Source organism: Notamacropus eugenii, chromosome 2 (assembly GCF_028372415.1).
Source record: "Notamacropus eugenii isolate mMacEug1 chromosome 2, mMacEug1.pri_v2, whole genome shotgun sequence".
Classification (NCBI taxonomy): Eukaryota; Metazoa; Chordata; class Mammalia; order Diprotodontia; family Macropodidae; genus Notamacropus; species Notamacropus eugenii.
Genome location: NC_092873.1, coordinates 305,880,978 through 306,025,156, shown reverse-complemented (window position 1 = coordinate 306,025,156; position 144,179 = coordinate 305,880,978). Strand labels below are relative to the sequence as shown.

Genomic DNA, 144,179 nt, shown 5'->3' with positions numbered 1-144,179 from the left:
GCTGATGTGTAGGTTTCCTAGCAGTTTTTGTCAAATATTGAGTCATTACCCAGAAGCTGGGATAATTGGACTTATAGAATATTAGCCTACCAAGCTTGCTTGCTTCAGTTTGCTGTGAGCATAATCTGTTCTGCTGATTGAAATCTTTAGATCTGCTATTATTTGCTTCCCTTCTTACCTACTTTTTTCATTAATTCCCTTGAGATCCTTGACCTTTTAGCTTCCTTAAAAATTATGGAGGAGCCAAGATGGCAGAATAGAAAGGTACACATATGCTAGCTCCAAACCCACAGCCCATAAAATACCTGTAAAGAAGAACTCCCAACAAATTCTGGAGCAGCAGAAGCCACAGAACAACGAGTGGAGGAGATTTCTGTTCCAGAGGGACCTGAAAAACCAACACCAAAGGTCTGTTGTGCACCGGACCCAGAGCAGAGCCCAGCCCTGCCTTGGCCTCGTGGCACCCAGAGGAGCAGATCCGAGCAGGCTTCAGGGATGGAATCTCCAGCAGCTACACAGGTCCCTCCACCCACGGGTGCTAAAGGTCAGTGAGAGAGTCTTTTTGGCTCCCCGAAAGGGGAGCAGGGTGTCTCCAAAACTCAGGCCCCCTTGGGAGGCAGCAGCAGAGGACAAGGGCTCCCAAAGCAGGCAGGAGCTCGGATCCATTGTTGAAGTTCTCCACATAAACCCCCTGAGGGAACTGAGTTCCCTGTGGCTGCCCTGCCCCCACCTGAGCACCTGAACTCAATCTCACACTGAATAGCAGCCCTGCCCCTGCCAAAAGCCCTGAGGCTGGGAAGCAGCATTTGAATCTCAGACCCCAAGTGCTGGCTGGGCAGATCTGGAAGCCTGATGGGTGTGGAAAGGACACTCAGAAGTCAAGTCACTGGCTGGGAAAATGCCCAGAAAAGGGGAAAAAGATAAGACCATAGAAGGTTACTTTATTGGTGAACAGATATCTCCTCCCATCCTTTTAGATGAGGAAGAACAAGGCTTACCATCAGGGAAAGACACAGAAGTCAAGGCTTCTATATCCCAAACATCCAGAATAAATATTCAATGGGCGCAGGCCATGGAGGAGCTCAAAAAGGATTTTGAAAATCAAGTTAGAGAGGTGGAGGAAAAACTGGGAAGAGAAATGAGAGAGATGCAAGAAAAGCATCAAAAGCGGGTCAACACCTTGCTAAAGGAGACCCCAAAAAATGCTGAAGAAAATAACACCTTGAAAAATAGGCTAACTCAATTGGCAAAAGAGGGTCAAAAAGCCAATGAGGAGAAGAATGCTTTAAAAAGCAGAATTAGCCAAATGGAAAAGGAGATTCAAAAGCTCACTGAAGAAAACAGTTCTTTCAAAATTGGAATGGAACAAATGGAGGCTAATGACTTTATGAAAAACCAAGAAATCACAAAACAAAACCAAAAGAATGAAAAAATGGAAGATAATGTGAAATATCTCATTGGAAAAACAACTGACCTGAAAAATAGATCCAGGAGAGACAATTTAAAAATTATGGGACTACCTGAAAGCCATGATCTAAAAAAGAGCCTAGACATCATCTTTCATGAAATTATCAAGGAAAACTGCCCTGAGATTCTAGAACCAGAGGGTAAAATAAATATTGAAAGAATCCACTGATCACCACCTGAAAGAGATCCAAAAAGAGAAACTCCTAGGAACATTGTGGCCAAATTCCAGAGTTCCCTGGTCAAGGAGAAAATATTGCAAACAGCTAGAAAGAAACAATTCAAGTATTGTGGAAATACAATCAGGATAACACAATATCTAGCAGCTTCTACATTAAGGGATCGAAGGGCGTGGAATAGGATGTTCCAGAAGTCAAAGGAACTAGGACTGAAATCAAGAATCACCTACCCAGCAAAACTGAGTATAATACTTCAGGGGAAAAAAATGGTCTTTCAATGAAATAGAGGACTTTCAAGCATTCTTGATGAAAAGACCAGAGCTGAAAAGAAAATGTGACTTTCAAACACAAGAATGAAGAGAAGCATGAAAAGGTAAACAGCAAAGAGAAGTCATAAGGGACTTACTAAAGTTGAACTGTTTACATTCCTACATGGAAAGACAATATTTGTAACTCTTGAAACTTTTCAGTATCTGGGTAGTTGGTGGGATTACACACACACACACACACACACACACACACACACATACACACACACACACACACACAGACAAAGAGCACAAAGTGAATTGAATAAGATGGGATCATATCTCAAAAAAATGAAATTAAGCGGTTAGAGAGAAATATATTGGGAGGAGAAAGGGAGAAATGGAATGCAGCAAATTATCTCTCATAAAAGAGGCAAGCAAAAGACTTTTTAGTGGAGGCAAAAAGAGGGGAGGTGAGAGAAAAACATGAAATTTACTCTCATCACATTCCACTAAAGGAAGGAATAAAATGCACACTCATTTTGGTATGAAAAAAAAGAATTGTATTATATTTTCTAATGCTACAAAATAATTCTTTGGTATTTTGATTGGTTTGACACTGAAAGTAAATTAATTTATGTAGTATTGTCATTTTTATTATATTGGATCATCCTACCTGTGAACAATTAATATTTGCCCAATTATTAAAATGTCTCTTTCTTTGTGTAAACAGTGTTTCATTATCATATTCACATAATTTTTCAGGTGTATCATATTAGGTAGACTCCCAGGTAATTTGTACGTTTTGTAGGGTTCTCTTTCATATCTTTCTGTTGAGTTTTATTGGTAATATAAAGAAATGCTTGTGATTTATTTCAGTTGAATTATATTTCCTGTAAATTTACTAGTTATTGTTTCAATTAATTTTTACTTGACTACCTAGAGTTTTCTTTGTTTCATCTTTGTTCATATTTATTCCTTCCATTTATTTTTTATTGTTATAGCTATCATGTCTAGTTATCATATATATATACATATAACACATATACAGTTATTAAATAGTAATAATGAAAATAGAAATCTGTTTTACCCTCAATCTTATTGGAAAGGACTCTAATTTATTCCCATTATGCATGTTAGCCTTTCCCAGCGCTTGTTCATTTTAATGTTTTCCCTTTGAGATTATCTCCAATTCATCCAACCCATATCTGATTGGTAAATGGTTGTTTGCATGTTTCCTATTCCATTAGACTGTGAGTTCCTTGAGAGCAGTGACTGGTTTGTTTTATTTTAACTTTCTTTGTATCCCCAGCACCTAGCACAATGCCTGGCACCAACTAGACACTTAATAATTGTTAATTGACTTAACTTGGCTGTTGTTCTTATGCAAATGATATTTACCCTGTTAAGAAATGTCTCTTTACTCCTATTTCTGGAAATAGGAATCTCTTTGACAGTATATTACTCATTTCAAGAAATGAGAATATACTGTCAAAGAGATTTTTCTGCATCTATTGATATAGACATATGATTGTTATTGCTATTAATGAGTTTTCCTAATATTAGGAAAATCGGGAGAAGGAAAAGGCAAATCACTTCAGTATCTTTGCTAAGAAAACCCCAAAATGTGATCAGGAAGGGCTGGACACAACTGAAAACAACTAAACAACAGCAAAAATATAAAAGCCAACTCTAAATTTCTGTTATAAATCCAATCTGTTATAATTCCATAAATACAATAACTTGATGTCATTGCCTCTTTACTAAGAGGCATCAATGTCCATTAAAGATATTGGTCTATAGTTTTATTTCCCTACTTTGATTTTCCTTGGTTTAGTTATTGAGAATATGTTTATATCATGAACAAACTTAGCAGGACCCTGCCTTTTGCTGTTTCCTTGTTGAGTTGAATATATTTCTACACCAAATTGTGTAAATTTATTGTATCCTCCTTTGACAACTTCAGATAAAAATGAGGTTGAAATGATGCCTACTCTCTGAACCTCTTCGTCATTTCTACTTCCTCATGGATTTCTACTCATATACCCCAATTTTGCGAGATAAATTCCCTACTTCCTTACCCTTTTCCTCTTAGGGTATCCTTTCCCCCAGTCCCTTCGTTTCTTTCTTCTTTTAAGATCATAAAAATACAAGAAGAACACTGACTCTCAGGCCTCCTATCTTAATTAACTCTTCAATGACATTAAAGTTCTGAAGGAACACTTCAATCATTTCCCTTCCCATTAGACGGTTGAAAGTTCATGCTTATCAAATCTCTTCTGACTACTAGCTCACATTTACCTTTTAATAGTTCTCATCTTCTGTGTATTTCTGTTCAATTTTGTTTTTTCCTTTTTTTCTTAATCAGGAAGGCATGAAGTTCCTTTCTTCACTGAAGTTCCATTTTTTTCCTGTTGGATGATTATTCTCAGTTTTGCTGAACAAATTATTCTTGGTTGTTGTTATTATTCAGTTGTTTCAGTCATGTCCAACTCTTCGTGAGCCCATTTGGGGTTTTCTGGCAGAGATACTCTGGAGTAGTTTGCCATTTCCTTCTCTAGTTCATTTGACAGATGAGGAAATTGAGGCAAACAGGATTAAGTGACTTACCTAGGGTCACACAACTAGTAAGTGTCTGAGGTCACATTGGAGCTCAGGAAGATGAGTCTTTCTGACTCCAGATCCAGAGCTCTATCCACTGTACCACCTAGCTGCACTGACTCTTGGTGGTAGAACTGTATATTTTGCCTTTTAGAACATCATTCTTTGCTATCTACTTTTTTTATAGAGTTAGCTGCCAAATCTTGTCCAATTTTGAATGTGGTCCCTCAGTACTTGAAATCATTCTTCTTGACTTCTTATAGTATTTTTTTTTTACCTGGAAGCTCTGGATTTTGGCTATAATGTTCCTAGGAGTTTTCATTTGGAGGTTGTTTTCAGGAGGTGGTCAGAGGATTCTTTACATTTTTCACTGTGCCCTTGGATTCTAAGAGATCTGGTAGTTGTCCTTCATGGCTTCTTGAAATATGACGTCCAGCTGATCTCTTTCTCTCTGTCTCTGTCTCTCTCTATCTGTCTCTATCTCTCTCTCTTTCTCTCTGTCTCTAACTCTGTCTCTCTCATCATGGCTTTCAGGTAGTTCAGTGATTCTTAAATTCTCTCCTTGATGTTGGTCTCTTCATAACATTTCTACTGATTCAGTCTTTTCTGCCTTAATAAAATGGGTCCATTTCAATAGCATTTGATGAATTACTACTGTTGCTACTCTTACCTCATCACTGTACCAGGTATCTTTGGAGATAACAAAAATACAACATCCTCCAATTCAATTAAACATTTTCTAAAATTATTTATTTATTTTTAGTTTTCAATATTCATTTCCACAAGATTTTGCATTCCAAATTTTCTCCTCATCTCTCCCCCCACCCCACCCACACTGTGCATTCTGACTATCCCTTCCCCCAATTTACCCTCCCTTCTATCACACCCCTCCCTTCCCTTATCCTTATCTCTTCTATTTTCTTGTAGGTCGAGATAGATTTCTATACCTCATTACCTGTATTTCCTATTTCCCAGTTGCATGTAAAAACAATTTTTAACATTTGTTTTTAAAACTTTTGAGTTCCAACTTCTCTTCCTTCCTCCCTCCCCACCTATCCCCATTGAGAAGGCAAGTAATTCAATATAAGTTCTACATGTGTAGTTATGCAAAAGACTTCCATAAAAGTCATATTGTAAAAAACTAACTATATTTCCCTCCATCCTATCCTGCCTCCCATTTATTCTATTTTCTCTTTTGACCTTGTCCCTCCAAAAAAGTGTTTACTTCTAATTACTCCTTCCTCCCATTTGCCCTCCCTTCTATCATGCCCCCCACACCTCACTTATCCCCTTCTCCCCTAATTTTCTATAGTGTAACATAGAGTTTCATGCCAAATTGAATGTGCATTTTATTCCCTCTTTAAGCCAACTGTGTTGAGGGTAAGCTTCACTTTTATCTCCCCCCTTTTCCCTCCATTGAAAAAACTTTTTATTGCCTCTTTTATGAGAGATGATTTGCCCCATTCTGTTTCTCCCCTTCTCCTCCCAATATATTCCTCCCTCAGTCCTTAATTTTATTTTTTCAGATAGCATCCCTTCCTATTCAACTAACCCTATGCTCTCCAAATACTGAGAAAAGTCTCAAGAGTTATAGATATTATCTTTCCATGTAGAAATGTAAACAGTTCAACTTTAGTGAGTCCCTTATGATTTCTCTTTCCTGTTTACCTTTTCATGCTTCTGTTGATTCTTGTGCTTGAAATTCAAATTTTCTGTTCAGCTCTGGTCTTTTCATCTTGAAAGTTCTCTATTTCATTGAATGACCATTTTTTCCTCTGTAGTATTATACTGTTTTTCTGGGTAGGTTTTAATCCTAACTCTTTTGACTTCTGGAATATCATATTCCAACCCCTTTGATCCCTTAATGTAGAAGCTGCTAGATCTTGGGTTATCCTGATTATATTTCCACAATACTTGAATTTTTTTTTTGACTGCCTTCAATATTTTCTCCTTGATCTGAGAACTCTGGAATTTGGCTACAATATTCCTAGGAGTTTTTCTTTTTGGATCTCTTTCAATATTTATTTTACCTTCTGGTTCTAGAATATCAGGGCAGTTTTCCTTGATAATTTCATGAAAGATGATGTCTTTACTCTTTTTTTGATTATGACTTTCAGGTAGTCCCATGATTTTTAAATTGTCTCTCCTGGATCTATTTTCCAGGTCAGTTGAATTAGACAAATTTATTAAACACCTACTGTGTATAACATACTGTGCTCAGTAGTGGAAGTGCAAAGACAAAAACAGAACATTGTCTGCCCTCAAGGAGCTTATATTCTAATGGGAAGATCCAAGATGTACAAAGAAAAGTAAATACGTATACAAAGTTATATAATGTAACTTCTAGGGGAATAGCTCTAAGAAATGGATAGGATTAGAAAGGCTTTATGTAGGAAGCTGCATCAGAGATATACTTTGAGGGAAAACAGGAACTTTGTGAGGCAGATATGAGGAGGGATTGCATTTCAAGTATGGTGGACCACCTAAGGGAAAGTCTAGAAGCAAGAGCTAGAATGTCACATTCAGGGGACACTTAGCAAGCCAGTTTGACTGGAATATAAGGTATGTCAGGATGAGCAATATGCAATAATCCTTAAAGGTCAGCTGGAGACATCTTGTGTCATCGACTTAGAGGTAGCAGCTATATTAGAAGCTATCTAATGCAAAACCTTGTTTTACTAGTGATAGAACTGAGACCCAAGGAGATGAAACAATGTGTCCAAAATAACACAAGTAGCAAAGTGGCAGAGCTAGATTTGAGCCCACTCCCTCCAACTCCAGATTCAATGCTCTTACATGATCAACAAAATCAATTCTATTTTATCCTGAAGACAATAAAAACCCACTAGATATTCTTAAACAGGGGAGTCATGTGGTCAGACTTGAGTCTGTGGACTATTAATTTCCTAGCTCTGTGTTGATTAGATTGGAAAGGAGAAGAGTGGGACGCAGGCAAAACAATTAGAAAGCTATTGCAATAGTCTAGGCAAGAGGAGATGAGAGCCTGGACTAGGGTATCATATAAGACCTGGTCTCAGCATTTGAGGCTCTTACAACTGTCTAGGAAGTGATACAAGTATGACATGCATGAAATATTTTTCCTGTCTGTAAAATGAAAATAGTATCCCTGCTAGTTTCAATGTTGAGTTGAAATCTTCAGCAAGCAAAGTTCAGAAAGGAACCCTAGGGGATACATTAAGGAAATCAGTATGCTTCCATTATTCTGTGACATTGCCAATGATTTTACTATTTTTATATAAGAATAAGAGATAAACTTATTTAAAGTTCCTCTGACCATAAATATCAGCTGAGGCTCAGAACAAGGGTACATATGCTTTACCAAAGGTGTTTGTCATTGTTATGGAGGAGACCTGTCAAAACAATAAGCATTTATAAAATGGTTACCATGGGCCAGGCATTGTCCTAAGCATTTTGGATAAAAATATAAGCAAAAAGAAAGGTGATCTCTGACTTTAAGAAGCAAATATTCTAATGGGGGAAGCCAGCATACTGAAGAATAGTAGGAAAAATCAAAGAGCCAAGGCTGACAGGTCTGGGCTCTCTCTCAAAATGGAGATTTGGCCCAGTATTGACCTTAAAAAGCCATCCCACATGATCAAGTCCTACAGATGCTTCTGTTTGCACCTGGTATCATGATGATTGTATCAAGCCTTCCAGAAGAGAACCATAACCACTCAAAAGTGTTTGGCCCAATCATATATCCAGGAAATCATCTTTGGGAAATTACAAAGCTCCATTAGGTGGTATAGTAGATGGAGTGGTAGGCCTGGAGTCAGGAAGATCTGAATTCAAATACAGGTTCAGATATTTACTAGGTGTGTGACCCTGGGTAAATCCTTTTGCCTCAGTTTTCTTATCTGTAAAATTGGGATAATAATAAAACCTACCTCCCAGGGTTGCTTTGAAGATCAAATGAGATAATATTTATAAAGCACCTAATACAATGCCTAGCACACAATAAATGCTATATAAATGTTAGTTATCATTATTAAATGACCCCAAACCTCTCAGAAATAAAAGGCTCATATTTTTATTGGGACAGAGGAGGCAATCAGAGTTAAGTTACTTGCCCAAAGTCCCACTGCTAGTAAGTGTCTAAGGCCAGATTTGAACTCAGGTCTTCCTGACTCCAAGGTTGGTACTCCATCCACTGAACCATCTAGTTCTGTCCCATATTTTTAAAATAAATATTCTACTGATGTGGTGGAAAGCTGCTAGTCACAGAACACTACAGTTTCTTAATTCTTTAAAATGAGCATTACACAGAGGGAAATGGAGAGATTCAAGGTGTATGAAAGAAGACTGACACATAGAGGAAATAAAGAACCTCCCAAAACTGGAGTAAAGGTTGCCATCAAGAAAAATATATATAAAACCCATATATATATGGGTTAGTCACATGGCAAAAGAGGAAAACAACAGGTGGACAACCTGAGTACTTGACTAGTATCTTCCATATGTCAGGAAAAATCAAGGATGGCCCTCAGTACATTGGGTGAACTACTTGAACTCATGAGGAGGCAGAGACAAGATCAGCAAAGGAAGGGCATGGGTGGGTTGTCCTCTACATGTCTGGAGGGAGCATGGCCATCAATGAGATCACAGATCCCATTTGAATATTTGAGTGAAGTTAGTTGAATGTTCTGGTTTTTCCATTTTCTGACCAAAGAGCATGACCGAGCTGAGTCAGATCATCAAGACACCTGAGTTCACAGCATGCCCCAATGCTTTGTACATAGTTACACCCCTTCCTAGTTGTAATGATATTTGGGGGAGTCATAAATTTGTGTAATTATTGACTTGAGCATATTTTAAAGAGCCTCATTCATCTGGAAAAAATGCTGCATCTTTAAACAGTGCCGAACCCCATAATGACAAGAACACCTGGGATTTACATAACACTTCTATTTAGATGAGCTCAAACCACATCATAGGATCCTATTTCTTTCAACTCCACAACATCCTTATGAGGAAATTAAGATGGGGATCTGTGACCACCCCTATTTTGCACTGAATGTACAGAGCCAATGAGAGATTATGAAATTTGCCCATGGGCATATGGCAAAGCAGATGCAAATGTAAATTAGGAATCTTCTCTTACTCCTACAGATGCAGAGCAGGAGGCCACTGTGTCTACCCCTTGCCTCAGTAAGGGGGCATAAAGAAATACCAGAAGGTTCGGTATCATAAGCCATCACTCAAACCCTCTTTTTATGGCAGTTAGTACAAAAGTAATTCAGCAAAAAAAGCATCTCAATTCAATCCAAACATTTATTAAATGCCTTCTGCACATAAGACACATCATTGGATGGACCCAGAGAGGTAAGGGGTAGCAGACACTTAAATCAGAAGACTCACACCAAGTCAAACCCTACTTAGGACAGTCTGGCATCAGTATGTTGGATCCAATGATGGTGGAAGTGGCTCCACCACATTTAATCCTGATTATTTATACAAAGGCAAACCATATTTATTAAATACCTACTGGGTAGAGAACACTGTGCTGGGTGATGGGTAAGATATAAAAATTTAGAGAAGATAGAGACCCTGCCCACCAAGACACTAATGAAGAGTTTACAGTCTAGTAGCCAAATATAACACAGATAGTTACAATATGCAATTTGGCATGGTACATGAATTTGAGAGGTACAAAGCAAAGTGTTATGTGAGGTCTGAGGAAGAAGGCCATGACTGATTGAGACAATCTGGAAGGCTTCCTGAAGAAGTTGGCATTTGCTTCAGGCTTTAAGGGATGCTTTTCCCCACTCACAACCCTTTGCCTCTGATTTCTGTGCTGCTTCGTTGCACAGTTTGGAATTCAGCTCATCCTTGTCTCCGACACTTGGCAGCCCTCAATCTTCCAAAGCTCATTTTAAGCATCAGCTTCTCGATGAGTCCTTCTCTCACCCACTCCCATCCTCAGAGGCTAGATTCTGCCTTCACAAAAAAGTTACGTTATGTGAAGATGTATATGTCTCTCTATATAGAAAGACAGATACATTCATATATGTTCAGATATATTTTTGCCAAGACAATAATGCTTTATTTTTTAATATTAATATTTTATTTTTCCCAATTACATGTAAAAACAATTTTAACATTCTTTTTTTTAAATTTTGAGTTCCAATATCTCTCCTTCCCTCACTTCTGCCCCCATTAAGAAGGAAAGCAATTTGTCATGGGTTATACATGTGTTGTCATGCGAAACACATTTCCATGTAAGTCATTCTGTGAAAGAAAAGAGACAAAAAAAACCCAAGAAAAATAAGGAAAGTAAAGAAAAAGTATCTTTGATATATATGCATATATATATATATATATACACATATGTATGTGTGTATATGTGTGTACCTATAAGTACGTGTGTGTATCTATGTGTATACTGACATATGGACATATTTTCTCCCCCAGTTGAATATAAGCTTTCTTCTTTGCCTCTTTGCCCCTCCCCACAGCCTTGCTTGGGCAGCTTGAAGGCTCACACAGTTTAGATAAGAGCCATTCATTAACCACTGAGAGGGAGGACTTCCCTGAGTCCTTCCTCTGGTCCTTCCAGACCCCCCTCCCCCCACCCAGGACTGTCTTCTGACATACTGAAGAAACCTAAGGACCCTCAGGCCTTTCTGGCAGCTCCTGCCCCACCCTCCTGCACCTCCAGGATTTCCAAGCCTTTCTATCTGCCCTACAGTGTAACTCCCTTTTATGTGTTGTCTTTCATTATTAGAGTGGGAGTTCCTGGAGGGCAGAGCAGTCTCACACTTTCTGTTCCGATTCTCAGTGTTCAGCAGAGTTCGCAGCACATAATAAACACGAATACATGCTTTTTATTCATTCATTTAGACATTTGGCTTTCATCTTTGTATCTCCAGTGTGTATCACATAGTAGGAGTTGAATGAATGTTTCTTGATTAATATATGGGTAGCAAATCCCCAGGGAAAGGGAAGGAGGGACAGCTGAAGTTGGGGAAAAAAGGAGCATACTAGAAGAGCTGTTTACACTAGGGGCCTTTCTGAGAACTTTCTGCAATAAAGATAAATTTGGAAAACTAGAGAGATGCTTCTTGGAAGAACTCTAGACCAAGCAATAAAGATGTGTTTTCCTATTGTTTTTCCAGAAGGAGAGTTAGAGAGACACAGTCACAGAGATAGAGACAGAAAGAAGAGAGACCGTAAATGAGACAAAGAGATCAAGACAGAGAGTAGGGCAGAGAGAGAAGACCAAACAGAATATAGTTTAAAATATATGTGAAAACTGAAAGAAAAAGAAAAAAGAAAAGAAAGAAAAATAACCACCAATATTAATGTAACAGTTGATTCTTACCCCACTCTCTTAGGGCCAGTTCATTCCATTTCAGCCCCTTTAGGACTTTCTGGAACCCTTGTTTTCTGGTAGCTACATGGCACCATAGTGCATAGAACACTGCACCTGGAGTTACGAAGACTTGAGTTCAAATCTAGCTTCAGACTCCTACAAGCTGTGTGACCCTGGGCAAATCACTTATTCATGGTTTTCCTCAGTTTCCCCATCTATAAAATGGGGGTAATAATAGCACCTACCTCTTAAGGTTATTGTAAGGATCCAATGAGATAATAACTGGAAAGGCTTAGCACAGTGCCTGCCACATTATAAACACTGTATAAATGATAGCTATCATTATTTAAAGTACCTAGAATTTAGTAGGCACTATATAAATATTAGCTCTTACTATTATTATTAGCTGTGTGAACCTGGGCAAGTCACTTGACCTCTGCTGACCTCAGTTTCCTGAAATGTCAAATGGGGATGATAATAATGGTATGTACCTCCCGGGGTTGTTGTGAGGATCAAATGAGACAATATCTCTAAAGCACTTAGCATGGTCTCTGGAACGTAGTAGGTGCTTTATAAATACTGACTTCCTTCCCTGAATGGAGTTGAGGAGTTTCTTGTCTCAGACTGGCTCAAGTCCCCACTGACTGTGTTTCCACCATTTTGAGGGGTCCAGTGACTAGTGCCCCAATTCCATTAAACCATTTAAAGCATTAGATTAGCTTTTACAAAGGGATATTTATTTTAAAGATTTAGGGAGAAGGAATATACAAACATTTTCCTCCAATACCACCTCAGGGGCATAACCCCACCACCACCACCTTGGCCTTGGAGCGGTGTTGGAATTAGACTCACAACTTAGCTCAGCTCCTGTATAACATCAGTCCCACCAAGTTCAAAGCCAGAGGTGCTGCCTTTTTCTGGCCTGGATTCCCTGGACCCTTCTTCTTTAGGGTTTCACTACTAGGCTGGCTTGACTTGAGTTCCTAGACCATGATGAAGATCCCACTCCCTGAGCCGGAAACAGAAATTAATTAAAAGGTTAAAATGCCAGAACCATCTCTCCAGGCAACATGGCTTAAGGGAGGAGGAAGAAATGAGATCCTAAGGCCCTCTCCCACCACACCCCACGGTATGAATGAAGGAGTCCTTTACCTTCACATGCTAATAAATCAAAAACTATAGCATGTGTGGATTCACACCATTTTAAAGATGCTGATAGTTCTATCCATGGAGCAAATTTTAAAAGGCTACTCCAAGCCTCGTGGTAGGTCAATGTAGAATATTCACATATACACCAGTCTTTCAGCCTCTTAGAAGCAGGTGCTCAGCATCTTCCATGTGGATGGTGGCATCTTAACAAATTAAAGCTGTCTGCACATGCACCAGACCCACATCACATTTATAAAGTACTTTTTATAGGAAGGAAAGGAGGGAAGAAGGAAAGAAGGAAGGAAGGAAGGAAGGAAGGAAGGAAGGAAGGAAGGAAGGAAGGAAGGAAGGAAGGAAGGAAGGAAGGAAGAAAAATCCAAAGATAAAAAAGAGCAAAAGAACAAAAAGATGAGAATAGCATGAAACAGAAAAGGAAAAATATGAAGGAAGAAAGGAAGGTGGGTTGAAACAATCAGTTTCAATCAACAAAATTTTCCTAAGCATCTACCATGTACAAGGCATTGTATTAAATTCTGGAAATACAAAGACAAAAACAAAAACAAAAACAGAACTATCTACGCTCTTAAGGAACATATATTCATTCAGTTGGGTATATATAATTTTTTCACAGGTAAAGAAATGCAAAGTTAAAAAGTAAATACAAAAAGAAAGACAGATAACAGGGAGAAAAAGAGAGAGAGAGAGAGAGAACAAATATGGAAAGAAAGAGGCAGGAACAGAAGGAACGAGGAAATAAGAAAAAAGACCAGAAGCTTCAGAGAATAAACCCAGCCTTCACCAGGCTGCATGACCAGGAAAAAGAACCCCAAGGCCCCCCGCTAACATTCAGAAGTTCTGAATGCCATGGAGTCATTTACAAAGAGGGTGGAGGTGTAATTTACACAAGGACTATTCTTCTTAAAAGACAGATTTTTAAACCAAGAATGATAATTATTCCGGTAACTCTAATTAATTACACTAACAAAGGCACTTGAGCTCTAAGCACTTAATGACCTCTGTGAGGAGGATCGCTCGATCCCTGCCCATTACACACACAGGATAACTGGATTGTCCAGTGGCACACAAATCACACATCAAAGCACAGCAGTCAGATGTCCCTTCCCCTCCTTCGTTAACTCAACAATGCTTTAGCCCTTCTCAGAGGACCCACCTCAGTGTGAGCACGGAAGGTTTTCCGCTGAAAATCAAAATAGGCTAAAGATTATTTGTCAAATTCCTGAAATTTCCTTCTTAACTCCCCAACACAAATTTACCCATAATGATCTAAATATATAACTTTTATCCTTAAAAGGAAAATATATTTATATATGTATGTATTTATATATATTATACACATGTATATAATATACACATATAAATATGTGTGTGTCTGTATACAGTATATCTTGGAAAGATACATGTGAAAATGGATTAAACCTTTGAATAAATGGAAGCTTATATTATTTTTGTTAATCATTTTCTCTGATTATATTCTCCTGGTTTGTATTCTCTGACCCTACTTTCATGGTAGATGGCAAGATGGGAATGAAATATATAACACAGAACCAACTAGATCAGGATCATAGACATGTAAGATACCTCAGAGGCTATCTAGACTAGCCCTATTGTTTTACAGATAAAGAAACTGAGTCCCATGGAGACTGTGGCTTCCCCAAGGCCACATTGGTGAAAAGCATCAGAAAGCAGGATTTGAATCCAGAGCCAGCAATCTTTCCAGTGTGGGTTGGGTGAGTTTTCCTTCAGTCAAGATAACTCAACTCAAGATTGAGAGCCAAAACTGAGTGGATAATTCCACTAGGGTAAAGTGTGTCTTAGTGTCAGTTTGGGTTTAGGTCCTAGGTCCAAAAGGTCCCTGCTTGGTGTCTAGCTCCTAGTCTCCTTCCTCTTTTTCCCACCTCAGTGCCTAGGACAAGAACCAATAGTTGTCCTTCCTCTTTGTTTCCCTCTTCCCCCAGCAAAAAGCCTAAGTATTATTCCTCTCCGCATTCTCAGTTCCCAATATAAGATTTAAGGGTCCTTCCTTAATATTATAATACCATAAATGGCATTGACTTAACACTTTAAGGTTTTCAAAGTGTGTTGTGTACATCTTCTCATTTGATTCTCTTAAGAATCCTGTGAGGTAGGTACTTCCCCATTTTACCAAAAAGGAAACTGATGTCACATGCTAGTAATCATGAGAGGCATGATTTGAATCTACATCTTCTCTGACTACAAGAGGCATGTTCTTTCCATTATACAATATACTGCCCCCAAGGTTTTATGATCCATAATTGTCTTCTGTTGCTGTTGTTACTGTTTGTCCTTCATTTTTGAAGAGGACCATGGCATCAGGAAGGTGATGTCATGACTTGTGAATGAACAAGATTTAAGTGAGGGAGGACTGTGCAAGTCACCAGTCTCACTTTCTGCTCTGGAAACATCTGTGTCCAGTGGCAAAGTATAGATCAGGACAACTGGAGATGGCTCCAGATGTGTCTCCTATACCCATTATATTTGTGAAGGCTAATCCATCACACTTAGTTCAATGGTCATTATTGTGATGTTTTGTATTGAATTTGGATGGTTTCTTAGGGGCCTCTTTAAGGAATTCCTTTAGTAAGGATAAATGTGTTGTTATTCTATTGCTATATAGGAAAGATCCTGTGGGATCTGCTGTCAGGTCTACTATGTAAGAAACTTAGAGAGGAGCAGGTTAACACAAATAAAGACAATAATATATAATAATTTTCAAACTCTTACCTGGTGGACAAGTGGAGGTTGAGATTGAAAAAGCTATAGGAAGAATTCAGCTGTTAGAACAAGAGGGGAGCTGGACTAGCAAAGTGGGAAAACAACCCGGAAATCTGGAAAATTGACTACAATGCTATCCATGGTAGGCAGTATAAGCTAGGACACCACTATTTCAGCAGTCCTACAATTCACCAGGGCCTCTTTGCTGCTATAATCACCAGAAGAGATTTCTTCACTGAGCTTCCTTCATGCTTTGGCATTGTGAGCAGCACCCCCAAAGGTGGCTCCCCTAGATAGGAAGAGTACAGCATGCAAAGCCAGTCATGTCTGACTCTACATGACCCCATGGACTTTTCTCCATGGGATTTTCTTGGCAAATATACTGGACTGATTTGTTATTTCCTTCTCCAGTGTGTCCCCTTTTTCTTGAGAAATTGAGGCAAATAAGGGTTAAGTGACTTAAGTCAAACAGCTAGTAAGCATCTGAGGTCGGATTTGAACTCAGGTCTTCCTGACTCCAAGCCCAGTACTCTATTCACTGCACCACCTAGATGCTCATTTGTACCAAGACAAGTGTATGTTACTATAAGCCAGTCCAGTCTAACAAGCATCTATTAAGAGAGTGTGAATACGGTCAAAAGAAACAAAAATTTCCTTCCCAAGGAGCTTATATACTACAAGAGGAATGGGACATGTAAGAAGATTATTGGAGGTGGGAGACAATATCATCAACTAAAGAGATAAGAAAAAATGTGTGAAAGGAGTAGGTTTTTGAGATGAAGTTTGAAGGAAACATGGGATTCTAAGAGAAAGAGGTAAGCAAGGTGGACATTCCTGAAATTGTCAAGAGTCTATGCAAAGGCAGAGATGGAAAAGCAAGCTCAGGGAATAACTAGTAAGCCTGCTTGACTATAACACAGACAGAATGAAGGGAGAAATATGGCAGGCAGGAGGGAGTAGGGAGTTAGGAAGGTGGATGAACATCAGACTATGGAAAGTTTTAGATGTGAGACTGAGTAGTCTGTATTTTATCCCAGAAGTAGTGGAGACCCACTGACATTTCTTGAGCACAGGAGTGACTCAAACAGACCTGTGGTCAAGGCATATCAATTTGTCAGCTGTGTGAATGATGGGTTGGAGAAGGGAAAGAATGGAAGCCGAGGCTAACTTGGAGGTTTTTGTAATAATTTAGCCAGGCGATGATGGGAGCCTGAACTATGGTGTGGCTGCTTGAATGGAGAGAAAGGGACAAATGTGAAAGATGTCATGGAAGTAGAAGTAACAGGGACCTGGCAGCTGATTGGACAGAGAGCATAAAGAAGAGGGAAGAGCCAGGGCTAATATTGAATCACTTCACCACAGGTCTCTGTTGCATTTGAATACTTCAATTGCATATAAGTCAAATCAAGGTATGTCCATTGCAATACGTGAGAAAAACTCCTTTTATGGCTGGTATCCTTGGGAGCTCCTGTCAAAATACTATTAGCCTTTAGAATCAGAAAGGCTTAATTCAAGTTATGATTGCCAGCTATATAACCTTGGTCTAGTCAAATCATCAAGTCTTTATTAAGCCCTCACTATACGTCAGGCACTGTGCTAAGTACTGTGTGTGTGTTCGTCCTTCGTTGCCAAAGACCATGCCATCAGAGAAATAATGACATGACTTGCACTCGACTAGTCAAGCATCTGATTTGAACTCAGGTCCTCCTGACTCCTGCACTGGTGCTCTATCCACTGCACCATCTAGCTGCCCCACTAAGTACTAGGGATACAAAGAAAAACAAAAACACAGTTCTTGTCATCCAGAAGCTTCTATTCTAATGGGAGAGATAACATGTAAATAACTAGATGCATAAAGGTCACTGCACTGGTCCTCTGTTTCCTTATTTATAAGATAAAGGGGCTAACCAGATGACCACTAGGGTCTCTTTTAGCACTAACATTGTGATTCCTTTTTGGCATTTTACAGGATCTCTTTCCACATTTTAACACACCGCCAGCACACACTACCTCTTTGACTTTGGACAAATTCTTTAACCTCTCTGGACCTCAGTTTCCTCATCTGTAATATGGGGAAGGGGACCACACAACTTTTATGGTCCCTTTCAGTTCTAAATGTATAATCTTAATATCATCCATTCAATGAATTGGAGATAGTGCTGATGTTAAGGTAGTGAGACCACAGCTGCAAATCTGATGCAGACTGGGCAAGCTGGTCAAGGAAATGCTGAGTTAAACAACCCGTTGGGGAAGAAACAGGTGGAATGGGGTTTGGTTGGTAATGAATCAGTCCATTTTACATAAAGGGCGTTGTCTACAAAAGATGTATGGTTAAAGGGTGCAATTAAAACCCCTATATAAGAGGGAGAAGTCACACCCTCAGTATTCCAGGTGCTCTACAGCCATAATCTGCCATTGCTCTTGGTGACCAAGGTAAGTCTCAATGGAAGAAATGTTTTTATTAATTCATTCAATGGTTGTCTTTCGGATAGTTCTTTTTGTGGGCACTAGAGATGTGGTGAATGTTTCTCATTGAGTCTCCTGTTTTTGGAACCCTGCAAAACTTGACCTGTAATAAGAAGAGCAGAATTTCTATTAGCATCAACAAAAAGTTGTATTTCCAAAATATTGTTACCTAGATGCTTTTTGTTTGTTTGTTTATCTTCTGAGTTGGGAGCAGCTGCCCGGTGACCTTTACTTGGAAAATATGCTGTCTTCTTTCTTTTCCTTCCAGATGCTCCTAAAAGCTCACTGTTCTCCATGATCCTTCAGGTCCTTTCCTTTTCCTTGCTGTCACCAGACACTTAGAGAAGACAGAGTGATTTCTAGTGGATGAATCAATCCCAGCTTACACCAACAGGTTCCAAGTACAGTTAGATTGAGTCACTGTTTTGGTTGCTGTGATCACAAGGGTTACTTAACTGAACTACTCCCATTATTTCACACATATTCTTTGCCTCCAACTATGTAACCACTAATCATGACAGAAAATTTTTTGTGTCAAATTTGTAGATGACTTTGCATCCTAGGGACTTTCTACTGAAAATTAGCTGTTTGACCTTAAACAAATTCCTCCAACCTCCCATTTTCTTCCTTCTTAAAATGAAGAGATTAAAACCAGAGAGAACTGAGATTCCTTTCAACCCTAAGATTCTATGGTTCTGCTATGGTCCAAATCTGGTGTCACCCAGGTTAGATGAGAGGTAACAGACCTGGGTCCAGATCTCAGCTCTGTCACTGACTTGTAGTGGGACCTTGAATGTCATAGCATGATGGTTCATAGACTTAGACAGGAAAAAGCCTTTAGAGGTCAATTTGTCCAGCCCCCTTATTTTAATGGCTCAGGAAGCTGAGGCCAAGAGAAATTAAGTGATTTGTCCAAGGTCAGTAGAATCAGGACTCAAACCCAGAGACTCTAAGGTCTAATCCATTACTCTTGCACTATTCCACCCTGTCTCCCTCTCTGGGCTCCACTTTCTGAATCTATAAAATAAGGTTCTTTACTACATATTATCAAAAGCCCCTTTCAGCCCCAATAGTTCATGAATTTATGCATCTATAAGTATGCCAACCTCTTCTCCTGACAATGAATCTAGAGGGAATGGGAGAAAGTACAGCCTCAGTTGTCTATTGGAAAAGATTTCAAGAAATTTGCTATTTTCAGAAGAAAACCAGGGTTTAGTTAACTTGAGAAAGAAGGAAGAGAGTTGGAGGACTGATGGTGATTATGGATTTAAATAACACTTTAAAATTTGCAAAGCAATGTACCAAATATTGAACCTCAGTTCCTGATCTCTAAAATGGGAAAAGTGGAGTAGATAACCTGCAAAGTCCCTTCCAACTCTAGATCCTATAAGAATAGTAGAAAGGGGCTAGAGTCCAGGGGTGGGGAATCTGCAGCCTTGAAGACACGTGTCCTTCCAGATCCTTAGGTGCAGCCTTCTGACTGAGTCCAAGTTTTGCAGAACAAATCCTTTCATTAAAGGGATTTGTTCAATGAAGTTTGGATTCAGTCAAAGAGTCACACTTGAGAACCTAGAGGGCAACATGTGACTTCAAGGCTGCAGGTTCCCCACCCCTGCTAAACTGTAGCTACAGCATTATAGATCATGAAGCTAGAGCTAGAAGAGAGCTTGCAGATCATCTAGCTTAATCACTCCATTTTACGGGTGAGAAAAAATGAGGCCCAAGGAAATTGATTTGCCAAAAAATTCATAGGTAATGAATGTCAGAAAAGAGAGTCAAAGCCAGGTCCTCTCATTGCAAAGCAAGAGGAGTTTTTTAGAATATAAAATTCTATGAGAACACCTTTCATCATCCTTTTTCTTAATATAATCTTTAGAAAAATAAATGAATCATTCCCAGCAGGTGATGTTTTAGATATGGCAATACCAAAAGTACTTGGTATATTTCTATGAGTATTATGTGCCAGGCCTAGAGGCCTGAGGGCTACCCAAGTCTTACCTTACCTATCGCAGGTCTTCGGCTGGCCAAACCGGATAAACGTATGAGAGAAGAGACTTTCCGGAGTCGAACAAGGGTTAGGCTTTATTCAGGGTCTTGGTTACATGTGCAGGGGGAACTCTTCCTTAGGAGAGAGAGAGAAATCTCCCAAGGAGGCAAAGATCTTACAGTAAGAGAATGAAAGCAGAAGTGGAAGTGGGGAGAGAGGGGGGAGGGAAGAGCGAAGAGAGGGAAAGGGGCCTTCTGTCCTGAAAGGGCCCCTCAGCGCTAAGAGCGCCTTCAGGCTTTCCTGACCCTACTTAAGCTCTCCTGCCACATAGTTTGCACCTGAATACCGTGCCTGTTAGATAACAATAGGTGTGCTCAGACCCAGGCCAATCTCAAGGGCAGGGATGCTCTCTCCCATCACTTTTCTCACGGGAAGAGGCGGAAATGCACGAGATAGCTCGGTCTCACACCTCAATTCCCTGCTGTTCCCTGGGGGGCCTCATGAGAACTCTAAGGTTTAGAAGTTCTCACCTTTACCCGCCCGAGACTGTCCACATGGAACTGACATTACACCCCCAACAATTATGAATGGAGGAATGTTTGCAATTCTTACATACAAGACAAAAGACTTTTCTGAGTTTGTCACATGTTTTTGGAAGTTATTCATGATGGCAGAACCAATAGAGTCTTCCTTGGGGTTTGTCTTTTTTCCACTGTAAGGTTAAGCTAACCTCAAAAGGTTTTCCCTTCATTTTAAATGTCAACTGGATTCCTGTCCTACAAAAGAGAACATTTCTATCAGAGTCCATCAACCTTTGCGAGATGGAGAGGGAGGAGTAAAAAAAAAAAAGATAAGCTAAAAGTAAATTTTTTTCTATAATTTCTCACATCAGGAACAATCCCACTGGGAAGACAAAAATATGCCTCAACTCCTTAAAGGCATCATTAATGTTATTGATGTTTTCTACAAAAATGCACGGACAGATGGAGGATGCCAGAGACTGAGTAAACAAGAATTGAAACAGCTACTGCAAGAGGAATTTGGAGAAGCCCTTCAGGTAAAAAGGCCCAGAGTTCCTGGTACTGGGAATTCTCTAGTTGACTTCTGGTTCATTTTTGACATGTTATTTGCTTTTACTTGTTGGGGGTCAGTGTAAAAAAATGTCCAACGTTGTTTTGCTCCTTTGTAACATGCATTTCATTGACCAGGGATGTAGAAGGAAAACAGACTCAGCATGTTCATTGACTAGCATTTGTTACATGACTGCTATGTGCCAGGCACTGTGATAAATGCTGGGGGTACAAAGAAAGGGGGAAAGCTTCTGTTCTCATGGAGTTCACAATCTACTGGCAGAGACAACTTGCAAACAACTGTGTCCAAACAAACTGTATGCAGTGTAAATTGGGGGAGGTCTTGGAAGGAAGGCACTAATGTTAAGGAAGACTAGGAAAGGCTTCTTGCAGAAGATAGGACTTTAACTGGGACTTGAAGGAAGCCAGGAAGTAGAGATGGAGAGGGAGAAATGAGGAGCAAAATCATTGCAAGCATAGGCATAGCCAGAGCAGTCACACTGAAGTGGAGAAATGGAGTGTCTTATTCAAGAAACAGCAAGGAAGTCAGTGTCACTAAATTATAGAGTAAATGGAAGTGAGTAAAGTATAAGAAGACTGAAAAGGTAGGAAAGACCAAGGTTGTGCACTAAAAGATGGGGCCAATAGAGCACTCCATATAGAAGGTTTCAAGCAATGTGACATAATAGATAGAGGGCCAGCCTTTAAGTGGAAAGAGGTTGTCTGAAGTCATTCCTCTGGTATAGACTAGTAGGGGACAAGTTCCTTAACTTCTTAGTCCCTTCAAGGAACACTCTAAGATCAGGGGTTGATTATGTGAATTGGTGAGGGGAGATTTCACACCAGGAGTTCCATATACTTGTGTAATCATTATTCCTATTCACCAAAAATAAACAAACAAACGAATGAATGAATAAACAAATAAATGAATAAATAAATAAAGGGTAGACTAGATTGCATACCAACAGGAGAAATGGTTCATAGTTAACAATGTTTTTCCTACTTTCTTACAGAAACCTGGTCATTCAGAGACAGCTGACAAAATCCTCCAACTGCTGGATAAAGATGGTGATGGCACAGTTGACTTCAGTGAATTTGTTTTACTGGTCTTCAGTGTAGTGAAAGCCTGTTATAAATGCATTCAACCTCTGCTCTGCCCAGGACTACACGAAGGGGGAAGAAGATCTGAGTCACAGGAGCCACAAGAAGGAAGGACAGAAGGGACACCACCTAGAAGCAATGAACTCATGGCAACAACCAACAATGGGAGGGAGCATGGGAACAACCAATCCCCAACTCCACAGTATGCTGGGCATCAGAGACTGCCAGCTGATCAAAAAGAATCCAAGGTAGAAACAAGGATCCATGGAAGAGATGAGTCCACAGCAACAAGGCGCAATGGAAGTTGCCACATTAGAGGTGATACATCAACACTTAGAAATACTGAGAGAGAGGGCCCAGCTAATGAAGATGATGGGAAATACTATGTCAGAGATAGGAGTCAATATTCAAGACACGATGAAGCATATGAAGAGCAGACACCAGTACCAGGAGAAAACTGGAGACACCAGGTCACAGAGCAGGCACCAGAACAAAGGGACAGTGGGAAAAGGCATTTTATAGAAACTACTCTAACAACAAGAGACAATAGGAACCATCAAGTCACAGAAGAGGTCCCAACACAAAGGAATGGTGGTATATACCATGTTAGAGAGCAGACCTCAGGACTAAGATATGATGAGAGACATCAAGTGAGAGATCAGATTCCAGGTCCAAAGGATGATGTGACATGCAAAGTGAGAGAACAGTCCCCAGAAGTAAGGTATGATAGGAGATATCAGGTGAGTGGCCAAAACCCAGGAGGCATGGAGGAAAGAAGACATCAGGTGAATGGGCAATCTCAATCACCAAGAGATGATGGAAAATACCAACTGAGGAATCAGATATCATACCCAAGAGATGTTCCAGAATTTGATGATAGTGATGAAGATGTAGAAGAAAGATATGATGAAAGATGCCAAGAAACAGGTCAGAGCCAGTTACCCAGTCCTGGGAAGAAATATTATGTGAACAAGCCAACATTAAGGGGTAGTGATAGACAATATGTAAGAGATCAATCTGAATCAGAAAAGGAAGAAGCAAGAGCCCAAGTAAGAGATCAGTTACCAACTTCAAGAGATAATGGGAATCAAAAAGTTAGATATCAGATCCCAGCAAGAAGGGGTGATGAGAGACAACAATTTAGAGAGCAAACCCCAGGACCCCAAAATGATGAGCAGAACCAAATGAGAGATCAGACCACAATACTAAGAGATAATGATAGACTCCAAGTTAGACAACACATAACAGACTCTTGGAGTGATGAGAGGCAACAGGGGAGACAGCAGATCCCAGTGCCAAGGGATAAGAGAAACCAAAATAGTCAGCAGATTCAAGCAGCTCAAAATGAAAGAAGACACCGAGATAGACAAGTCACATCAGATCACTGGAATGATGACAGACTACAAGAGACAGAGGAGACCTCAAAACCAAGAGATGATAGAAGGAGCGATAAGCAGGAGACCCCAGATATCCAGGATGATGAAGAACATGAAAATAGACCACAGTCTCCAGAAATACAAAGGTATGAAAGATGCCAAGGGAGACAGCAGACAAAATATGAGAGTAGACAAAAAGTTAGACCACAGTCCCCAGAAATGCAAGATAATAGAAGACACCAGCTTAGACAACCAGAACCAGAACTACAGGATGATAAAAGACACCAAGTTAGATCTGAGTCACCAGAAATCCAGAATGACAGACTACAACAGACCCCAGTACCAAGAGCTGATGAGGGATACCAAGTTAGAAGGGAGACTTCAGTTCTAAGACGTGAAGAAAAATGTCAGCATAGGCAGCAGACACCAGAAATCTCACATAATTCAAGGAGATGTCAACTTAGGCCACACTCCCCAGAAATCCAGAATGATAGAGGACAACAGATCCCTGTACCAAGAGATGGTGGGAGATACCAAGTTCAACCTGACACTTCAGTTCCAAGGGATGAAGGAAGAAGCCAACATGGGCAGCAGTGCCCAGAAATCTCACATGATGGGAGACACCAAGTTAGACCTCAGTCCCCAGAAATCCAGAATGATAGAAGACGACAAACCCCCATTCCAAGAGATGATGGGAGATACCAAGTTCAACCTAACACTTCAGTTCCAAGGGATGAAGGAAGAAGCCAACGTGGGCAGCAGACCCCAGAAATCACACATGATGGGAGATGCCAAGTTAGGCCTCAGTCCCCAGAAATCCAGAATGATAGAAGACGACAAACCCCCATTCCAAGAGATGATGGGAGATACCAAGTTAGACAGCAGCCTTCACTTCCACAAGATTCAGGAAGAAGCCAACATCAAAGGCAGACCCCAGAATTCCCAGATGGTGGGAGATGTCAAGTTAGCTCTCATTCCCCAGAAATCCAGAATGATAGAAGACAACAGTCCCCAATGCTGAGGGATGATGGGAGATACCAAGTGCAACCAGAGACTTCAGTTCCAAGAAATGAAGGAAGAAGCCAACGTGGGCAGCAGACCCCAGAAATCCCAGATGATGGGAGACACCAAGTTAGACCTCAATCACCAGAAATCCAGAATGACAGAAGACAACAGACCCCAGTACCAGGAGATGAATGGAGATACCAAGTTAGACAGCAGCCTTCACTTCCACAAGATTCAGGAAGAAGCCAACATCAAAGGCAGACCCCAGAAATCCCAGATGGTGGGAGATGCCAAGTTAGCTCTCATTCCCCAGAAATCCAGAATGACAGAAGACGACAGACCCTCATTCCAAGAGATGATAGGAGATACCAAGTTAGACAGCAGCCTTCACTTCCACAAGATTCAGGAAGAAGCCAACATCAATGGCAGACCCCAGAAATCCCAGATGATGGGAGATGCCAAGTTAGGTCTCATTCCCCGGAAATCCAGAATGACAGAAGACTACAGTCCCCAGTACTAAGGGATGATGGAAGATACCAAGTGCAACCAGAGACTTCAGTTCCAAGAAATGAAGGAAGAAGCCAACGTGGGCAGCAGACCCCAGAAATCCCAGATGATGGGAGACACCAAGTTAGACCTCAATCACCAGAAATCCAGAATGACAGAAGACAACAGACCCCAGTACCAGGAGATGAATGGAGATACCAAGTTAGACAGCAGCCTTCACTTCCACAAGATTCAGGAAGAAGCCAACATCAAAGGCAGACCCCAGAAATCCCAGATGGTGGGAGATGCCAAGTTAGCTCTCATTCCCCAGAAATCCAGAATGACAGAAGACAACAGTCCCCAATGCTGAGGGATGATGGGAGATACCAAGTGCAACCAGAGACTTCAGTTCCAAGAAATGAAGGAAGAAGCCAACATGGGCAGCAGGCCCCAGAAATCTCACATGATAGGAGACACCAAGTTAGACCTCAATCACCAGAAATCCAGAATGATAGAAGACGACAAACCCCCATTCCAAGAGATGAATGGAGATACCAAGTTAGACAGCAGCCTTCACTTCCACAAGATTCAGGAAGAAGCCAACATCAATGGCAGACCCCAGAAATCCCAGATGATGGGGGATACCAAATTCAACGGGAGATTTCAGTTTCAAGGGATGAAGGAAAAAGTCAATGCAGACAGCAGTCCCCAGAAGTCTCACGTGATGAGAGGTGCCAAGTTAGGTCTCAGTCCCCAGAAATCCAGAATGATAGAAGGAACCAGACCCCAGTACCAAGAGATAATGGGAGATACCAAGTTGAACCTGACACTTCAGTTCCAAGGGATGAAGGAAGAAGTCAACATGGGCAGCAGACCTCAGAAATTCCAGCTGATGAGCAACACCAAGTTAAACCTCAATCCCCAGAAATCCAGAATGGCAGAAGACGACAGATCCCAATACCAAGAGATGATGGGAGATACCAAGTTCAACCAGACACTTCAGTTCCAAGAAATGAAGGAAGAAGCCAATGTGGGCAGCAGACCTCAGAAAACTCAAATGTTGGGAGACACCAAATTAGCCCTCAGTCCCCAGAAATCCAGAATGATCTAAGACAACAGATCCCTGTACCAAGAGATGATGGGAGATACCAATTTAGACAGCAGCCCTCACTTCCACAAGATAAAGAAATAAGTCAACATCAGTGGCAGAACCCAGAAATCCCAGATGATGGGAGACATCAAGTTAGCCCTCAGTCCCCAGAAATCCAGAATGATAGAAGGAACCAGACTCCAGTACCACGAGATGATGGGAGATACCAAGTTCAACCCAACTCTTCAGTTCCAAGGGATGAGGGAAGAAACCAACGTGGGCAGCAGTCCCCAGAAATCTCATGTGATGGAAGACACCAGGTTAGACCTCAATCACCAGAAATCCAGAATGATAGAAGACAACAAACCCGCATTCCAAGAGATGATGGGAGATATCAAGTTAGACAGAAGCCTTTACTTCCACAAGATTCAGGAAGAAGCCAATATCAATGGCAGACCCCAGAAATCCCAGATGATGGGGCATATCAAATTCAACGGGAGATTTCAGTTTCAAGAGATGAAGGAAGAAGTCAATGCAGACAGCAGTCCCCAGAAATCTCACTTGATGAGAGACACCAAGTTATACCTCAATCACCAGAAATCCAGAATGACAGAAGGAGCCAGATCGCAGTACCAAGAGATGATGGGAGATATCAAGTTCAATCAGACACTTCAGTTCCAAGGGATGGGGGAAGAAACAAACGTGGGGAGCAGACCCCAGAAATCTCAGGTGATGGGAGACTCCAAGTTAGACCTCAGTCCCCAGAAATCCAGAATGACAGAAGACAACAGACCCCAGTACCAGGAGATGAAGAGAGATACCAAGTTAGACAGCAGCCTTCACTTCCACAAGATTCAGGAAGAAGCCAACATCAATGGCAGACCCCAGAAATCCCAGATGATGGGAGATGCCAAGTTAGGTCTCATTCCCCAGAAATCCAGAATGATAGAAGGAACCAGACCTCTGTACCACGGAATGATGAGAGACACCAAGTTCAACAGCAGCCTTCACTTCCAAGGGCTGAAGGAAGGAGCCATCATAGACAGCAGACTCCAGAAATTCGGAGTGATTCGAGGCACCAAGTTAGACATCAGTCCCAAGTACCAAAGGATGATGGAAGGAGCCAAGTTGGACAGCAGACTCCAGAACCCCAGGATGGTGAGAGATATAAAAATGGACAGCAGACAACAGGACGTCCTTTTACACAACAGATCCCAGATCATCAAAGTGATGCAAGATGTCAAGTTAGACAGCAAACCCCAAAACCCCAAGAGGATGAAAAGCATCAGCAAACCTCAGAACTCTGGGGCAATGGAAGACACCAAGTGAGAGGCCAAAATCCTGGATCAGAAATTGATGGCAGTTTCCAAGGGAGACTGAAGATCCTAATACCCAAGTATGAGTATAATGAGAAATCCTGTATCAATGAAGAGATCCCCATGCCAAGGGATGGGATCAGAAACCATCTGAGAGATCCAACCCTAACTTCCAGAAAAGAAGAGAGGCTTCAGAGCTCCACAAATGGAGATGATAAGACACACTTTTTAAGTAACAATGAAAAAAATTCTAGCGAGAGCATTAGAGTCGTAGCAATGACGAAGGTGAGAGGGATTTATATCAGAGATTTCATGATGATGATCAGGAACAGCCAGATGAAGGTTCTAATCATTGGAATTCCCCAAAGCAGGATGCAACATCACAGAAAGCTGAGCATAGACACCCCAACACCCAAGATTCACTGGTGGAGATAAAGGATAGTCCAATACACTGTGATGTGTATTTTTTGACCAAGCAAAAAGGCAACTGGTTATGCTATTGTATGCATGACCCATCAGAACAAAAAGATGAAGAAAGCAAACAAAATCATGCTGATCACTCTGCCTTTGTAGATGATCAACAAGGCAGATACATAGGAATATGGGAATCTGTCATGGAAGATCATTATCAGTCTCTTGACCGGCAATCAGATGATGATCGTTCTGTTGAGAGGCAGCATTGGAGGTGGGAACCAGTTGAAAGGAGTCAAGGTGCCTATCCAACTCAACAGTGGGAAGGAGTGGACAGCCCAAATCAATACATGGAAGAAAACTGTAAAGAAAATCCTAATGATGAGGCCTACTATCCCCATCTTATCTGGAAATCATGTGACCAACAACACTCTCCAAGGCTGGACCAGGAAAGTTCATGAGTTCCAGGAAAATCTTGGAAACCCCCAGGATTCCCCATTCTTTGAGGATGACTTCTAAAGTCCTGTCTAGATTCACACATGTACTTCAGATACTGGATTTGCTTCACTATTACCCACACTCAAGGTGTTATGTGTTCTGATTTTTCTTTTTCTTCAAGAAAATATAGCAAATACTAGCATTTGATCAGTCTTTTGGTTTCAGGGCTCAAAGAGCATAGGGATGCTTTAAGGTGAAGGAGGAAAACAAATATATCTGTAAGGTGCCTGAAGGCCCTGTGAGTAGGTGTTGCATCAGCAAATCGCAGCTCAAGGCTTTCCTGGAGAACCTTTCTGGGTCAAATTCTAAGCTTGTATGAAAATCAATAATAAATGAATAGCATTCAGCTCCTGTTTTCTGAAGTGTGTTTTTCCTCCTATTCCATATTCAAATTCCTGGTCTCTCAAACTGGAGGTTGAGATAAAGTAAACCATTTGTCACATTCCAGAACATAATCCACTTTTTAAACAGGTCTAAAGGTCTTAGTTTTCCTGCTTACTTCTGGTGTGGACTTAGAAAAGTCATTTTACTTCATCGGGCCTCTATTTCCTCATGTGTGAATGGGAAGGGAGGCACACAGCAGAGGGGAAAAAAGACAGGTCCTCAAATCAGAGGTTCTGGGTTCAAATCTGTGGTACTTATGGCCTGTGTAAGGCAATGGTGTTGAAAATTCCATTTAACTACTGTTGGACTAGGTAACCTCCAAGTTTTCTTCAAGCTCTAGACCTAAAATCCTAGGAGAAGACTTTCTCAGGTCTCTTCTGGCTCTAATTCTATGATCCTTACAAACATCTCAGAGAAGGTAGTCAGTCAGCAAACATTTATTAAGCATAATGGTTATTATGCTAATGTAGTTATAATGGCTATTTTGGGGGCCCTCTGGGTTAGAGTGAATGTCAAGAGTAACTATTTCTCTTTTGGCCAACAACCCTGAGGGATTTCCCCTCCCATTTTGATTTTGTATTATCTAAAGGGGTCATCCCTTGACTCTCTTCTTAAAGAGACCTATTCGCTGAATGGGTGTAGCCTCACTCAAAGTGGGAACCTGAAAAGACCTTAGCTTAAAAGGACCAGGGTCTCCCACTGCATCCTGGGCCATCTCCAGTTTTCCTGATTGATCTCTTGCCACTGGACCTAGATTGCTCTGGAGGAGAAAGTCAGGCTGGTGACTACACAGACCGCCCTCACTCAAATCAAAATCATTTGCAAGTCACATCATCATCTCCCTGATGTCATGGTCCTCTTTGAAAGCAAAAAACAAGCCCCACAACTACAACCACATTGGGCTTCTGCTATGTGCCTGGAACTAATCTAAGCACTGTCACTCAGAGATTTAGGAAAATGACTAACGTAATATTTTCACTTCCTAACCTACCCACTCCAACACACACACACACACACACACACACACACACACACACACCCGCACACATATATAGACAGACACACACATATACACAAGACACACAGATACACGCATAATATCCTGAGGCCAAGTCTAGGCTCAGACTTCTCAGGAATAGATTGACGGCACAGTGAACAATTGCTTCATAAAAGTGAATCGAACGTGCATCCCTCTGTAATATAAAGATTTCCACTGTTGTTGTCCAGTAGTGTTTGACCCTTCATGACCCCATGAGGGGTTTTCTTGGCAAATGTAGTGGACTGGTTTGCCATTTCCTTCTCCATTTGATAGATAAGGAAATTTGAGGCAAACAGGGTCACACAGCTAGTATCTGAGGCTAGATTTGAACTCAGCAAGCAACTGTGCCACCTAGCTGCTCCGCAAATACAAAGATTACCTCTAAATTTATCAATTAGGTCTACACTAATTATAATCAGTTCCCAGTTCTTTTCTCTACTCCTGCTCCTGAAACCAAAAGTCAGGGCATTTGCTAGCACTCTGGAGGGAGCCATCAACAATGCACGCACTCGGTGAAGGTAATCAGCAGCCACACTCTCCCTAGAGAGCTCACATCAGCCAACCTCACTTATCCCCAGGCATGGAGCTTCAGAGGATGCAGGATGGTGCTCGTTCGCCCCCTTGTGGTGACGACTTTCAATGATCCGGAGGAGGATGCTTTACTTACCAGGAAATAGATAATCCTGTTTAAATACAGGTCTGTGGGAAATGACACTCCTTTGCTAACTGGAGATTTTCACTTCACTGCCTTGGCCATAGCCCATAAAGGAGGCGTGTTACATCCTGTATAATCATTTTTCCTTGTGATTTTAAGACTTGACTGACAACGACAATGATGAGCAACTTCTTTTCTCTTTAAGGTTTGCAAACCACTTTACATTTATTAGCTTATTTAATCCCCATAACAGCCCTATGAGGGAGGTGCTATTATTACTCCATCTTTATAGATGAGTAAACTGAGGCTGAGAGAGGTTACATGACTTGCCCAGGATCACACCACTAGTAAGCGTCAGAGGCGCATTTGAACTCAAGTTTTCCTGACCCCATCACCAGCAACCTCTTCACTGTACCATCTAGCTCGTAATATTAGAAATTTGAATTAGGTGACCTCCCAGGTCCCTCATCTAACTCAAAACTGATGATCTAAGTTACTGTGGCTATCAACTATATTTCATTATTTTTCAGACTTTTAAAAAATGTATACATTTAACTTTTTGCTGTTCAGTTGTATCTGACTCTTCATGACACCATTTGGGGTCTTCTAGGGCAAAGAAACTGTTGTAGTTTGCCATTTCCTACTCCAGCTCATTTTACAGATGAGGAAACTGAGGCAAATAGGGTTAAGTGACTTGCCCAGGGTCACATGACTGAATCTGAAGCCTGATTTGAACTCAGAAAGATGAGTCTTCCTGATTCCAAGCCCAGAGCTCTATCCACTGTACCACCTAGCTGCCCCTAAACTTAACTACTTTTTTCATAATTATACTATCTCATCAGGGTGGGGTATTGCTCTGGGGAGTGACCCCCCAAAAAATGCAATAAACCAACAACCTAATATGTTAAATAAACAAATATTTTAAAATCTATGACCCCTTACCAATCATTATTTCCTAAGATCTATTGTAATGTCAGATGCTGAAGGAGGGAGGGGTGAAATTTTTCTATACCTCACCCACATACATACTCAAATAGTGAGAAAATGGCATTTGTTCATTGATAGAGAGCTACTTTTAAAGCTAGAAGTCTTGGGTTCAAGTCCCACTTCTGACACATACTGACCTTGTAAGCTAGGTCAGGTCACTTAAGCCCTCTGTTCTCTAGACAACTATGTACATTACAGAGAAGGGGACAACCTGCATTAGTAAAAGGAGTTTCCTCACCTGAGAGTTCCCTATATCAGTGAAATCACAAGTCCCATCCTTGTCGCTGTCCGTATGATACACAGCATCATGACCACTACCAAGCTCCCTTTTTTATAATACTCTTTTATTTGACATCTTTTGCTTTTGATCACGTACGTTCCCCAATATATTCCTTGCCCTCTGCCTTGCCCCTCCCTTTCCCAGAGAACTGTGCCTTAAAACAAAAAATAAAAAAGAGAGGGGGAAAGTTTGGCAGAATCAACCAACATATCAGAAAAGTGCGACATTTGCAGAGTTCCACATCCATGTCCTTCATTTTGCAGAGAAGTGAGGGAGATAGCTTCTGTCAGTTCTTTGGGACCAAGCTTGGCCATTTTAATTTCATGGAAAAGCTCTTAAGATACCAGAGAGAATTCTTTGTTTTTAGGTTGTACTAACTTCAGACAACCTCTGAGGTCCCTTCCATTTCTTGAGATGCTGTGATTTAGAGAAATGGCCAATAAAATCATGAATAAAACCAGAAAGTCATAATTATATATATTATATGTATATATATATAATGTGTGTATGTATATACATGTCAAAAGAGAGAGGAAAGAAATGTAATTACATTTAAGCATGAGTAAAATAATAACAGCCATTACTTTGTTCTATGTCCTCTTCAGTCTCTCATACTTACACATTGGTATTCTTCCTGCCTGACATTTGCAAGATGCCATAGTATTTCATTCAGATGAAATTCATTCTTCCACTCATTCATTCATTCATTCATTCAGCAAAAATTTATTAAGTATCTACTATGGTCTAGACCAAGGGTGGGGTATCTTCTAGGTTCTTAGGTGCGGCCTTTTGACTGAGTCTAAGTTTTACAGAACAAATCCTTTCATTAAGGGGATTTACTCTGTGAAGTTTGGATTCAGTCAAGGGGCTGAAGGGATAGGGTCTAGGGACCTAGAGGGCCATATGTGGCCCTAAAGCCACAGTTCCCCACCACTGGGCTAGACTCTAGTTGCTAGATGTTGGGGAAGCAAAAGCAATAACAAAAACAGGGCCACTCCTCCAGGAGCCAACCTTCCACTGAGGGGAAACAACATGTGCCCAGAGAAGTGAATATGAAATGCACACAAAGAAAAGAAAGTGACATCAGGATGGAGTTGGGGCAGAGTAACATGTATATACTGTGGTCATGCCTCCATCCTTGAACATGTAGGTTGTTTGTAGTTTCTTGTGTTTACAATAAAGCAACTACAAATGTTTTATTTTTGCAAACTGAAGAGAATTCAAGACTGAAAGGAAACTGTTACAGAGTGAAGGAAGTAATTGGTTCCTAAATAATAATAATGGCTAGCATTTATATAACACCTACTATGTGTGCCAGGCGCTTTATAAATATTATCTCATTCAGTCTTTCCAACAACCCAGTAAAGTAGATGGTGTTATTATCCCCATTTTACAGTTGAGGAAACTGAGGCGAAGTGATTTGCCCAGGTAGTAAACGTCTGAGGTCCAGTTCAAAATCAGGTTTTCCTGATTCTGGCTGGCTCTAGGATAGAGTCCTCAAGGCTCTATCCATGGCACTAACTCACTTCCTCTAGGTAGCAAGAACCTGGAAGAGACTTCAGAAGGCATCTAATATAGTTCTGCTTCCTACCTTTAAAAAAAAAAAAACCATGTAAGAAAACTGAGAGCCAGAGAAGTTATATGACCTTCCCAATACTGGGCACAGAGCTATAGAACAGGGATAGGAACCAGGTCCTCAGGCTCCAAAGCCTGCCTTCTTTCCCCTTAACCTCTGCTGACTCTACCCTCTAATCAAACAGGACACTATCCACCCTGCTTTCCAAAAAGGCACTGCTCTACTTGTCCTGCACCAGTCCTGACTCAGGCCATGCCTGCACAAAACAAGACATACTCAGCAGTGAACAAAATAAGATTCACTTAGCCAGAGCAGGAGAAATAAATTCAGGGAGGATAGGCAAATTCTGAGAATACACTGAGATGATTCAACTGAGCAAAGCTTTCTTGTCCAAGTTGTCCATTGAGGTCCATAGTCAAGCACCAGAGGCTTGCTGGAGTCATCTGCTTTGTATTCAGGTGACAAGGAAATTATATCAACCGCCCAAACTAATGTAAAGAGTTGGTACTTCCCTCGGGACCTAGCCCAGTGGATTGAATTGTATTATAATCTCCAATGGTGGGGCAGCTAGGTGGTGCAGTAGATAGAGCACCAGTGCAGGGGTCAGGAGGACCTGAGTTCAAATCTCACTTCACACACTTGACACTCACTAGCTGTGTGACGTTGGGCAAGTCACTTAACTCCAATTGCCTCATCCTGGGTCATCTCCAGTCATCCTGATGAATATCTGGTCACTGAATTCAGATGACTCTGCAGGAGAAGTGAGGCTGGTGACCTGCACCGCCCTCCGTCACTCAAAAAACAAAGTCCAGTGCAAGTCATGTCATCATTTCTCTGATGGCATGGTCTTCTTTGGCAATGAAGGATGAACACACATACAGAATCTCCATGGTAATATTTGGCAGCTGACTCTTAGATGGAATGTCCTGGCCATGTTTCCTTCTTATATATATAGATTCCCTGAACTTAAAACATAACCACAGAATCAAGAAAAGAAAAACTGAAATCAATTATGCTTTTCACCATGACCTTTATTTCTTACAATTTTAGGAGTTAACTCTGGGTTGTTTGTTTGTTTTAACAATATGGTTGATAAAGGTATTATTTCCCATAATAGGTGTTTAAACGATTATACCATTGATCCATAATCACCCTAAAGAATTTAGTCTAACTATCCACATGGGGCAACCAGTGTGAAGCAGCTTGGCCTGAAGTCAGGAAGATCTGAGTTTAAATATGACCTTAGACACTGACGAGCTGAGTGATCCTGGGGCAAGTCAACTCACCTCAATTTCTTCACCTGTAAAATGGGGAGAACTACATAAATACTAGTAATTATTATCTAGGAATCATTTAGGCTCTTCTTCACCCTATGCAGTTACTTTCAACCTTGAATTTTCTGCAGTTTGCAAAAAAGAATATTAATAGTTGCTTTATTGTAATCACAAGAAATTGCAAATGACCTACAACTGTAGGTTACCACAACCCATCTACTGAACTACCTCCCTTCCTCTCGGTGGCAAGACCTGACTCAGCCCCTCAAATGGGCATAACAAGATCGCTTACCTTGAAGGGTGCTGCAATAATCAAGTGAGGTAATATTTGTAAAGCATGTAACACAGTTTGGGGCACATAGTAGGCATTATATAAATGCTTATTTCCCTTCTTCCACTAGGTTCCCAATCTAATGGAGATAATATGCTAATAACTACGTACAAACAAGCTATTTACAGGATTGAATAATCAACAGAGGCACTGGAATTAAGAGGGATTGAAAAAGCCTTCCTGTAAAGGTGAGATTTTGGGGGTGGGGGGGAAACACGTGATGAACCAATCAAAAGTTGAGAAAATGAGTCACATCCCTCCCTCTCCACAGAAACTAATCATGAGGCTTGTCTCCAACACAACCTCACTAACACTTTACCCATTATAGTCCATACCTCCCCTCTCCCACCTTCACCTGTCATTGTGCTAGCTCTCAGGCTTCCCTTCTGCCTCCAGCATCAGTGATCGCAGCAGTTAACCCTGCCCCACACACCCATAGCAGCAGCTGTGCAGTGGCCATTGGGAGTCTACTCTCAACTTAGCATAACTATCCCTCCCTTCCAGACCATCTGATGGGCTATGGCTGTTGTTGTTGGTCTTTTGTTCTCCAAGAGGACCAATGATATCACAGGTGATGGCTTGACTCGTGCCTGAACTGGACTTAAGTGAAGCAGAGTTGTGCATAGTCATGAGCCTCGAGCTCTCCTTCAGAGTCATTGACATCCAGTGGCAGGACAAAAGTCAAGATAACTGGCGATGACCCTCAATGCAGTGGATGACCTTGCCCTCTCTAAATTAACTTGACAATTTAAGCATCACCTTTATCTCTCTCCAAACATATGCAAACCCAGCACCAAGTGCCTTTCTTTCCTACAGCACCATCAATCTTGAGGATGTTCAATAAACACCTATTGACGATGACAGCAAATACCTTCAAAGTCTATAAATGGGACCTTCTCAGAAAAAATGGGAAGGAATGGGTAGAAATATAAACATGTCTTGTGTTTCCTGTGGCAGGTACCCCACAAAGGATGTGTTTAATGCTCTCAGGAAGTGACTGGTAAGTAAATGCAGCTACGTGACGCAGTGGTTAGAGCACTGGACCTGGAGTCAGCAAATCCTGAGTTCACTTAGTATCTATGTGACCATGAACAAATGTTTTAATCTCAAACCTCAGTTTCCTCACCTATAACAGGGGATAATAATAGTGTCTACCTCTGAAGGTTGTAGTGAGAATAAAATGATAAAATATTTGAAAAACACTATATAAATGCTAGCTATTATTAAAATCCCTGGCCCCCTGAATACACATGAATGGGTTATGATTGGCATCATGGAGCTCATTACATTATCTTTCCCCAAAAACTCACCTATTTCTGTGAAGGATGCCACCATCCTTCCAATTGCTCCAGATCAGAACTTGGTGCCACCTTTCCCTCCTCACTTTCACTAACTTCACCTATCCAAGCAATTTCTAAGTCTTGTCATTTCTATATCCACAATATCTTTTGCATCTGGTCCCTCTGCTTTCTTCATACAGCCACCATCCTAGTTCAGGCCCTCATTACCTCTCACCTGGACTATTTTAATAGACTCCTAACTGATCTCTCTGCTTCAAATCTTTCCCCATTCCAGGTCATCCCCCATTCCCAGCCCCCACCCCCAACAAGTACCAAAATGGTTTTCCTAAAATTCATAGGATTCTACATATGGAACTGAAAAGGACCTTAGAGGTCATCTCACGTAAGCCCCTCATTTTGTAAATGTGAAAACTCAAGCCCAGAGAAGTTGCCCATGGTCACAGAGCTAATAAATGTTAAGATGTGATTCGAACCCATGTCCTATGCTTCAAGCCCAGCATTCTTTCCACTTTTTCACTGTTACTGGACAGAGAAATCCTACTCAGATGTGAAGGTGATGGTCTCTGAAGGTCCTTCACCTTGGGGATTCCAATTCTAAGCAGTGGGGACAGCAAGAAAGCAGTAGAGGGAACCAGTGAGCCAAGCAAACCCTGGAGTTTCCTGGTGGGAAAAAGGGTGCGTCTTGTGACCAGAAATTATGGCATAAAACAAAGAGTTCCAAGTCAGGAATTGTATTTCTTCAGCAGAGCTCAAATTGACCCACAGCCACGACCTTCCTTGGAACTGATTGCATTCTCTCACCCTCGATTGCCAAAGCTGCCTCTTCTCTCAACCCTACCCCTTCTCTGGACACACCCCAGTGCACTCTACCCACAGGCTTTCCTTAGCGATGGGGAAGATGGGGAACCACTGTGTTGTGATCTAACTGTGAGTCATTTCCTGTGTGGCTGGCAAGACTTCTGAGTTTAGCCTTGAGCAAACAGTATCTCATACTTTTCAGGTTCCAGATCACTAATGTTTCCTGTCCTGCAAAGAATGAGTTAATGGACTAATGGATTCCCAAGTGAATGGGTTAACAAACGTTTCTGAAACAAAGCCCTCTTCTGATCTCCACATCCGCACAAGTTCCTACTTTCCCCAAAGGCAAGTTTTCAAAGCCTGCCTTTTATATTCAAATCTGCACTATTCCAAAATTATGAGTATTTAAAATACAGTAATTGGTTCCAGCCTAAAGAAAATATGCAGGACTAATGCAAAGCAACTACTTGGGAAGTTTTCTTCTGCCCACCAGTTGGGACCTAGCCATATTTTTTATTTTACCTTCACATTTCCACGTCTTGTTGTTTCTCCAATGTGAGTAACCCCTTCATAGATCACAACTCCTCTAGGACTTCTTTTAAAATGCAACTTTTATGATAGCTTTTGTTTTTACATCATCTTCATTTGCAAATGGATCTGTCTTCCCTCCTCTTTCCAAGAAGACATCACTTGTAACAAAAAAGTTTTTTGTTAAAGTAGTTTAGGAAAACTAAGGAATATTTCAAAGAAATCTGACAATGTTCCACATCAGTGGTTCCCAAGCTATTCAAATAAAGAAGGGTTATTACCTCAGCTGTTCTTGATCATTATAAGTACATCGAATTCAGCTTTGTTTTGTTTCATTTATATAACATGGTCCTGGCTTATATTGTTTTTCTGATTGTTCTCCCTTCAAGTCTACATCAGTTCATCTAAGTACAGTTATCCCTTCCACATCACTGGGATTAGAAGCATGGCATGCATCTCCCTCCTCCACCATTCCCAATCCTGAAAATTCCCATAACATTTTTAGCTGTCCCTTCATAGGTAAAAAAAAGTCTGAATTATTTTTTCCTTTTTCTTTTATAGGGTGTTTAAAGTACCTTATTGTAAAATTTGGGTTAAGTATTTAGTCATAGGCTATATTATACAATACCATATATTGTAAACTGAGGCAAATACTCCCTTGAGGGAATTTAAATCTCTCTTTCCCCCAAAGTGCAATACACCTGGAAAATGCAAAGGCCAGTTCTTGAGATTTAAATCCCCCTTTTCCCTAAAGGGAAGAAAACCAGAGGAAGACAATGCCTGTGAAATTAAAGCAAGATTTTTATTAAGCAAGGATGAAAAGAATAATATACACATAGACTGTGTATCCAGACTGTGCTGAACAGGATACCAAGTAATGGATGGAAAGTTTACATATTTTTTAAACAAAGGAAGATAAGGAATTTGGGTGAAAGGTGGCTTAGAAAAGAATGTCAGTGAGCTCCATTCCCAAGGGAAGGGGGGAGTGAGGAATTCCAGGTTTCAGAGCTGTGACCTTTTGATACACAAATCAGAAGGCATCCTTGGGGATAAGCAGTCCACAGTTCAAAGCTTGATAAGGAGATGTCTCCAAAAACAGGATATTCTGAAAGCCCCATAACCAAAGTTAGAGGAGTCTCTTAAGATCAGGTTGTCTCTGAAAAGCATAAAACAGGTTATATCCACAGTCTCATAACCTACAGTCCGGGAAGTCTTTGAAGACAGGGATGTCTCTTGAAGATCCATAAACCACCAAATAGCTCAGGGTCTGCTTCAAAGCTTATATCAGCTTAATTGGCTGCAAAGTTGCTGATTTTCTCCACTTCCAGCTAGGTTTACTCTTGGTCACCATAAAGGATCATTGGTATGTCAAACCAATATGGCCAATCCTCATAGTTTTTCTGATTATCTAGATAATTAGGGGTGTGGAGAACCAAGCATATAAAAGTATCCAATTTTCACAACATGCTTTACGTATTTCTGAGTTTCTAGGCTTTTTCCGTGTTGTCTGTTGACCTTCTCCTGTTGTCTGTGTCTTCCAAAAATTCAAATTTAGTTCATTTGCCAACCCACGGCCTATCAAACTGCAATAGGGAAAATCATGATGTGGAAGGGATAACTATACACTCGTACTTTTCTGAATTCTTCATATCCATTTTTTCTTGTTGTGCAATAAAATTCCATTGCCTTCACATAGTATAACTTTAATTTACCCATTCCTCGAGTAATGGGCATCTATTTGGTTTCTAGTTCTATGTTATTATAAAAAAAAAAAAAGGTACTTTAATGATTTTGCTGTGATCAATAGTTTGGTGCTTATGGGACTTTTCTTTCTTTGACCTCCTATGGGCATATGCCTATCAGAGGTCTGCTAAGACTTAGTAGGAGATACTTAAGTGTTCCTGTGCCTAAATATGGCCTATCTGCTGATAAGCTTCTTCAAACTTAGCTAAGTGGGTCTCCAAACAGACACACTGCCCTCAGTCAGACGTGTACTTGAAGGCTTTCCAGTTTGAAAAAGTCTACATAAGCTTACATGCCATGAGCATAGCCTCTGTGAACCCAGAATCATCTTTATGGCATGATAAAGCTTCTAATATTTTAATGAAATATCATTAAACTTACACTGTAAAGAGTGAATGAGTGGTATGAAGTTCATATGTGACAAGGTCTGTTGTGTGTGGCTTGAAGGGAGGCAGAATAGACAGCTCTACTCTCTTCTTCCCCTCACTCCCCCCCACCCCCACTCCAAGGGAGACATTCATTCCTGTCAAGAGAAGTAGGAAGTTAGGGCTGGAGGCCACTATGCTCTCCATAGAGAGAGAAGGTGCTAGGCTAGAAGTAGATTTATCTGTTTCCTTAAATACTATTAGTCTGGGGGATATGATTGGGCTCCAGTTGAACTTTTGATCATTTTGTCATTTGGGCAAAAAGGGGAACCCTAAGCTCTAAATCCAAGATGACTCCATTCTGACTCAATATTGTCTTCCTCAATTAACTCACAGAGAGAATAGCAAAGAAACCCATTTATCCAAATCATGGCAAAAACAGAAATCAGAGAAAGTCTTCATAGGATATATTCCAGGCAAAACAAAGTGAAGTTCTCCCATTAGGAGTGAGATAACTCAGCTCAGTGTACTAGATCCCATCCAAGAGAAAACTCCCCAAAGTCTCTACAATAACAGGCTGAGAATGGGAACATGAAGGAGACTTCCAGATCCTCTTGTGTCTTCACATATCTTTTCCTCCAGTGATCTGAAGTGGGATTGGCCTCTTGAATCTTCTCTCTCAAAGCTGTAAGCCTTCTTGATGTTCCATTTGATGAAGACTCCCACTTGGAAAGTCCCTAACAGTTCCCTCACCTCTTAACAACCACATGCCCTCACAGAGGAGAAGACAGGACATTCATCTCTACCAATAAGGACAAAATCCCACACCAAAATGCTTCAGAACAGGGTTAACAAAGAATATTTGACTGTGGCTTAAAATTCAAACTCCTTTGTCCAACTACAGTGGATTGTCTTTTTATCTATATCTATGGTAGTATATTGGACTTAAAAGCCAGGAAAGGCCTGGGTTCAAATCCCAACTCCAACTCTTACTAACAATACTGATAAGGCATTGAGCCCCTCCAAGCCTCAGTTTCCCCTTGTAACATGTTCTGGATTTGGAGTCAAAGTGTAGTTCCATCTCAGTTTGTGCCACTTACCTATATGACTTTGGCCAAGTCCCCAGTCAGCAGTGAGATACAATGGAAATAGTGCTGGACCTGGAGTCAGAGGACCCAAGCTCAAACTCCAGTCCTGCTGCTTCCTACCTGTGTAAGCCAATCACTGACCTACTTTCTTCTGTACAATGAGCTAGTTGGACTAAATGGCTTCTGAGTTCCCTTCTACTGCCCTTTACAACATTCTCTGGACCCCAGGTTGTGTAAAACAAGGAAACTAGCCCAGTAATTTTCCAAATAACTTCCAGTTTTAAGCCTAAGATTCATCTGATTCATTCAGGCAGGTGACACACTAGACAGAGTGCCCAACCTGGAGTCAGGAGAATCTGAGCTCAAATCCAGCCTTAGATATTCACTAGCTGTGTGACCCTGGGCAAGTCACTTAACCCTGTTTGCCTCAGTTTCCTCATTTCTCAAATGAGCTGGAGAATGGCAAACCACTCCAGCATCTCTTCCAAGAAAACCCCAAATGAGGATCATGAAAAGTCAGACACAACTGAACAACAAAAATACTTACTTCACCTGATTGGTATAAGGCTCACATGGGATGGTGACTATAATAAATCGCTTTGCAAACTTGAAAGCATTATGAAGGTAGGAGTCATTCTTATCTAGGTGACTTCGACACCAAGAGATAGTAGTTTCAGTTAACCTGGTTACTTTTAAAAATCATTCATCTTTCCAAAACAATTGTCTAACTGAAATAACAGTAATTCCTGTTTGAGAGGCTGAAATGTTTACTTTGACTGAAGTTCAAGGAATGAGTAAGCAATGAAAAAGACTCTTCCAGCTTTGCAGAACAGAAAGTCAAGCAGAGGAATCTTTGCACTCTGCGGGGATTGGGGGAGGGGTGGCCATTTCAAACTAAAGAGGAAAAATCAAGACAAGAATAATAAAGGAGAAAAAATGCACCTGTGGCAGGCATAAGGCTACACAATTAATATGATGGCATCTATGAAGAAACAGAAAAACAATTATTTAGAGGAGGCAGAGTATTGGATTTGGGGATACGAGGCCTGGGTTCACACCCTGGTTCTGGCACCTACCACCAGTGTGATCTTGAGTTAGTCATTTAACAACTGCTCCGGGCCTCGTTCCTCATCTGTAAAATGAGAAGGTTGGACCAGAAAATCTCTAAGTCTCTTTCTAGCTCTAAATTTGCGATTCTTTCCAGCTAGAACTGAACTGCAAAAACATAGCACTGATTAAATGAAAACAAACCAATAAGAAACTTGCCCCAGGAAGCTGCCCTGAGATTAGGGTCTAGGTTTTCAGAAAAGTGCTCATATGATAGGGAGGGGACTTCCAAGGAGTATAGATGTGGGAACCTACCTATTCCACCTGGAGACAGCTAGGTGGATCAGTGGGTGGAGCACTAGACCTGAAGTCAGGAAGACCTGAGTTCAAATGTAGCCTCAGCCACTTACTAAGCTGTGTGGCCCTGGACAAGTCATTTTACTTGTGTTTGCCTTAATCCACTGGAGAAGGAAATGGCAAACCACTCTACTATCTTTGCCAAGGAAAACCCCATGGCCAATATTGGCATGCTATGGTCTACTGGGTCACAAAGGGTCCAACATCACTCATATAGGCTCCTCAGACCTGATGAAATCTTCACCTGAGGGCACAAGTCCATCTTTGCAAAGTAAAAAGAAGACCACTGGAAGTTGTGATCACTATGTATCCTTGTGTTGCTACTTGAGGGATTAATATATCCTTTGTGTCTATGTAAAGCAATGATTTGTTTGCAAATCTAGGCTCTGAGTGCTTCATTGCCCTAGATCCAACCTTTGCTTGAAATAAATGCTCAGTCTTTTTAATGTCGTGGGCCCTCCCCCTTGATAGTAACTGTATCATTAGTATCCACTGAGAAAAACAAAACAAAACATATTCAGCAATCCCTCTAGGATACTTTCTTATAAAAATGACTACTACTCCCAGGTTGTAGGGTACTTCTGTATATTAGCACTTGTAAAATCATAGCTCATGAGCCCCCACCACCTAATCTCCCCTTAAAAGTCAGCCAGTAGTCATAAATAAAACAAAAGCATTTAGTAAGATAGAATAGTAAAAACAATAGCTATGCAAGACCTGGTGGACATTCTCCCACAAATGCACACAGCATCCATGGGAAGAATGGACACGAACAGAATACAAGTAAACTGAAGCAAGGAAACCAAGGAACTTCATAACTTCAATATCTGATGTCCTTTCTTTCCTCACAGAGTTCCCATAAAACTCACTTCTCAGTTTCCAGGACTAGTACTTCTTTAAATTGGCTCCTTTTTGTTGTTGTCAGGGCTCATGCTCTATGAATCTGCTTCCTCCCTCATATCACTGCATTTCTGTGTCTGGATCTGACTGGAGAATGTTTCTTTTCCCTGTTGGATCCACCTCAAATGTAGCTCAACTTCTTTCAAAAAGAACTCATGAACTTCTGGTTGGATGTCTCCTACAGGATGAGAAGCTCCAGAGCTAAATGAGATGGCCAAAGGAGGAGGAGTGAAGAAAGAGAAACCTCACTTGCTACAAAGATGTTTCCTGTTTCATCACCACCACCACCACCACCACCTTGGTTTGACTGAACCAACTGTCAAACTATTTGGATTGTCTTTTAGGGCCACCAAGGGGCATATGTCAACCTTTTGCCTGCTGCCATGTTCCCTTTCTAAATCAATCAAGGAGGAAATTGTCTATATTCTATAAAGGGCTCACTGGACAAGCTCTTCTCCTTCATTTTTATGATTACATTCTGGATTTTCTGCATTTTGAGATGGTCAAAGAACAATTTCCCTAATCATAGGATCAGAAATTTAGACCTGAAAAGGTATCTTAGAGATCATTTAGTCCAAATCCCTCACTTTACAGATGAGAAAACTGGGCACTGGAGAGGGAGGAAATTGTGTTTCTGGTTTCTATGTTAGTTCACAATTCACTTTCATACAGTCAAAGTTGGGTTCAAAGGAGGTAACTCTATATGGGAGACTAGAAAATCAAATACCAAACAAGAAAATACCAAAAACAGAAACAGGGCTTAAAACAAAAATTAGACTATAGAATAGCCCCAGGAAGGGAACAAAAATGTATTTCAAAAGAAAACAGTTGTACATCTAAATTATGACATTCAAAAAGGAACAATTCTTCCCAATAGTAGCAAAAATATTGAGCTGAATTCACCTCTAAACTCAAAGCATCAAAGGAAAACAAACTGCCATCAAATGTGATTTTTAAAAAATATATCAAAATTAAATTTTTGTAGGCAGGTTTATCATCAATTTTTATAGTAACAATGCTTTAAAATTTATTGTTGTGTTCATCCTTTGTTTTTGAAAAAGAACCATGACATCAGAGAAATGATGACATGACTTGCACTTGACTTCGTTTTGAGGGAGGGAGGGCAGTGCAAGGTCACCAGCCTCACTTTCTCCTCCTGAGCCACCTGGATCCAGTGACCAGATATTCATCAGGATGACTGGAGACAGCCCAGGATGCAATTGCTTTAAAATAAGCAGGAAGAAAGAAACAAATTATATTTAAACACCCAATACAGAAGAAAAAAATTTTTTAAAATCCCCAAATGAGTTCACAGATCTTAAAGTAGTGTGTGACAGCTGGAGAGCTAATTACTCCCTCTGAGCTGGCCTCCACCCTCATGTAGGCAGCACACTTCATCTTCGAGTCTTCCCATCAGGCATGGCTTCCCTCTAGTCTCCAACCTCAGTGCCTCTTTGGGAAAGGCATTTCATTAAATATTCATAAGCAGAACAAAATGTGCCTATGTCAACAAGCCTCAGAAGGTAGTGATCTATGTTCTTTCTTCCTTTCCATCCCATATAGTGCTTAAGGCTCAGTCTATGCTTGGGTTTCTAAGTCTAGATTCATGTGATCTTCTTTGGGGGTAGCTAGGGAGAAAGAGTTGCAAAAGCCAAATCAAATCAACAAGCCTTTAAGTACTGTTGTTGTTCAGTAGTTTCAGTCATGTCCAACTCTTCATGACCCCATTTGGGGTTGTCTTGACAAAGAGTGGTTTCCCATTTCCTTCTCCAGCTCATTTTACAGATGAGGAAACTGAGGCAAATGGGGTTAAGTGACTTGCCCAGAGTCACACAGCTAGTAAGTGTCTGAGGCCACATTTGAACTCAGGTCTTGCTACCTAGGAAGGTAGCTATGCCACCCAGCTGCTCTTTTAAGTACTTACTATGTGCCAAGACTCTGTGTATACAAAAAAAAAGGACGCAAAATTAGTCCCTGCCCTCAAGGAGATTAAAATCTAATGGAGGAGGAGACAATAAATACACAACTACGTACAAACAAGATACATACAGGGTAAATTGGAAGTCATTTCGGAGGGAAAGCCCTAGCATTGAAGAGGAAAAACCAGGACAGGATTTTTGTAGAAGGTGGGGTTTCTCCCAAGACTTAAAAGAAGCTAGGGAGGTCAGGGGGTGAAAGTGAGAAGAGAAAACATCCCAGGCAAGGGAGACAGAGTTGGGAGATGGAGTGTCATATGCAAGGAACAGCAAGAATGCCGATATTCCTAGATCACAGACTATGAGAAAAGGTAGAAAAGAAAAAGACCAGACAATGAAGGATTTTAAAAGCCAAAAGGAGTATTTTCTATTTGGCTCTGGAACCACTAGAGTCTTTTGAGTCGGGAAATGACATGGTCAGACCTGCCCTTTAGGAAGAGCATTTTGGCAGCTGAATGGAGAATGGGCTGGAGTGGGGAGAGACACTTGAATCAGGGAGACCAACCAGAAGGCTATTGCAGTAGTCCAGATGTGAAGTGATAAGGACCTACCGCAGAGTGGTGACAGTGTCAGGGGAGAGAAGACAGCATATATGAGAGATGTGGTGAAAGTAGAATCAACAGGACTTGGCAACAGATTGCATATGGCGGTGAAAGAGAGTAAAGAGTCAAGTACAGACACCTAAGGACTGAGAAGGAAGATGGTACTTTTCTTAGTACTAGGAAGGACAAGAAGAGGGAAAGATTTGAGGGAATCTATATAATGAGTTCAGTTTGGACTGTGTTAAGTTGAATGTATTTATGGGAAATCCATTTTGAGATATACAATAGGCATTTGGTAGTATGAAACTAGAGGTTAGGAAAGAGGTTTGGAATGGATAAATACACCTGAAAGTCTTCTGCGTAGAGGTGATCATTGAATCCATAAATGTTGACAAGATCATCAAGTAAAATGGTGTAGAGGAAGAATAGGACTCAGGACGGAGCCTTGGGGGGCATTCAAAGTTAGTGGGGTTGACCGGGAGAATGATTCCTCAAAGGAGACTGGGCAGTAACAGTCAGAGAGGCAGCTGACAAACCAGGAGAGAGTAGTGTCACAAAAACCTTACAGAGAGGAGAGAAAACTGAGAAGATGGTGATAAACAATGTCAAAGGCTGCAGAAGCCAAGGATAAAGAGTGATAATAGACCTTTCGATTTGGACATTAAGAAAGCGATCAGTCATAATTTTGGAAGGAGAAGTTTCAGTTAAATAAAGAGGTCAGAAACCAGACAGTTGGGAGTTTAATAGAGAGTGAGAGGACAGGGAGTGATTGAGTATTAGGGAAGGATTTCTCAAGGATACTGGTTGTGATAGAGAGAAGAGAGAGAGGACAATAGATAATGGGTATAGATGAAGCAACTAAAGTCTTTTTTTGTTGGTGGTTTTGGTCTTTTTGTTTTAAAGGATGAAGGAGACATGCACATGTTTCTAAGCAGCTGTATCTCTAGCTCATTTTGCACCCTCAGCTGGTAATTCCAGCAATTATATGAAAAAAAAAACCTCTTGTCTCACTGGTAAATATATATTGATATATAAAATCTCATACTCTCCACTATGCTTTACAATCCATGCCTCTTCTCTCAGGTGCATTTAAGCCCACACAAAAACAACATTACTGAAATGAATGACCATGGGATCTTGGGGAAATGAGTTTCTTTAAATAAATGGCAAAAAAAGCTGAAAGAAGTAAAAAAAAAAAATACTCTCGGAATACAATAGGGTGAAAGTGAGGAAAATCACAAGAGAGTCAGGAAAAGTCTGGTTGTCACCAATTTTGTTCTCAGCAATCAGGACAGCTACACCCACTTTGCAATTGTTCCGTTGACCACAGCTCCTAGGCCCCAAGTAGCAGGCCTCTCATTTCTTTGATCCTCCCCATCCACCCACTCCCACAAAGCTTAAAAAAAACACCACCTTTTGTGTTATTCTTAGCTTTCCTCAAAACCCTCAACTTATTCTGAGCTTTGGGAAGAAGAGGTTGATTTCTCTACAGCTGTTTCAGGTGTCACAGAGCTCAAACTGCTAAACTAAGGGTTGAAGGAAGAGCCCAAAACTTTATCTAACCATCAATGGCTGTTGTTGTTGAATTCCCTTTGTGTATTAGGCATAATGTTGCAGATCTTAAGGACCTTACATTCTAGAGCTGTGGACCAATACATAATAAAGAATCTTACATACATCTTAAAAAAGTAAATAAATCTTGTGACTCATGTCTAGTTCCCAAACAATAATAATCACAAGTTAGTGGGAAATTGGCACCAGAAGAGTCCCTGGGTTTGAATTCCAGCTCAGCTGTTTACTCTCTATGGGATCTTGGGCAACTTTCCTCTCTAAGGTTCCATTTGCTCATTAGTAAAATGTGAAAGCTAGTCTATATGATCATCAGGGTTCTCATCAGCTCCAAATTTAATGATAGGAGGAACGCTGGGCTTAGAGTCATGAGACCCTGTTGACTATCATAACTTCTACTCTTTCTAGCTGTCTGACCATAGAGAAGCCACTTATGGTGAAACAGAGAAAGACAGAGAAACAGAGACAAGGGAGACAGAGAAACAGACAGTGAAAAAGACAGTGAGAGGGAGATAGAGAGAGAGAAAATTTATTAATCACTTGTAATGTGCTAACCTCTGTGCTAAGCACGGGGGACACAAATATATGGCAGAAAAACAATGTCTGCCCTCAAGAAACTTCTGTTTTAATGGGGGGAGGCAACACATACAGGGGAGTTGCAAAGGTGGCAGGGGACAGCAGTACAGCATGAAGATGGCCAGGCAGGGAGGCCAGTGGAGGCCTAGTTCTGAGTGAAGAAAAGTTCATCTGTGAGAGCTTGAGGATCCAAAGGAGAAATCCAAGGTCCTGGGGGAACCAAAATTACAAATCCAAGGAGTAGATGGGAATAAAGGTTGGAATTAATCAATCATCAAGCATTTACTAAGTGGCTACCACGTAAAAGTCACTATGACCAGTAAAAATAGAACAGTAATTGCTCTTCAGAAGCTTATATTCTCATGAGAGAGACATCATGTGCCCATGTATGCACCCTGGACCAGGTATAGTATTGCGTTGATATGGGTGACTCCCAGGAAGAGAGCTTCTACCAAAGAAAATTGAAAATTAGCAACTGCTCTTGGAATCTTGGGAAGTTACCTGGGCCACTGAGAAACTAATTCAGATTTACCCAGACTCACACAGAAAATCAGATCTCTCCTACTGGATGGATATTACCCACTATCTCACACTATTACCACTAACAATAGTAACCACTTACATTACAATGTTATCTCACTTGATCCTCAACAACCCTGTCAGGTAGGTGTCATTATTATCCCTATTTTACAGATGAGGAAACTGAGGCTGAAAGTTTCTAGTTAAGTGTCTCATCCAGGGTCACATAGCTAGGAAGAATCCGAGAGAAGATTCAGACCCAGGTCTTCCTCACAAGAAGCATCTGGTGGCACAACAGATAGAGCATTAGACCAGGAAGTCATGTGTTCAAATCCAGGCTCAGACACTTATTCACTATGATCCTGGGCAAGTCATTAACCTTCTCTCAACTTCAAGTTTCCTCTATTTATCCCTTCCATATCATGACTTTGTTTCAATATATCATGGATTGTCATAAGGAATAAATGGTAATTTGAGGGTATTTTTGCAGAAGTCACAGACAACTTGGGAAATCCAGCAGACAATACAGATAAAGTTAAGGAACTCAGAACTGCATAAAATATATGTGTAGCATTGTATAATATCAACATATTTTATCTTTTAATACCATAATAATTCAGTTTTCTTCCATGGCACAAAGAAAGGGCCAAAAAGTTGCATGGGAATTTTCCAGATCACAGGTGTGGTGCTCTTAACTCCCGCTTTATGGGAAGGATAACTGTACTAAAAAATTAGGATAGTAATAACAACCTTCGAAGGTTGTCCTTGTTATGCTCAAATGACATAATATTCGTAAGCACTCAACACAGTACCTGACACATAGGAAGCAATATACAACTATTTATTCACAATTGTGATGACATACAAAATAAATACGTGGTCATTTGAAGGCAGGGTAGAGAACTCTAGCAACTGGGAGAATGGGGAAAGGCTTCCATCACTTAGTTACTCTGACTCAGTTTCCTCATTCATAAAATGAAGATGGTAATAATAATACCTGCAATACTTCCTTTAAAAGATTGTTGTGGGGAAAGTAAGTCCTAAAATGTTATTATAACAGTTATTACTATCACATCTAAATAGGAGAGACCTTTGAGGCTGACGTCAGAGGAACAACTCCCAAAGACTGGCTATATGCTCCTTTCAGACATGATTTCACTTTCAAGAAAAAAAGAAAACAAAATCAGAAGAGTTCCAGGCATCTTTTTCTTAAGAGGAGAGCAACCCCTCCGAAAGAAGCTAAGTCAAATAGTCAAAATAATAAAAGTCTTTGTGTGTGTTTTGGGTGGGGCTGCATGCTTAGCAAAGAGTACCGACACGTTCAGATCTGCAGGAAATCGTCTGGACCAACCAGAGGGAAGGGGCTGTCTGACTAACCCCTGAGCCATGTAACCCAAGCGAAAGGGGCGTTGGTCATCCCGAGATAAGTTCGGAGCCCCACGAATCCGTTGCTTGTAGCATTTGCTTGCTCTCCGACGTTATTCTCTAGAGAGACTCCGATTCTAGATCTTCTTCTTCCATCCACAATGGTAAAGTAAATTTTTTTTCTTATTTGTTTTCCTCTTGACCCAAAAGTAACAGTGTAGTTTCCCACAGGTTTCTGGAATGTCACTTTTCATTTATCTGCTCTCGTGGCTGGAAAGGGCAAAAAGAAAGCTGCTTGAGGGGTGTGGATCATGGCCATCACCAGAGCCTGAGTGTGGGATTCCAAACTTGTCATTAAAAATGAGGACAAGGGGGGAAGGGAAAGCTTTCTCTACTCAGAATTGTACCGGGCACTTTGTACAAGATAAAAAACCTCCCTGGCAAGGGATCAAAGGTGCCGTTGGCTACCTCCTCATCCCTCTTGGGTCCTGGGCATTCATTAATATTAAGCTTGGAATGAAAGTAATTACTGTGATTTCCTTTCTATATCTGAGGGGCCCCAAGGCAGGTCTCTACATACACCAGGGAGACTGGGAGGAGCCAAGCTAAGCCCAAAGAAAGAAAGGGACTAGGGAAGCCCAGAGACCTGACTGTGTACCCCCCAAAAGGGAAAATTTAGGACATTTTCTGAATCCTGAGGGGAAAATGGAGTTTCAGTTAAGCCCTGGAAAGCTGCCAAAGGAGAAAAACACTGAAACCAAATACTGTTGCTAAGCCTAACCACAGCCAAATATGTGGGAGGAGCCCCAATCCCAGACTCTCATTTATCTCTCTTTTAACCCTTTTCCTCCTTTCATTCTTTCTTGTCTTGGGGTCCAGGTCAAAGGTTTTCATCCCTTTTTTGGTCCTCCTGAAATTTGACTTTTGATAAGCCTTCCCATACTCCCTATTCAATATGAAAGAAAATTCTAGAGAAAATTCTATGCGTAAGAACATAAAAAATAAAACAGATTAATTAATTTCAATATGATAAGTTATTTACCAGATATTCCCTGTGCCTCCTTGACATGCCTCTCACATCCTCAGGGGTTACATACATCCTATATTGGGAAACCTTGATTTAAACATATTCCTTCCCTAACCCAGACTTCTCTCACCTCTGATGGTTGCACCATTCCCTAGATTTTTATTTTCCTTTCTTACTCTTCTATCTTGCCTTTTCAACCACCTCCAAAATATCTAAGAGTAGTTTGGTTTTCTTGGAGTGGTTTTCTCAGCAGGCATCCTTCCTATGTGCCACACCCTCCCTCTTTTAATAGAATTTCTCTTTCTCCTTAATCACATTCACCTCATCTTTTCAGAGTTTAGACCAGGGAATTGGTAATGTAGATAGCCACACAAGGTGAAACTGGAATAAAGACTCTGCTGGGGACCCTGTTTGGGGCAGGGAACACTTTTTAACACGACTTTCCTTTTTTTTCTTTTTGGCAAAATATATTGCTATCTTTAATCATCTCCATTTCCCAGTATGTCCCTCCCTTAAAATTACCTTTCACAAATGTATCATTGGTGCCAGAAAATGGTGCCACTCCCCATAGCTCATGGATATTATCTAGTGCTATGTTGTCACATGTGTGAGAGGCTTGAAGCCTGTGAACCAATCTGTAATTATATAAACTTTGCTTAGAGAGAATAAATGGTCCATCTCTCCTCCATCTCCCTGTCGTGGGCACACCAATGATTCTGTCTGCATTAAGATCATAGATTTAGAGCTGGGAAGGTCTAGACATCCCCAAGTCTAACCCCTCCTAGAGAAGTGAGATGATAGATGAGGTCCATAAAGAATGGAATCTGCCCATGGCCAGGCAGATAGAAGAATCAGGATTTGAACTCAAGTCTCCTGGCTCCAAATCCAGTGCTCTTGCTGGCATTGTCAGCCTTATTTAATTTTAAAGCAATCTCTCCTTTCTCCCACCTCCTCCTTCCTTCTTTCTCAATCTTTTCTTTTGGAAACTCTTAAGGGGAAAGAAAACCACAAAAGCTATAACTGTCCCCACATGACCCATTACAGCTTTCAGGGAAAAATCCTTTAAATTACAACATTCCCATACAAAACTCATGGGGATGGGGGGGTGGGGGGAAGGGTGTGTTAGGGGGAATCTGGAAGTAAAGTGGGAAAAACACTTTGGAATCTGGTGGGACAGCTGAGAAAAGAGATAGAAGCAGCTGTGGGAACCCAAAAGGAGTCCTGAGGCCTCCCAGCTTAAAGTCAGCCTAACTATGGGTGACTCATCGAGCCCAGAGCCCCTCCCTGGGCCACATGTGTCCTTCACTCGGTTAGTCTAGATGAAAAGACTATGGCTCTGGCAGAGCGAGGATTAGGAAAGAGATCTCTCTAACTTTATCTGCTTCTGTGTTTAGGAATTATTTTATTTTCTGTTAATTTTTTCTTTGTTTTGTTTTGGTTCTTCTTAATGAAAGGACCTTTAGAAAGAATTCCAACTTTGTCTTGTGTCAGCTAGATGGGGTGGGGAATTTATCCTACACTTACGTGAGGAGATTTAAGGGAGATCTAAGGTGTGGTCACCCCAGCTCAAGATCTTGGGAAGAACTAATATAACTTGAGTCGTACAGAGGGGAAAGAGAGAGAGAGCAAGAGAGAGCACTCATCTTGACTCTTGGTCCTTGGGATAATGGAAAGTGGGCACAATTTAAAGTTCCAGGACCTATCTTCCAATACTTGCTTTGCTGTTTACTCTTATGTGACCTAAGCAAGTCATTAGGCCTTGGTTTAAAATAAAGGGATTGGAATAGATGACATCTAAGTCTCTTCCAACTCTAAACCCATGAGCCTAGAGTCCTATGCCATGCAGGACTCCTCATTTTAGGCCCAGAGAAGAAAAAGGACTTGCAGAGGCGGGGAAACCTATGGCCTCAAGGCCACATGTGGTTTTCTAGATGCTCGGGTATGGCCTTTTGACTGAGTCCAAGTTTTACAGAACAAATCCTTTTATTTAGGGGATTTGTCCTGTGAAATTTTGATTCAGTCAAAGGGCTGCACTTGAGGACCTAGAGGAACATATGTGGCCTTCAGTTGCAGGTTCCCCACTCCTGGCTGACCAAGATGACACAGGGAGTAAGTAGCTAAGCCAGGATTCATACCTGTCTCTGGATCTAAATCAGAGATTCTTCCTACTAGAAAACAGAAGCAGGACAACTAACACCACTGACTCACTTCTTTCCCAAAGTATTGTGGGAGCCTGTTCTCCCTTCAATTCAATTGAACAAACCCTGAACTACATGCTCACTGTGGACAAGGCATCACCTTGTTAGGCACTCAAAGACATTACATTCTGTTAGGGCTAAGGAGGAAGGAAGGGATGTTGCAACGTGTACACAGATAAGTCAATACAAAGCAATTTGATGCAAAAAGGGGAGAGAGCACAAGCCCCTGGGAGATCGAGAAAAGCTTCCCTGACCCTGAAACTAAGTTATGAAAGTATTCTGGTTCTAGGCTCTGAGCAGCCCCTAGGCCATAAAAGTAACCGTCACAATTATCAGCATTATAAATAATAAATTGTTAATGGTCAGAGGTTTTCTCTAGTTGAGTCCCTGTAATTGTTTTTCAGTCGTGTCTGACTTTTTGTGACCCCTTTTGAGGTTTTCTTGGCAATTTGCCATTTCCTTCTCCAGCTCATTTGGAAGATGAGGAAACTGAGGCAAACAGGGTGAACTGACTTGCCCAGGGTCACACAACTAGACAGTAGCTGAGGCCAGATCTGAACTCAGGAAGATGAGCCTTCCTGACGAGGCCAGGCACTCTATGCACACTGGCACCACCTTGCGGCCTCTGAAGTTCATTAAAAGGCTGCATTTCTTCTCTTTGTCCACCAGAGGGGGAAGCCAGTGAGGTCCTCATTCCTATAGATTTCTGCGCCCTGCCTTTCCCCATACCAGAAATCTCTGAAGAATTCTGTAGTGAGAAAAGTATCTGTGCTACAAGTGGTGGCAACAGTGGTTGCAATTCGTAGTGGCAATTCCATAACGGTTATTGAATCTTTAAATAGCCTATGATTCTTTCAGATTTATGAGCTCTTATAATCTTGGGATCATGGATATAAGAAACCTCAGAGGCTAATAGAGTCCACATTTTACAGATGAGGAAACTGAGAGCCCATTTCTTGCCCAAGGTCCCACAGGTAGTAAGTGACAGATGTGAGTTTTGAACTCTGATCATCTGACTCCAAAGGCACCATCCTGCCTCTACAACCACCCTGTGAGGTAGATAGTACAAGTGTTATTATCCTCATTTACAAAGTGGGAAACTGAGGTACAGAAGACTTACATGGAGTTGCATAGGTAATAAGTGACAGACCTTTGGACCTTAGTTAGAAGGTCCTCTGAAGCCAAATAAAACACTTTTCTTATTATATGACGGTGCCTTAGATACAGCCCAAAACTCTTCAAATAATAAAGATATAGCTCTCACTTTCCATCTCTCTTACTGTGCATAGTAAGTTATGTGTGAAAATACAGATTTAAGGCACTGGGGAGAGGGAGAGGAGGAGAAACTCCACTACCTTTCTGTAAACTTTCTACATTGGATAGCTCCAATCATTAGGAAATTTTTCCATGTGTGCACAAATTAGTTTCTTTGGAATTTCTACAGGTTTGTAATTAATTTTGTCCTCTAGGATCAAGTGGAACAAGTTTAAATCTTCTTCTGTGGAACAATCTTCCAAGTACTTGGCTCAAATAGTTATTAGCTATGTGATTCTGAACAAGTCAGAATCTCTCTGACCCTCAGTTTCTTCATCTATAAAATGGGAATAATATTTCTAGTACCTACCTCATGGTACCTACTTGAAAGCACTCTTTAAATGTGAACTATATGTGGGGGTCAGGGAAATGGGACAGAGAACATACATTATATGATTTGATTTGACCTAGACCTGAAGAAGACCCTGTCCATGGGAAAACAAACGTATCCTTTTGTACCAAAATATACTCCTCACTCCAGTTGAAAAGATGAAATTGTCCCTTATACGTTCCTGATCCCAGACTTCAGCCTAGCTGATTGTAATCTGTACCTGTTGTTTCCTTTCCAAAGGCCAAAAAAATCACCCCCACTGAAACAGAGAGATGCATTGAGTCCCTGATAGCTGTTTTCCAGAAGTATGCTGGCCAGGAAATAACTAACTCCAGAAACACCCTCTCTAAGACTGAGTTCCTGAGATTCATGAATACAGAGCTGGCTTCCTTCACACAGGTAACCAAGAATAGCCTGTAACCTTCCACCTACAGCTTTGATCACAGAATGAACACAACAGACTGGAATGATAGCCTTCCTCCAGTGGCTAAGCTAACCAAGGTTTGGAGAGACAATACCTTGACTGCCAGGATCAGGGTCCAAAAAAGATCCCACCAAGCCCAAATGCTAGCCTTAAGCTAACAGAGGAAATTTAATGGTGGGAAATAAATCCCTGCACTTGGGTTCAAAAGAAAACCAACTGCACCAGTATGAGACAGGAGGAGAGAAATATAGCCAGAAAGTAGTTCACGTGAAAAAGCCTCAAGAAGTTTAGTGGACTGACCCCCATAGGAGTCTACAGGGTGGGGTGTGGCTGAAATGGTTAATGGGTTCTCAGGATTCATGAATAGAAAAGTTCAGAACCAGAACAAAGAATAGTGACAGTCTAAAATACTTGGTCTTCATCGGACTGCACCCATCAGAAGAGACACTGTCATTACAAAGCTCATCAAGAACTGAGAGCCCAAGATAGTAGGGAAGTCAAAACCATCTCATTGGAGGAATAGTTGAAGAAGCTGGATATTTTTAGCCTGGAGAAGGGAAAACTAAGAAGGGATATCATCATTCTCAAATATATTAAGGACTGCCATATGTCAGATTCTAGCTCCTATACTTGATTCTTGAGGGTAGACTCAAAACCAATAAAATGAAAGCCATAGGGAGTCAAGAAGATAGGTTTCAGCCCATCCTAAGGAAAAATTTTGTAGCAATTAGAACCATCTAGAAATGGAATGCTCTGCATCAAAGTGTAACGAGCTCCCTGTTAGTGAAGGTCTTCAGGCCAAAGCTAGATGACCATTTGTTGGGGGATAGTGTAGGTGGGTACAGAGATAGCCATGGAGTCAAGAAGAATTGGGTCCAAGTCTCATCTCTGAAACACACTGGCTGTGTGACTCTAGCCAAGATATTTAACCTCTCAATGCTCTGTGCGACTCCCTAGAATTATAAATTGCAGAGAAGGTGACAGCTAGCATTGATAGAGAGAATTTCCTCACCCATGAGTATTCTGTACCAATGGAATCACAGCTCTAGTCCCTATCCCTGTTGTAGTTGGGGTTTATCATTTCCATAAGATGTGAGTAGAAAATCTCTGAGATCCCTTCCAACTCTGAAAGTCTATGATTCTTCCATATTTTGTGGAGGAATGACAGAAACACAGAATTTTACAGTTAGAACATGGAATTGTCATCCAGTTCAACCCCTACCAGAAGGAATACTCACTTTACTGCATCTGACAAGTGCTTATCCAGTGGCTGCTGAGAGATTTCCAATGAAAGGTGACCCACTCCCTCCTCCTAAAGCATTAAATTCCACTTTTTGATTACTCTAATTGTTAAGAAGTCTTCATCAAGCCAAAATTCACCTCTTTGTTAGAAGAGACATTGTCATTCCAAAGTTCATCAAGAACAGGGAGCCCAACATGGTGGGGACGTCAAAACCATGTCATTGGAGGAATAGTTGAAGAAGCTGGGGATTACTCCTAGGAGCCCAAACTGTACAAGACTAATCCCTCTTCCATATTACAGTCCTTCAAATCCTTAAACCCAGCTATCATGCCCATGCCCACTCTCAAGTCTTCTTTCCTTCAAGCTAAGTATCTCTTGTTCCTTCAGCTAATCCTCATATGACACAGACTTGAGGCCTTTTGCCATTCTGTTTGCCCTCCAAATATTCTCTAATTTATTGTTGTTGTCCAGTTGTGTCTGACTCTTCGTGAACCCATTTGGGGTTTTCTTGGCAAAGATACTGGACTGGTTTGCCATTTCCTTCTGCAGTTCATTTGACAGATGAGGAAACTGAGACAAACATGGTTAAGTGACTTGCCCAGGGTCATCCAACTAGTACATGTCTGAGGCCAGATTTGAACTCAGAAAAATGAGTCTTCTTGACTCCAGGCCTGGCTCTCGATGCACTAAGGCACCTCTCCAACTTACCAGTGTTCGTTAAATGCATTGCTTAGAAGACCAAGGGAGAGTGCAACAGAACTACTACCTCCTTATTTCTGGAAATAATGCTGCTCCTAATGTAGCCCAAAATTATGTTAGCTTTCTCTTTTTTTGGTGTCACCTCGCACTACTGACTCAAGTTGATTTTTTAGTCCATTAAAATTCCTAGAACTTCAGTGGAACTGCTCTCTCACCATGTCTCCCCCACCCTATTACTTAGGAAATTGATCCTTTGAACCCAAATGTAAAACTTTACAATTGAATTTCATATATGGGATATAGGAAGGGTAGAGTTAAAATACTATTCACATAGAAGACATAGAGAAATAAAGGAAATATATTCCAGTGTGGCAAGAGCTACATTTCATTCACTTTTCTCAGACTCTGTTCTGTATTTACCAGCCCTGATAATCTGTTTCTCTGAGTAAGGATCCAGCTTCCCTCTGTCAAATATCCCTTTCTTCATTTCTTCTTGAAGTATGATTTCTTTTAAAGACGCAAATCTGTGGAATGTCCAGCATATGTATATATAATGATCTCCAGTCTAGTTGGGAAGAGATTGGCATGAAATGCTAAATGCGGCACAAAGTCTGAACTTTCTCTTATCATTTCTGCAGAACCAGGACCCTGGAGTTCTGGACCGAATGATGAAGAAACTGGACCTCAACTGTGATGGGCAGTTAGACTTTCAAGAATTCCTTAATCTCATTGGAGGCCTGGCACAGGCTTGCCATGCCTCCTTCATGGCATCTGCCCAGACCGTCAAGAAAATGTGAAATGGGCCTCCTGGGCAATTTTCCAGACACATCCTTCCTCCAAACCAGCAAATGTGCACCCATTCCTCATAGTCACACACTGAACCCTAAGAAGTCAAGGCTACAATACAGAGCCATTCCTTTGTAGCGATAAAACATGATTTTTTACAAAAATAAACACACAATTGAGAAATTGTCTATATGACTACAGGGAGAAGGGGATGAAAGAAGATTTGGGTGAATCATAACTGATAGAGGTGTAACTCATGAGTAAATTTGGGCTTGGACCCTCCATATGGTAGACTGAGTTTATCTGGGGCTTCTCTCAATAAAATCTTTATGGATCATTTTGTCCTACCCAGATTCCCCCTTAGGAACTTCATTATCTGGTTAATCTCTCTCTAAGGGTCCTTGGCACCTTAACAAGTTCTTAAGCTAACAGGGCATCAGATATAGTACAGGTTTTATTACTCCAATGATCCCTTCTATTGGTCCCCAACTTCCCTCTGGACCTACACAATCCACACAAATTACAGTATTAACAAAAGGTTAAGTCCATATTGTTCTGCATTATAGATTGTTCATGATGAAATACTGATCTTTCTTCCCCTTTGGATCTACACAAATAGTCTCTGGGCCTTTTGTTAGTTCCAAGCATGGCTATCTTCTGTCTCCTTTTCCACTTTCTCTCCCTGATATTCTAAATCCCTTTCCTCTCTCTGTCTCTGTCTCCTCCCTTCCCCCATCTCCTCTCTCTCTCTCTCTCTCTCTCTCTCCCCCCCTCCCTTCTCCCATCTCTTTTCTCTCTTTCTCTCTCTCTCCTCCTCTCCCTTTCCCTCGCTCTGACATCATTTCTATTAGGCAAATGGGGACAGCCCTCTTCAGCACATCTCTCTCCAGATCATCTGTGTCTCTGTCCCTCTCTGAGTCCCTTTTTTAACACCAAGCCCAGCAGCCAGGTCAAGTGTTAACTTCATCATTCCTAAAGTATCAGATGTGTATCTGATTCAGTGAGAAAACAAAATCCATATCTGTACGTCAGGGAAGACCCAGGACAAAAAGGATTCATCCCTTGATCAGAAAGCAGTAGAGAGGGGAAGGGTTTACCTGATTCTTCTTTGCTTATGCAGCCAAACTCCATAGAGAAGACCCTATCCAATTAGTAGCACAGTACTAACCTTCCTTCTCATCTTCTTCATTGCATCTAAGGACTGCAAGTGAAGACTTGGGTCACCCCTAAGGAAAATCTCACTTCCTCTAGAAGGTTTTATATGTAATTAGTCTCTAAAATAGAGCAGCTAGATGGCACAGTGCAGAGTACCCAGACTGAAGTCAGGAAGACTCATAAGTTCAAACCCTGCCTCACATACTTACTAGCTATGTGACCCTGGGAGAGTCACTTAACCCTGTTTGCCTCCAGTTCCTCATTAGTCAAATGAGCTGGAGAAGGAAATAGTAAACCATTCCAGCATCTTTACCAACAAAACTCCAAATGGCATCACAGAGTCAAATATGTCTGAAAAAAAAACTGGGAAAATAGACATTTTCTCCAGATGTGTTTTCTCAGGGAACATACGCTTGTAAAAGATGCTTCCCACTTATATACTACCCCGGAGTACAGAGTCAACTTTCAATTATCCAAACTAATGAAGAGAGGGGAGCAAAGGCATCCATTTACCTTCTTAATTACGTTTCACATCAGTTAATGTTAAAATTGACCCTCAGGTCACATTGACTAGGCAAACAAGAAGAGACAGCCCAGGAGCTGGATAGGTAGGATTAAAAATAATATCGTGGCTAATACCTATGTGAATAATTAATCATTTTAGTGACATTTATATTAGCATATAGGTGTCATATTCAATCCCAAATTATAGCATTTTCTCCATAATTCTTCCAAAAAGGATTAAAGCAAAAAGTAAATATGAGGCTTATAAAGAGGCAAAGCTGTGGCTTAATGTCAGAAAAAAATGTCCTACCAATTCGAGCTATACAAAAGTAAAATGGGCTTCAATGGGAAGAGCTGGGTTCCCCAACCCTGAATGTCTACAAACAAAGGCTAAATGGCCACTTGTGGGGTGTACCCAGGAAAGCCTCTTCACCCTCTCAAATTCCACGATTCAGTAAAGGGCGCAAAGCAAGCCCAAGGAAGAGATCACATTTCAGGGTGGGGCTCTGAGAGCGTGTATCATTGGGAGTTTTTAATTTCTTCATTGCAAATTAGTGCCCTGGAGTATGAAGGCCCAGTTTTCTCGGAATGATAGCTGTCTCTTTATCACACATACACACCAAATATTCTCTTTTATGCTTTAATAACTTAGAAAAAGATACTATTCGGTGAGTCACCTCCTGAGTTGCTTAGAAGTTGGCCATGTGTGAAAATAAGGCACCATTATTCCAAAACACATGAAGGTAGTAAAATGATGGTGCTTGGGCATCTCAAAGGCAACTCAGCATTTCTCCAGTCCCCCTAGAAAATGCTAGGTCTCATTTTAAGGCACCATCCCCAAGGTACTACCTATTTTGAAAATCAGTCAAGCATTTTGGAGAGCAATCTGGAATTGTGCCCAAAGAGTTTTTAAATTGTCTCTACCCTTTGACCTAGCAATACCACTACTAAGTTTATTTCCAAAGATGATTAGAGAAAAAGAAAAAGAACCTATGTGTTCTAAAATGTTTATAGCAGCTCTCTTTGTGGTGGCAAAGAACTGGAAATTATGGGGATGCCCATCAGCTGGGGAATGACTGAACAAATTGTGGTATATGAGCCTGATGGAATACTACTGTCCTATAAGAAATGATTAGCTCATTGATTTTAGAAAAACATGGATAGACTGGCATGAAATAATGACGACCAAAATGAGCAGAACCAAGAGAATACTGTAAACAGTAACAGCACTTTTGTTTCAAGAACAACTTATAGTGAATAAGTCATTTTGACTATTGTCAATACTGAAATTAACTACAAAAGTCATATGAAAGAAAATTCTGTCTGCATCCAAAGAAAGAACTGATAAATAGAAGTATGTATAAAATAATTTTATGTATTATTCACACACACACACACACACACACACACACACACACTCGTGTCTAAAGGCAGCCATTTCAAGAGTGGGGGAAGGGAGAGGAAAAAAATAAATTTATATGATAACTTCATATATTTCAAAAGAATAGCAAGTAGTACATAGAAGACTCACAATTTCAAGTGCAATGATCCTTTTTCTATTCTACTATGTTATGGAAATGCTGGTTTTATTTCATAAATTAAAAACAAAATAAATCAAATTTTAAAAAAATTCCAAAGAAAGGCATACTATTTAGAACTATGATTATAGCCATGTGCTCTCATCACACTATATCTGGAGCATCCAGTTTAAGAGATCATGTTTTAGAAAAGACATTGGTAGCTGAAGATTACCCAAAGAAGTCAAACCAAAATAGAGAGAGGACCCTCAAGCTAGGACTGTATGAGGATCAGTTGACAAAAATAGAGATGTATCCTGGAGGCAAGAAGATTAGGGGTAAGGAGTGTGAGAGGCAGGAGAGCTGAAAGAAAGAATAAGAAAAACTGTCACATGGAAGAGCAAATGGCCATGTTCTGCTTAGCCCCAGGGGCCACAGCCAAGAACAGTGGAGGACTCTAGCAAGAATTTTGCCAGCAATGACTGAGAGAGATCCCCCTGTGATTGTCACAGGACAATCTATTCCCTTTACCCTTATAGAGATGGACAATGGAGGCATCCTTGAACTCCTGGGGGATAATCTCCTCTTGCCATATAACCTGGAAAATTTCAGTCAGCTTTTGTATGAGCAATGGTCCCCCTACCTTGTAAATCTCAGCTGGAATAGAAGCAGCACCAGGTGCTTTGCCACATGAAAGGAGCCTAATGACCCTCAAAACCTCTTCTTCAGTTGGAAGTTCAGCTACGGAGGGATTGACTTCAACCTGAGGTAAACGGTCAATGGCTTCAGCATTGATTAATGATGGTCTCTTGAGAACACTATGGAAGTGTTTGGCCCATCTCTCTAGGATCATGTCCTTATCGCTAATCAATGCAGCTCCATCAGCACTGAATAGTTGTGATGCACCATAAGTTTTTGGTCCATAAATAGCTTTCAGGGAATCATAAAAGTGCTTTGGATTGTTACTGTCAGCATAAAACTGAATTTCATCTGCCTTCTTACTGAGCCAGGAATCTTGCATCTCTCTAAGCTTTGTTTGTATTTTGCTTTTGATGGAATTAAATGTTGCCTTCTTAGAGGTGGATGAACTATCCTGCTGGTAAATCCTGTGGAGTTCACGTTTTTCATAGCAGCTGCTGAATTTCCCCATCATTTTTGTCAAACCAGTCTTGGTGTTTGCGAGTGTTCTGACCCAAATGAGCAAATGCAGTACACCAAATCTCTGAGAGCTGTCCACTCCTTTTCTAACAGCAATGGATAGCTGAAAGCTGAAAAGGAGCCTTTCAATTTGAGAACGATTTGAGGAAAAACTTCCTAATAATTGAAGTGATCCAGAGACTACATGCTCATTTGTGTAGAGGGGATGATTGGTTGTTTATGTATAGATTAGACTAGATGGCTTCAGAGGTCCCTTACAACTAACAGCCTATGATTTTGTGGGTTGTTGCAGGACACTGAGTGATGTTCTCCTGTTAATGATTTAATAATGCTTGAAAGGAATTAATTCTTAATTTGCTTTCCCATTTAACTATTCTCAATGTCTTTGAAGGCTATATTAATCCATTATTAAGATACTTTCTTTCAGCCTTAGGGATTTATTAAGACTAGAAAAATGGTGTATGGGTGTATACTTTCATTCAAACTTTATTGCATTAATATATTTAATTTCAACTTTTTTGTTCTTTATTGGGGAAGGTGATTGCATCTGTCAGAATTTAGATTTCAGAAAAACTATAAGGTAAATATACCACATAAAAATTTTCATCTTCTGTGGTAGAACCAAGTTGTTGTGATTTATTACAAATAAAAGCTTATTTTAGCATCCAGGTTAAAAAAAGAACAAGGTCTTAACTCATCTGACTTTGATGGAACCTAAGATCCCCTCAGAGCCAAGCTTTTAATCCAGAAGGCTGCAGAGGCCAGGCAGGAACCTACAATAGTGAGGGATTACTATGCTCAGAAAGAATGGGTGACAGCCTAGGAGACAGTGACAATTCGAATATTTCAAGAGCAGATCAGTCCTTGGACATTCCATCTCCAGCATGGCTAAGGACAGCCAAACTCTCTCAGTGTCTTTTATCTATTCCAGTACAACATGACAACTTTCAAAAGATTAGGGTTTTTTTGATCTAGTTCAGGCAATCCACCAGTAAACAAGTGCTCTACTGAATAGGAGTTAGAAGAGCAATGGAGATATTTTAGCTGAGCTCTGAATGCTCTCTGAGTCCAGGATACCTGGACAATCAATTGATGAATTAATCAATCAATGAACTTTTATTAAGCACCTACTAAGTACCAAGTGCTGTGCTTAGGATCTGGGAATATAAAGATAGTCCCTGCTCTCAAGAAGCTGGGAGGTAGAAGAGAAAGACATGCACACTGATAAATATATACAAACTATAATAGATGCAATAATCACAGCTAGCCTTTGTGTAGCCTTTAATGTAGCAAAGCACTTTACATATTTTCACAAGACACCCAGCTACTAAGTGCCCGGTACTAGATTTGAACTACAATTTTCCTAAGCCTGAGACTGTGACCTCTGGCTGCTCCTATAAGATGATTCAGGGTGAGGGGAAAAGCACTATTCCTTCTCTTCTTCCTCCCCCTCCATTTCCTCCTTCTCTTCTTCCTCTTCTTTTTCCTCTTCCTCTTCTGCCTTATAATAATAATAACAACAAGTAGCATTTTAAGGTTTGCAAAGTGCTTTACTAACATTACTTCATTTGATCTACCAGTCTGAGAAGGCAGGGGGAAGGGAGGTATCAGAAAAAGCCACCTATAAAAGGTGCACTTAAGGAGAACCTTGAAGGAAACTAGGAATTATGAGGTGAGTCTCTAAATCTCAAAAGAAAAGTACAAGAGCCACATGGTACTGTGCCATCCAGGAAGTTTAGGAAGGAGGAGAGGGACTTGACAAATAGTCATATCCAGCTTTACACCTGAGACTATCAGAGAAGGATCCTGAGCCACATGGGAAGGAAAAAAATCAGTCAAAGTTCATTTCTCTAGATTGGAGTTAGGGCTACTTTGGATAGCCATTGCTAATTTTAGCCTTGATAAGAAGGACAAAGATTAGCAAGAATTTAGGAAACCTAGGCTCTAATCCAAATCTCACCCCTAATTTACTAATCTATAGCAAGTTCTGGGATCTAATTTCACCCCCTTGGGCCTCAAAATGCCTTCATTTAAGTTAGATGATCTCAAATGTTCGTTCAAGTTCTAAGATTCAATGGCTCTTTTCTATTCTGTGTACCTTATCTTTCCAAAGCCACCAGGCAAGGAGAGGAACTGTCACTGATACACAGTCAGAAGTCCCCATGACTCACCTCACCCAGCCCACCACACAATAAGCTCCATTGTACAACCCATCAAACTCGATGAAAAATGTGTTGAGAGTTCAGGCAAAGTGGAGCCGGAGGACCACACCTATGCAAGAAGGGATATGATTGACTTTTTTTGTGCTCTCTATTCTCCCTAATCTCCCCCAACTCTTCCCTTAACCCTCTCCTTAGTTAAAAAAAAAAAAAAAACAGACAAGTAAGAAAGATCTGGGAAGGGAGTAACAAGCCTGCACTTGCTAGGAATGTGAGCTGTGGGGCGATTCAGTTACAGTGTGAGTAGTCAACAAGAACTCAAAAGAAACCAGTGCTTGGGGTGACTATGTTGCCTGGTTTCACACACTCCACCTCTCCCTGGTGAGAAACTATTAGAGATGTCCCCAAGGATAACAACAGAGGATCCTATTATTTCTCTCTTACTCACAAAATATCTTCTTAATGACCCATCAATATTATCATCATTAAAAATTGTGGAACCCAGTTGGATTCCAGATGAAGTGCAAAGTACTATAGAGAATAGATTTCAGTCATAAGTCTTGTTTTCAAGCCTTCTACAACGCATTAGAGAAAATAAATAAGACAAACATGAAAACTAATATACTTCATAATATTAGACTTGACAATTCAGAGGGAAGAAAAGATTCTCAAGAATTAGATTTTCGGTTGGGCATGGTGGTATATGACTGTAATCCCTGCTATTGGGTGAGGCTGAGGCTGGTGAATCTCTTGAACTCAAGAGTTCTGAGTTATTGTAGAGCTAAAGCCAAAAGGGCGTCTGTATTGAGGTTCAAATTACTCTATAGATGAAGCCTAAAGACGAGAGTTCTAGAACAGTACAGTAGTTCCTGAGTATTAAAGGACACTAGTGAGGTCATCCAATTAGGTGATGCCACAGCTATGAATGCATCAACTATGTGCTCAGTTATAATCATATCATCAAGGAAAGTGTATCCATTTGGGTTATCATAAATTCTAGCTATTATTATTGTTTAGACTGCCCAAGTCACATGGTCAGTCCACCCAAAATAGGATTATCTCTGGTCTTTGGAGGGTAAGACTTATTTCAAGCCTCCATTCCATTGTTCCTCAAAACCTACTGCTTAAGGATGGTATAGGTTATAGAAGACCCACTTAATATCCAGGGTAAGCCCTGTTTCTGGATTTCCAACTCCCAGAGTTAACTCTTAAAGGATCTCCACCCCCTACTCCAATTGGTCCCTTGTCTGGCCTGTTTTGATTTAGAAAAACTGCTATTTGTTTTCCTTCCCCTCTCCTCCCATAGTCCCTTGGGGAAGGAAGCTTCCTAGATTTCCTGCTGTACAGTAGTTGTTGGGTATGAAAGGAGCCTAAGTGAGGTCACCCAAATGGGTGACCCCACAGCTATTGGTGCATCAACTATGTGCTGGGTTATAAACATAGCATCAGGAGAAGCATATCATAAAGCCACAAAGTGACTGCCTCCTGTCTCAGGCTAAAAATTGCTACTGTGGGGGTGGACTAACACTGTCTGGAGCAACTAGGAAATCTGCCTAGGGGATATGTTTGTTTCATGGCTGAGTAAAGCCAGACTTACAGGGTATCTTGTCCCTGCTCCACTTACTCGGTAGCTATTTTATTAGTAAGGAAGATTCATTCATCTTCCACAATGGTTTCTATCAACAATTTTGACTGATTAGGGTTTCTAACGATTTTGCTGGTACTAGCATCTTGAGAGTAAGCTCCATTACACGTCTGCAGGTCACCTCTGGATGCAACTGTTATTTTGCAACTGAGCGGAGGTGGTTAGGAGCAGATTCTTTCTCATTTGTGCTGTTCATAAGCACAAATCTGCTTCTCCAGCTCCCTCTCCCTCAAGTTAAAAGCTTCTATCACTGTGAGGTACAGCCAAGGTAAGGAATCTGTGACTCCCTTGGGATTAATTGACCCTGAGCAACCTATACGTGAGATTCTGGGAAACAGGAGACTGAAACTCTTTTAACCACTGAATGCCTCTATAACCTGTCTCCTAAGAGTCTGACTCCTGCTCTCCACAAGGAAGATTCCCATCCCACCTGCTTACTTCCCTTCTCCTTCCCCACTCCTTCCTTTCTTTCTTCAAAAAGTTAGCCAGATTTGGTTTTTCATCTCCTGGTGCTGTTAATACATTAAAGTACAGAGGGAAAATGTTACTCCACACAGAGATAGCTTTAACAAACTGTATTGCTCCCCAACAGGGGAGAACAGCTGTAAGGAGAAGAATCTCAGTGTGTGGCTTCTAAGCACCTAGTGATCAGCATCGGGGTAGGGGAGGGACCAATTAAAGACTGAAAGCCCCTCAGGGTCTTTCATATTTGCATCCTAGGGGGCTGGACTGGACCAGTCAAACCAGTTTTCACTGGTTAACAATCGAGTAAGTGGTTATTCATCTTTTGCTTGTATTCCTATGAAGAGAAATGCACCCTCCCCAAAGCAACGTTCTACTTATAGATAATTCTGATTATTACGAAGCTTTTTCTTTCATCATACCACTCTACGGTAGCGTAATAGATATGGTTCTGGGCTTAAATTCAGAAAAACTTGGGTTCAGATCAGATCTCAGACCTTATTGACTGTTTAATCCCACATATGTCATTTAATCTCAAGATGGTTTAACTCAATAGTCCCTGGAAATCCTTCTAGCTCTAGACTTATGAGCTCTGATGCCAAGATGAACAACAGGTGTTTTCGATCTTCCACTAGAGAGCCCTTCGAATTCTGAACAAGAACTCTCATGCTCCCCCCATCTAGTCTTCTATAGTTCTGTCTTGGCGTCACTAAGGAGATCGGAATTGCCATAACCTGACTCCTTCACTACAGTGTGCTGCTCTAACCTTGGGACTAGTAAGTAATCAAATTTTGAGTGACAGACTAGCCCTGATCCACCTTTGGATTTATAAGCGAGAGAATCTGAGGAGCAGGAAGTCAGAGTGTATCCGAATGAGCGGGAGAGGAAGATGAGAGCCTACAGTTGCCAAGTAGTTAGGGAGGGAGGAGGAGAGGAATGCTTCCAAAAATTTGCATTACTTTTACTTTATTTAAATGTTTATTTTGTTCCTTTAGCCAGCAATCATGATCAGTTGTTAACCACTTTTGTTGATCTGTGTGTCCCAAGTCCAAAGCAGTAGAGAAAGAAAGAATTTTGAAGAAAGCCTCCTGAAAAGGGGGAGAGAGATTAATTTAAAACTGGAATTTTGCCAGAATTCAATGTCTGGCTGGGGACTCGGAGCTATAAAAAAAGAGTTGTTGATTCACTTTACACCTTCTCTCAGGAGAGAGAGAATAGTTAAACCAGGATTCCCGTAGGCAATTAAATGAGTCAGTAATGTCTAGAACTGCAACTACCTGGTACCAATGTAGGGCTTCTGCCACATTCCCAGGCTTGCCTTAAGTGGAAAGTCAGTCTCAGAGAGGAGACACCCAGGAAGTGACTGGAGAAGTCATGTCCAAGGAAAGGAATAACCCAACCCACAAAAAAGTGAGGAGCAGGAAGAAGAGTAAATGACTTTACTGACTGCTTTCTAGCTCAATGTAGCACCACCCAACCACAGCTAGACTTAAATAGCCACTGGTTAATTATGCTTCTAAAAGAGGCAGACCACTACGTAATGCTCCCTGGACAACGATGTCCACTTCCAGACTTCTGAAATACCATTTTTACTGCTGCTACTGATATCAGTCTATATTTTCCTGAATCCACCCAAATTCTGTGATTCTGTGAAGCTGTCCTGTTCCAAAGTAGCTTACTTTATAGTGGGAAGATAAAACATGTACACAGATAAATAGATATTGGGTCATTTGCAGAAAACCAGATGTAACAAAATGAGAAATCGGAAAAGACTTTGGGTAGGAAGTGGTATCTCATCTGAGCTTTGAAAAAAGGTATGGACTCTATGAAGTAAGGAGAAGGTACATTGAAGGATGGTCTATGGAAAAGCATGGAGACTGGAATATAGCTTAGCAGGTCAATGTGGCTGATACATAATAGAGTGCATGAAGTAGGATAATAAGAAATAATCTTGAAAGGTAAATTGGAACCAGATTGTGGAAGGTTTTAAATGCCAGGCTGAGAATCTTGTGCTTCAATTTAGAGACAATAGGAAACCAACGAATCTGCTTGAGCAGGGGAGTATCGTAGTCAGACCTGTGTCTTATCAGGCAGTCAGACTATTATAGATTAAGAGCTAAATTAGTTTTTCAGTGATCATCTAGGCCTAGGGTCTTACCTTTTTTGTGTCACGGATACCTTTAACAGTCTGGTAATGTCTATGTGATGGGGTGATGGGACCTGAACCACTAAAAGGAAAAAACCATATCTTTGAAAGCAGCCCAGTCCCTGAATTTTCCCACATATTTCTTCAGCCCAGATCACCAGCCTCTAGACCTAGGCATCTGATCCAGCCCAACCTGCCTAGATACTTAACAGTTCTTTCAAGCTCTTGACCCAGTCCAGACCACTTAACTCCTTTCACTGTCCACCTGGACCACTTCAAGCTATTTACCATTCCTTAATCCCATCCAGATCTTTTCACTGTTCTTTTTTTTTTTTTGTATATAAATATCAATTCATTAGCAATCTAGCTTCCTTACAAAAAACCTTACCATTTTAACTGAAAGAAGGCTTGAATTTTTTTTCCAGGAGGATCCCCTCTGTACCCTTACATTTCAAGGTTCCTAACACCCCAAACCACATCATATGGACTATTTCTTGAAATAATGTTTTTAAATGCCTAAAATAAAATGCATGGGATTACAAAGAAAACCAAACATATTGAAGGCTATCAAAATATTCTTTTAAAAAAAGTTCATGGACCCCAGGTTAAGAATCCCTGATCTAAGACAAATCCCCCATTTTATACATGAAGAAACAGACTCAGAGAGATAAAATGACTTGCTCTAGGTCACTCAGGTAGGAAGTGACTGAGTTTGGGTTTCAATCTAGAGCTTTTGACTCTATATTCAATGCTTTTTCCATTGGACCACACTGCCTTTCTACTGGAATCATAGATTGCTTTCCTTTTTTGGTCAGTTTTCTATGCCTCTCTACAGGATGCTTGGCTGAAGTAAAGCTCCACTTAGGAGGTAATTCAGTGCTCATGTTCTCCTGGGATATGTTTTATCTCCTGGAACTACAGGAACTAGTGATCCAGGAATTGAGGGCAAGCAGACACCAAAGGGAATTCAATGACCATAAACTGAGGCAGCTTAAGTGGCACAGAGGAGAGAGTATCAGTCTTGGAGTCAGAAAAACCTGTGTTCAAATCCCGCCTCAGACACTTACTAGCTGGGTAACCTTGAGCAGGTCATTTAACCTCTGTTTGTCTCACCTTCCTCATCTGCAAAATGGTGATATATATGTGTGTGTATATATATATATATATATATATATATACACACACATATATATATACACACACACATATATATGTATATATGTATATTGATATATATATCATAGCACATATGTATATATGTGTATACACACACACACATATATGTATATTGATATATATATATCATAACATATATATATATATATATATATATATATATATATATATATATATACACATATATATCATAGCACCTATCTCCCAGGACAAATGGGGATAATAATAGCACCTACCTCCTAGGGTTATTGGGAGGGCCACATGAGATAATAATTGTAAAGTGCTTGGCACGGTGTAGACTCTGTTGAAATGTTAGCTGTCATTATTATTAAATATCAAAATATAATTACTTGATTCTTTCCAAAATCTTCCTGTCAAGTCTATTCTTCATTCCCTAAGAATAAATTCCTCCAAGATTACAATTGCTGATGCAATAAGTTTGGCGGTGATCTCAAGGAAAATGATTTTTTTTTAAGTTTTACCTTTTTTTGGTTTGGGTTTTAGTCTTTTGACAGATGACTTGTGAGCACTTAGAAAGGGAAGAAGGGATCTCAAAGAACCAATAGGGGTTCACTATGAACCAGTCATGCTACCTCACAGAGTTGTTGTGAAGATCAAATGAGATAATATTTATAAAGTGCTTAGCACAAGGCCTGGCACATAGTAGGTTCCGTATAAATACTTATTCCCTTCCCTTTCTGCTAGATTCACCCTCTCTCACTTTTTGACATATCTCTGAGACTAATAGATCAGAGGGATGCTTTAGGAAATTCAATAAAGCATGTAGGGTATGTTCAGGGAAGACTAGTACCTCTGGCGTGAAGACTGCCAAGCCCTTTTCATGGTTACTCCCACCTTTGGTATCTACCTGATTCACCTCACTCTCACCTGTAGCTCCAGGAAGCTGTAACACATACAGTAGTCACACCCCAGTAAACCATTTTGGGCTAAACCAGGTTGAGGGTAACCACCAGGTCTCAAACCCCTTGGTGATTTAGGGAGGTGTCTACCCCAAGCATGTCAAGACTTCCCCCAGTGAAAACTATTTGTACCAATAGCCACGAAGGCTGCTGAAGCAGGTGCTGTGGAGCACTTAAGAGCTTGGTTAGTCATTGAAGAGGTGGAGGTTATCACTACATCTCAAGCCATCACCAGTCATCTTGATTTTGTCCTGCCACTGGGACTGTGACAGCTCTGAAACAGAGAGTGAGGCCAACGACTTTGTATGACTCTTCCTCACTTAAATCTAGTTTATGTATGAATCAAAAGACATCAACCATATCATTTTACCATTTTTACCTATCTCAAAGTCCTGTGGTGATAGGCAAGTGACAAAGCAGCAGGTGTGGATACTCTAGGAGCTATAGTCACAACCCTGCACACAGTGGGCTCAGATCATAGGATTGTCTTCTCACTAGAAGAAGCAGTGGGATTCAGCAGCCCTCTGAGTGTCTGATCAGCCTTTTTAAGTACCATATATTTAAAAATACTTAAAGTACTTAAGTACTTTTTTAAGTACCACACCTCCTGGTTTGAGGAAGAGGCTAGAAAAGGTACTCTAAAACAATTTATATCTTTTACTATATCCTAAGAGACATAAAGGGAAAACATTAGCTGAATAGTAGAATTCAATGGATTCATAACTGGTTGAGTGATTATACAGAAAGTTATTGATTAATGGATCACTGTTGAGCTGAAGGGTTATTGCTTATACAATACTGCAGAGTTCTACTCTTGATGTTCTATTTGGAATTTTTATCAACAACCTAGATGATGACATCTATTGTATACTTGAGAGGAAATGTAGTTCCATGGGTAAAGCCAGCCTCAGAGTCAGGAAAAACTGAGTCAAGTTCTACTTTTGACACATGGGCAGAGTGACCCTGGGCAAGTCACTTAAACCTTTCAGTATCCCAAGCAACTTCCCAAGACTAAGTTTCAGTTTCAGAGAAGTTGTCCATCCTAAATGATGGATGGATTCTCCTCACCAAAAATTTGGAATACAAATGAAATCACAGGTCTGGACCAAAAATAAATGGCAATCTTGTCAAGTTTTTTGGGTGACACACAGTTAAGAAGAATCACTAATATGTTGGATAGCAGAATTGGGATCCAAAAAAATCTTAACAAACTAGAATAATGAACTAGATTTCACAAAGTGAAATTTAATATGGAGGTGGCATAGACTTACTTGGAGTCAGGAAGACCTGGGTTCCAATCCCACCTCTGACACTTGCTAGCTGTGACCTCTCTGTGCCTCAGTTTCCTCATTTGTAAAATAGAGACAATAGTACCTGTAGCACCTATTCCACAGGATTGTTGTGAAACTTAAATGAGATGATGGACAGGAAGCGACACATTTCAAAGTAGTATATAAGAGAGGAAATTGTGGGTTCAAATGAGAGTGTAGATGTCAAATATTTTGCAGACCTTAAGGTATTAAATGAATGTTGGTGGTGGTCATTAGACTATAAACACCAGATCTCTAATCTAGCAATGGTTTCATTCCCTGAGTTTTCTACAGCTATCCCTTCCATACAGTGACTTTCCCCATCTCAGTTTTGGGTTTTGGGTCAGCATAAGAAATTAAATGGGAATTTTGAAGGAGTTTTGTGGAAGCCACAGAAGGCATACAAAGGCTAGCAGAAAACACAGAAAAAGTTTAGAAACTCCAAAATGCATAAAATATATGTATAGCATTATATAATATCAATATATTTTATCTTTTAATACCATAATAATTCAGACTTTTTCTCTGGTATGAAGGGAGTACCAAAAAATTTTACACGGATTTTACAGATTGGGGAGGGGGTCACGGGAAGGAGGGAGTGCGGAGGTTGGGGGAGGGAATCGTGATGTGGAGGGGATAACTGTACCACACTCCTGCTGAGCTCAAGCAATGTCTATGTAGCAAAACAGGGGTATGCTGCTAGGCTCTCTGGGTGGGGGGGAGTCATGCACACACACTTTTAAACATTATTAACATTTACCATTAGTACTTTCTTAAGTCTAGACAATGAACTAAATAATAAATCAAGTCCAGATTTGTATCCATGGCCAATTTATAAGGTATAAAATGCTCATATTAAAAATTTAATATTAAGCTCTTACAAGCCAGTTAGAGCTGGCTCCAGCACACCCCTCTATAAATGCCAGTTAGTATTATGATAAATATGAAGTCTTATATTTAGGTTCAAAAACTCAATTCTATAAGTACACTGTGGGTGTTACATGATTAGATAGTAGCTGCCTTTAAAAAAAATTAGGGCTTTTAGCTCCCTACTATGATATGACTGCCATAGGCTGAATTAATAGAAGTTCAGTGTCCAGAATAAAGGAGGTCCTGTCTCATTGTTTAGCTATATCTAATATATCGTGTTCATTATATATGAAACGCATTGATAAAGTATCAAACAGAGAGAGTGAAAAAATTAAAAAATACACATTATGAAAGAAACCATTAAAAGAAGTGAAGATGTTTATACGAGAAAACAATGATTTGCAAAGAATGATAGCTGTTCTCAAATATCTGAAAGCCTGTCATGTGGATGAAGAAGAATAGTTAATATTGAAAAAGCTATTATTAGAAGAATTAGATTAATTTTGTGAGTCCAGAGAACATGCCTAGATCAAAAAAATTGATTATGTCATTAATAATAGCTAGAAATTATATAATGTGTTAAGGTTTACAAAACATTTTTAAGCATAATCTTATTTTATCCTCATGATAACTCTGGAATATTAGATATTATTATTATCTCTGTTTTAAAGATAAGGAATCTGAGGTAGACAGAGATGAAGTCACTTGCCTTAGGTCACAGAGTTAGTATCTTAGGATGGATCTGAATTTGAGACTTCCTGACTCCAGGTCCAGCACTCTATCCACAATGTCAGTTAGCTGCCACAGTATAAAGGAGACCAGTTTCAGCTCAGTAAAAGGGAGAATTTTCTAATCATGAGAATTATCTGAAAACCAAACAGGCTTAGAAAGTAGTGCCTAACACTTATGGAGCTAGCAAAGACAGTAAAAGATGAGAATACTCATTATTGGAGGGATTATGGGAAGACAGATATACTAACTCACAGGTGACAGAACTGTGACTTGGTTGGGCCATTCTAGGAAACACTTTGGAATGATACAGAAAAAATTATTAAGTTGTTCATATTCTTTGACTCATAAATTCCACTATAAAATTATATTCCTAGGAGGCAACTGGCAGCAAGAACTGTTTAAAAAATACCTTAGAACATTTTTTGGAATAACAAAAATTGGAAATAAAATATATGTTCTCCAATCAGGGAATAACTGAGCAAACAGTAGGATAGGAATGTAATGGAATATTAAGGAATAACAAATAGGAAGGATTTAGGGAAACCTGGGGAAACTTGTATGAAGTGATAAAGAATGAAAAAAAAGGAGAGCCAAAAAATAGATGTTGTTTGTCCTTCATTGTCTAAGAGGAGCAATGGCATTATGGGATGATATTTTGACTTGCTCATGAATTGGATTTAAGTGAGGCAGAGTTGCACAAAGTCATCAACCTTACTCTCTCTTCCAAAATTATTGAAGTTCAGTGGTAGGACAAAAGTAAAGAAGACTGATAACAACCTGGGATGACCTTGGCATCTTCAATGCCTTGCCAAACTCTAAGAACTTCACAGCATTTGCTTCAGCCATTGGAACAAATTGTTTTCATCTGCCCATTCCACTGAGAGAAGTCTTCACATCCTTGGGATGGACACCTCCCTAACTCACTGACAGATTTGAGACCTGCTGGTTACCTTTATCTTGGTTTAGCCTGTCTGCCAAGATGGTTTCACTGGGATGTGGGGACTGTACATGCTACATCTTCTTGGAGCCATAGGTGAGAGTTGGGTGGCAGATGGACACCAAAGATGGATGAGCAGCCTTGAAAAGGGTTTGGCAAGCCCTCACATCAGAGGTTCTAGTCCTCCCTTAACACTCCACACACCTCCAAAAAGGACAAGGCTCAAGAATCAGACTACGTGAATTCTCAGCTCACCTCAGTACTTATTACCTATGTGACCTCAGGCATGAACGTAACATATGTGATTTGTCATTATTCAGTCATTTTCAGTTGTGTCCAACTTTTTGTGACCCTATTTGGGGTTTGCTTGGCAAGGATACCAGAGCAGTTTGGCATTTCCTTCTCCAACTTATTTGGTAGATAAGGAACGGAGGCAAAAAGGGTTAAATGACTTGCTCAGGGTCACATAGCTAGTAAGTAAACTCAAGATGTGGCCTGGCACTCTATCCACTGTGCCACCTAGCTGCAATTTTTTTAGCACTCTGGTGCTCACAAAATGTGTACAACACTGATTACAATACAAAAAAATGTCAGAATGGAGAGACAAAAAAAACCTCATCCAATAGGACAGTCAACATTAGTAACATTGTCAAAATTAAAGGATACATCCCATCTTTCTGTTCACAATCAATTAACTTTTCACAAATGTACTTCGTGTACCTTAGAGAAGGTAGTTTGGGTGTTTGCTGAGAAGAATATCAATAAATATTTAAATTTTTAAAATTGAAAGATAAAACAACTGTCAAAAAGTCTTGTTCTGCTACATAGAAGGTGGTGAATTCTTAAGGAAAAAATATATACATATGCTTATGTGCGTATGTGTATATATATATATTGTATATATGTATAAAATATATTCGTGTGCGCGTGTGTGTGTCTATCTGTGTGTAAAATTGGGCTGTCTCAGGAAATAGTGAATTCTCTGCCCCTAGAGACATTCAAGTAGAAGCTGACAGCTTATCAGAGCTGCTGTAAAATGGATTCCTGCTTGTGGTTTGGATTGGAATGAACTGCCCCCATTGAGGGTGAAGTTGTTTGTTTTCTTTTCTGCTCTGATAATCTTTGATTCAAAAAGATTCCATTTGCCAACTCTGAAACTGGAACTATCCCTCATGATCCTCCTTGTCATCACATCCTCTCACTCAGCCTTTTCTTCAGCCCTGCTTCTAGCTGCTAATGCCTTCTTCCCACCCCTAAATTCTCTGAACACCCCCCAATGAGTTCTACCCACAGACCTCCCCCTCTGTGAGAAGGAACAAAGTTCCTCTTTAATATATCAATGAGTCACTTCATATGGAATCAACTTCTAGATAAAGGGTTCTTAACCTGAGGTCCATGAAATTGATTACATAGAGAGACAGACAGACAGACAGATAACTGTATTTCAACATAATTCATTTTTTTTGTAATCTTATGCATTTAAGAGCATTATTCTGAGAAAGGGTCCTAATGCATTCAGATCTTCTAAACAGGAATCAAATAGCTGTCCTTGAGGCAGTAAATTTTCTGTCATTGTAAGTATTTGAGAAAAGGTTTGGATTACAACTTGTAAAGGATGAAATGATGAATATTCTACTATACAAAGGGTTGAATTCCTGAAAGGTTCAAATTCCAATTATTCTGTAGTATTAAATAAGGTAAAAGTCAGTAGGAGGCAATATAAAGGGAATCAGAAGATCCAAGTTCTAGTCCAGGGTTGGGGAACCTGTGACCTGGGATTTGTTCTGTGAAGTTTGGATTCAGACAAAGGACCACATTTGAGGCCCTAGAGGACCTTGAGGCCACAGGTACCCCACCCCTGTTCTAGTTCTTACTCTTAACTCACCATGTGACCTTGGGTAAATAGTTTCACCTCTCTAGCACTCAGTTCCCTGATTTGTAAAATTAGTAGGTAGAAGAAGGTGACCACTAGGGTCCTATTCAACTCTGAATTTCTAGTATCCTCTGGAAATTATCTGGTTCCATAGAAGCCAAAACTGGAAGGAGAGTCCTAGAATTCACAGGGAGAAGGTCCTAATAGCCAGAAGCAGAGTGAAGAAAGAACCAGGTTATGAGACATGAAAACAAGGAGGGCTCTGAGTTTTTGTTCCAGGATCAAAATGTACTACATGAATCTCTCTGAATCAGAGACTATTAGAGTTGAAGAATTAATCTCTTTATTTTACAGATGATGAAACTGAAACCTGGAGGGAAGAATTTACTTGTCCGAAAACACACAGGCCATAAATAGCCAAAGAGTGATTTAAGTCCAAGTCCTCTGACTCCTCATCAGAACACTAGTTCAAAAACTTCCTGGTCACGTGACCAACAAGAGGAGGACTGGACATTTTCTTCAGTCTTCATAAACTCACAAAACTCCTCAAAATAAGAATTAGGTACAAGAAGTAAAGTAATTATGGCTGTCTCCATAGGATAAGATAACATGTCTAACAAGGTAGCAACCTAATAAATGCACAGCAAAGAAGGCTAATCCCTGATAGACTCACTCAGCACTTCCTTCCCCATTCACCCCAGAGCTCTAAAAGGACAGGACACTTTGACCCAGCTCATGCTTTGGGATCCTGTCCTCATTCTCACTACTATGTAGCAACAAGCAGAAGGACTCAGATCTTCATCTTGTTACTCATCCTTCCTTCATTCTCATGACATTAGGAGAGTGATGTCTTGACTTGCAAGATAGTTGTATTTAAGTGAAGCAGAGCTGTGCAAAGTCATCAGCCTCACTCTCTGCTCCAGAATCAATGGAATTCTAATGGCAAGACATTCATAGGTCAAGATGACTAGAGATGGTCCCAGATGCCATGGGGGACTTGGCCTTTTTGAACTAAGATCTTTCCCAGGTATCAGTTTGTCTGAGTTAAGGCCCATTCAGGAATTAAAAGTTAGGTAAGAATTGAGGCAAAAGATGACATAGTTTGCATTCATAAGGTGTCAATCTAAAGAGGGAAGATTCTCAGAGTTTCCTCTGTAAATCTATTCTGGATGAGGAGCTACAGGAAAGTGGAAACACTCTTTGCCTAGGGCACAGGGTTCTCTATGGCAGTAGCACTCAACCAGAAAATTAAAGAAAAGAAGGCACTGGAGAAGGATTCTAGTATGCATGGGGAGCTACACCAGACCTGAAGAAAAGTGACTGGTATTTAGCTGCAGCCATTTCTTCCATCCCCCAGAAGTCACATGGGGCAAGGACTGAGACTGATAAATAGGGAATCATCCAATATGAGAGAAGATTAAAACAGCTTTGAGGTCCAACCCTCAGGAAATTTACCATCAAAGTGGGAGAAGTCAGAAAATGAGCAATAGACAAATATAAGGGGAAAAACTAAGTTATGTAAGGTCCTAGAAGGAAGAAAACTTTAGTTAAAAACCTTGAGAACAAGCAGATAAATCAACAAGGAAGATTTTTAAACAGAAGGGGAAGATGGCCACCAAAAAATCTAAATGAGTCCAAACATTTTAAAATAAATATTGCAAGACAAGTGAAACTGAGCCAATACCTAATGAGACAGAGGGCCTAAGAGAGCATGGAATCACAGCAAGATGTTCCTGAATAACTGAAGAAAGAAATAAAAATATTGAAAAAAGAATTTTTGTTCTGCAACCAAAAATAATTGATAGAAAAAACCAATTTAAATTCATGCTAGCAAATCTTCCCAAAGAAACAAAAGAGAAAACAATGAATGTAGAAGGAAATGTACTTAAGTAAAAGACAATCTAGAGGAAAAAAATCAAAATGCAGCAATATAAGAACATATGATTTCTATATAAGAAAATATGACCTCAAAGACAAGATGCAAGGAAATAATTTGAGGATGACAGTTTTCTAAAACAATAGAAATTTAGAAAACTTAAAAGCCAAAATACCAAAAGAACAACTGTCTAGAACTTCTGAAAATAGAAAACAAAGTGCCAATTGAAAGAATCCACAGATTGCATCCAGAGAGGGAAAAAAAACCCTACACTGCAAACTCCAAGACACATAGTGTTTAAATTTAATTATTCCAACAATTAACAATAAATTGTGCAAGCAACTATGAAAAATACCTACAAATATCAAGGAAAGGAAATTTGAATTACACAAGACCACCATAAACTATAGAAAGGAATGTAATAATGGGTTCTGAAAACCAAAGGAGTTCAAGATGCAACCTAAGATGCCATGCCTTACAAACCTGAATCTGATCATCAATAAAAATGTGGATATGCAATAAAAATAAAATCAAAAGAAACATCTCATACCAAAAAAAAGACATGAGATTATTCACTTTGCACACACTCCTGACAACAGAAACATAAGGAAAAAAGTAGAGTAATCAAACAGAGGGAAAGTCAGGGGGACAGCTCAATTTAGTGATGTAAACAGGTGTCCCACTAAAGGACACTCCCATAAGGAAAGACATATTCTATAATGAGAGATGGTGATCTTACCATGTGTACAAACAAACTGTAAGGATATGGTGCTTAACGAGGCTACTACCTGTGAGAGTGTTGAGCATCATACAGGGCAGGTAAACAAGCCTGGTTGAAATAAGCTATCCTGGGAGAGACAGGAGACAGCATGCAAGACTCAAGTCAATCTACCATTGCCACCTTCACCACCATCTCCCCTCAGACCTTTATGCAATCAGCCCAGGACCCTGAACCCAAGAGCCTTGGAAATAGCAGCACCCATCAAAACATCAGATCTGCTTCCAGCTCAGCCCCACAGTCATCATTAAGGGGAAAGAGGTCCTACATTTTTCAACATAACCAGTAACAACAACCAACCAAATACCAACAGACAGATAGTCACAGAAGCACTCCTCACATTACCATTCCTGCTTCTAGCTCAGCCATCGCAGCCATTTTCTGAGAACATACAGAAGGCCACATTTCCAAGCAAGTCAAATCAGCACCTTGACACCATTTCTCCTCAGGAGAACAGTTCAGGACCCTGAACCCAAGAGCCTTGGAGATAGCTTTGCTTCCAACTCTATTCCCTCAACCGTTATCCTGGGAAGTAACCCTTATGATGACATAGCCTAGCAACTGTTCTTGTAACTGCTGAAGCCACTGCTACTCAAGAGCCAGAAACGAAAGTTCTTGCCACAAAAGTCCTTGGCACTTCAACATCAGAAACTGTGGAAATATCGTTAAAGAGGAGATAGTAATGCCTGATTTATCTCACCCCCACCAACTACACACATGTATCACCTATGTTTGGAGTCACCATCCATGAAAGCTGAGAGCACGATCTCCTCATTGAGGCCTTGATCAATCACAGGATTCTGGAAGGTAAAGATCCCAACGAACCGGTTCTTCATCCATCCCATGATAGACAAAATACCAGCTCCTGCTCTTATTTCTGTGATTCAGAGTATCCATCTATTGAGGTGAAAGTTCCCTGTACTCTGTTGCCTCACCCCATATTTTATCCACCTCTGCCCTACCCTTCTGTGGTCTATATCTTCCTCTACCTCTCACTCCATTTTGCATCCTGGAATCCCTGCTTAATTGTTAACAAACTCCCCTTTGTCCTAGACAATTCCAGTTCACACTTATGGCTATAATGGAAACCCCTAGCTCCCTCCTGAAGACATTTCACTGAGGCATCGTGATATAGGAAATAGATTATTGGGCTTGAGGTCAGGAAAACCTGGGTTTAAATATCACCTTGGAAACATAATAGCTGTGGGAACCTGGACAGATCATTTAAATCTCTCTGGGCCTTAGTTTCCTCATATGTAAAATAAGAAAGTTGGAGTCAGTGACCTCTGAAGTTCCTTCAGTTCTAAATCTATCATTCTAAACAATCTGGTCACTTTTTCCAATACTGGGTACTCTTCTCAGCTACCTTGATGACCAGAAGTAGGTATATCCCCTTCTCTTCAATGCCACTAATATCACTCAGTAGCCACTCCATCTTTAAGGTTCACTCCCTCCCCCATAGCCTACTAGTCCAGATCCTTTTGAAAATAATCTGCCAGTCTCCACATCATTCTTTATTCTTTCTCAAGGAAAATAATAATAACTATTTACATTTACAGAGCACTTTAAAATTTGCAAAATGCTTTACATACATAATCACATTTGATCCTCACAACAGCTCTGTGATGTAGATGGCATAATTATTCCCATTTTACAGATAAAGAAACAAACTGAAAAAGGATAAGTGACTTTGCCGGGGTCACATAGCTAGCAAATGGCTAGGGCAAGATTCATATCCAGTCTTCCTGACCCTAATTTACAGCTCTCTTAATATGAGCCATCCTGTGGCTCTAAAAATCTATTTGCATTTCAATATATTGATCAGTTATCCTGATTTCTTCTTTTTTTAATTAAAAAAATGCTATTTGTTTTGTTAAATAGCTCTCTCGGTAGGGGAATTCTGGGGGAAACTATGACGATGTAACAAGAAAATACTTCAATAAAAATTTATTTTAAAAAAAAAATCTATCTTCATCTGATCGCAGATTCTTCTTTGAGACCACATGGCCAACTAGACATCCTTATCCTCTTGAGGAGCTCAACTCCTCAATCAATGGGTTAATGTTCCCTCCCTCCAGACATCACTTTATATTCATTGTCTCTGCATGTGCTATATCTCCTTCCACTCTCCAATAAAAGCTCCTTGAGGACAGAGACTATATCACTTTTTAATTTGCTTTCCCATCACCAAGCCTAGTATCTGACACATAAGAGGTGCTTAACAAACTTTTATCGTTGAACTGAATTAGGTCTCCAAATGATCTTTCCAGTGTTATCTCCTACTACACTCCTTCATGGAGTCTATGCTCCAGTCAAATTAAACCCTTTCCCATAGATCACCCCAGGGAGAGTGAGACTCTTTGCTGTCATTATCGCTCAAATGCACTTCCTTTTTTTCCCCATCACACCAATCCATTCAATCTTCCACTTGCATGGCCCAAGGTCCCACATTGTTTTTAAATCATTTCTGTTTTTCAAGGTCCACTAAATATTCCTCTTCTTCCAGGAAGCCTTCTTTAAAATCAATCCCCTTTCCTCTAGAGAGAATCTTTTCCTTTTTTGCATCTTCCCTAACGATCTATTTTTCCTATGCTGTGCATGCACCACATTCTAACATGCTACAGTTATTTGGCACCTTTTCTCTCTCCCAATTAGATCATGAGCTCCTTGAGAGCAGATGCTATGTTTTATTCATCATTGTATATCCCAAGGGCCTCATGCACAGTAGCTACTTAATGCATGTTTGTTGAACTAAATTATTTATTAATTGATATAGAACTTGAGAGTCAACAAATTTTGACATCAATTTAGCAGATAATCCTACTACATCACCAACAACATATGCACCACAGGGGTTGAAGCTGGAAGAAATCTGGTCCAATCCTCTCATTTTTTAAATAAGGGAACTGAGGCCCAGAAAGGTATCTTGATCAAGTATGTATAGTAAGAGAGAGATATAGGTCTGCTGACTCAAAAGTCAATTCTTTTTTCCACTAAACCACAAAATGAATGGAATGTATTCCCTCCTTACCTCTACTTTCTAGAATCCATAGCTTCATTTAAAGCACAACTAAGATACTATCTCCAGATGCCCCAATCATGAGCATTCTCTTACTCTTAACAAATATTTTGCATATATAGTCATCCCTTCCATATTGTGCCATCAGTTTCAATGCATTTTGGGTCACATAAGGAATTGAATGGGAATTTTTCTGAGTTTTGCAGAAGCTGCAGATGACATACAAAGGCCAGTAGACAGCACAGAAAAAGTTTAGAAACTCAGAAATGCATAAAATATATGTATAGTATTGTATAATATCAAAATATTGTCTTTTAATACCATGATAATTCAGATTTCTTCTCTGTTACAAAGAGAGGACCAAACTACTTTAAGCAGATTTTTTTCAAATTGTGGGGCACTGCACCCCTAACCTGTCCAACCCTCCAAGTGGAAGGGATAACTGTACTTACTTCTCTATACACTGACTCCTCCCAGTACAATGTAAGCTCCCTGAGGGAAGGCACTGTTTCATTTTATCTTTGTATCCTCAGCACCTACCACAGCGCCTTGTACATAGAAGGTACTTAATAAATGATTGCTGAATTAAATTAAATAATATCTGCCCTTTCTAAGTCATAAAGTTGCTATGAGGGTCAAGTGGAACAATATTTGCAATCACTAAAGAAAAGTAGGTTATTAGCCTGATTATCAAGGATTGTTGTGCTACTACCTCCTTCCCTGTAATGATACTTGAACAAATTAAGAATTAAGCTCATCTTTATTTACCCTGGCCAATAGCAGCATGCCTGCTATTCCCAATCATTATGTTCTATAATCTCAGAGGATCTCAGTTTTCACATTTAACAAATTCCACCAAAAACATTAATGGCTTGAGTGGGCCACATGGTGTAGTAGAGGGGACTGCTAGGTTGGTGACCTACGTTCAGGTCTTGGTTCTAAGACTTGTTACCTGCGTACCAAATCACTTAACCCCTCTGAGTATTATTTTCCTCATCTATAAAATGGGAGAGAGTCAGGGAGGATTGAACAAAGTGATCTCTGAAGTCCCCTCTGGCTCTAACTCTATGATCCTATGACTTCTATGGGGGGTAGGTGGCACCGTACACAGAGGACTGGCTTTGGAGTCAGGAAGACCTAAATTCAGCTGCAGGACCCAGGGCAAGTCACTTAACCTCTGTTTGCCTCAGTTTCCTGATCTGTAAAACAAGAACTACAATTGTATCTATTTCACAGGGTTGTTGTGAGGATCAAATGACATTAATATTTATAGAGTGCTTTGCAAACCTTAAAGGACTAATATAAATACTAGAATACTAGCTGCTATGATTACTGAGCACTTTTCACACAAAATTCCATTTGTTCTTCATATTAACTCTGTGAGGTAAGTAGTATGGGTATTATTATCCCCATTTTACAGATGAGGAGATAATAATAATAACTTATGTGTAGACAGAACTTTCAGGGTTGCAGATCACTTTACATAGGCTAGCTCATTTGATTTTCAGAACAACCTTATGAAGTGGGTACTGTTATTATCCCCAGTTTACAGATGAGGAAACTGAGGCAGGCAGAGATTAAAGAATTGTCCAGAGTCACACAGCTAATAAGTATCTGAGGCAACTTGAAATCATCCTGGCTCCAAGTCCAAAAAAAGAAATTCGGAAAAGTTTAAGTCATTTATCCTGGGAGCTGGTAATACTTAGGGTCAGGATTGAAACAAGAGTATCTAATGATTCAAGGTCAAGCATTAAGTTCCCTAGTGCCAGGGTCTATTTCATATTTTTCTTTCCCTCTTCACAACACCTAGTACAATGGAAGTAACTAATAAATACCTGTTAATTGGTCAATTAATACACCAGTCTGCCTCTTGCTCACACGCCAACAAAAACAAAACCGGTTGAATTGGATAATGTAATTGAAGGGGTTTTAAGTCTTCACAGCACCAAAAAAAAAAAAACAACATAAGGGCTGAATTTTTCTCGGTGCAAACACTATTGTTTTAGCCTCCTCTGGACAACACAATATTGTTTCCAACCAGCTAAGACCTAAGAGGAATGAGCTCATGAAAGTGAGTGCCAGACTAAATGATCATCCTGTGTGGAGAACAGAGAGATTGTTTATCTTTGCCTTGGACTGTGCCCAAGATCAAGCCCTGAAGCACCTCCATTCAGCCTTTTCTGGTTCCTTCTTCAGACTAGAGCAGAAGGAGTGGGTAGGGGTGGGGGTACAGGAGATTGACATGCACATTCTACTCCATGGCTACTCCTTCGACCGCCACCAGAGGTTCCCAAAGTATTAACAGGACGAGAGAGACACGCCCTCTTCCCACAGATGAAATTGCCACCTCGCACATCTACACAACAATCTCCCGCAGTTTCCAGCTTTCCAAATCTCCTGGACATGCCGATGCATACGGCTTGCTGATATTTTAAGGAGTCCTAAATCCATGTACAAACAAACAGTCAGCATTTCAGTTGGGGCTTCGGTTATCCCCACCTTGTAGAATGCATTCCTGTGGGCCAGAGTCCTAAGCGAAAGCATTCCAGCCTGACCTGTCAGGAGGGGAGAAGGGCTCTGTTGGGGACTGGCAAGAAATGACCCGAATTGCTCAGAAAGAAGCTAGTGTTGCCTGCCATGGAACCCTAAGGAAGAAAACAGATCTTTGGATAGGTATGACACCATATGAATCACAGACGCATCTAGAGCTGGAAAGGACCCTACTGATCACCTCAGCCAATTCCCTCTTTTTTACAGATGATGAAACCAAAGGCAAAGGAAATTGAGTGACTTGTCCAAGGTCATCACCTATTCCAAAATGTGTGCTCTTTCCACTAGACTTTGCCAGCAACTAGCACAGTGCCTGATACAGATTAAGTACTTAATAAATGTTCATTAAATGAATGAAGGCCAACTTAATGATCTTAATCAACTGTCAGGAGTTTGCAAGAGAAATCAAAGGTTCAGAGGAGCATAGATTTAGAATTGGAAGTCACTTCATTAATCCAGGAAACAGGCCCAGCCAGGTTAAGTGATTTGCCTATGGCAATATAAATACTAAGTAGCAAAGACAAGACTCCAACTCAAGCCCTTACCCCAACTCAGAATTCAGCAGTCTAGCAGTCTTCCACTGTACCACCATGTTAACTTGTTGACTTAAAGAACAAGAAAGGGAGCTCGAATCCATAGGTTATTCCTGTCAGTCACACAAACACCCAGTATAATCAACCCCAGAAAAAAATAACTGGTTCTCAGTCTTCTTTGTCTCTCTTCTGAGTGTTTACTTTGAGACTACTCAGAAGAGAATCCTATAGCAATGATCATCCAGGGTCCTACAGAAGCCATAGTCTTACCTTGAAGCTATGCTGCACATGGTACCCAGGATCCTGGGATTCGGGGTCTTAGAGATTGTTTGGTCAAGGAGTTCTTCACTTGGGGTCCATGAAGTTGTTTTTTAAATGTCTTGTGAAAGGTGTAGGACATCCCAAAAGTCTCAGTGCAGTTTTAGTCAGTCAAGTCAACAAACATTTATTAAGTGCCTACTATGTGCCAGACACAGTGCTAAGTGTTACATACACAAAGAAAGGCAAAAGAAATCTCCTGATTCCAAAAGGACTCAAGATGAAAAATGCTATCCATCTCCAGATATAGAACTGATGGACTGAGGGCAGATTAAAGTATATTTTTCTTTTATTTTATTTTTCATTTTTTTTTCTTTTCACAACATGGCTCATGTGGAAGTATGTTTTACATGACTTCATATGTTTAATGGATATTATATTTCTTACTTTCTCAGTCAATGGGGGTGGGGCTGAAAAAATGGAGAGAATTTAGAACTGAAAATTAAGAAGGTAAAGACAGTAAAAGAGTTCATAATCTAATGGGGAGGAAATGACATGCAAACAATTATGTACAAACACTATACACAAGCAAACTGGAGCTAAGCAACAGAGGGGAGACTACAATTAAAGGGGAGGAGGGAAAACTTTTTATAGGAGGTAGGATTTTAACTGAGAATTGAGAGAAACCAGGGAAGCCAGGAAGTAGTAATGAGGAAGGAGAGAATTCAGGCTCTGGGAACAGTGAACTGGAATCAGGAGAGGGAGTGTCTTGTTTGAATAACAGCAAGGAGGTCAGTGTCACTGGATCAAAGAGTTTGTGAGGAAGGAGGGAAACATAATGAATCAGAAGACTGGAAAAGTGGAAGTATGCCAAAATGAGATTTTTTTTTTCATAATTTAAACTCTGAACTTAACAAACGCAAAATAAAATGGGCATTTCTATAGACAGAGTATTACAGAGGAAGATGGTCATACGCCAAATTGTGGGTCTCCATTATGTATAGTTTGTTTTTCTTTTAAGTATATAATCAATTCAACATGTAACTTTCAAAATTGCCCTACTTCTCTGGGATTCTTCTGTTCTTCCTTCCTTCTGTTCTTTTTCTTTATTTGGTTAATTAGCAATAATTGGTAAATTTTGAAAATATCAAATTATTATTTATTTTTTTCTGTCACCTCCCTCCATCCTAAAGAAAGATAGGAAGGAAGAAATGAAGGAAGGAAGGAAGGAAGGAAAGGAGAAAAGGGGAGAACTAGTTATCATATAAACATAATTAAGCAACATAACAGCTATATCAAAAAAGTGCTTATTTTTTCCAATTTTTAAAAATTTTTATTTAAAGTTTTGAGTTCCAAATTTTAGTTTTTCTTCCCTCCCTCCCTCCCTCCCCTCCCCTCTCCCTTTCCTGGGAAGGTAAGTAATCAGATATTGGTTATATATGTGCAATTATGTAAAATATTTCCATATTAGTCATTTTGTACAAGACTCAAATAAAAGAAAAAATAGATAAGAAAGGGAAAAATAGTATACTTCAATCTGTATTCAGTCAATATCAGTTCTTTATCTGAAATGGATAGTATGCTTCATTACTAGTCCTTTGGGATTGTCTTGGATCATTGTATTACTGAGAAGAGCTAAGTCATTCACAATTCTTTATCAAACAATATTGCTGTTACTGTGTACAATGTTCTCCTGGTTCTGTTCACTGCACTATGCATCAGTTCCTGTAAGTCTTTTCAGGTTTTTTCTGAAATCATCCTGATTGTCATTCCATATAGTACAATAATATTCCATTACAATTGTATACCACAGCGTCTTTAGCCATTCTCCCAATTGATGGGTATCTCTTTGATTTGCAATTCCTAGCTACCACAAGAAGAGCTGCTACAAATATTTTTGTACAGATTGGCCCTTTTCCATTTTTTTGGATGTCTTTGGGATACAAACCTAGCAGTGGTATTGTTGGATCAAAGAATATGCACACTTTTATAGTCCTTTCAGAATGATTCCAAACTGTGTTCCAGAAGGGTTAGAGCAGTTCACAACTCTGCCATCAGTGCATTATATCCCAGTTTACCCACATCCTCTCCAACATTTAACATTTTCCCTTTTTGCCATATTAGGCACTCTGCTAGGTGAGAGATGACACCTCAGAGTTGCTTTAATTTGCATTTCTCTGATCAATTTTAGATTGATTTAGAGAATTTTTTATATAACTATCTATAACTGATTTCTTTGTCTGAAAACTGCCTGTTCATATCCTTTGACTATTTATCAATTGGGGAATGACTTCTATTTTTATAAATTTGGGTCAGTTCTCTATAGATTTGAAAATGAGGGCTTCATCAGAGATACTTGTTGCAATTTTTCCCAGTTTTCTGCTTTCTTTATCATTTTGATTGTATTGGTTTTGTTTATGCAAAAACTTTTTAATTTTATATAAAAAATATCTATTTTACATAATATAATGCTCTCTATATCTTCTTTGGTCCTAAATTCTTCCCTTATCAATAAATCTGACAGATAAATTACTCCATGCTCTCTTAATTTGTTTATGGTATCACCCTGTATGTATAAATCATGTATCCATTTTGACCTTATCTTAGTGTATGGTGTGAGATGTCTATACCTAGTTTCTGCCACACTGTTTTCCAGTTTTCCCAGAAGTTTTTGTGAGATAATGAGCTTTTGTTCCAAAAGCTTGGATCTTTGAATTTATCATATACTAGATTACTATGGTAATTTACTATAATATAATCTACACTTAATCTATTCCACTGATCCACCTCCCTATTTCTTAGCTAGGTTATTTTCATAATTGCAGTTTTATAATACAGTTTGAGATTTGGTACCTTCTTTCACTTTTTTTTTTATTAATTTTCTTGATATCTTTGAGCTTTTGTCCTTCCAGATGAATATTTTTTTTTCTAGTCCGATAAAGTAGTTTTTTGATAGTTCAATTGGTATGGCACTGAATAAGTAGATTAATTTAGGTAGAATTGTCATTTTTATTACATTAACCCAGCCAACCCATAAGCAATTAATATTTTTCCATTTGTTTAGATCTGACTTTATCTGTGTGAAAAGTGTTTTATAATTGTGTTCATGTAGTTCCTGGGTTCATCTTGGCAGGTAGACTCCCAAGTATTTTGTATTGTCTACAGTTATTTTAAATGAAGTTTCTCTTTCTATCTCTTGCTGCTGGACTTTGTTGGTAATATATAGAAATGCTGATGACTTATGTGGGTTTATTTTGTATCCTAATACTTTGCTAAATTTGTTAATAATTTCAAGTAGTTTTAAACTGATTCTCCAGGATTTCCTAAGTATAACATCATATCACCTGCAAAGAGTGATAGTTTTGTTTCCTCGTTGCCTATTTTAATTCCTTCCATTTCTTTTCCTTCTCTTATTATAGCTAACATTTCTAGCACAATATTAAATAACAGAGATGATCATGGGAATTCTTCCTTCACCCTGATTGTATTGAGAAGGCTTCTAACTTATCTCCATTACAGATAATGTTTGCTGGTGGTTTTAGATACACTGCTTATCATTTTAAGGTAAGCTCCATTTATTCCTATGACATCTATTGTTTTTAATAGGAATGGGTGTTGCATTTTGTCAAAGGCTTTTCCTGCATCTGTTGAGATAATCATACGATTTCAGTTGTCTTTGTTATCGATATGGTCAATGATATTGATATATTTTTTTTTATCATTGAACCAGCCCTGCATTCCTGGTATAAATCTGTTATGGTAATTTAAATGGGAAGATCTTTCCCATTCATTAATAGGCTCATGTGACCTTTCTGGGTCACATGGAAGTCTGAGTCACATGGAGTCTGTGGTGGGAGGAGTTTGCTGAGTGAATAGAACAGGAAGGCGTGGAGCTGGATCAGAAATGAGAGGAAGTTGGTCAGACTAGTAGGAAATGGGAATGATAGAGAAAACAGGCAGCAGGAGCAGCAACTAGAATGAGTGGGAGGGCTGGTTTGTGATTTGTTTAAGGAAGCTGGTTTGTGGGAAGCCTAACAGAGGGAAGTCTTAGGGATGGTAGTGCTCCCTGCATTGTTATTGTGAATGGATTTCTTTGTTGCTATGATGGATTTGGTTTTCTGGTGTTGGGATTCAGCTTTCTGGTGTTTGAATAAATGTTTTGTTTCTGTCTTCCATGTGGGGAATCTGTTGTATTTTATGATTCAGAATTATGCCAGCAAATTCACAGCTGCCATAGGTGCTACAAAATCCCATCTGGTCATAGTGTATGATTCATGCAATATAGTGCTATTATCTTTTTACTAGTGTTTTATTTTAAATTTTTGCATCAATGTTCATTAGGGAAATTGGTCTATAATTTTCTTTCTCTGTTTTGGCTCTTTCTGGTTGGGGTATCAGCACCATATTTGTGTCATGAAAGGAATATGGTAGGACTCCTTCACCTATTTTCTCAAGTAGTTTATATAGTACTGGGATTAATTATTCTTTAAATGTTTGCTAGAATTTGCTTGTGAATCTATTGGGCCCTGGTTGTTTTTGGGTTTTTTTAGGAAGTTCATTGATGTCTTGTTCAATTTCTTTTTCTAAGATTGAGTTATTTAAGTTAGTTGAGTTAAGATTAAGTTATTTAAGCTATTCTGTTAGTCTGGGTAATTTATATTTTTGTAAATATTCATTCATTTCATTACAATTGTCAAATTTTTTGACATATAATTGGGCAAAATAACTTCTCATAATTGTCTTAATTTTTTTTCATTGCTGGTGAATTCACTCCTTTCATTTTTTATACTAATAATTTGGTTTTCTTCTTTCCTTTTTTAATCAAATTAGCCAATCATTTCTCTATTTTATTGTTTTTTTTTTCATAAAACCAGTTTCTAGTTTTATTTATTAGGTCTGTTTTTGCTTTTGCTTCATCCAAGGTCATGATTGCTACCCCTACCTTCTTTGCTTCAGCCAGAATATAATAGATTTGCTCCAGTCTCTTACCTTTACCCTCTGTGTATCTCTGCTTCATGTGTGTTTCTCGTAAGCAACATATTGGAGGATTCTGTTTTTTAATCCATTCTGCTAACCACTTCTATTTTATGGGTGAATACATCTACCCCCTCCTTCTTCATCCAGTGCAATTTTCTTTCTTTATTTTGTTTTTTGGGATTCTTGGTTGTAATCCTAATTCCTTTGCCTTCCTGTATATCATATTTCAAGCCCACCAGTACTTTAGTAAGGAAAGATCGATCTGCTCTAGCTCTCCCCCCCAAAGCCCATAAAATACCTCTAAAAATGACTCCAAACAAATTCTAGAGCAGCAGAAGCCACAAAATGAGAGTGAAAGAGATTTCCAGCCCAAGACAGCCTGGAAGGCTAACAGGAAAGGTCTATTGCACCAGGCTCAGAGTGAAGTGCAGCCCAGTAAGGGCCACACCTCACAGCATAAACAGAACTGGAGCAGGCTTCAGGGCACAGAATCACAAGTAGCAGCTGCAATTCCCAGATTTCTCAGCCCACAAATGCCAAAGACAACTTCAAAGGTCAGTAAGAAAGTTCTTTCACCTGGTGAGAGGGGAGCATGGTCTGGCCCCAGCCCCAATCCTGGGGTGGCAGCAGCCACTCCAGCAGGAGAGTTCACTTTTGGACCCCTCAGTCTAAAGATGCTAGGGGAATTAAGGGGCTGATCTGGCACTCCTGGGGTGGTGGTTCTGTGTAAGGGGGCTAGGAACTCTTGGATGCCATTGTAGGACCACACCCAAGGTGTCTGGAACTAATGGCATCTGAGGCAGAACCACCACCAGCTTGTTTTTCTCAAGCTGGACATGAAGAGAATGCAGAGCAGGGGTTGGAGGAGTAGATTTGACCTTCAAAGGGATTGGCTGAAGGGCATAATTCACAAGGCTATTATGTTATAAATAATGCTGCTTTACTGGTAATGAATGGAGTTGCCTTACACCCTGCCTCCCGCCTCATTCATTACGTCCTGAGAACAGCATAGGGTCTTGCTGGCCAAGACTCCCAACCCAAAGAGGAAGGTCACAGTTCTGGGGTGAGGAGGAGCACTGGTGTGGTGGAGTTGGTGGTGGCTGTGGAAACACTTGCAGTTCCAGGCACACAGGCTTACAGATTGTGCCATCTTGGAGGAACTGAGGATTTACAGGTCCCTAGAGTATACCCTCCACTTGACAGAGGACTCAAAAGTCAAATAACAGGCTGGGGAAATGCCCAAAAAGTAGAAAAATAAGACTATAGAAGGTTACTTTCTTGGTGAAAAGGTATTTTCATCCATCCTTTTGGATGAGAAAGAACAAAGCATACCATCTGAGGAAGACATCAAAATCAAGGCTTCTACATCCAAAACCTCCAAAAAAATATGCAATAGTCTCAGACCATGGAACATCTCAAAAATGATTATGAAAATCAAGTAAGAGACATGCAGGAAAAATTGGGAAGAGAAATGAGAACAATGCAAGAAAATAATGAGAAGCGAGTCAACAGCTTGCTAAGGAGACCCAAAAAAATGCTGAAGAAAATAACACCTTTAAAAATAAACTAACTCAAATGGCAAAAGAGGTCCAAAAAGACAATAAGGAAAAGAATGCTTTAAAAAGCAGAATTGGCTAAATGGAAAAAGAGGTTCAAAAGTTCACTGAAGAGAATAGTTCTTTAAAAATTAGAATGGAGCAGATGGAAGCTAATGACTTTATGAGAAACCAAGAAATTATAAAACAAAACCAAAAGAATGAAAAAATAGAGGACAATGTTAAATATCTCATTGGAAAAACAACTGACATGGAAAATAGATCCAGGAGAGATAATTTTAAAATTATTGGTCTACCTTAAAATCATGATCAAAAAAGAGCCTAGACATCATTTTCCAAGAAATTATCAAGGAAAAATGCCAGGATATTCTAGGACCAGAGAGTAAAATAGAAATGGAAAGAATTCACCAATCACCTCCTGAAAGAGATCCCAAAAGGAAAACTCCTAAAAATATTGTAGCCAAATTCCAGAGTTTCCAGGTCAAGAAGAAAGTATTACAAGCAACCAGAAAGAAACACTTCAAGTATTGTGGAAATACAATCAGGATAACATAGGATTTAGCAGCCACTATATACTAAGAAATTGAAGGACTTAGAATATGATATTCCAGAGGTCAAAGGAGATAGGATTAAAACCAAGAATCACCTACACAGCAAAACTGAGTATAATACTTCAGGAGGGAAAATGGAATTTCAAATAGAGGACTTCCAAGCATTCTTGCTGAAAAGACCAGAGCTGAACAGAAAATTTGACTTTCAAATAAAAGAATCAAAACATGAAAAGGTAAACAGGAAAGAGAAGCCTTAAGGAACTCATTAAAGCTGAACTGTTTACATTCCTACATGGAAAGATGTCATTTGTAACTCATGAGACCTTTTTCAGTATTAGGGTGGTTAGAGGGAATATATATATATATGTGTATATATATATACATATATATATACACATATATATATATACACATATATATATATAATTTAGGTGTATATGGATATGTATGTATGTGTATATTATACATGTGTAGGTATGTATATGTACATGTGTATATATACATATATATATACATAGAGGGCACAGGGTCAGCTGAATATAAAGGGAGAATATCTAAAAAATAAAATAAAATTTACTGTTGAATGGAATGTACTAGGAGTAAGAGAAAGGGAGAGGTAGAATGTAGTAAATCATCTCACATAAAATAGGAAAGAAAGAGCTTTTATAATGGAGGGGAAGAGGGGGGAGATGAAAGGAAATAATTGAGCCTTACTCTCATGGGATTTGATTTAAAGAGGTAATAACACACACTCCATTGGATATGGAAGTCTATTTTACCCTGCAGGAAAGCAAGGGAGAAGGGGATAGGAGAGGGAAGATAATAGAAGGGACAGCAAATTGGAGAAAGAAATCCTCAGAAGCAAACACTGTTGTGGGAGGACAGGTCAAGGGAGCGAATGGAATAAATGAAGGGCAGGACAGGGCACAGGGAAATGTGTTTAGTCTTTTACAATATAACTGTTATGGAAGTTCTTTGCATTGTTACACACGAATGCCCTATATTGAATTGCTTGTTTTCTCAATGAGGGTGGGTTGGGAGGGAGGGAGAGAATATGGAACTCAAAGCTTTAAGAATGAATGTTAAAAAATTGTTTTAGCATGCAACTGGAAATTAAGCTATACAGGCAATGGAGTATAGAAATCTATTTTGCTCTACAGGAAAATAGAGGGGAAAGGGGATGGAAGAAGGGTGGATAATAGAAGGGAGGACAGACTGGAAGAAGGGGTGGATAGGATGCATGCTGTCCCAGGGTGGGGGTGGGGAGAAATGGGGAGAAAATTTTGAATTCAAATTCTTGTGGAAGTGAATGTTAAGAAACAAAAAATAAATAAATTCTTTATTTTAAAAAAAATATATTTTTGGGTCTGAGGCAAAATTACATATTTATTTGAGACTTCATATGTAGCCATTTTGACATAATTGTCCTCTTTTAAGTTTATGCCTTAATTCTCCCTATCATCATAGTAACTTTTTATAGGCAATCTCTTTTTTGTTTTTTTTTTTTTGCTCATATTTTCTGCCTTGTTTTGTGACTTGGTGTTTTTATGTGAGAGATGGGCTCTGGTCCTGAACTGTCCCAAGCTTTTTGTGCTACGGTTCTGGGTCTTACTGCTAGCTTTCACTTAGCTTCTTGCTTTCTCTGGAGGGTAGGCTTCCCTTATGACTTGTACTGGGGCATTAGGGGCCTCCCTGTTGGCCTCCCCTGGATGTGGGGTTTAACTACTGGCCTGCTCCAGGAGTAGGACCTTGTCGCTTGTTTGCTATGGAAACAGTCTCTCTCTGCTGGTAGTCCCCAGGGGTCAAGTCTCCCTCTTGACTAGCCCTAGGGCAAGGCTGGTCTAGAATGGAGTCAAGGCTTTGGTGGCTTATGCTGTGGATGGGGTCACTGGAGTGTCTTGCTGCGCTGCAGAGACTTGTCTAGGGGGTTGCTAGTTTGCAGGATGCCAGGGCCTTGATGGAGAATTGCCCCAGACTTGGAGCCTTGCTGCAGGTTCCTTGCTGTAAGCCTGGCTGCTGCTGCTACTGCTACTGATATTCTTGGATCTCATCTCCCTTCCCATACCAGTGAGATAGACTTTTCATGCTGGGCTGGTAACCTGCTTCCTTTCTCTTAGATCAATTCTGAGGCAGTTTTCTAGTTGTTTAGACAGAAACTTGGGAGGGCTTCAGAGGAATCCTTCCTCACTGTCATCTTGGCATCAAAAGTTCTCAAAAATATGTTTCTTATTTTTCATATCAATCTATCATCTGTCTGTCATGAGGTGGGCACCATTCTTCTTTATCAGTCCTTTGAAGGACTTTATTAGTCCTTTGAAGTCATTTAGTTGATCAAAGGTTTTGTCTTTCAAAATTGTTTGTTTTTACAATATTAATGTCATAGTATGAATTGTTCTTCTAGTTCTGGTCATTTCATTTTGCATCAGTTCAAATAAAGTCTTCCCCAATCTCTTTGCAATCTCTGTCTTTTTTCTTCATTTCTTACCGTACAATAGTATTGCATCCCATTCATATACTACAATTTCTTTGCCATTCCCCAATTGATGGGCATCCCCTTAACTTCCAATTTTTGCTACCATAAAAAAGAGATACCAAAAACATTTTTGTACATATAAAACCTTTTGCTTACTAGGTCAGAGAGCACACACTTTTTAATAACTTCAAGGGCATAATTAAAAATTGCTTTCCAGAATGCTTTAACTCATTCAGTTCCTCTAAAAAAGGTTTCATTTCTGAGAGATATAAGAAGCTGATTCAGATTTGTAACAATAAGATCCACTTCCCAATTAACGAACAATCTAAGAATGTGAAGAGATAGTTCTCAACAGAAGAAATCCAAGCTATCGACAATTATGTGAAAAAAATGCTCCATAATCACTAATAATTAGAGAAATACACATTAAAATAGTTCCGAGGTCCTACCACACACTCATGACAAAGGCAAAACTGGCTCCTCACACACACACACACACACACACACACACACACACACCCATTACAAATATTAGAGAGGTTGTAGGAAAACTGGCCCATTGATGAATTGTTTGGTGAAGCAGTCAGTTACCATCATCACCATCATTAGCAATACTATTCTTATCTTTCTTGATAGTGTTCAGATAGAAACCAACTTAGGATCGGTTATTATCCTGCTCTTCTCCTTTTGTTATTAATTCTCTGAGGACTATTGCCCAAGTGAACAAAATAACTTTTTCTCATTGAAAAAGAATTGGGATATCAGCACATCTTCTACTGGCTCACTGAGGGCATCTTCAGAGTAGCTCAAGTAACAGACAGGATAATAAGGTTGGCAGTTACCTCCCTGTTTCCATATGTATTTTATTTTTTCTATCTTTAAGGTAAAGAGAATAAAGTGCAAGTTCATCACACCAAGACTCCTGCCCAGTCTTCTGCCTCCCTTGTGAAGAGGAGAAACAGTGTTCCATTGAGCACAAGTCTCCTCCAAGGAAGGGGAGAAATGAGTTCATCCCGCCTCCAGCCTAGTCTTCTTCCTTGGGGGAAAGAGAATAACATCATTCCTTCAGCTCACAGAACTTGTTTGACTGCAACCTAGAGAAAACTTTGACCTAAGGCCAACCCCCTATGGACAATGAAAACTTACCTGAACTCATTCCTTAATGATTAACAAAGTCTCCCCTGGTAATATCTTCCCCATCCCAGTGATTTTGAACCCTTAGCTGCTATCATTCAAGCCTCATTGCCTGTCCCTCACTTCCCAGTGCTTTATTCCCACTTCTGCAGCCCATCAAGGTTCCACTCTAAAGCTACCCTCCCCTTCCACTGCGCTCTCTGGAATGCCTGCCCTTTAGGTAACAAACCTGCTTTTAACTTAAATCTTTTCCTTTCCCACTGCTGCCATCTTCTGGCTCTCACATTGACCTGAATATCTCTGCATGACACAATCTCCCTGGTTTCCCTTTTCAGCACTGGAAATTCTCTTGATTCACTCATCAAGACTGGAGAGTTGGAATCCTCACTGCTCCCCATTACCACTTCTAGATTCTCCCTCTACCACCATTAGTCAGTAACCTCTCTTTCTTTAAGGTTCACTCAATCCATCTGTACCACACAAACAAAATCTGACACCTCGGATCTCCAGGACACTCCCCTTCTTTTTTCAGAGTTCAGTACCCAGTTCAAAATTTTTCTTTCCTCCTCAACTCCTGCCCTCCTACTAGTGAATTTCAACATACTTATTGTTATTCCCATGAACACCCTACTCTCCCAGTTCTTCAACTTTCTCACTTTGCACAGCCTCCTTGGGCAAGGTTCACCCAGCTAGTAAGTGTCTGAGGCTGAATTTCAACTAAGATAAGTCTTCTTGACTCCAGGGCTGATGTTCTGTGCACTATGGCACCACCTAGAAGCTCTTCTAGGTATTCAGTAGGGTCTGCGTTTTTGTAGGTTGTAGTGATAGAATGCATAGTTTCTACTGTTGCCTTATATAATCTGCATTGATCACTAAATCCAGGCTCCTCCTCTAGTCTCTGGTTGCAATGACCAGCTTGCCTGGATCAAGACTTCCACAGCACTTCCTGGCCTCCCCAGCATGATGGTACTTTCTTTCCCCCACCCACTCCCTTTCAAATTCCCTTTTCTGTGTTGTCTTCCCCCATTAGAATATAACCATGTTGAGGACTGGGACTGCCTTGCTTCTCTGTATTTGCATCCCCAGTGTTTATCTATCTGTTTTTAATATTCTATAGACTAGGGGGCGGAGCCAAGATGGCGGAGTGAAAGCAACGACTCACTCAAGCTTCTGGAAAAACTCCTCTGGATATCTCTGGGGGGAGAGTCTGACCAGACTTTGGAGGTGTAGAATCCAGTGGGTGACGGACTTTGACGGATTCGGAGCCCAGGCTGGACGGGAGGGTCCACGGGAGGGATCTGTTCCGCGGGGGTAAGACCCAGGCGCACAGCGCAGCACGGTCAGCGCGGCAGGGCGGAGGGGACCAGAGGAGCCCGAGAGTGGCGGGCAAGACCAGCGGAGCAGGAGATAAGCCAGGCCGAGCCGGTGAGAGCCGCTGAGTGCCAGACATCAGCGCAGCAGCCCTTGAAATCTTCAACCTGAAGACGGACTTTGGTGGGTCACTACTTGAACTTCCAGGAACTGGGATGGCAGAGTGATCAGTAAGTGCTCTCTCCTCCCTCCTGATGACCGTGAAGGAACCATAAAATTCTTCCCCAGATTAATCCTGGATCAGCGGGAACAGCAGAAGGGGGCGGGTGGTCTTATAACACCAGAGGCTGGAAAAGTGGCAAAGGGGGATTCTTCCTACGGTGGCGGAGACGGCTGGAGGGACAGACGACCCAGGGCAGAGAAAATTCGCACTGAGACCCAGGCAAGCCTCAGAGCCGGGAGACGAGCCCCAGGAGGGGCGGGAACACGCGTTAGCTTCTAGGCGTGCCCCAGCCCTCCAGGGGAAAAGGGAAGACAATAGGGAAGCTGGGATCACCATCCCCTGACCTTGCCTTTGCCTCAAGTCAACTGAGGAGATCTCCTGAGACCAGACCACCCCTCCCCCACACACCTAACAAGCTAACCCCAGGGTTGATCAGGGAAACAAAAAACAAAAGCCTGCTTTTAGCCTAGACACACATCAGCTCAACTTAAAGATCTGTACCTTCTGACTGAAAGAACCAAAAGCTACAACACTCAGCCAACATCATGAATCGGAAAAAGCAGACGAAAAGTGAAAAAACCATAGAATCTTTCTATGGGGATAAGGACCAAAACACAAACACCAAAGAGGTTAGAGCTGAGACTGTACTTCCATCTGAAACCTCAGATGGGACTATGAATTTGTCGCAAGCACAACTAGATTACCTGGAACGTCTGAAGAAGGATATAAAAGAAAAACTGGCCAATGATTTTAAAACTATAAAAAAAGAATTCACTGATGAGAACATCACCCTGAAAAAGAAAATTGAAGAAATGGAAAAGGAAGTTCAAAAATTAACTGGAGAGAATAATTCCCTAAAAGGAAGAGCTAATCAAATGGAAAAGGAAACCCAAAACCTAATTGGGAAAATTGATCAGATGGAAAAGGAAACCCAAAACCTAACTGGGAAAATTGGTCCAATGGAAAAAGAAGTACAAAAATTAAATGGAGAAAATAGCTCCTTAAAGGGAAAATTGGTCAGATGGAAAAGGAGATGGAAAAGCTAACTGAAGAAAACACTACGATGAAGATTAGAATTGGGCAAGTAGAAACTAAGGACTCAATGAGGCAACAAGAATCAGTCAAACAAAATCTAAAGAATGAAAAGATAGAAGAAAATGTAAAATATTTAATTGGAAAAACAACTGACCTTGAAAATAGATCCAGGAGAGAAAATCTAAGAATTATTGGCCTGCCAGAAACCCATGATGAAGAAAAGAGTCTGGACAATATCTTCCAGGAAATCATCAAGGAAAACTGTCCAGAAGTACTAGACTCAGAGGGCAAAATAGTCATCGAAAGAATCCACCGTTCCCCTCCCGAAAGGGATCCCAAACTCAAAACCCCAAGAAATATAGTTGCCAAATTCCAGAGCTATCAAGTGAAGGAGAAAATACTACAAGCAGCCAGAAAGAAACAATTCAAATATCAAGGACACACAGTCAGGATCACACAGGACCTTGCAGCTTCTACATTAAAAGATCGAAAGAATTGGAACCCAATATTCTGTAAGGCAAAGGAGTTGGGACTTCAACCAAGGATCAACTACCCAGCAAAGTTCAGCATAACATTTCAGGCAAGGAGAAAGTCATTCAACGAAATAAGGGATTTCCAGAGCTTCCTGACCAAAACACCAGAACTCAATAGACAATTTGATCTTCAAATGCAGGTCTCCAGAGAATCATAAAAAGGTAAACAGAGGGGAAAAAACAAAAACAAAAACTTGCTACTCAATTAGGGCAAACTGTTTACCTCCCTATAAGGGAAGATGATACCTGTTAATCTTGAGAACTGTGCAGCTATTATGATAAAAGGGATATATGTAGAGGGAACGGGCATAAAGTAAATGATGTCATGTCAAAAATATGATTTAAGTATGAGAAGGGAATGTAATAGGAAGTGTGGAAAGGGGGAAGCAGAAAATGGCAAATTATATCACAGGAAGAAGTACAAAACTATAGTAGAGGGAAGGAGGGGAGGGAGATGAGCATTGTTTGAGAGGTACTCTCATCTGATTTGTTCAAAGGAGGGAACAATAATCTTAAGTAGATAAGCCTAACTAGCTCTATAGGTAGTAGGAGGGGAAGGGGGAAGAAAGGGGAGGGTGGCTAAAAGGGAGGAAAGAAGCAATAAGAGTAAAGGGAACTAAAAAAGAAGGGGGTCAAAAGAAGGAGGGGAAGGCTGCAGGAGGAGGGGGAGAAAAGTGAATACTATTGAGGAGGGGAAGGGAGACGGGAGAGCTAAAAGCACAAATGGTGGGAAAGAGGTTGGAGGGAAATACACAGATTGTAATCATAACTGTGAATGTGAATGGAATGAACTCTCACATAAAACGGAGACGGATAGCAGAATGGATTAAAAGCCATAATCCAACAATATGCTGCTTACAAGAAACACATTTGAAACGGGGGGATACACATAGGATAAAGGTCAAAGGATGGAGCAGAATATATTGTGCTTCAGCTCATGTAAGAAAGGCAAGAGTAGCAATCCTAATCTCAGACAAAGCAAAAGCAGAAATAGATCTAATCAAAAGGGATAAGGATGGAAACTATATCCTGCTAAAAGGCACCATAGACAATGAAGCAATATCATTACTAAACATGTATGCTCCAAGTGGTATAGCATCCAGATTCTTAGAGGAGAGGTTGGGGGAGTTGAAGGAAGAAATTGATAGCAAAACTATACTAGTGGGGGACCTCAACCTCCCCCTCACTGAACTCGATAAATCCAACCTCAAAATAAACAAGAAAGAGGTTAAGGAGGTAAATAAAACTCTGGATAAGGTAGATATGATAGATCTTTGGAGAAAATTAAATGGGAATAGAAAGGAATATACTTTTTTCTCAGTGGTACATGGAACATTTACAAAAATTGACCATGTACTAGGACATAAAAATCTCACAATCTAGTGCAGAAAGGTAGAGATAATCAATGCATCCTTTTCAGATCATAATGCATTAAAAATTACATGTAATAAAAGGCCATGGAAAGAGAAACCAAAAATCAATTGGAAACTAAATAATCTAATTCTAAAGAAGGGTTGGGTTAAAGAAGAAATCATAGAAACAATCAACAATTTCATTCGAGAGAATGACAATAGTGAGACAACATACCAAAACTTATGGGATACTGCAAAAGCAGTTATTAGGGGAAGTTTTATATCTCTGAATGCTTACATAAATAAAATAGAGAAAGAGGAGATCAGTGACTTAGGCTTGCAGTTGAAAAAGCTAGAAAAAGAACAAATTGAAAATCCCCAAGTAAATACCAAATTAGAAATACTGAAAACCAAAGGAGAGATTAATAAAATTGAAATTAAGAAAACTATTGAATTAATAAATAAAACCAATAGTTGGTTTTATGAAAAAACTAATAAAATTGATAAACCTTTGGTCAATCTGATTAAAAAAAAGAAAGAAGAAAACCAAATTACTAATATTAAAAATGAAAGGGGTGAACTCACCTCCAATGAGGAGGAAATTAAAACAATAATTAGAAACTACTTTGCCCAACTTTATGCCCACAAATTCGATAATCTAAACGAGATGGATGAATATTTTAAAAAATACAAATTGCCCAGATTAACAGAAGAGGAAGTTGAATACTTAAACAACCCCATCTCAGAAAAAGAAATTGAACAAGCCATCAATGAACTCCCTAGGAAAAAATCTCCAGGGCCAGATGGATTCACAAGTGAATTCTATCAAACATTTAAAGAACAGTTAATTCCAATACTACATACACTATTCTTGAAAATTGGGGAAGAAGGAGTCCTCCCAAATTCTTTCTATGATACAAATATGGTTTTGATACCCAAACCAGGAAGAGACAAAACAGAGAAAGAAAATTATAGACCAATTTCCCCAATGAATATAGATGCAAAAATTTTAAATAAGATTCTAGCAAAACGAATACAGCATCTTATCACGAGATTAATACATTATGATCAGGTAGGATTCATACCAGGACTACAGGGCTGGTTCAATATTAGGAAAACTATTAGCATTATCGATCACATCAACAACAAAGCTAACAAAAACCACATGATTATCTCAATAGATGCAGAAAAAGCTTTTGACAAAATACAACATCCATTCCTACTAAAAACATTGGAGAATGCAGGAATAAAGGGAACTTTCCATAAAATAATAAGCAGTATCTATCTAAAACCTTCAGCAAGCATTATATGCAATGGGGATAAGCTAGATGCATTCCCAATAAGATCAGGGGTGAAACAAGGTTGTCCATTATCACCACTATTATTTAATATGGTACTAGAAATGTTAGCTGTAGCAATTAGACAAGATAAAGACATCCAAGGAATTAAAATAGCCAAAGAAGAAACTAAGTTATCACTCTTTGCAGATGATATGATGATTTACCTAGAGAATCCCAGAGATTCAAGTAAAAAATTACTAGAATTAATAAACAACTTTGGCAAAGTTGCAGGGTACAAAATAAACCCACACAAATCTTCTGCATTCCTATATATTAGCAACAAAGTCCAACAGCAAGAGATAGAAAGAGAAATCCCATTTAAAGTTAGAGTAGACAGTATAAAATACTTAGGAGTCTACCTGCCAAAACAAACCCAGGGTTTATATGAACACAATTACAAGACACTTTTTGCACAAATAAAGTCAGATTTAAGTAAGTGGAAAAACATTAGTTGCTCATGGGTAGGCCGTGCTAATATAATAAAAATGACAATTCTACCCAAATTAATATACTTATTTAGTGCCATACCAATTAAACTATCAGACAATTACTTTCTAGAGCTGGATAAAATAATATCAAAATTCATTTGGAAAAACAAAAGGTCCAGAATATCAAAGGGACTAATGAAAAGAAATGCTTGGGAAGGTGGCCTAGCGCTACCAGACCTCAAACTGTACTATAAAGCAGCAATTATCAAAACCACTTGGTATTGGCTAAGAAACAGAGAGGTAGACAAGTGGAATAGACTTGGCACTCAAGATGCAGTAGGCAAGGAATATAGCAACCTTCTGTTTGATAAACCCAAGGACCCCAGCTTCTGGGATAAGAACTCATTGTTTGACAAAAATTGCTGGGAAAACTGGATAACAGTGTGGCGGAAATTAGGCATAGACCCATACCTGACACCGTGCACAAGAATAAAGTCCAAATGGGTACATGATTTAGGTATAAAGATTGATACCATGAATAAACTGGAGAAGCAAGGAATAGTGTATTTATCAGATCTATGGAGAAGGGAAGAATTCTTTACTAAAGGAGAGATAGAATGCATTATGAAATGCAAAATGGATAACTTTGATTACATTAAACTGAGAAGTTTTTGCACAACCAAACCCAATGCAACCAAAATCCGGAGGGATGTGGTAAATTGGGAAAGAATTTTTACAGCTAAGCTCGGGGATAAAGGCCTCATTTCTAGAATATATAGAGAACTGATTCAAATGTATAATCATACAAGTCATTCCCCAATTGATAAATGGTCAAAGGATATGAACAGGCAATTTTCAGAGGAAGAAATTAAAGGTATCTATAATCATATGAAAAAATGCTCTAAATCACTATTGGTTAGAGAGATGCAAATCAAAACAACTCTGAGGTACCACATCACACCTATAAGATTGGCAAACATGACAGAACAAGAAAATGATAAATGCTGGAGAGGATGTGGGAAAGTTGGAACACTAATTCATTGTTGGTGGAGCTGCGAGCGCATCCAACCATTCTGGAGAGCAATTTGGAACTATGCCCAAAGGGCTACAAAAATGTGCATACCCTTTGACCCAGCAATATCGCTACTAGGACTATATCCCCAAGAGATCATAAAAATGGGAAAGGGTCCCACATGTACAAAAATATTTATAGCAGCACTCTATGTAGTTGCCAAAAACTGGAAGTCAAGGGGATGTCCATCAATTGGGGAATGGCTGAATAAATTATGGTATATGAATGTAATGGAGTACTATTGTGCCATAAGAAATGATGAACAAGAAGACTTCAGACAGGCCTGGAAGGACTTATATGACCTGATGCTGAGTGAAAGGAGCAGAACCAGGAGAACTTTATGCACAGCAACAACCACAGTGTGTGAGAGTTTTTTCTGGTAGACTTAGATTTTTGTAATAACACAAGAACTTCTTACCAAAAAAAAAAAAAATCCCAATGGAGGATCTCAAGGCAAAATGCCTGCCACACTCAGAGAGAGAAATATGGAAGTCACTCACATATTGTAGCAGATCATGTTTGTGTATGTGTATGTGTTTGTGTATCATGTTCTGATTTGTTATACGATTTCTTTCATTTATCTTAGTCTGACTACATAGCATGACTATAGTGAAAATATACTCAATAGGAAAGTATATGTAGAATCTATACAGAATTGTATGCAGTCGTGGGGAGGGAGGGGGGTAGTGGGGAGTAGGTGGGGAGGGATAAAATCGCAATTGTATGGCAGTGATTGTTAAACATTACAAAATAAAAAAAAAGAAGAAGAAAAAAAATATTCTATAGACTATTGAAGGAGTAGATAAGATCACTACTTTTTGTAATTTAATAAAAGTATTAGGAAGCAGGCAGCAAGCTGGTGACATAGAGCATCAAGCCTGGAGTTAGGATGACATTTCCTGAGATCAAATCTGACCTCAGACACTTACCAGCTGTGTAACCTTGGGCAAGTCACTTCGCCCTATCAGCCTCAGTTTCCTCATCTGTAAAATGAGCTGGAGAAGGAAATGGCAAACCACTCCAGTATGTTTGCCAACAAAACCCCAAATAAGATCACAAAGAGTCAGACACAACTAAACAGCAACGATAACAACTAGGATGTTGTTATTAGTAAGTCAAAGTTTACTAACAGTATCTCCCCTTAATACATTTCCAGTAGAAGACAGGATGATGTACTTCATCCATTTCTCACATAATTTTGATTTCTTTGGTTAGTGCTTTATAGTTCCCATGTAGCTTGGACATTATGAGTATCTGGTATGGCCACATCTACTAAAAACATTGTTCTTATATTTTTATTGATTAGTGTCATGTTTGTTTGCTGTTGTCTCTTGTTGTTGATATTTCCAATGTACAACCTCTGCTTTAAAGTTGTCTCCTTATAACTCCTACTCAGTCCATAAAGTTGATTGTAAGCCTGGGTTGCATGACTGGCACAAATCAATTGCTTCAATTCAACATTTATGAATAGCCTACCATGTGCAGAGCTCTATGTGAGCCATTAAGACATACAAAGTTTAGATAAGACTCAGCCTCTGCCCTGATGGATCTTAGGGTCTAGTAAAGGGATAAGACATAACCACAAGTAACTACAAAACATGATATTTTGAGATAAGTACTGACTTCCATGGTCCTCCAGGCATAGAACCTCATTGAATATTTGCTGGCAAAGACAGGAATATCTAGGCTAAGTACCTGAGACTCACACCCTGACATGATGTGTGATATGACCAGAACTGGATATTAGGAAGATTAGTCTTCCAAGTGATGGCAGGATGCCATTGAAAACTAGCTTCGCAGTCTCCTTTGCTTTCTGTTCTAACATAGGACCGCCCTTAGGACAATATTTGAAACAAAGGAGAGACTCATAAACATCCAGTTTTCCAAGAGGAATCCTCATGAGTGAAGTCAGCGTCACTGCTGCAGAGAGGGAAGCAAAGGGAATGCCGAAATCCAAGAGCAATTTTCCTGGCAATGGTCAAGATTAATCATGTGCTGACACTTCTAGGATATTCCCTGAGTCTGTTCATTCCTTTCTGATCATTCATTCCTTTGGGATGTCCCCTTGAGAGAAAAGTTATGTAGGAAAGAAAGCCCTAGGAATTAGTTCTGGGCCATTTTCCACCAGTACTTATTTGCCTGTAGCTTCTGAAGATGCATGCCTGAAGCACGACTAAAATAAAAATCTGCCTGATAGTGTTTGTGCTGAGGATTATAAGGGCCAGACTAATCTTCCTAACACCTGGTTCTGGTCATCACATCATGTCATTCCAGTCACTGCTCAAAGACCTTTGATGGCTCCCTGGGACCTAAAGAATCAAGTCCGAACTCAGTTTGTCATTTAAAGTCCTCCACGATCTCATTTCTTCTACCTCCAGACCTTGAGGCAAGTCATGTTACTGCTCTGAGACTCAGTTTCCTCACCTGTAAAATTGAGGGGGTTGAACTAGATCAAAGATCATATATTTAGGGCTGGAGAAGACCCTAGAGGTCATCTAGTCCTATCAATCCTCTCATTTTAGGTAATAGGCATTTATATTGCACCTACTACATGCCAGGCACTGCCCTAAGCACTTATTTTTACAAATATTATGTCAAATATTTTATAAATATTATTTGATTTTACAGAGGAAGAAACGGAGGTCCCACAAAGCTAAATTCCTGGCCCCAAGTCACACAGATAGTAAGTGGATTAAACCCAGGTCTTTTAACTTCAGAGCCAATTCTTTTCCCCCTACACCATGAGCTCACTAACCTGTGACTTCCAATCTACCTTGCCAGTCTTGTCACATGACTCCCTCTACAGATCCTATTTTCTGGGCAAACTCAGCTGCTTGCTATCCCCTCTATATGCCCATTTTCTCCTGATTCTGCCTTTGCTTGTGTTGTTCCCTAGGTCTTCTCTCCTTATCATCCCTCTCCACCACTGTTCATCTAATTGTGACTCATGCTTTAAAACCAGTGGTATGATAGTAAATGCTTACCAACCAGTTCTTCCCCTCAAAAAAATTGTGTGCAGGACATACTTTTAAGTGTAAATGTTTTTTCCAACACTTTTTAAGTTTAGATAATCAACAAAACAATAAATCAAGCCCGGATTGATAGTGCTTTCTAATTTTCAAGGTATAAAATGCTCATACTAAAAATTTAACAATCAGCTCTTGCTGGTGTATTCAAACCGGCTCCAGCATGACCCTGTTTAAAGCTTACTTGAAGTGCCTCCTTAATTATTAGAATTATGAAGATTTAGAACTAGAAGAGACTTCAAGATCAACTAATTCAACTTCATCATGCACAGGTGAAGAAATTGAGGCTAAGTGACTTACCTTGAAGCATTTGGGTAATAATTAACAGGTTTAGAGAAGGAGGGAGCAGCCAGGTGGTGAAGTGGATAGAGAGCTGGGGGCCTGAAATTAGGAAGATTCCTCTTCCTGAGTTCAAATCTGGCCTCAGATACTTAATAGTAATGTGACCCTGGGCAAGTCACTTCACCCTGCTTGCCCCAGTTTCCTCATCTGTCAAATGAACTGAAGAAAGAAATGGCAAACCCCTCCAGTATCTTTGCCAAGAAAACCCCCAATGGGGTCATGAAGAGTCAGACAATGAAAAATACCTGCAGAAAGGAAGTTTCACATTCATGCTGGCACTTTTTGTCTTAGCAAAGAATTAGTTGGGGAATGACTAAACAAATTGCGGTATGGGATATACTACAAAAAATATTAGACTGTACAGTGTTCTGCACACAATCTGCACCTAATGAACGTCTTTCATATTGAATTGGATTCAACAGGGAATAGTAATGGACTTGGAAAGATGGTAGGGGAGATCAAGTAGTAGCCTATATTCATGCAACTTCCTTCAATCAACAAATATTTAATTATTTCCATGTGCAAGACTGTGTATTATGTGCTGTGAACTGCCCAATGTCAGGGTTGGAAAGAACCTCAGCAGTAAGTTCATTAAACTCCTGTCTGAACAAGAGATGTCTGCAATGTCTCAGGTAAGCAATCACATAGTTCCTGTTCTCACGAAATGTTCATTCTAGAATGTATGAGATTGAAGTCCCAGTAAAAATCACCTGGGAGAAAGAAACCTGGAAATAAACACTTTCTGAATCAAAGAAACAGTTCAGAAAATACTGCTCTGTGTCCAGTTATCCTTCTTATCACCAGTATGGATGACTAGAATACCTCAGAAGAGGTAATACTAAGGAATAATTAGATTTTCCAGTCAGCCTCTTGTCAAACCCCCTTCAAACAATCCCGAACAAATTTCAAAAAGTCTGGTGGCTTACCAGCACTTTGAAGTGACTTTATCTGAAACCGTTGGCACTAGGAGTTATGATGGTGACATCCCACATGGGCCCACAGATGTTCCCCAATAGTAAATGGAGGCAATAAACTTTAGAAAGCCTCTTTGCCATCCGTCTAGCCTTAAAAAGGGCTACATGCTACTGAATACTGGCGACAAAATCAGTGCACTTTGTCCTGGTATGGTGCAACCATAACAGAGAACTTTTGTTGCCATAATCACCATCAGTGCTGTTACTCACAAGGACTGACACTAAAACTTCCTGAATGTCAAGCAGTGAAACTCTGGAATTGTCTATAGTCACTTAACATCTCCTGGTCACTGTTTCCCCATTCATAAAATGCACAAGTTTAGTCTTTATAATCTCTAAGCTCTAAAACTATGAGCTTATAACTTAACCAGTGGCAGCTGAGTGGCACAGTGGATAAAGTGCTAGGCCTGGAGTCAGGACTACTCATCTTCCTGTGTTCAAAGTCAGACACTTACTAGCTGTGTGTTATTGGGCAAATGACTTAACCTTGTTTGCCCCGGTTTCCTCCTCTGTCAACTGAGCTGAGAAGGAGATGACAAACTGCTCCAGGATCTTTGCTAAGAAAACCCCAAATGGTGTCACAGAGTTAGATATGACTGAAAAAGAACTGAACTGAAAATGATCTGACTATAAATCAAAAATAATTAAATTTACCAAAACTGATGTAGTACCCTTATATGAAAGTCTATCTAGCAGAGTGGACTTGGAATCAGAAGACCCAGAAAATGAAGATAACATTTCCAAGAGGTAAAATTGTATAAAGGATAGAGAGTTGATATCAAAGTTAAGAAAACCTGAGTTCAAATTTTACTGCTGATAGCTAATGGCTACTGATTAAGTAGCCCCCAGACAAATCTTTAAGACTGAAAGTGGAAGAGAAGATATAAATCTGCATTGGCAACAGAAATTCCTCAACAGGAACTCCCTATAGCAATGAAATCCGAGATCTGGCCAAAGAAATAAGAAGGTTGTTGTTGAGGAAAGGTCTACCTTGTTAGGTCCTCGAGTGCTATAAAAATGCTAGCTATCATTATTATTCTTTATTGAGTCACTGGAGATAGAAAGAAAAAGGAAGATCTGACCTTCAAGGGAGACTGTCCTAAGGGGACACAGATGAGCTTAATAGAAAGTATGATGTGATAGAGGAAAAAAAGAGCGATAATAAGATCTTAGATCTGGAAGAGGCCTGAGTAATTCCTCTGGTCCACCATCCTTATTCTATAGATGAGAGAACTGAGATCTATTGAGGTTCAGGAACTAGCCCAGGATCACACAAGCAGTAAGTGACTGAACCGCCATTTGAACTCAGATTCTTGAACTCCAAGTTCATCATCATGCTCTAGAGTGGGTGAGGAGTCTGAGCGGGGTGAATCAAAAAAGGCTGAGTGCTTCCTTCAACTTTCACCTCCAGTCTCCCCTTCATCCATAAGCTTTTTGAAGTTTCCCCACACTCCTTGTGCCTTCCCTCTGAGAAGACCTCTCATTTACCCTGTCTATATCTTATATGGGACATCTTCCTGAGTTCAAATCTAGCCTCAGACACTTACTACCTGTGTGGCCCTGAGCAAGTCACTTCACTCAGTTGGCCTCATCTGTCATCTATATTTCCTCATCTGTCAAATGAGCTGGAGAAGGAAATGTCAAATTACTCCAATGTCTTTGCCAAGAAAACCCCAAATAGGATCGCAGAGTTTGAAATGACTCGACAACAGCAAAAATATTTTATATGTACGTAGTTGTGTGTATATTCTAATTCTAAACTCTTTGAGAATAGGGATTGTGTTTCCCTTTCTTTGTTTAGTCAGAATGATGCCTAGCAAGACAGTAGGACTTAACATATACATCTTGTGGTTGTTTCTCATGGAGTAGGAAATTCCCAGGTTGAGACTTAATAGATCAGAAAGATTTCAACAGGGAGAGGAGAGAAGGCCCTATACCTATCTCAATACTTCAATGATGCTGTGATCTCTTTGAGGTGAGGGCTCCTTCCAGTGGTGCAAACTGAAACCCATCCACACCTTGTCCTCCTCTCTAACTCTAATCATGTGTTCACATAAATTCATCCAATAATCCAGGGCTCTTCCTCACCCTCTTTCCTTTTCCCCTACCTTTCTCTTCTTGACATTGTGTGGATACCGGGCTAGCTGTGTGCCGTCCCTCACTGGCTACACAACTCTAGACTGATATATTGCTTTGTTTGAGCATTTTGTAATACCTGGCAACCTCTGGCACCATTTGTCTCTCCGTTGCCTTTTGGGTAACCCATAATTTTGATTTCTTGGCAATTTTGGTTACTGTGTGAGTTTCAGAACATTGCTATTGGAATTGTGCTTCAGGGAGAAGTTGGAGATCTTAAAAGCACACAATTTCCCAAATTCAATACCAGCTCCTCTCCCCACTCCTTAGCAAACCCACTGCTTATTGAACTGAATTCAGTCCAATCAGCTCTCGTTTTCCTATTCAGATACAGGCTAGGTTCATTGTCCATTCACACTGTCTGTCCAAGATATAAGTACTAATAGAGCAGCTTGACGGGCTCTCTATCCAACCACACATTATAGTCTGGTCAACCGACATTCTACGTTACACGTAGTAGGCACTTAACAAAAACTTGCTGAATTGTTCATGGAATCGAGCTCATTCCAGGACAAAACCAGAATAAAATCAGGGAATATAGCTAGTAATCCTTTCAAAGATTTCGAAACTCACATTTTTAAAGTACCTACTAAAACTGAAGCTGAGACATCAGCCAAAGTAGAAAATGAAACCAACAGTAAAGAAAAGGCAAGTCTCCCATTAGGAAAAAGACGCTTAATGTATACATCAACCTAGGAAGTCAAAAAACTTCAGTGCAACGTAGTAATTATTTTATTAAGTGCTTACATTGTGCTAGACCCTGGGGAATACAAAGACAAAAACAAAAGCAGCTCCTGCCTTCAAGGAGCTTACTTTCTCCCAACAGCCGCGAGTCTCTTTTGCCATTCCCCTTCCCCCAGAATCTCTTCCCTTTCGCCCTCCTTGGGCTACTAAGAGGTTAAGAAAGTAAAAAGAGGTGGGCTGCATTCCTTCCTCTTCCTTAAGAATAAAGAGGGAAACCTCCGCTACGCAACAACACCCCAGCCAGGGAGGAGTCTGGCTTGGCTTCAGGGTTCTTGGAACGTATGTTCTTGGCACAACCCAAATCTTAACTAGATCCTAGCTCCCAGACAGTCCCACCTTCTTCCAGCAGAAGCAGCTAGGAAGAGGAGTCTTGGAGAAAACAATTCCCAGATCAGGATAATACCAGGGTGCATGTTACAATTGGTTCTGAGCCAAATGGCCCAGCCCACCGACTGTTGGATGCTTTTGTTTCCACCACCATCCACACAAGGAGAGAGCGAGGACACGCCCCTACCTCCCCCCACGTCCTTGTCTCCCCCACTATTTCCACACAGCCAGTATTCTAAAAGTAACTCAAGTGGGAAATGCACTGTTCTTGCACAGGGATGCCCTGAAACCTTCCATGGGGAAGCACATTCTTGCCTGAAGAGAACACAGGCGCGCACACAACTAGCGGAGGGAGGGGGCTGGAAAAAGTTAGAACCTGGGTCCTAGAGGTGGGAGGGAGAGCAGAAAAGGGAGGGAGGGTGAAAGGGGTGGGGCAAGAGGAGGCACTGTGCAATCAAAGCCTACTCCAGTCTCCCCTGCCCAGCCCCACGTTCCTCCCTCTCCCCCACCCACCCCAAGAAACTCCAAGGCTTATAGTGCTTGCTGCAGTCTTCTCGTTTCGTTCTCGCTGAGCTACTGCTTCTTGCTTAGGCAAGGTGAGTTCCTCTCTCTGCGTCTCTATCTCTCTGTGGTTATTTTGACCGCTTTGTCGTTTCCTCCCACTAAGGCACAGATGTGGGGAGGCACGAGCTAATTCAGCCACCTCAGGGAGCAGCCGCAGAGCCGGCTGCGCTACTCCAGGACCCCCAGGGCTAGACGAGCGCCCACTCGCTGCCCCTCCAGTCTGGAATTTCCAACTGCCTGGAACAAGGCTGCTCAGGACCAGCCCCGAGAGCCCGCCTTCCCTGATCGGGCTGCATTTCCCAGCGAGGTCAGAGGTTGAGGGTGTCCCGACCAGGAGGCGCCCGAAGCCACTTGCGGGTAGCTGTTCTCTGGGGAACCGCTGTTCCAGAATGACTGGGACCACACCCAGGGGCGCGCTACGGCGCGCCCCTTCCCGAGTCAGGGCTAAGTGGGTGCCTAGGCAGGGCAGGAGGTGAGACGCAGGAAGGGAGGGTGTCTGGGCACCTGGGACACCTGGGAGTTGGCATGCTGAGAATATGCCTAGAAGGATCCGGGCTGGAGTAGTGCCCCAAAACCTTTGGAGGAACAAAAGCGACTGACGGACGTTAAGTTGCCTTCCTTTTCCTCTCTAACAGCACCCTGCTCCCCGCCTCCATCTCCCATTCTCTCTCTGCTTTTTCTTGTCCTGCTGTCTATTTCCATTCTCCAATCACTCAGCCCCTTACCCTGCTGATCCTCTGGACGCTGGAAGCCATCTTTCTGGCAGTCAGCCTTCAGGCAGAGGTGGCCCAACTCTGGCCAGATGTTCCTCCATTATTTATTCCCAACAAAGTGCCAAGTGAGGCTGCCTTAGGAAATCCTCCCTGGGATAGACAGGCGTGAGCTTTGTCTGACAGTTCGGTCAGGGAAGCTTGGACATTTAGCCGAATTTAACGTGAGGCCATTCCCTGGGGTGCTACAACGCTGCTAGCTGGGTCGCTGCCTGGCTCCCCGCTCTTGATTTACACTCACGAGGCGTTTTCTCTTTCCTAGCTATTTTGGGCTGGGTTTCCTGTTGTTTGTGTGCTTGACTAGAAGGTGGCTGGCTGATCGTTACCCAGAGAGGAGAAGGGGAGACTGGGAGACGAGCAGAGGGATCTAGAGGAGGGCAGATAAAAAGAGATGGGGCAGGAATCAAAAACAATCTTAGAACCACCAGAGTTGTTTGTAAGGTAAGAGGAAACTACAATACAACTAAAGCATTTCCTCTCCCCAGGGGAAAAAAAAAATAAACTTTCCATTTCACCCTGACAAAGTTATAAAGTTAAATGTGAGAGGAGGGCAAAGAAGAAAAAAACCCAAATTCCTAAATCTCAAGTTAATTTTGCCCAATGGGAAAGAGATAAATAGACCCTGATACACAATTCTGTTGAGTCATATGTATAGCATTAAGTATGGTAACCTAAAGGAATGGAGAGGTGGTAATTCCAGACCTTATTACTGTACTATCTAAATTTTAATTCTGCAGCTAGGGGAATTCACAGCCATACTTTGGGGATATTGGAAGTAGAAGGACCAATTGGCCTGTTTGGGGTTGTTAGAAAATAACTGGAAGAAAGAAGTGGGAAGGGGCTAGATTCAAAATGCTTTGGAATGGGTGGTATCTATCACCTCACTAGTCACTCTAGGCCTAATGGCTTCCAGTGGCATATGTGAAGCACACTTTGTTCCTGGATTCACCTAGTGGTGGAAAGAAGGCAGAGTGATTCAGCAGCCAAGATGGTGTGGGTGTGGCCCTGATTCCCCACAAATTTCTCTGTTAGGGCAGAACTGTCCCTAAAGGAAAAGGGAAATTGCAATTTTAGAGGGCTTTCCCCAAAAGGAAGTCAATCAATGCCATACCTGAACCGTGATTTGAAAGAGGATCAGTTTGCTTCAATGCAGGGGCTCTGTAGTTGAGGACAGTTATAAAACTGATAGAGATCATGGCAAGGCTTCTAGATTATCATTCATTCATTCGTCATCTACTTAGTGAATGGTTACTGTATCTAGAAGGGGGAGAATACAGTTCCTGCCCTCACTTTTAACTAAAGTAGGGTTTGGTAAACAATTTTGCATCATGGACCCCTTTGGCAGTCACATGAAGTTTTTGAACATTCTTTTTAGAATAATGTTTTTAAATACATGGAATTACAAAGGAAACAATGCTATTGTAATACAGTTATTCAGTATTTTTTAAACATGCTCATGAACCCCAGGTCTAGTGGGAGACATAGGTACAAAAATAAATATCAAGTCCGCAGCAGCAAGATATGATGGAAATATCATTGATTTCGTGTTTCATTCCAAGCCCTGCCCTGTGTCCTTTTAGACAAATCATTCAACTTCTCTGGAAAGCAGTTGTTGAATCAGATGATCCATAAGGTCCTTTCTAACACTATGATCAAGAATCCTATTAAAAAGTAGCATGTGATTAGTATGTTACAGAGAAAGGGTTCAAAGGAGGGAGACATGACTTCTGATCTAGGAGAATAGGGGAAAGAAGACTTCCTGAACAGAGGAACTGGAGTTTAGCCTTGAAACATATCTAGGATCTTAGCAGGTAATGATGGGAGAGCATTTCAAGAGCAGAGGGCACATGTGTGTGAAAATACAAGATAAGTTCAGGGAACCAGAGGAGGCTAGCTTTGCAACTGCTTGTCGGAGAGATACACTGGCAGGTATTTTTTTCTGTTTGGAAAAGAGGTCAGTGGTTGGGTTTTTTTTTTCCCTCCAGTTTGAATTTCGATCTTTTAAGTGTTAGACTTCATATCCTGGGCTTGGGGTGAGGCCATACCCATGGAAACACTGTCTGGCAGTCATAACCTGATCTTTGCCTCCAACGTGTTTCAGCAAATTGCGAAAGATACTATGGTGGGTGGGGGAGAGGAATGAGTTCATAATTCATTTCAGATTTCTTCCTCAGCCCCACCCCTGCTGATTGCTATCCAGTTTTCATCCTCTTGTAAGAAAAAAATACTTCCCATTTGCAAGAGGTCAGTTTCTCACTGCATAAGTATCCAGTGTATAGAAGTTTGGGGGGAAAGTCTGAAATTAACCCTGATAGCCGGCTGGAGTGGACTCACATATAGTTGGACAAGAGAAATCTTATTAGGTGATACTTTTTGCAGGATGTTTCAATTAATAAGGCAACCTCTAGCCAATTCTCTGGTATGGTATCTCTGACCCTAAATTGGGTGGGGCTGAGATTGGGTGTGCCTTTGCTCAGCTCAAAAAAAAAAAGCCACTTTATAAGAGTTTGGCCACTTTGAGTAAACTTGGATCCTGAGTGAACAGTCCCATTGTTTCCATTCTATTCTGCATATGTTAGCATTTTGAGCTCAGTGAAATGCCAGGGTATTCAATGATGTATACCATAGTCCATCACCACCCCTCTAACAAAGGTTTTCCAGTACTTAACATCCCTCTGCTAAGCAGCTCCCACCTGCCAACCTTCAGATGAATTGAATATCAGGGAGTGGTACAAGTCAGAATGCAGATACATAACAAATCTTTGGAGAAATATATATGCTGATGAATAACTGATATTTTTGATTTAGTTCAAAATTAATTCCTCTTATTGAAATTTCAACTTCAGTATTTCTTCCAGTGTGCTTCCTCTGCTGCTGAAAGTTTTGACAGCCTGATTTGTGCAGCAGGGCAGGAGTTAGATTGTACTCAGACTCATTCAATCAATCCAATTTTTCTGAACCCCTAATAGGCCTCCCTGTAAAAGACCAAACTCCAGAGTTCCTTCTAGTTTCAGCTCTGGAACCATTACTTTATGACTTCCCAATGACAAAAGCAATAAAACCTCAACCACGTTAAACGGCTTTGTTTTTGCTGAAATGCTGCCAACCTCAGGCTGGGCTGGGTGGGCTGCAGTAAAAGAGGGACAGATGAAATGTGTGAGATGAAAAATGGTGATGTGCTTATGATTCCTATTTAAAATTAGATCCTGAACGAGAGCCCAAAGTTGGGTTTTGGGGTTTTTTGTTTTGTTTTCTTTTGTTGTATCTTGGTTTTGAGCTGGGGCATTGACTCTTCAGAAGTACCTTCCAAAAGAAGCCAACAGTCTCTTTTAATTCCCACTGTTTCCAAGAAGTAGATGTCCATTCATTTCATTTGAAGCAAAAGGATTCATTAAATGTAGTTCTGATAACCTGAAAAGAAAAACACTCAGGACTGTACCCTTCAGTCTAAGAGAGGCAGGGCTGGCTACAAGAAATGGTATCCAAGGATCTGGGTTAGTATCCTGGCTTTTAACTGTGTGACCTTGGTCAAGTCATTTCCCTTTCCCATGGCCTCACTTTCCTCACCATTAAGAAGAGAATGTTGGACAAGACCTCCAAGACCTCTTCCAACTCCAAATCTATGGCAAACAGTACAGAGCATACTGGCCACAACAACTGAGGAATATTAAACAGATGCAGAATGGACAGTAAACATACAAAGGTTCCAATTAGTGCAAACAATAAATCCTCTGAAATGTTCTCAGCTATTGAAATTCTCAGTATTTAAAGTAATGTATGTAAATATGTAAAATATGATCTTTGGTTCCAGACCAATGGAAATATACCCCACTTCCTGGGGTAAGGTATGATTCTTCACACTTATAGGGACCTAACTCTATAGACTAGAGGATTTGATCTTGTATAGATTCCTACGAAGATAAAAAAATTCTAAAGGAGAAAGAAGTGTGAGAAATTTTAGAGAGAGTAGAAAAACAAGATTAAAAGGAGGAAAAAGCAATTTCAAGGGTCTAATCAGACCTGTTTTGCAGGATTCATATTTTCCTTCATTTCTGGAATGTGTTTTCTCTGCCTGCCATCCTGGGGCCCTTCCTTTCTCAGCTCCTCCCTTCTGTTACATCTGGTTCAGACAGTTATGGTACTTTAAGCTCCATCTAGTGGTCTTCCTTGTTTCTCAATCTTGACTAAGGGGCTTAATAGAAATGCTCCCCTCCTACTGGGTTCCATAGTAACAGTTTGAGAGTTCCTTTTAGATTTGGAGCCAAAAGCTTGGGGTTCATATCCTAGCCCTTCTGCTGTATTGCTGGATCTCCCTTGGGGCCTCAATTTCCTCCTCCAGAAAATAAGGAAACGAGTTGATGAGCCCAGGCTGGCATAGTGGAAAGAGGACTGGATTAAGAATCAGCTTCACCATGAATCTTGGTTTAGCTGTTAACTTATGAGTGTAATGTTGGACAAGTCACATTCTGAGGCCTCAGTGTCCTAATTTGTAAAATGGAGGTGGAATGAGTAACTTCTGAGCTTCCTTCAAATTCTATACTTCTAAACTAGACAAGGGCCCTTCTTCAATCCCTATGACCATTTTCTGTCAGCTACCTTTAGAGTCTGTTTCTGGGTAGGATTTGAGTTTTCAAAATAAGATGGAGGAGCCCCACCCTGTCTTCCATCCAGAGTAGCCCAGCCTGGGAGGATGGCTGTGCAAATGGAAACAGAAGACTCACTTCCTCTAAAGTGCTGCCACCAAACTCCAATCAGAATTGGAAAGGGTCAGTTTGCCTGAGCCCTGCCCAAATGGAGAGGTTTTAAATGAACTGATTCAGACTTTGCAGCTGCCGGAGAGGGAAACAAGAGGGGCCCCCAGCAAGAACTGCAACTTTTTGGTGATTCATTCATTAGCCAGAGGACAGCTTAAGGCATGAATTTTCCTCTACTTTATTGGTTTTGGAGTTGGTCAGCCCCCTTCAACATAACACAATTACCCAACTGTAGTCCTTAGCCAACTCCCACTAAAGCCATGGTGAACGATTGTATTCAAAAATGCAGGCCTTTTGTTTCAGGAGTTCTTTTTTCATTTCATCATCATAAATCTCACTTTTCTGCTTTTTCATAGGAAAGGGGGAAGGGGAAGCAATCAGCAAATTGCTAAATTCTCAGTGCATTTGCTGAATTAAAAAGCTACGGGGAAGGAAGACGGGCAAATTCCACTTTGGATATTTTCTTGACGATGTGACCAAGTCACTTTCACCTCTCTGTGCCTCAATTTCCTTTAAAATCCCTTCCAGCTCTAAATCTCTGCTATGATAAGCATAATGATCTGCTGTCAGAGTCCATCCATAAACTTAATTGTCTATTATGTGCCCAGACACTGTGCTAAATGCTTCAGAGGCAATAAAGAGGAAAGCATTCCCTGTTCTCAAGGAGGTCACAATCATAATAGCGAAGAACCCTTTAGAGAACCAGAATTCATATCATGGACCTGTCACTTAGCACCCATGTGACCTTGAATGAGTCACTTCTTTTCGTAGAGATCAGTTTTCTCAGCTTTAGAATGAGGGAGTCGCCATGACTCCATGAACAGAAGAGACAGGATGGCTCATGACAAGCCAGACTCCAGGCAGAATCTTTGAGAATGTCTGATCTTTCCTGTCTTAGAGAAGATATTCATAAGGTCCCCAACGACTACAGCAACCATGAATAAATCCTTTCTACAACATAGCTGAAAAATAGTCATCCAATCTCTGACCTCCAGTATGGGAGCTCACCACCTCCAAAGGCGATTTGGAACAGCTCTGATTGGTAGAAAGTTATTTTTCCTCCCTAGCATCAGGCCTAAATTTGTTTCCTTACAACTTCTGCTCCTTGTTCCTGATTCTGCCCTCTGGGACCAAATGGAACAAATCCAGTCCCTCTTCAATCTAACCCTTGGAACACTTGAAGACAGCTGTTGTGTTCCCCTTCTGTTCTCCAGACTAAACATATCCAGTTTATAGGATCATGGATTTAGAGTTCAAGGGGCCCTTTTCTCTACCCTCCTCTTTTTACACATTAGGAAACTGAGGCCCAAGGAGGTTAAGTGACTTGTCTAAGGTCACCCATATCAATAATATGCCATATTTAAAAAGTGATTCTCTGGTTGCAAAGTTTACGAAAACACGCACCTGAAGAAGAGTCAGACAGTGTCAATTTATGTGCTACTTTTTGGAGAATATTTTCCAAAGAAAATGTTTCATTGTACCTCACATAAATAAACGAGTGACAACATCGAATTCATCTTTATGATGCAGGATTCATGATCGTGCTGAAGCAACAGAGGTGGAGTGGTATCCCAAGGCCTCTTTCCCCTTTATCGTTGATTTTAGCCAAATCATGTGTGGCATGATCTAAAACCAGCCTGATCACTCTCTTCTGGAGGCTCTTCAGTTTCATGGTATTTTTGGAGATCAGAAATAAACACAACTCAGAGATGACCAGACTTTCACTTAACCTTCCTATTGTTTAAAAAAAAAAACATTCTCTGGAAATATTCCACCTTTACCTATGATGAAGTGTACCTAGAGGAATTATACAGTAGATTGAAATTTCTAGGAGTCTTTAGAAATGAATAGGAAATGAGACAGCAGATCTGGTTTCAGGGGATCTGAGGACTTTGGAATAAAGGTTTGGGGGATTTTTTTAAATCTTTGTGGTATGCCTATTTCATTTCCTGGATTCGAGCTATTTTAGATTTAGGGTGGGGTGATAGGACCTCCTCTGATAGGTGACTCATTCTCACTTTAATTCTCTCAGAGAAGACAGATGATCAGACACCCTCTGGAGACTAGCAGAGATAGAACCACTGTCACCCAAAGCAGATCCCTTCCATTGTTCAGTTGTTTCATTCTGTCCAATTCTTGGTGACCTCAGTGGAATTTTCTTGGCAAAGATACCGGAGTAGTTTGCCATTTCCTTCTCCAGTTCATTTTACAGATGAGGAAATTGAGGCAAACAGTGAAGTAACTTGCCCAAGGTTACACAGTTAGTAAGTATATAGTCAGATTTGAACTCAGGACGATGAGTCTTTTTGTCTCTTGCTCAGCATTCTATCCATTGTGCCACCTACCTGCCCCTAAGACCCCTTCCAGGCCCTCTCTAGTTCAGACTCAGATGGTCTAGCTCTGGATTGTACTTTGTCTATTTTCAAAGGGGGGGAAGGGGCAGGGAAAAGGATCTGCTGTAGTTCTTACTATTCTTTTCAAGTGAAATACCTTCCTAATTCATTCTTCTGGTTCTGGTTTGTAACATTCTGGCTCAAAAGGCTGAACATGGGCATGTTGGCTTCTGCATCTCTTTGAGCATAAAAAAGCAGGAGGGGGACTCATTGTTTTTAAGTGGAATCAATCCTCTTGCTCACCACCTTCACCTTGAGCTCAGTAAAGCAGAGCCTTGAAAAGACCCATCTGTGTTGAATATGTATCAGCTAGTTAATGCCAAGCAAAAACCACAACTTTTTTGCGGTTTTGAAGGGGTCCTTTGAATGTCTTACCTCTAAACTTGCCATTTGTTCCATATCCAGTGATTCATTTGGCAAGGAGGCTTTGGTCAAGGTCTCCCTTTGTTTCTGCCAAAGCATTCTTTCTGAGTCTTGACAAGACTCCTCCTCCCCATTCATTATGCTCAACTAGTTAAAAGTCATTTCAGCCAAGCATTTTAACTGTTACTGTTCCTAGAAACATGTTCATTCATCTTATCCAGAAAGCATTTATTAAATGGCTATTATATATCAAGCCTTATACAAGTACTAGTCCCTGCCTTCAAGAAGCTTACAGTCTACTGGGGGAAATAATATACTCAGAGTCAAATACTTCAATGGATCTGTGATTTCATCAAAGAGGATATTTCCTTCACTGATGCAAATTGCAACCCATCCATTCCTACTCAACCATATCTTCTATCCAAGTTCACCACAGACGACCCACCCAAAAACTTGGGGACTTTTCTTTTGTTGACATCACTAGGATTCCACTGGAACACATAATCCATCCAACACTCCCCTCTCAGCGTATGGTCAATTCCTGTCTTTTCACCATTCATTTCTTTGATACTATCCTTTGTTCCAATTTTCATAGCTCCTAACTTTTAATATGTTGCAGCCTATTCACATGTACCATGCAAAATGCATACAAATCAAAACATCAGAGTTCTTTTTCTAGTGCTACCAAAAATTGGTCTTAGGAACTCTGACAACAAAATCAAGCACAATTCTAGAGGACCAATGATGAAGTGTTACCCCAATTCCAGTAGAGATGTGATGGACTTACAGGTTAGATTGAGACATAAACTTTTGGGACATGGCTAATGTAGGAATTTGTTTGCTTGAGTATACATATTTGTTACAAGGTTTTTGTCTTTATTTTTTCTCAAGTGGATGGGAAGGAAAGAGGGGAGAAAGTAAATTTCTGTTAATTGAAAAAAATTTAATTTAAAAAAACTCCAGGGGAAAAAACTTAATCTCTTCCCATAACATCTCAACATACATGGTTTCCCATAACCTATCAGAGAACCATGGCAATACAGCTGCAACTCTTTTATTTGGTTAAGGAATGTTATTTCATTGTAAAATGTGGAAATTGATTGCAGTAGCAAGTTACAGTCATCATATACATAAATGCCCAAGGATTTCAGCAAACTATAATCATTTGCAGGCAACTATTTTCCCCCCTACAGTTAGATATAACTAGATTACAAAAACAGGCTTAAAGAGTTGAATTTTCATATCTGTTAACTTCATGGCTCTGTGGGGTTTTGGTATTTAGTAATAGATAAAAGCTTGATTAACAGAAACCAAGGAAAATGATGAAATATCCTTCCTTTCAATAAATTGTCTTGTCAACTAAAAAGCTCCGAAAGTGGGGGATGGGAGGAAGGTGTTAGGAGACACATAAAAGAACACCAGGGAGAAGAACACTGATCCTACTTTTCCTAATAATTACAGTTAGATCTAGCTGAATTACCTCTGAGTTGGGAGGGAAAATGGTGGCAGCCCATTCAAAGCTGTGAAAACACACAATATTTGTGTCTGACCTTATTAGAGCCAGAGGTTCGTGCTGTAGAGACACCTGTTTTGAGAAAAACTAGCATATAGGTTATAGTCTCACATCCACTGGGCTTAAACTTGGAAATGAACTCTGTGTGTTGGGGGCATCTTTGAACAGGTTTCAGAAGACCCCGCCAAGATGCCATCTCAAATGGAACATGCCATGGAAACCATGATGTTTACATTTCATAAGTTTGCCGGAGACAAAGGCTACTTAACAAAAGAAGATCTAAGAGTTCTCATGGAAAAAGAGTTCCCCGGGTTCTTGGAAGTAAGTATTGAAAAGTTGTAAAGGTCAGAAGCGAAGCGCTTAGCCTCATCTAGACTTTCATTTTCTTCTTTTTTTCTGTTCCATCATTCCCTTCTAGTAGCAAATGTGGCTCATGCATTTCTATTCATTCAACAATTATTTGATGAGTGCCTCCTATATACAAGGGGAGGTGGGGGGCAAGGCTTTGCGAAGATGAAGACAGGATTTCTATCTTCAAAGGGCTTATGTTCTGATAATAACAATAATAGCTAAGTTTATATAGCACTTCATGGTTTGCAAAATGCTCTACATATATGATCTGCTTTGATTCTCACAAGCAGACAGTGAGGTTGGTGCAATTATTAGGGTATCTATCTTACAGATGAAAAAAACAAGGTTCAGAGAGGTTAAATGATTGCCCAAGTTCATACAACTAGCAAGTGCTTGAGACAGGATTAGAACTCTGGCCTTTTCTAATACTATAGCCAACATTCTTTCCACTTAAAACCATAACACAATATAAACTTCAATCAATGGTATAAAGAGTCAAAACAAGTAATATTCAGGGGTCATCAAAGGGACAGAATATTGAGAGGAGGCAGTAAATGAGTGAATTGATTCACCCAACTTCTCAAAATCAGGTTGCACATCTGGCCGAATTCCACAACTTAAATTGTTCCCCCTTAAATCCCTCTAAGGAGATAAGCTCTTTCTTCTTTCCCCAGTTCTAATCTATAATGACGCTAAATGTTTCAAGCCAAGCTTCATTTGATAAGGAATAGCTTTCCCACAGAAAATGGAAGACTCAGTTAGCTGAAAATGCAATGAGAATGGTGAGCCATAATTTAGGATAATGGAGATTTAGAGTTGGAAGGGACCTCGTACCTCGTGACGTTTCCACTTTCTGTTGCTCTTTTCAGTCAGATCTGGCTTGGGGAGCCTGGGTGGAAGCCTCTGTCCTTCAGGTATTGATTGGATCAACCTGTCTCAGGAGATAAGACTGATCAGCAGATGGAAATAGGCACAGTGAAGCATCAGACCCTAAATTGGCCCTTCCTTCTCTGGAACAGTCATGATCACTGGAAAAGATAATTACTGTGCTTGATGCTAAATAATTTAATAGCTTCTAAAGGATGAAAAGATAGAAAGTTAAAAGGCTCCCGGCTGCCTCTTACCATTTGTCCCCAGGAAGTGGTGCATTAGTAAAGTGGACGATTCCTCTTTTATAGGCACAAAGTAACATCATAGGGTATTTTGACTCACATTTTATTTATAACAATATTCTGACTGTTCTCAGAGATGACTAAATTACCAATTTTGCTGAATCTTTGTGAATTGCGGGGGTATTACGACAGGTGTCCCTAGGTTGATGAAAATCGAACCGTGGAATAAAGAAAACAAATCAATCCACTGATAAGTATTTATCTAGCACCTATTATGTGCTCAGCACTGGGCCTGGCTCAGCAAAGAGGATAAGCATGGGGAACTGGGCTTGGGATTTCATTAATACAAGGAACCATCAGATAAGGAAGTTCTTCTACCTGTGCAGATTTGCATTTTCTTTACAAATTACAGCCTTAAAAAGTTGCCTAGAGCACTGAGTAGATAAGTCAAACAAACCTAACACTTTCTGGCTCCAAGACCAGTTCCCTATCCTGTTATATACTAGGACTGCCTCTCAGGCACTGGCAATAAAAAAAGAATTAAAAAATGAAGTTGTCCTTGTCTTCAAGGAGTTTCCAAGTTTGAATCTGTTCTCTGAACACAAATGGCCAAATTCCCTTCCAACCTGGCATAGTATCTGAATAGGTGCTAGACTTGGGGGCAGGAAGGTTCAAATCCTTCCTCAGCCGCTTGCCAGCTGAGTGATACTAAGCAAATTACTTAACCTCTCTGAGCCTTGGTTTTATCATCGGTAAAATAGGAACAGTTGTAATAATGACCTCACAGGGTACTCATGATGATCAAATAAGGGAATGTGGAAATAGTGATTTGCAAACCCTAGAGTGAAGCATAAATGTGAATTGTCATTATCCTACTTCTAAAAACCAAAGCAAATCACTTCTGGGCCTGTTCAAGCCTAAATTCAGATTCCTAGAGTTGGGCTAGATCTGGATTACCCTTTGTGTATAGTTTGGGGAGAGAGGAAAAAGAAAGGGAGGAGTTTTCCCCAGGGTATTTCATCTCCTTCTAGATATTGTAATATTAATTTGCTGTTTTCCTCAAGCTGGGGCCCTTCCGAATCAGTCCTTCCTGGCTCTTCACAATCCAGTCCATGACAGACAGCTAGCCAAGGGCCCTCTGGGTATCCCGTAGCCTAGATCCTGAAAAATTACATAGAAGCTGCACAAGAAAGAAAGCTATGAGGCACAAACATTTACTACTAAAGGCTGACAGGTCCAGAAAGGATTTATTGACAGTGTGAGGTCCTGATTCTAATTGTATACCTTTCCCTTCCTTACTTATACTGCATGCCCTTTTGTTTTTACAAGTTGGTTCCTTACATCATCTAAATCTCACCTATCAGTCTCTGCCTACAGCAAGAATGTTGGGAGCATAGCCAGAATTTGTAGAAACCTCTCCCCAAAAGCAGTCAGCTTCTCAGAGGCATTGGAGGCAAGCATCAAACCTCATTTCATTGCTCAGGGTTTGAGATTCAAGCTCTTGAGGGAAAAAAACAACACATCTTTGGCTTTGACTTTCTGGATTTTTCAGTGAAAATCAGAAACACTCAGCAAACCAATTAAGGGTTTTACTAAAATGTGGGGGTATTTGCTCCCATATATGCTCAAGTGAATTCCACAGAATTTCACCAGTGTTCTCTGTGGCAGGTCTAGAGCAGGGGAATCTTCGAATCTCTTTTGTGTCATGGACCCCCTCTGGCAGTCTGACAAAGCTTGTGAGCCCCTTTTCATAATCATGTTTTTAAATGTATGACATAAAATGCATTGGATTCAAAAGAAACATTATTGAAATAGCTACCAGAATATTTTTTTTAAAGTTCTTGGACCCCAGATTAAGAAACCCCTAATCCAGAGGTTTCCATAGTTAGTGATGAAACTCCATGAGATCTTAGGATCATAGATCTTGAGCTAAAAGAGACCTTTCAAGTCCAAATCCCTCATTTTATAAATAAGGAAACTGAGAACCAGAGAGATTTAAGAGACTTTCCCCCACCTACCTAGATTCAAACTTAGGTTTTGCTAACTTGAAGTCCCACACTATATACCACATTATCTCAATCCAACCCTCTTATTTGACAGATTAGGAAATTGAGGGCCAAAGAGGTTTAAGTGACTTGCCCATGATCACAAGAAGTAGCTATTTGGAGCTAGGATTCAAACCCAGATCCTCTGATTCTATAACCAGAATTCTTTCCCCAACTCCATAAGAATGCCCACATTAACAATTTTAACTGATAGCAGACTGAACTACAGAAAAAAAGTAAAACAAATCACCATGAAACCAGAAAACACAAACAGCCTCCTTTCTAACCTCTGCCAAGAGTTACCCAGTCCTGCCTCCTCCTTTTACAAGGGAGGAAACTGAGGCCTAAAGAGGTGAAACAGTTTGCCTGAGATTACACAAATAGGAAGTAGCAGAATTAAGAATTTCATCCAGGGTCTCTAACTTCAAATTGAGCACTCTTTTCTCTTATTTTTAATATAAAAAACAAAAGATATAAATAAAAATTTATTTTAAAAAAGAGTATTGTAGCCTGTTAAGGGGAGAAGGAAAATAAATTTGTTGTAAAAAAATATGCAGTTATTCAAAATAAATTACTCCTATGACTATAAATAAAAATGTGCCTCATTCTCAACCCTGAATTCATCACCTCCCTATAATGGATAGCATATTTCTCTGGCATCATGAATGACCTTGCATTAACCACAATCCTTACAGCTTTCAAAGTTGTTTTTCTAACTCTCTTTACACTGTTTTCTACTTTTCCACTCTTCTGTACCCATTTTAATCTTTCCTTCTGTAAACTAGTGGATCTTTATAGGTTCTTTGAAAAATCAGGATGCAAAAAGTTAGGGACTTTTTCTTTAATGGCTAGCTATATCTAATCTAATGCCTAAGTCTCTTGTCCAATAATTGATTCATATTTTTTGCTTCTTGTGATTCTTTTTTTTCCAGAACCAGAAAGACCCTTTAGCTGTAGACAAGATTATGAAAGACCTGGACCAGTGCCGAGACGGCAAAGTGGGCTTCCAGAGTTTCTTTTCACTAATTGCCGGGCTGACCATCGCATGCAATGACTATTTTGTTGTACACATGAAGCAGAAGGGGAAAAAATGAGCCCAAGCCAAGGAACTCCCCCCAGTCCTAATCCATTGCAGTATCCTGAGTCATCACTTTTGAGGTATTCACATATAGCTCCCCCTAGGATGAGGCAGTTGCATGAACAGCCCCAGGCCCTCAGAATGTACAAATGAACTCCAGGCTTACAATTTGACAGCTAGGGAAAGAAAATACAAATATATGTCAGATAAGCTTTTGATTTTTTTTATATTATATGCACTCTCTACCCTACAATAAAAATTTTAAAAAGATCCTTTTTTAATGTCTAATTTGGGTTGGCTTTTCTCTTCAAAAATGTTGTTTTTCTTCCTTGCTCATCCCACAGAGCTCAGAGAGGCATCTTGCCCTTGGCTCGCTTCCCATCCACCTCTGGCCAGCTGGCTCAAGCAATGCACTGTCACCATATTCTACACAAAGGGAGTGAGTTGTTTTTCCAAGTTCTGCCTGATTGCTCTGCAACAGAATGGAGCCCACAGCTATGTTCACATCAATCACTCAGGGAATAGGGAACATCACTACACAAGGGGATCCCAAATGTTAGGCTCATGAAAGTAGTCTACCCTAGTTAGATGGGAAAAACCTCAGAAACGTGCCCTTCAATCCTGCTTTTTGCAAGCATGTCTAAGAGATACTTGATTGTACTTTTTATACCAAACAATATCAGTTGAAAATACACATAGTGCCTCAAAAGTGGCACATGTTATAAATAACATTTACAGAGCACTTTCAGGTTTATGAAGCACTCATCTGAGATAGGTTCTATTATAATTCCCATTTTACAGTTTGAGAAACTGAGACTGAGTATTAAGTGCCTTAACCAAGGTAAGAAGAGAGCAGGATGTAGATTCAGGTCTTCCTGACCCTAACTCCCACACTATATTCACTATGCCACCTGGCTGCCTCTTGAATTAGATTTTAAGCAACTATTTGAGACATTATCTCTGTTTTATAGAGGAGGAAGCTGAGACTCTTAAGAGGTCAAACAACTTCCCTATGATTATGTAGGTAGCTAGGTGGCACAGTGGATAAAGCAGTGGGCTTGAAATCAGGAAGTTTCATCTTCATGAGTTCAAATCTAGCCTCAGACATAAGCTGTGTGACCCTGTTTGCCTCAGTTTCCTTACATGTAAAAATAAGCTGAAGAAGGCAATGACAAGCCATTCCAGCATCTCGGCCAAGAAAACCCCCAAATGGGGTCATGAAGTCAGACACAACAACAACCACAAAATAGTTACATAGCAAATGTTAGCAGCAGAAATTGAACCCAGGTCTCCTAACTGATTTCAGTTCTCTTTCTACTATCCACAATAATTCACAAAATAAACCAAAACTTTGTTTTTCAGTGAAGACCCCTAGAACAATGGACAAATGCATTCGAGTCCTAGGACAGAGAACTGACTGGTGGGAGGAATAGAATCCCTCAGCAAAATGCTCATTGACATTCATTGAGTCTCTACTGTGTGCAAGGCATTATACCAGACACTAGGGAAACAACCAAACACAGCTCAACACAAATTTTGTAGAAAGGAAAGGAGACTCCCTTCTTTTAGCTAGCAGATTTGAGCAGAGCTAAGAGAATTCAATAACAGGTTCTATGTGACTTTTTTCAATTTCTTGCTAAATTTTTCTCTAAGAATAGACACTAAACCTCCTGGGAAAAGAAGAGGAGGAAGCTCTAGAATACCCATACCTTTGATAGCCTAGGATCACTACTGATAACCAAAAAGTCCACTTTTTCCTATCCAAATAAATTATATCTTTTCTTTTTCATTGATTCATTTATCAAAAAAAATTCAGATCTTGTTGAGTCTACAATGCATCTCTTCCAGGTCAATTGTGGTTCCATGTTGGGCAGGGTAATCACTGCTTTTTAAGTGATATGAAGCAGGTACAACCAGGGCACAAAAAGGTATCAACAGGGTTCCATGACAACTTTTCACATCAGTAACCACTTTATCTAAAGGCAGAAAGTCAAGTCATGGTCTAGATTTCATCACCATACCTTGGTTGAATTCTCCCTCTTTGCCTGATGCCCCCTTCTCCAATTGGTAAGTTCTTCCTGAAACCTCCATTTCAAGGAAGGGCCCAGACCAGCCATCTATCCTCTGGGTCAGGGTTGGGGAACCTACAACCTCGAGGCCATATGTGGCCCTCTAGGTCCTCAAGTGCAGCCCTTTGACTAAATCCAAACTTCACAGAACAAATCCCCTTGATAAAAGGATTTGTTCTGTGAAACTTGAACTCAGTCAAAAGGCCATACCCAAGGACCTAGAAGGCCACATGTGGCCTCAAGGTCACAGGTTCCTCACCCCTGCTCTAGACCTTGCCACCATGCTTCCTTCCTGCTTTCAGCTTCTTTTTATTTATGTTAGAATATAAGATCCTTGAGAGCGGTAATTATCTTTTTTTGTTTGTATTTATATCTCCCACACTCAGCACCATACCTGGAACACTTTAAACACTTCATAAATGCCTCTTGACTTGACTTGCCCAAGGTTGCACAGGTAGGAACTGGCAGAATTCGGATCTGAATGCATGTCTCATCACTCCAGTTCGGGCACACTTTCTACTAAATCATGCAGCTCTCCTCAAGGCTGTTGGTCGGGGGATTGGCAATTCAAAATGGCTACACAATTTTGTAAGAAATGTCATAATTCTGCAAGTAGGGATTAATCCAGGGAAGGTTATTCCATGGTTTAAAGGATGAAGAAAAGTGGTCTCTAAGTCATATTTGGGAAAGCAAACCTTCACAAAGCTATAGAGGAAAAAGAGGGATTTCTTAGTTTATATCAGGAAAGAGAAGAGACCCAAAGAAGAGATAAGACCTCTTCTCCAAGTGACGGGCTGTACAGATAACACACAGTGGAGAGAAAATAGAATTTTTTTGCCTCCTCACTTTTCCTGTCTTTTTTTCTGCCAAAGAGAATGGATCTTTTGGCTAGAAAGAACAAATCAAAGCTGGTGGCTAAGATAGTATGGTGGTAATGAGTTGGCCTTTATGAATTCACATCTCTGGGCCCAGAGGAACTGCATCCCAGGTTACTGTATGAACTAGCAAATAAACAATAATGGTAGTAGAGATTTTACTTCAGGATTGAAGAAGGGCAAGTGAACTTATTTTCAAAATTGGGGAAAAAAAGAAAGAATAGATTCCTAACTCTAGGTCAATGAGACTGACATCAATTCCCTACAGAATTCTAGGAGGTGTTCTTAAAGGGATGGCTAACAAATGTCATTCATTCAATTATTCAACAAATATTTATTAAGCACCTATTATGTGCTAAGCACTAGGGATACAAAAAGAGGCAAAAGATAGTCCATGCCTTTAACAAGCTTTTATAGTCTAATGTCAGGAAAAGATAGCAGTGATTACAAAGAGTCAGTATAGCTTCAGTTGGACTGTGTTTTCTTTTTTTCATGAGGCTATTAGACTAGAGGGAGTGGGGAAAGGAATAAAGATTTATATAGCTTATTTAGTTTCTACAGTGCTAAGTACTGTGCTAAACACTTTACAAACATCTCATTTGATTTTCACAATAACCCCGTGAGATGGATGCTATTATTATTTCCATTTTACATTTAAGGAAACTGAGTTCTTCTTGACTCCAGGAAAAACACTATCCACTGCAGTGTCTAGCTAGGTAGTACACAGGAGTAAAGTATTGGACTTACAGCCAGGAAGAGCAAAATTCAAATTCTGTCTCAGACATTCTTTAACTAAGTGACTGGGCAAGACACTGTCTGCCTCCATCTTCTCATCTGTCAAGTAGGGTAAAAACAGCACGTATGTCCCAAGATTATTATAAGAATGAAATGAGATTGTGATAGGCTGTGCCCTTCTGTCATCACAGAAGGTGAAAGGTTAGGATTTTCTTTCCCAACCCCACACACATCTATTATTCCCACCTCAGATCAAGTTTATCACATTACCCCAGGAACCAACAAATAAATCACCTCGTGAGATCTCCCCTTGGCACTTAGGTACACACACACACACACACACACACACACACACACACACGCATATATACATACACACACATGTATATGCACATGTATGTATATGCAATATATGTGTGTTGAGGACCAGGATAGAGTGCAGTTGACAAGTTCAGGATAGACCTTTGGGGAAACTATTCTTTGAGACTGTGCTCATTATCATCGGGAATGGCTCTTCATTCCCCCTGAATGTTGCTGTCTCCATGAGACAAACAAAGAGAACTACAGAATACAAGGGATATGTAAAATAGATGCCCTCTAGGCTAACAGTCTTTAAGACTATAAGACTGGCCAAATCACTAGGACAGGAGACAAGCAGTATGTCACGTAGACTTGCAATTTCTCTCTATAAATACCCTGTCTCTCAGATCAATAAACAGAGTTGCCTTATCTTCTCCTGCCTGCCCGTGTGTCTTTCTTTGTCACTGCTGCCACATGGGGACGCAGGCCATCCACCACATATGTGTGTATACATACATATGTTATCTTCTCTCTCCTCTGTATCCCTCTGGCACACACATAGTTATTGGCATTTTGTCTCTCCCATTATATTGTGAACTCTGTAAGACCAAGAACTGTTTTTTGTCTTTCTTTTTATCTACAGCGCTCAGCACCGTGCCCAGCACAGAATAAGCACTTAACAAATTCTTTTTGACTGACTGTGTAAGTGCTTTGCAAACTTTAAAGCACCTGTATGAATGTTAGTCACTATTAATACAAAATATGAGTCAGCAGTGGTATAAGGCAACCAAAAATATAATACAGACTTTAAGCTATATTCAAAAAGCATAGTATCTAGGACTGTGGTGCTGGCAGATGTGCTGGATTCTGCCCCAGTAAGACCTTGGTTCCAGAGCATCCCATTTTAGGAAGGGCATTAACGACCTGGAAAGAGCTCAGAGGAAGGGCAGCAGGGTGGTGAAGGGTTGTGAGATGTATGAGGATCAGCTCTCCAGCGAGAGAAGACATACAGCACAGTCAGGGGAGACATATGGCATACTAGTAGCTTCCCTTCAAGAATAGGAAGGCCTTCATTTCTAAAATATAGGGAGAACTGAGTCAAACAGTCAAAGGATATGAACAGGCAGTTTTCAGAGGAAGAAATTAAAGCTTTCTATAGTATGAAAAATGCTCTAAATCACTATTGCTTAGAGAGATACAAATCAAAAAAGCTCTGGGGTACCACATCACACCCATCAGATTGACTAACATGATAAAACAGGAAAATAATAAATGTTGGAAAAGACGAGGGAGAGTTGTAACACTAATTCATTGTCAGTGGACCTGAGAACTGATCCAATCATTCTGAAAAGCAATTTGAAACTATGCCCAAAGGGCATATAAAAGGGCTACAAAAAATGTGCATACCCTTTGACCCAACAATGTTGCCTCTAGGACTGTATCCCAAAGAGACCATAAAAATGGGAAAAGGACCCATATGTACAAAAATATTTATAGCAGTTCTTTTTATGGTGGCCAAGAAATAGAAATCAAGAGGATGCCCATCAACTGGGGAATGGCTGAATAAGTTGTGGTATATGAATGTATTGGAATACTATTGTGCTATAAGAAATGACAAACAGGTGAACTTCAGAAATACCTGGAGAGACTTATATGAACAGATGCTGAGTGAAGTAAGCACAACTAGGAGAACATTATACACAATAACAGTCAGTGTGGGAGGACTAACTTTGAGAGGCTTAGCCCTTTACAGCAATGCAAGGATCTAACACATTTCCAAAGGACTCATGATGCAAAATGTCATTCACATCCAGAGAAAGAACTATGGAGTTGGAACACAGAATGAAGCAGACTATTTTCTCTTTTGTTATGTTTGGTTTTGTTTAGTTTTTCTCATGATTTCTCCCATTCGTTTTAATTCTTCCATGCAACATGACTAATGTGAAAATGTGTTTAATAGGAATGTATGTGTAGAGCCCATATAAGATTGCACGTTATCTTGGGGATGGAGGGGAAGAAAATTTGGAATTTATGAAAGTGATTGTTGAAAACGGAAAACAAATAAATTAATAAATGGGGGGGGAAGAAAAAAGAATATGAAGGCCTGTCATGTTGAAGAGGGCTTTAACTTTGCTGCTTAGCCCAACAGGCAGAACTGGAAAGGACTAGTGGAAATTGCAGAGGTAGATGTGGGCTTAATGTATGGGAAAGCTTGATAACCATTAGAATTCTCTTGAAATGGTCTGGGCTGCCTTAGGTTACAGTATCCCCTCTACCCAGAGGTCTTTAAATAAAGGCTGAATGATCATTTGTCACACAAATTAAAGGAGTTATTCTTGCTCTGGTACTGGTCTAATGCCTTCCAAAGTCCTTTCCAACACTGAGATCCAATAACTCTATGATTCCACTGTTTGCTTTAGTAACGTGCTCACTATGAAATTATCATAAGGAAAATAGACCTGTTATTACATTTTTTTAATCCAATAAGTTCACACATGAAACAGAGAGCCTACAACATGTCCTGGTGAGACGCAAGCGAGGTTTTCCAAGGCCACACCTCAAAGATTCCGAAAGGATGCGCAAGACAGCAAGCTTTGGCAAAAGATACAGTTGGTATCTTGAGATGGCCAGGGGATAGTGCTGTGCCTAGAGGTGGCCACCAGCCACCATGGTGAGCCCTCTGGAAAATTCCAATGACTTTGCTGTGTAGCTACACAGGGTTATAGGGGCAGTTCTCACTTCTCTCCACACCCAAATGTGACAGGGAAAGAGAACAGCAGCATAGAAAAGCAATCTAAAAGTCAGCTCCCGGAATAACAGAGAAAAATACCTAACTCTCCTCTCTCTCTCTCTCTCTCTCTCTCTCTCTCTCTCTCTCTCTCTCTCTCTCTCTCTCTCTCTCTCTCTCTCGATTCCCTGATAAGACAAGACAAAGACACTACTCTCAGATCTATCCACCCACCCAATTCATTGTATGATTATGGGCTACTCATTAACCATCTGTCTCAGAGGGACTGACTAGAAAGTGCGTAGGTACAGAAAAAAAAAATATTTCCCTATCCTACAAGTTCAAAAAGCTGGTTATATATACGCATGTACTTATCCAATCAATGCTAACACTCAGTAAGATGTTATGGGGGATGTCAAGAAGGATAAGCCCTCAGGTAGCTTACAACTCAGTTGGGAAGATGAGACAAACTCACCCGAAACATTAAATAGCAATATAAGAAAACAGTCTAAGAGATGGAATTGTTGAGATTGGTGTTGTTGAATCATTTCAGTCACATCTGGTTCTCTGTGACCCTATTTGGGGTTTTCTTTGCAAAGATACTAAAATGGTTTGTCATTTCCTTCTCCAATCCATTTTACAGATGACAGACTGAAGTAAAAGGTAAGTAAGTTGCCCAGAGTCACATATCTAGTAAGTGTCTGAGAATGGATTTGAACTCAGATCTTCCTGAATCCAGGACTGGCGTTCTATCCACTGGGTCACTTAGCTGCCCAATCACTCCATCAATAAGCATTTATTAAACACATACTATGTGCCAGGCACCATGCTAGTTGCTGGTGATTCATATAAAGAATGAAACTATCCCTACTCTCAAGGAATGACACAGACGTTGGATTGCGAGCTCCTCCAAAGACAGCTTTTGCCTTTCTTTGTATCTCCTGCACTTAGCACTGTGCACACAGTAGGTGCTTACTAAATGTTGATTGACTAGCAGAAGAGTTCAGGAGAGGGAGAGATCTTTGAAGGAGCTGGAGTGATCAAAGAAGCGTCATGGAGGAAGTAGGACCTGAAATGGACCTGAAAAAAATATGGGCAGGGTCTAGATCAAGAGAGAAAAAACTGACAGGAGAGGGGAAGACAGGGAGGAGAAAAAAGGAAGAAAACAAATGTGTATGTAGCACCTACTATGTGCCAGGCCCTGTGCTAAGAGCTTTACAAATATTATCTCATTTGATCCTCACAAACTGGCAAGTAGATATTATTATTATCCCCACTTTACCGTTGAGGAAACTGAGGCAGATAGAGGACAAATGACTTGCCCAGAGTCATACAAGCAATAAATATGATCTTCCTGTTCAGGCCCAACTAGCTGATACCTAGATGGAATTCCAGGAGTCAGTAAGAATATGAGATAAGCCTCAGTCATACACTATATACCAGATATTCAAAGTCAGCGAGCAGATCATTCCAGGACAGAGTGAATGAGTACAAGAGAATGCAGAGATTAGGTAGGGACTGATAAATGGGAATACATATAAAAGGGCTTTGTGGTTCCTGGGAAAGTATGTGTTCTAGGAGCTCGCAGTTCTGGTGAAGGTCGTTTTAATTATTGCTGTTACTATGAGAGTTTGAGGAACAGAGACCACTCCCATGTTTAAAGGGAGAGCGCCTGGATATTTGACATACTTCCACATAGGAAGTCAGCAGAGACCACGTTCTACTCACATTCTTTCCTGTAATGCTCATATTCCACTCACATTCCAACTACAAAAGAGAGAGAACAGGGTGGGGATTCATGCTCGTCTTTCAAAGAGGTCTCAAAAAGTAGGGGGAGGGGAGAAGCATGGAAAAAAAAAAACCACATTCCTTGGGGGTGTCAGTGTTGGTCTGAGGCAATCACAACCTCTGCCCAGATGGGTCTGGAAAAGATTGGAGAGTTTCCACGAATTCAATTCAAGCCAGAATAATAGGGAGTAAGGTCAGGGAGCACAAGGTTACTCCCCAGGGTGCTGGCTCTTCTCATTTCCCAACAAGATTTCCCTGAATCTCATTTCCCTGACCCACAAATACTGCACAGCTCCAAATGGAAGTCTGGTCCTAATCCAAAAATCGATCTGTAAGTCTAGCTGTTGCCCATATGATCCAAAAGTGCCCAAGCTGTTCTTTTCAGCCTCACTTAGGCTTGTTTATCAACTAAGCCGACAAGTATCCACTGGCACTTGGCAGCAAATGTGGGAGGTTATTTCTTTCTTTCTTTGTCCATTTGTTTGGTTTTTGAGGAGAAGAAGAAAGATTTGACTTTGGCCTTGGCAATGAGGGTTCTGCCCTCCTCAGTCATATCAATTATGCTGGGACTCCGAGCCTGGTGAACATGAGTCAGTGCTCTGAACTGTGTTTCTTAGTCTTTGAGCCAAAGGAATTTCTAAATGTCACACTACAGGGCTCTTGGAGAAGCAGTATGACTTCATAGACAGGAAGCTAGAGTTAGAGGCAGTAAAAGCTTGGTAGCTGTGTGAATATGGCCAAGTGTCATTTTACCTCTAAATTTCCAAATATCTAAAATAGAGATGGCAATATCCATTGTGCCTACCTTACGGGGCTCTTCTGAGACTCAAATGAAATCACTGATGTGTGTAAAATGTTTTGTGTAACTTTAAAGTGCTACGCAAATGTCAAAGAAGCAGAATGACATAATGGATAGATGAACTTGGACCCAGAAGATCTGAGTTCAAGTCCTTGCCTCTGATACATAGACCCTGGACAAATCACTTAAGTCAGTCTTAATGCTCTGGACAAGTCTCCAACACTATATATTTCAGAATCCTTAGCCCTTTCAAAAGGTTCATCAGAAATGGATGTGATTTTATCAGTACAAATGAATTAAAGAGGCCTTACCATCTACTCTGCTGCTGCACCCTAAGGACCATCAGACCTTTCCATCTGACTTGAAGCTAAAACCTCCTTTTTATGTTATTGCCAACATCAGAATATGAGCTGCTTGAAAACAGGCTCCATCTCCAATTTTCTATTTGTATCCCTAGCACCTAGAATATTGCTTGCACATAGTAAATGCTTTTTCAATTCATTCATTTGTACAGGGAATTTAATCACTGAGAATTCCCTATACCAGTGAAATCAGAGGGCTGATCCAAAAATTAAATGTCAATTATTATTTCTTCTTTTTTTGTGGGAAGAGGGTTCAGAAGGAGCCGAGATAGATGGAAATGTTTATATTCAACAAAGATGAAAGGTCAAAATGCAAACTGAAGAATTTTTTATACATGAGGAACATCCAGGTCAGATGAAAGAATTGAATTAGATAATGTGTAAGCCCCCTTTGAGCATTCTGTTCTGACATCTTGCCCAGAGCTAACATTCCATGTTCTAACAGTCCTGTGTTCTAAGGTCTCTTTTTCTAAAATCATGTTTTGTGGTCTCACATTACATAGTTCTAAGGAAATTACTTATTCTGGAAAAGTGCCAGTATCTCATGTCATCGCCAAGGGTCCCCAAGTATGCAAGGGCACCGCCTGGGATGAATCCAAAGCCAGTTTGCACTAATTAATGACTCTTCAGTATTAACTACTGTAGTTCAATTTAACTGAAAGTCTCTAATATGGATGCCAGTTCATTACTAAAAATGCATAAGCCACCAATGAGCCATTAAATTAAACAAAAAAGTGCATAGAAAGAAATGCCACACATTTTCAAAAAGTGGCACTATCTTACATGCCTTTACCTTCTTCATTGTCACACAGTGGAACATGTACAGACCCTGGAGGCAGAGGACCTACGCTCAAATTTGGCCTCTGACATATATGATTTTGCAGAAGTCGATTCACTTCCCTAAACCTGTTTCCTCATCTGTGAAAAGAGGGGATTGGACTAGGTGGTAGCCTCTGACATATAAGATCTTGCAAAAGTGGCTTCACCTCCACAGACTGAGGTTAGACTAGGCAGTCTCTGAGGTTTTAATTTTAGATATATGATCAGCAGAAGCGCCTTGAGGAAAAGAATCATGTCATATATTCCCTAGGATGATATTATCAACAATGAGGTATAAGGTAGCAGTCAGGTGGATATAGAAAGAAATAATGTCAGAATGTTGATTTTTTTAATCACCTATCCCAGAAGACCTGGGTTCAGATTCTGGCTCTATTACTTACTAGCAGTGTGACGCTGGACAATTCACTTAAGTGCACTGAACCTTGATGGCTTCATGTGTAACCCTGAAACTTCGTATAAAAGTAGGGCCATTAAAGTAGCAGGCTATTTCCAAGCTAGGCCATAAGAGATACACAATAGAAATTCAGGATCCAGCTTTGGGCACAGTTTTCACAGCCTCTCCTCTTTCCTATTGTGATGATTAAAAAGTTTGAGAAACATAGTTTCTGGATAATTTAACCATTTTATTTAATGAGGTTAGCAGGCTATTAATAAAAGGATGGTCATTTGGTCATCTTTCTTAGACCAAAGACTGTCAGCTGTATAAATATTTGGAGAATGTCATTCAAAATATTTATTTCATACCTATGTGTACACCCCTGCACTCATGTGAAGGATACAAAAGACTTCTGAGATCATTGATTTAGAGCTGGAAGGGACCATAGAGATCATCTCTTCCAGTCCCCTCATTTTACTGAAGAAATTTGAGGCCCAGGGAAAGTCAGTGACTTGCCTTTGGACACATAGATAGTAAGTGACAGTGGTAAGATTTGAACCAAGATCCCCTAGACTTGTGCTCTTTATAGTGCTCTTTATAACATACCTCACCATCTCCCTCCTCAAAGAACTAAAAATTTTATTGAAGAAACAGGCAAAAATAACAATATAAGACTATATACGAATAAGCATAAAAATCAGAAGTACACCCAGGGGTTAGCAATGCAGCGTACAGAGATTTCAATGGATTTCGTGCAGAAAGAGGGACTTGAGCTGGTTAAACTGAGTAGTATTTGGTTTGGTGTTGAAGACATGCTAGCAAAAAAAAAAAAATCAGCATGGCTAAGGTCAAACAGGCAGAGATAAACATTGTTTGTTCAGGAGATAGTGAATTTGACTTGACTAGGAGAGATGATTTCATGATAGGGAGTAATCAAAGATAAAGTTGGATGAATGGGGTGGGGTTGTACCGGATCTCGAGTGTCAGCCTAAGGAATTTGAACTTTAGAAACTATAGTAACTTTATTCCTATCAGCAATGGGAAATCATCAAAGAATTCTGAGCCGGGGGAGATTTGATGAATGTGTTGTTAAGTCATTTTTTTCAGCCATGTCTAACTCTTTGTTGACCCCATTTGGGAATTTTCTTGGCAAAGATATTGGAGTAGCTTTCTATTTCCTTCTCTAGCTCATTTTACAGATGAGGAAACTGAGGCAAACAGGGTTAAGCCACTTGTCCAGGGTCACACAGCTAGCTGAGGCCAGATTTGAACTCAAGAAAAAGAGTCTTCCTGACTCCAGGTCTGGCAAGCTGCCCTAGAGGGGACTATTGTTTTAGTAACATGAGATAGTGGATAGAGTGCAATGGATAGAGTTCAGAAGATCTGAGTTAGAGTCCTATTTCTAACAGTTCCTACCTGTGTGACTCTGGGCAAGTCAAATAATCTCTATTTGTTTTCGACAACTCTCTAGGATGTATTTACCTTGTCATAGATAGGTTGGGATCTTTCAAAATGGTTACACTCATCTAAAAACCATATTTACAGGTCAGGTGAGGCTAGGAGAGAACAAGTCAAGCCCAGGACAAAAATCTTGGGGGAGCAACTACCCCCAAGGTTTCGAGAAGAAGACAAGTAATCACTGAAGTCAAAGAAGGAGCAGTTAAAGCATCAGGATCAGGACAGCATGGTATCCCACAAAGACTCAAAATCTCAGAGTTGGAAACATAATCCCTACATGGACATGAACCTCTCCCCTATAAAAAGTGATCTAGCAAGTCCACTCTAACAAGGGGTCATCTGGTGATTCAGTATTTGCTTAATGCTTTCTTAATGGAGTTGAAAATGAACCCACTACCTTCCAAGACAGCACATGTTGAGTTTCATTGTTTCTGATTCTCCCTAGCCCAGTCTGTTCCATTGATTGATATATTTTTTAACTAATAACCAGATGGCTTTGATGACTGCTGTTTTATATTATAGTTTGGGGTCTGCAAGTTATTCTCCCTTCATCCCTATTTCTTTTCACCATTTACCTTAATAATTTAGATCTTTTTTTCCAAATGAATTTTTAAAAATGTTTTTAGCATTCTATAAAGTATCCTGTTGGCAACTTGATTGGTACAGCATGAAAAGTACAAGTTAACTTTGGTAATACTGTCATTTTTATTATATTAACATGGCCTACACATGAACACTGAATGTTCCTCCAGCTATTTATGGTGTTCTTTATTTCTGTAAGGGGCACTTTCGTAACTGAATCTATATAAGTCTTTTTGTTTGCTTTGATCCCAAGATATTTTATGCATTTTGTAATTATTTGGAATGGGATTTCTCTTTCTTCTTGGATTTTGTTGTTATTATATTGAAATGCTGTTGATTTTTGAGGGTTTATTTTGGAACTTGCAATTTTGCTGACACAATTGTCTCAATTATCTTGCTAGTTCCCTAGGCTTTTCCAAGTATACCATCTTCTCATCAGTAAATAGGAAGAGTCTTAACTCCTCTTTACCTATCTTTATGCCTCAAATTACTTTCTCTTGTCTTATTACTATTTCAAGCATTTCTGGAACTATATCAAATAATAGTGGGGAGAGAGGACATTGTTCGACTTTGGGGCAGCTCTAATTGTTAGGAAGTTTTTGCTTATGTCAAGCCTGAATTTGCTTCTTTTCTACCTCCACCATTCACCCCAGCTTCTGCTCTTTGGAGACAAGCAGAATAAATCTAATCCCTCTTCTATCTGTGATAACCTTTCAAACTAATAATTTGCCAGCAATTTAGCACAGTGGCTAGGGTACATAGCAGATTCTTTATAAATCCCTTTTGACTTGATGGCATTAAATACTTGAACATAGCTATCACATCCCCACTAAGTCTTTTATCCAAGCTAACCATCTCCAATTCCTTCAACAGGTAAAGTACCTGAGGTCAAATTTGAACCCAGTTCTCATATGGCATGATTTCAAGGTCCTTCACTATCCTGGTTGCCCTCCTCTGGACACAGTCCAGCTGGTCAATATCCTTCCTAAACTGAGCATAACACTAGGGGATCAAGAAACTGCCACAAAATATAACCACTCTGTTTAGTCTGTCGGACATATATTAGTTTTTCATTGGTTTTGAAACCATATCACATATTGAGTTTGCAAGTCAAGAAGACCTCCATATTTTTTCAGGTGAACTATTGTATAGTCTGAGCTTTCCCTTGACTTGGAAGCCAAAGCGGTAGAATCTATTCATTAAGAGGGGTGAGGAGTGAGACAGCAGTATCAAGTCAAGGGAGGATGACATTTGCAAATAAACCATTGAGTTTGTGATTAAGAGGCAAGAGCTAAAAGTGATGCAGATAGAAGTCAGATTGTAAGAGGCTGAAGAATGTGGGAAGAAAATGGAGGCTCCATTTAAAGGCTATGTTTTCAGGAACTTTGACAGGTAAAGGAAAATAAGAGGAAGAACAGTAACTTGATACCATAGAAGGTCACAGGAACAAATTGATTTTTAAAAAACAGGGATGTAGATGTATTAGAATTGTATAATCTATTACAGAAACCAAGATGGAAGGGACCTTAGAAGAGAACTAATTAGAAGAACTAATTCTGCTCCCTCATTTTTAAGATGAGAAAACAGAGTTTCAGTGACATACCCAAGATCACACTTATAATAAAAGAACTAGAACAAAAACCCAGGTCTCTTGACTCCCATTCAGACTCTGCTCCTAGTCACAGAAGTGATCTTCATGAGGAAAGGTAGGGTTAACGACAGCTTCATGCATGCATTAGTCATCTCCAGCGGAAACTGAGTCAAAGAGGACTTTGGCACCTTACTGGACTTTAGAATCTTGATTCAGATCACTCTCATAGTGTTGTTAGAAGCAGATGGGCATTCAAAAGATTTTAGGGGTGGCAAAGTTGGATACATTTCAGAGCAGTGGGTAGAAGGAAAATTCTCTGGAAACCAGTCTTACTTCAGACTCATTTTGAAAATCAAAAGCCATCTTCTCTTGTTTGTTGATCTTACATATATGCAAATACATAAACCTGCTGGAACAAGGAAAACTCATGCAGGCAATTCAATTATATTGTATCCTAGAAGGGACTGACTTCCAACGGCTGAAATCAATCATACCGAGATTGTATCTAACTGCTCTACACAATCACTTAAGATTGAAGAGGTAATGAATGCATGTAACATGCTTAAATGTCATTTTCAGCAAAAATTTCTTAAGCACCTACTTCATAAAGACCACAGTGCAATATGCAGGGAGAAAGTTTAGATAAAATGCAAACCTTTTACAATGGAGTAAGGGTACTGGAGCTAACTACAATACACAATAGTACTTGATCCCACATCCAGATATGCAAAATAAAGAGCTCTGTAAAGTTCCAGGGGAAAAGTCTTCACTTACTGTTAAAATTGTTACACGCTTTCTGGAGGATCTGATACCACTTGCTTTGGGCATCTGAAAAAAAGGCAAGAATTTGATGAGTGAATAGAGGGTAGAGGGGCTTACAGTCCAGCTATTGGAAACAGTGTGAACAAAGGTTCAGATGCACCGCAGGGCATGTTCAACAGGCTAAAAGTTCAATTTGGCTGAAGTGTAGAATTAATAATAGGGATAAATATGCAATAAGACTGGAAAAATAAGGTTGTACCCTATTGTGGAGGGCCTTAAATGCCAAGTAAAGGAGGTTAAATTTCATAGGTTTTATATTTATTTTATATAATAATGTAATTTTAAAATATTTTACTTTAAAAGTAAAAATTTTTCAAAATACTTATACTTAAAATATTTTACTTTAAAAACAAATTTAATATTTTATTTATAAATAAATATTTAATACTTATAAACATTTTTATTTATATTTCATAGATTTATAGCTCAAAGGGATTTTAGAAGCCCCTCATAGAATAGAAGAGTAACTAAGAGGCAGAGGATGAAATGATTTGCCATGGGTCACCTAGCTAATAAAGGAACTGAGTTCAGAGCTGAAACCATGTTTTCCCTCTTTCCAAGCCCGGCACTCTTCTTTCCTCTACATCATGCAACTAGTAAAGAATTTCAAACAGAAGAATGGAATAGTTAAATAGGTGCAGATGGAAGATCAACGCTGAAGGGATAGAAAGGACATTTTGAAGAGAGTAGATGCAAAAAGACCTTTTAAAAAGCTTCGATTAAGAAACTGAAATAATAGTCCAGGTAAGTGGAAATGACAGTCCGTATGAGGCAACTCCAGAAGAGAGATGTTGCACAAGTCAGATCACTAGAACTTGATGGCCATGCGACGTAGGGAGAAGGAAAATTCCAAGACAATGGCAGCATTTCAAATGTGGGATGTGGAGGTTCTGTAGTGAGAAGAGAGAAAGTGAAAAACGAAAAACGTGAGTCTGGGAAGTGCGGGATTTAAGGTGTGAAGGCAGGCGGAGGAGACTATAAAGTTTAGAACTGAGGGCAGTGGTTGAGACTTGGAAGCAAAAGGATGTCAGGCAACGAATCTCTCCAAATAAAGTTCTTTTGTTATAAACATATCCCCATGCCCTCAGGTCAAAGAAGATCCCAAGGTGATTAAAAAGCTGCTCGGGAAGACATAAACAGATAAAAGGCACAGGAAGCCAGCAAAAGTATTAAAAGTAGTCAGCAAGGAAGTTCTCCAGGGAACTCAGGAGCTCTCCTCCAAATGTCTGAAAACTGCTTTTATACTCTTCTATTGGGTCCAAGATCAATCCACATGGGGATAAAACTAATTCGAATTGGCCCACACCTGCACCAAACTGTCCTTGCTCCCAGCATTTTACCAGTCAGTGTGGGAATGTGGGGGGAATTAACTCACACTGTACCGGTTTGACTACTATTCTGGCTCACAACTCTAGGATTTGCTTTCTAACAAGTTTTATAACACAAACTATCCAAATATACTATTGTTTTGTAACAAAACACTTTAGAAAAAAATTGCGTTTTCCCCACTTGCTTAAATTATCAATAGGGATCAAAAAACACAGGTTTTCTGGGAATCAACAGCCTGCCACAAAATAAAACCAGATGTGCTCATCATTGACATTTTCCATAAGCCTTAAATACAATACTTCAGTCTACAATACTCAGTGCACTGACTGAGATTGTGATACATTTCCTAATCCTTCAGAATCCTACTAACTACAAAACCTGCAATCAATGTTCCCTTCAAACTGCAGAAAATCAGAAGTTTTTTGTTATGTCTAGAAAGTGATGCACGTTTTTTAAAAAGCAGAAATATTACTGCTGTCTTTTTTCCCAACTAAATTTCATAAATTTTGCTTGTCAAAATCAGTTACCAGAATGCAAAACACTGAAATGCCACATTTTCCTCCTTTTTAATAAACCTGTTTCTTCGTGTACTAGAAAGTCACAGGCTTTCACAGAAAACTGATCAAAACTACAGAGGGAAAAGTCAGCAGATAAAGTCTCGTTTTCTTCAGTTACAAAGCTAGAATAATGATATGAACAGTTACAGGATTGAAGGCAAATAATCCAAGGGAGTCTCAGGTTCTTGCCTTATTGTTTAAACGATTGGGAGAGGTGAAGTGAATGTCAAACTTACAAAGACCAGAAGGAACTTCAATTTGGAACACGGTATATTTTGACTAAACTTCAATTAGAATGATTCTCTGTCTTTTTGGGGGGTTATATGAACTATTAGGTCTTACATTAATGTTTCCTATATTAAGAGTTAAAGTCCATCCAATCTACCACCCAGATCCTAGCTATATATCAGATCTGAAAATCAAATGTCATAGAGTGGTGACTTAAAATTTCTGAAGCTCTGAAATTTCTGCTTTGTTTTCATGGTCCAAATCCCCCCAGTCATGTGCCTTGCTGACTTGTTTGCTTGTACTCTCAATCTAAACCCAATTGACTTATGGTCTGAAATTTTCTTTTACTTCTCATCACACCCCCAATTCAGGAGCTTGAGTCTCTTCAAATCATCCAGGGAGTTTCACTTAGCAAAACTAAAAAGGATAGATCCATTTAAAATAAATAAAATTAAAAGGTAGATTTGGGATGAGAAGCTCCTTCAACCACAGCTATGCCATGCAAATCAAGAAGCCTTACAGAGAAGGGGTAGGTGGAGGTAGTGGAGTTAATGATCTTGGCCCTACTTCTTCCCCAACAACCAAATCATTGCACTTCCTTCTCTATTTCTTTTTTTCTCTCTATTTTCCCCTCCTATCCTTCCTTCTTTTTGAAACAGGGATTTAGAGTTCTTACCACTCACATGTAACCTACATGAAAGGGTCACCTTCTGAGCAAGTGAAGCTTGCTACTTCAGTCATAATCATTTTCATCCTCATTAACCCAAATTCTAAGGTAATAAAGGGGTATGCTGGGATATTTCTTTATTAATTACTAAAATCAAAACATTCCTTTTATTAGTTGCCTCCAAGCCTCTCACCTTATTAAATGATAAACTTTTTAATTATAAACATTTCAATGAAAAACCTATTTTCCCATGAGTAGTTTT

The 144,179-nt window shown here is 40.1% G+C and overlaps 2 protein-coding genes and 2 long non-coding RNA genes across 4 annotated transcripts; 3 read left to right on the top strand and 1 right to left on the bottom strand.

Annotated features, from left to right (window-relative positions):
• Positions 1 to 48,937: 48,937 nt before the first annotated feature.
• Positions 48,938 to 113,557, bottom strand: LOC140527724 (uncharacterized). Its single transcript, XR_011974911.1, has 2 exons — positions 112,158 to 113,557; positions 48,938 to 50,004 (listed from the first exon to the last, which is right to left on the bottom strand). It is a non-coding gene; the product is annotated as an uncharacterized lncRNA (long non-coding RNA).
• On the top strand, positions 49,762 to 57,939 carry S100A11 (S100 calcium binding protein A11). Its single transcript, XM_072644875.1, has 3 exons — positions 49,762 to 49,898; positions 54,845 to 55,003; positions 57,609 to 57,939. The coding sequence occupies exons 1-3, from the start codon at positions 49,896 to 49,898 to the stop codon at positions 57,765 to 57,767; spliced, it is 321 nt and encodes a 106-aa protein (XP_072500976.1). The 5' UTR covers positions 49,762 to 49,895; the 3' UTR covers positions 57,768 to 57,939.
• LOC140527725 (uncharacterized) lies at positions 66,573 to 107,636 on the top strand. The gene is made up of 3 exons (XR_011974912.1): positions 66,573 to 67,132; positions 88,754 to 88,898; positions 107,110 to 107,636. It is a non-coding gene; the product is annotated as an uncharacterized lncRNA (long non-coding RNA).
• Positions 111,330 to 126,081, top strand: S100A10 (S100 calcium binding protein A10). The gene is made up of 3 exons (XM_072644876.1): positions 111,330 to 111,464; positions 121,394 to 121,546; positions 125,666 to 126,081. The coding sequence occupies exons 2-3, from the start codon at positions 121,415 to 121,417 to the stop codon at positions 125,825 to 125,827; spliced, it is 294 nt and encodes a 97-aa protein (XP_072500977.1). The 5' UTR covers positions 111,330 to 111,464; positions 121,394 to 121,414; the 3' UTR covers positions 125,828 to 126,081.
• Positions 126,082 to 144,179: the final 18,098 nt, after the last annotated feature.

Coding starts and splice junctions, on each gene's coding strand:
- S100A11 (XM_072644875.1), top strand. Junction 55,004..57,608: donor AGCTGGCTTCCTTCACACAG/GTAACCAAGAAT, acceptor TCATTTCTGCAG/AACCAGGACCCTGGAGTTCT.
- S100A10 (XM_072644876.1), top strand. CDS start 121,415: ATGCCATCTCAAATGGAACATGCCATGGAAACCATGATGTTTACATTT. Junction 121,547..125,665: donor AGTTCCCCGGGTTCTTGGAA/GTAAGTATTGAA, acceptor TTTTTTTTCCAG/AACCAGAAAGACCCTTTAGC.